Raw genomic sequence first — 143,247 nt, 5'->3', positions numbered from 1 at the left:
CATTGTTCGGCCTCTGTCACATGGTAGGAGCAATGGATGGCTGGCGCCATCTTGTGCTCCTACCATGTGACAGGGGCCGACCAATGGCACCGGTAGCCCCTGTGACATAGTAAGGGCAAAGGCTATCGGCTCCATTTTGAATACCAGCAGCCGACGGCCCGAGTGCAGGAGATCGCTCCAGGACCCCTGCTGGACCACCAAGGACTTTTGGCAAGTCTTGGGGGGGGGGGGTCAGGAGGGTGGGGGTTGTAGTTAATTAAATTTAAAGGGTTGGGATGTGGTTTTTTTTTTTGGGAAACGAATACATATGTAACTAATGAACGGATCGGGGTCCCCCGAGAATGGATGCAATGGATATGGGTCCCTACGAATACCGAATGGGACGAATCCGTCCCTGCTGCACATCCCTAATATTTTTTAAAGTTTTTATTATGAGTTTTTGCCGCTATGACCAACTTCATTTCAAATTCTCTCTTAGCCTGCCTTATCAATGTTTACACTTAACTTGAAGTTTTGCTTCTTACAAAACCAATACTTATTAGCAAGTTTTATAACAATCCCCACAGCCACCAAGGTTAGCCTTGCTGTGATAAATAAGTGATTATGGAGAGGCTGGATCTTTAAGTTGGGGTTCTAGTGATGGTCCCTTCATTCAGGTCACCCCAGCCTGATGCCATTCTAGCACTGATGTTTAAGGATGTAACTGCTGCTTCAGGCATTGCCTTCCTCTTGTCTCTGTGTTTATCCCTTACTTTTTGGAATTCCATTACCAGTTTTGGATCCATCACCTACTCTAGAAAGATATTCCTGGCATCCACCAATCTTTCCATCAAAACATATATTTCTTGACGTTGTTCCTGAGCCTAGCCCCTTGAAGCTTCATATTATGATCTCTAGTTCTACGTCTTCCTTCCATTGGAAAAGGTTTGCTTCTTGTGCATTCATATTTTTCCAGTATTTAAATGACTGTATCATAAAAATCTCTGTCCCCCCTCCCACTGCTGTCTCTCTTCTCTTTTAGGGTCTTTCAGTCTTATCTCATAGGCTTTTGGTACAAGCCCCACACCATTTTGGTAGCCTCTCTCTGGACAGCCTTAGCCAACCTCTATCCTTTTTGAGGTATGGCCTCCAGAACTGGACACAGGACTCTTAAGTGAGGCCTCACCAATGACCTGTTCAGTGGCATTAACACCTCCTTTTAACTCCACTGAAAGAAAGAAGGTGATGATACCTCTTTAAAAGCCTTTGTGCTGCTGGGGCTGCTACTCTACTTGGGTTGGAAAGGAACCAGGGAAGGCAAGAAGCAAAGCCAGAGCTCAGCACGATGACCCCTAAACAAGGAAAATATTGCCGTCGAGAGCAGCTTCCACAGTAAGGCCAAGCTACCCACATGGGCGAGTGTGGGAGAGGAGGGTCCAACCCTGGCAAGGACACTGATTGCCTGCGCAGCTGACTCTGTGGATCCCTACCTTACTCTTAAAACGTTTGGTGAGTGGAGCTGGCCACCTTGCTTCGAGTCCAGTTCTGATCCTACTCCACCTGTGAAAGCTAAACTTGACAGCAACAGCAGCAGAGGAGGATTCAGATGGGTAAATGCAGTGCAGGAGCAGCAGACGGTGCACACAGAGAGACCATTACCAGCCGGGAAAATGGTGATGTGAGTTGCTGCCTCAATAATTGAGAGGATGGAGAAGGTACAGAGAAGGGCAACCAAAATGATAAAGGGGATGGAACAGCTCCCCTATGAGGAAAGGCTGAAGAGGTTAGGACTGTTCAGCTTGGAGAAGAGACGGCTGAGGGGGGATATGATAGAGGTGTTTAAAATCATGAGAGGTCTTGAACGAGTAGATGTGAATCGGTTATTTACACTTTCGAATAATAGAAGGACTAGGGGGCACTCCATGAAGTTAGCAAGAAGCACATTTAAGACTAATTGGAGAAAATTCTTTCACTCAATGCACAATAAAGCTCTGGAATTTGTTGCCAGAGGATGTGGTTAATGCAGTTAGTGTAGCTGGGTTTAAAAAAGGTTTGGATAAGTTCTTGGAAGAGAAGTCCATTAACGGCTATTAATCAAGTTTACTTAGGGAATAGCCACTGCTATTAATTGCATCGGTAGCCTGGGATCTTCTTAGTGTTTGGGTAATTGCCAGGTTCTTGTGGCCTGGATTGGCCACTGTTGGAAACAGGATGCTGGGCTTGATGGACCCTTGGTCTGACCCAGCAGGGCAATTTCTGATGTTCTTATGATCCGGCCACCAGCAGTAGCAATAAAGCAAGCTTCAAGCAACATGGAGGCAAGCACCAGTCAGGGTCGGTTCTAGCTTTTTTGCTGCCCTGTGCGAACAATGAATGTGCTTCCCCACCCTCACCTCTGCCATTCATTCATTCTCTGTCCCAGGCCCACCAAAGAAACACCCAGCTCCCTTCAGTGGTACAAACTTTAAAAACTGACACCCCCCCCCCCCCCACCCCATTCCAGACACACAGGTAAGAGTTATGCATTTATATTTTACATGAAAAATATCTAATTATAATATTCTGCGATAAAAATATCCCTTCCGTTATATTTCCATGCACTGCTGTGATGCCGACCAGAAATCCCTGCAAAAAAGACACTCGGAACGCATCTGGTGTTAGTCCTATTGTGATGTGTGCTGGGTGTGGGCTTGACCCTCCGAAAGCCCTAAAACACTAATACACTTCCTATTAGGAGAATACCTCACCTCAGAACATAAACCGACCCTCACCAAATACAGAATAGCGCAACCATAAAGTAGAAAAACAAACGCATTGACAAAACCTGAACTGGAAACCGCAAGAAACCAAACTCTCTATGCAGTGCAACAATGAATAAACAGAACCATCACCATTCCTCAAACATCAAACAATAAAATCAAGAAATAAAATAAATACACAATCATAATGCTAAAACATACTAATAATTATTTTTAAAAATCTGATGAATAAAAGATCAAATAATTAAAAACTTGTATACTTTTAAATGTCCCAAACACCAATGAAATATTTCAAAACAGCAGACATAGCAAATAACACCTGAAAAATCAAACTAAAAAGGATTTTAAAACTTCACGTTCTCCATACCTGGGAACTTTTGATTTCCAGTCACCCTGGGATAGTCATGGAGTAGTGGGAGTGGGATGCACAAACTTTCTCCTCTTTCTTATAATCATACACACACACACACACACAACACACACACACACACACTAGCTCAAATAACAAGTATACGCTCCCTCTCAGACAAACCCGCAGGTGTCTCCAGCTCTTCTTTGGTTGGAATCTACCAGCAGCGTCGGGCCCTCATCTTCATTTCAGCAGCTGGCAAGTTGGAATCTACCTGCAGCCCCCATTTTCTCTCTCTCTCTGTCTCACACACATACACACACCCCAGACAAACTCCCATTCACATCCACACACCTCAGGCAGGCTCCCATTCACATCCACCCACCCACCCACCCACACACACATGCGCACCCACCTACCCACACCCATCACAGGCAACCTCCCATTCACATACCCACTCATTCCAGACAGCCTCCCATTCACATCCACCCACACACACTCTCTCATCACAGGCAGCCTCAAATTCACTCACACATATATGCAGACCAGGCAGTCAGTCCATAGTTCCTCTTCCTCCACTGCTACTGCTGCCTGTTCCTTTGTGGAGAAAAGCCATTCTGCAGCTCCTCTTCCTGGTCTGGCCACGAGGTAATACGACACTCGCGGTGCTAGCACTTTCTGTATTTTCATCTCGTGAGAATATAGGATGTTCTAGCACCGCGAGTGTTGAATAGCAGAGGGCCAGCACTGGAGGAGGAGCTGCCAATGGGTTTCCTCTGCTGTGGGCTCCTGCTTCTGCCACTGGTGGGATTGGGTCCACTGGGGGCACCACGGACTTCCTTCTTCTGCCACTGGTGGGATCGGATCCACTGGCAGCACCACAGACCTTGTTCCGCCACCAGTGGAATTGGGTCCACCAGTGGCAGCACGGGCCTCTCCCTGCTCCCGACGCCGCCCCACCAGGTGTGCTGCCCTGTGCAATTGCACGGTTTGCACACCCGGTGGTGCTGGGACTGCCACCAGCAGAAAAGCAGAGGGCAGACAGCTCTAACAGCAGTGGGGAAGCAGTGAGTGAATGAGAAGTGTTTAGCTTGAGGCAGGGTGCGCTTCTTGCCTTCCCTTCTCAGGCTTGGCCCAGTTAGGATAGTGGTGGCTGTAGCACCTCAGCAGCTGGCTGTGATGTGTGTGCAAATGCAATCCAAATGTACAGCCAGCCTATAGAAATGCAGGCTGCTGTGCTGGTGCCATTGATCACACTGAAGGTGGAGCACTCAGGGTAGAGGGGAGCTTCGGAGAGAGGTTTCCAGACATTTTATCCCTCCCTCTGGCATCTGGACTTTAGTAGAAAAATCTCCAGACAGTTGCCAACCCTCAAAGCTAGATGGCCAGATGAAGGCTGTGGATCAAGCAGGGAGTCTTCCAAGTGAGAAGAGGGTCCAGTGGTGATCCTGGTAAAACCAGGCATGGATTGGAAGAGGTTTAGGAAAGCAGCTGTAGTACTGGAGTAGGCTCAGAATCAGAAAGCCAGGAGAAAAGTGTAGAAAACTGGGAAGACATGGAACAGGAACACTGAAGCAGGACTGCAGGGCTGGATGCGGAGCAGGAATACTGACGCAGGACTGCAGGGCTGAATGCGGAGCAGGAACACTGAAGCAGGACTGCAGGGCTGAATGCGGAGCAGGAACACTGAAGCAGGACTGCAGGGCTGGATGCGGGGCAGGAACACTGAAGCAGGACTGCAGGGCTGGATGCGGAGCAGGAACACTGAAGCAGGACTGCAGGGCTGGATGCGGAGCAGGAACACTGAAGCAGGACTGAGTGTGGAGCAGGAACAAGGTCCAACATGCAGAGATTTTGGAAAACATATTTCAGGAATCTGTTGCACCGGAGAGTCTGTTGCTCTCTTTTATATACTATCGCCACTCAGGGCATGCCCTGTGCTGAACCAATGGGACCTTCCAAGGGCATTGGCTAACTACCTGGTCACCAGAGGGTAAATGTCTTCTCACCTTTCCCTGCCTCTATATCTCCTATGGCATCTCTGCAGCTTTCTGGACTCTGCTTTTTAAAGTCGCTGGTTCAAACCCATGAATTCTGATATGTTTGAACACTGACAAGGTGCTGTTTTACCAAAGGATCTCACACTGCACCGATAACACACTGAAAAGGGAGTGAGCACACACTACAGTGAAAACACTGACAAGGGGCTGAGTTACCAAAGGAGCTTACCCTGCATTGAATAAAGTGACAAGGAAACTTATCACAGAAGAGCATACAGCACAGCACTAATACTGCAAGCTTCCCGCATCCCCTATCCCCAACCGTATTTTGGTCTGAGTGTCCACTCTTAGCCAGAAGGAAACAACATGTTGTTAATTCTTTCCTTGGATTTCTCTTCCCTCCTGCCTGACCCGTGATTCTCACCCCCAGGCAATTTTCTGACCTCCCAGAAGAACCAGGGGGAAGTGGGCAGACATTTCTGCTCAGAGTCCTTTGAAAGGAAAACAGTTAGTATGGCTGAAGTGCACTGACAGAGTGCCACACCTCTCACCCCTCCACCCCCAAGAGATCCTGCCTTCAGGTCTGGGGGTGGACCTTGTCCTTCTTCGATTCTATGAAAGAGAAAATCACTTTCACATTGATTGTTCTTCTCACTGAAATCTGATGCTCTAAGGTCACTAAGAGAAATGGTCAGGTTTGTCTGGGTGTCGGGAGGCTGCCATGCATTCCTTGGTTGACAGAGATTTGTATGCCTCAGCTGTCCCCTGCTGGCTTCCAGCGGGCATTGAGGGGAATGCAGCAGAAAGCAGGCTGAAAGGCACATCACACACACATAGAAAAACTACTGAAGGCTTAACCAGAGCTGTAGAATCCCGAGCTCCCGCCCGCTCGCTCTGCTCTCACCCACACTGAAGAGTTTATCAATGGAAAAGCGTTTTGCACTCCTGGAGGCTTTAAGACTTCATTGTGTGCACGCCCCTTGCACTTTCAAAAGCTACAAGTGCAGATGACATGTGCCTAGCTTTACACCTCCATTTGTAATTCACCAAAATGTATGCCAAGACGTTTGCCCAGCTGTCAAATGCGTATGCATAGTTTTGTAGTTAGGCACCCCACTGAAAACTTATCCTTAAGGGGACAATGTTCAGAGCTTTTACAGGTGTAAAAAGTCCCTTTGAAAACTGCAGCCTCCTCTTGCTTTTGCGGTAAAGATTTTGACAGTTCTCTATATTTATTTATTTGTGGATTTTTATATCCCGACATTCGTCGGAACATCCTGCCGGTTTACATTGTAACAAAATAACAAGAGAGAGAAATACAACAAACAGGGAGGGGAAGGGGGGAGCAGTAATGAAGGAGGAGAGAGGACAGCAGTAGGAAGGATAGGGAAAGAGAGAAATTTAATAGGAACATTCGAAGAAAATAAATTAACAATAGACAACAATAGACAACAATAGACAATATATGTACAGGTGGGCTGGTAGGTACCAGACCAGTGATGGCAGTGACAGGGAGAGGGGGGGGGATGGTAGGGTGGGCTTAAAGGGGGGTGAGGGGAAACTAATAACAGAATTAAGGCGTCATTGCTTAGGGGGGAGAAACACTATATTTTGGAGTCTTTTCTTGGGGTGAAGAAAGGGGGAGAAAAGGAGAGGCAGAGAGGAGGAGAGGGGAAAGGGTGGGCTACCTCCTAATATCTCTTCAATTGGAGTGAATGTATTCCTGCAACCTCACTAGAACTACAATCAATATGCCCTGTACACTTACTCACAATTAAAAATCCAAAATCAATAGATGAGGTAATGGTCCCAATATATAACTATTATAACAAACTTATCTTTACAAGAAGGCTATATTCCGAATATATTAAAATGTGCAGCCGTTAGCCAGTATTAAAACCTAACAAAAAAGACACAACCGACCTAAATCATTACAGACCCATATCGAATTTACCAGTGTCAGCTAAGATAATAGAAAAAGTAGCACTTGTACAATTATCAGATCACATAGATTTACATAGCCTGAGTTATTTCCATCACAACATGGATTCAGGGAAAACTATTGTTACTCGCTTTACAGGATTTGATTCAGGCTGTGCCTATCTGTTGGTTTTATTGGATCCATCGGCCGCCTTCGACACCATAAATCATAAAATTATGAAAGAAAGATTAAAAGAATTAGGACAGGAGGGAACGTAGTAAAATGGTTTACTTCCTTTCTAGCTGACAGTTCATTCAGAAGGATGTTTGTCAGGTATTTTTCAACTGAAAACGGGATTACCGCAAGGGTCAGCATTATCAGCGACGCTATTTAACACACACATATATATATATATATATATATATATATATATATATGCAGCCACTTTGTCACCTTCTTTCGGGAATGGGTATTAAATACTTTATTTATGCTGACGACATCCAATTCCTTATTCCTATTGAACATTCTCTAAAATTATTAGAAATTAGAGAAAGATGAAACTAGTCTTGAACCCAGAAAAAAAACAGAAATCCTTCTTCTAACCAGGAACATCGCATGCCTATCCCCTGTCCCAAATGCAGAATTAAATGAAGAGATACAAAGCAAACTTTGTGATCATGGGCGTGGCTTAGGCATAATATTAGACAGAAAACTATTGCTGAAAAAAAAGTATCAATTTAAAAATAAAGAATGGCTACTTTAAACTAAGTATATTAAAATGATTCTTACTGCATAATGACTCCAGGACAGTATTACAAACAAACAGTCATTTTCAGTGAATTTGATTACAGTAATTCTCTTTTACTTGGTTTACCATATAATACTATTCGGCCATTACAAATCCTACAGAATGTGACAGCAAGAATATTGATGGGCAGCCCGAAATGGGAACACATCACCCCAATCCTTCACACTTACCTATTAAATATAGAGCGCAATATCAAATATTGACAGCCATACATAATTCGTTCTAGAACAATTATGTGGAGTGGCTTACTACGTCACTACATTTCCTCACACCGAGTAGGTCTTTAAGATGCAAGGTGCTCATCTGAGTGAAGTCAGGGACAGATCAGTCTCAGCTGCAGGACCAAAGCTTTGGGGTACTCTGCCCGTTGAATTGAGGATGCAACCAAATACCAAGCTCTTTAAAAAAAAGGCTTAAAAACCTGGTTATTTGAAATCACATTTTCGGACACCAACAAAAATTAGCAGCGATTTTATAACAATTTGAAGAGATCTGGAAAATTGAGAATTGTTTCCTTTGGCACGTCATTGATTGTGTGATTTTTAATTTCCATGTATAAACAGATTTTATGTATCTGTAAATGTCTGATTTTATTGTAAACCGCCAAGATTGTATTTCAGATTGACGGTATATAAATAAACTAACTAACTGTATGCTGCAGTGACGAGCAGCCTGCATCAATTGATCACTATGGGTGGACGAGAGTGGATTTAGGAGCCGATGCACAGGGCTGATGCTTCTATTACACAAATTCGACAGTCGCCTGAAGCACCAAAAATTATGGGGGTGGCAAAATCCTGCCAGCACAAGGCATAGAGGGGTTCTCTGCCAAGTCTAATACTGCTAAAGAAGGGAGCGCTGTGCTGGAGCCAGTGTCACTGGTAGGAGGGAGCGCTGTACTGGAGCCAGTGCCACTGGTAGGAGGGAGCGCTGTGCTGGAGCCAATGCCACTGGTAGAGGGAGCGCTGTGCTGGAGCCAGTGCCACTGGTAGGAGGGAGCGCTGTGCTGGAGCCAGTGCCACTGGTAGAGGGAGCGCTGTGCTGGAGCCACTGGTAGGAGGGAGCGCTGTGCTGGAGCCAATGCCACTGGTAGAGGGAGCGCTGTGCTGGAGCCACTGCTAGGAGGGAGCGCTGTGCTGGAGCCAGTGCCACTGGTACAGGGAGCGCTGAGCTGAAGCCACTGCTAGGAGGGAGCGCTGTGCTGGAGCCAGTGCCACTGCTAGGAGGGAGCACTGTGCTGGAGCCACTGCTAGGAGGGAGCGCTGTGCTGGAGCCAGTGCCACTGGTAGAGGGAGCGCTGTACTGGAGCCACTGCCCCAGTAGGAGGGAGCGCTGTACTGGAGCCAGTGCCACTGGTAGGAGGGAGCGCTGTGCTGGAGCCAGTGCCACTGGTAGGAGGGAGCAGCGCTGTACTGGAAGCCAGTGCCACTGGTAGGAGGGAGCAGCGCTGTGCTGGAGCCAGTGCCACTGGTAGGAGGGAGCGCTGTGCTGGAGCCAATGCCACTGGTAGAGGGAGCGCTGTGCTGGAGCCACTGCTAGGAGGGAGTGCTGTGCTGGAGCCAGTGCCACTGGTACAGGGAGCGCTGTGCTGAAGCCACTGCTAGGAGGGAGTGCTGTGCTGGAGCCACTGCTAGGAGGGAGCGCTGTGCTGGAGCCAGTGCCACTGGTAGAGGGAGCGCTGTACTGGAGCCACTGCCCCAGTAGGAGGGAGCGCTGTACTGGAGCCAGTGCCACTGGTAAGAGAGAGCGCTGTGCTGGAATCACTGCCCCCAGTAGGAGCGAGCGCTGTGCTGGAGCCACTTCCACTGGTAGAAGGGAGTGCTGTGCTGGAGCCACTGCCCCAGTAGGAGGGAGTGCTGTGCTGGAGCCAGTGCCACTGGTAGGAGGGAGCGCTGTGCTGGAGCCACTGCCCCCGGTAGGAGGGAGCGTTGTGCTGGAGCCACTTCCACTGGTAGAAGGGAGCGCTGTGCTGGAGCCACTGCCCCAGTAGGAGGGAGTGCTGTGCTGGAGCCAGTGCCACTGGTAGGAGGAGCGCTGTGCTGGAGCCACTGCCCCCGGTAGGAGGGAGCGTTGTGCTGGAGCCACTTCCACTGGTAGAAGGGAGCGCTGTGCTGGAGTCACTACCCCCAGTAGGAGGGAGCGCTGTGCTGGAGCCACTTCCACTGGTAGAAGGGAGTGCTGTGTGGGAGCCAGTGCCACTAGTAGGAGGGAGCGCTGTGCTGGAACTGCCATCAATAGATAAGTTACAGAGGGGGTGCATGACCAAAGGTTCACCTAGGATGCCAATTAGCCTTGCACCGGCCCTGCGCATGCATTGTTGTGTACCGCGACCACAGTTGATTACACAGACTTCAATGTGTTGGCAGCTGTGTGTATATTGTTAGCGCACTAGGTGTATGTTGGGTTAGGTCAGTGCTTCTCAACCCAGTTCTCAGGGCACACCTATCAGTCAGATTTTCAGGATCTCCACATTGAATATGCATGAGAGATATCTTTCTTATGGATGTGCTTCAGTCACTGCACTAACTTCCTGCTGCTCTGCTTCATTGCAGAAAACAGAGGACGCAGTCGAAATGGAAGGATCCAGGAAAAGCGAGAGAAAAACGGCAACAGGAACAGTAAAGACACCAAAGACGGCAAGAAAAAGCAGAAAGGCAAGCAGCGAGGGACTGCAGCGCCAGAGACGACAGCAAGCCCCACGCAGTAACCGTGCGACGCGGCCACAAGACGGTCAGATTTCAATGCTGCTAAGCGTACAAAAGCTTTACTGAACTGCGGCACCACTGCCTGCTCAGCTGACCTACACGGTGAAACCACTGCCAGAACTCTGAACTGTCCAGAGAACAGCAGCAAGAAAGGGCACGGGTAGAGAAAACAGAAAAACCGTACCCCACAGAGTGCAGATGTGCCACCTCTGGACTTCTCCTGCGAAGAGAGGAGGTTGCCGGCCAGATGAGTGGTGTGAACAGTGGATAGGGCGGAAAGGAATATGGTACAATGGGTCATCCATGGAGAAAATGTACATTTATAAATGAAAGCAAATGTGTATACTGGCAGCCTTGCTGAGGAAGAACAAGGCTGGAACTGGTTTGTAACCTAGAAGGTGAGAGGGTTCTCAAGTCACCGGTACTCCCCGATCAGTTTTGTGTTTTCAGCTGTACGACTTAATCATTGAAGAGTGTATGTTAAACATTTGTGATATGGTGTTGAAGATAACTGCTTCACATTTTATTTCAAATTAAAAAAAGAAAAGAGAAAGCAGAGAGAGGCTGCCTTTAATATGAGTGCGTAAGTGGTACAGCTGGATCCGCCAGTGATCGACCACACGCAGATCAAAAGGAGGCTCAAAGCACCAGTAAATATCCCAGGATTCTCATGATCTTCTGCGCTTTAGGGAGAAATGTGGCTGAGTTGTAGAATGTCTCATATAAATATGCATGGAGAGAGAGTGAGTTATCATTTGCACAATGCTGCACAGAGCCGATTAAAATAAAGATCTGCAACAAACAACAAGCAGGTTGTATACGACACTTACCTCCAAAGGGCTTCCAGTCTACAAGAATGTAACGATGATGGGTTAGGAACGGTATGAGTTCAGTGATATGGGCACGGAGAGGACAGCGCGGCAGTACCATAGATAGAGTCTCGCTACCTGTCGATGGTAGTGGAGATCTTTTCAAAGGGGGTGGTGGCTTTTTTTTTTTTGCCTGAGGAAAGATATTGCAGGACAGGTGACCCAGGTACAGTTGGGTTTTGAGCATCTACAGCTGCAAGCGATAAGTCTGTAAAGTTCAAGACGGGCTTTATTAGGAATGGAAAGCTAACATTGGCATCGGGGCTTGCAGTCGGCAGGTTTAAACTTAGTCATCATCGTTTCTTTTTGTCACGCTTGTACACCATAAAAGTTCAAAGTGTGCTACATCCATCATACATGTTACAGAGCAGCGCTTTTACGTCCAAGGAGGTTTGCACAAAAGGGTTTCCATTCCGAGCATCTATATACAAGTTCATGTCAGGTCCATTCCAGGTTCAGATAATCAATCCAGGGGCAGACAAAACTTTCTTCACGGAGCACTCACAGAATCTTCCACCAGATTCACTGCAACAGCCCTTAAATTGCTGGAATAAAAGTTGTTCTGGGAGTCCCTTTTGTAATCGCTGAGAACCTGGCTAGCTCCTCAGGGGCAGGACTGCAGGTGTCTTGCAAACGCCTTTTGGCTTGCTCAGCTTCAATTTATCACAGGCATGAGCCACCCCACTAGCTTGAGGGCAGAAAGCCAACCTTCATCCCGTCCTAGCTGTCTGTTGGTGCAAGGCCAGCCAGAGATTTTGGTTTTTGGTTTTGTTTTTTTTTTGTTTTTCCAGGTATTTAGGGAACAGAGGTTCTTGAGATGGGGATTCCCAAGCATGAAAGAAACTGACAGAGGGTCCTGCTTCACCCTCATCTCATGCTGAGTCACCCAGCCAGCTCCATGTCAGCTGCAGCTGAGCCAGTGCTGGTTTTACCTTTTTGCTTCTTTGCACTCATAGTCCCAGTTTTTCGGGAGAAAAGCAGCAGTGCAAATTCACAAATGCAGCGGGGTGAAATTAGAACTGGTTCATCCAGCCAGCATGGAGCTAGTTAGGACCCTTCGCTCTTGTGTCATGGGAGTCCAGTATTGGAATTTCCTGTTCTAGGCTGGGGACCATTACAGGTGTTGTACTTGTGTCATGGGGGGAGGGGAGAAAGGCAGGAGCATTGCAAAGGTAAAAGTGCTCCCTGCTGAAACTGGAGCACTTCTGAAATGTTAAGAATTTCATCTCATAGGAAGCTTCCCTTCCAGCCCTCAGTCAGCAAGCAGACCTGGTCAACATGGGAAATACTCCTGCTTCAACAAGAATTACTAGGCTGGGAACCTGGGGAGACCCGCTGTGAGCTAAGAACCCTTTTACCCTCTCCTCAACCCAGGACTTCACTTCTCCCCTCTCCAGCTGGATCTTATCTGCCCCTTAAACTCTTTTCAACCAGAATCTCAAAAGTGACAAGATTTCCCCAGACTCCAACTGCTTCGAATAAAAGGGGGCCAGCTTCTGCACACGGTTCATCTAATTGCATTTCTTAGAAGCTCCAGCTCCTTGTTTTGGATGCTAAACTTGGCACGTTTACTGGCACAGTGCAGCATGGGGGAGCAGGAGACACAGCGCGGTTCCAAAGTGGTACCAAGAGCTTCTCTGCGCTCTTAATGCTGACACACAGGTCTCAGGGCCCATCCACTTTGCCTTTAAGTAAACAGAGCACGGCTGTGTATCTCGTAATGGGGATGCCAGTTCAGGACGATGATAAATGAGGAACATACCAGGCGGAGAGGCAAAGAGAAGAGGGATCAGAAAGAAAATCATTCTCCAAACTGTTTACAGTGTGAAATTTTAACCTTGGCCTTTCACTTGCAGCATTTATCAACAATATAAAATGTTTCTTTTTAAAACACAATGTCAGGTTAATTTTTTTTCCCTTCCTAGCATGGCATCAGATTTGAACATCTACACTGCACAGAACCAGAAGCAATGGAGCCGTTAATCTGCAAGCTGCAAAGACCTCTTAGTGAACCAAGATACGATTTATCCACAGTTGACCGTGTGCATGAGCTCTGCAGACCACACAAGTTTGTAAAGCTCCAGGCGATAGTAACAGTGGATAATCCTTATGCTGGTTCGCCAAGAAGCCTTGCAACCTGCAAAGAATCTAGTTCTTGCCAGGACTGGTGCAGCTCCTAGATCTCTCCACTCCTAAAGAACTTGTGGAAATATACCACAAAGGTCTGAAACCCCCTGTGACAAAGAGGCTACAACCTTGAGTCTTATAAATAAATACCGTAACGCTCAGTCAGAACGCCAATTCCTATGCAGCTCAGAGGCACCATGTATGTTAGGAGACAAGAAGGCAGGCTTAACAAAATTGCTTGGCAAATAGACACATTAGAAGCTTGGTGTGTCCCAACCACACTGCAGCAGATGATTCAACAGTAGTCAAGATCACAGTACTCCGGTCTACAACCTGACGATTTGGCACACTGACACACCTCCCTGGCATTCCTTTGGGATTTTTTTTTTTTTTACAGCTATAGCAGACTAAATGCTACCCAAATTTTGCCTTGGAAACAGAGCAAGTTAAAATCAGAGAAGGGAAGGCTACAGGAATAAAATCTGCATGGGAGGCATCTCGCCTCTGCCCCGTGCAAAGTAGAAAGGTAAAGGCTGAAACGGATTCTATGGGGGCTGGCTGTCATGCTCCATATTTCTCTGAATCACAAGTTAATCACTGGAACATCAAAAGAGCAAGCAAGGGAAAAGAAGAAAGAAACCAGGACAATGTATTTATTTAGTCATGTATATTCTGCCTTATTGAGAGCTCACAATCTAAGGTGTTACCCAAGTAGAGAGTCCATCAAGCTAGGTTGAGAGAACATTGCATAAATCTCATCTTTGGGCGAGTTTCCTCACTCCGAAGGTCATCAAATCTTCATATGAGTGCACTGTTCTGTTCATACGTCGCACTCTGCATGTCAAACCCCTACACTCCTACCTAAACCTCACCTCAGGTATCTAGGTGGGCCTCCTATAGAGGTATAAATACCTCCCTAGTATGAGGGCCTTATAGCTAGTCTCTCTCTCTCTCCCTGAAAACATCACAAAGTGCGCTAAAGCCATATCGCACGGCTTAACGCAAATGAAAAGGTGTGTAGTTATAATCCGCATTAAAACTGCGCGATATGGCATTGCGAAGCCAGCCCACTTGGCCAGAAATCCCGCCCCAAACTCCTCCCCTTCTCCTAATTTGCATCGCACCAGGCGTTACGGTGCTTTCGCATGCGAAAACGCCACATAGCACTTTGATAAATGACCCCCTAGGTTTGTGCCTGAGGCAATGGAGGTTGAAGTGACTTGCCTAGAAGTCACAAGGAGAGTATGTGTGCCCCGTAGGTCTGGCCACTAGGTGTCACTATTGAGTGAGGGTTGGAATGCTCTCTCCCTTTCCTGGGGATGTGAATGCTGATTCTACAGCAACCCCAATTCAAAGTGGAGCTCATAAACCAGACAGACATCCGCCAGTGAACACCAGTACTAAAGATTGCCAGCATTACGTGCTGGAGTGTCTGGTAATGCTCCACTTCTTCTGGCAGAATTAATTTCTCAAGAAATTTGCTGAACAAATAGGAAATGTTTAATGCATATAGAGAACTAATAACTGTGCTTGAGTGATCACAGATCATGCTAATGTTAATGTGGGTTATAAGGTGCAATAATTGCCACCTTCCCATTATATTTGATAGGGCTGATTCACTAACCTGCATGGTTAACATTAGCCCTCATAATGCCAAGTATGTGTTTTATACAAGAAAATTTACAATGCTGGATGTCGTACAAAACCCGGTCAAGCTGAAGACATGGATGCTTTCTATGCCTCATGTACCTGCTAAATTCATAGTTAAAGAGATCCACTTGGAGTGAAACCATGTGGATTTTTTAATTTTATTTTTGTTCCATTAATAAAAGTAATAAAATACCAAAGAAATTAAAATGGATTATCTAATTATAAATGGCACCTTTTGCATTACTACATTATGACTTTCTGGTTAAACTTTGCTAGATAAAACCTTATTTTTTTTATTTACACACAGCGAAAATGAAGTGGAATCAGGATGATCCATGCCAGAACTTTTTGTTAGTCTGATGGTTTCACCTCCTGCAAGCCTCACCCTGAGTTCCAGGGACTTATTACAGAAAGGTCACTAGAACTGGCAATAATGCAGAGATTCTTTCTGGGTTTAGCAGCTCTGCAGGGACATCTCAGGGACCCAGGCCTGGATTTTTAACTCACATTACAATGCATGCAGGATGTGCAGTCCCACAAGACAGAACAGGATTACAGGTTCACCCCCAATGCTTTGTTTAGGAGACAGACTCAAACATTCCTCAGGCAGCCAGCCAATAAGTTGGCAGTGTCTGTGCTGATGCATTGACTACAGATAGATTTAGAAGATTCATTTTTTGTTGTTTCCATTCAGCTTCATGTAATATCATTGGATCTACTGAAGAAAATAAACTGGGGAAAAGGAAATATGCAGACAATATTATCGTATTCAGTTGTGAATACAGAAGGTTTGTATGTTCCAAAATGTACTCTTTTGGATAACAGAAGGACTAGGGTGCATTCCATGAAGCTAGCATGTAGCACATTTAAAACAAATCAGAGAAAATTCTTTTTCACTCAACGCACAATTAAGCTCTGGAATTCATTGCCAGAGGAAGTGGTTAGTGTAGTTGGGTTTAAAAAATGGTTTGGACAAGTTCCTGGAGGAGAAGTCCATTAATTGCTTTAATCAAGTAGACTTAGGGAATAGACACTGCTATTACTGGCATTAGTAGCATGGGATCTATCTAATGTTTGGATGCTTGCCAGGTTGTTATGGCCTGGATTGGCCACTGTTGGAAACAGGATGCTGGGCTTGATGGACCCTTGGTTTGACCCAGTATGGCATTTTCTTATGTTCTTAAGATATGCAACTCATGGAAACTGTAGATAAATAATCAAATACTGTGAAGCAACTACCTCTCCTGAATTAAACACAAGCCAAGGAGAGAGGAGATTCTACTCGCTTACCAAATCTAAACAACAGATCCCAATAAACTTGTTATCAAACAATTAAATTCCCGGCAAATGACAATATCATAAAGATTGTTGCTCTAATGTTGTAATCTGCAGCCTCTCACCGCGCAATGGGTCGCAGGCTGGTATCAGCTTACAGAGCTTGATTTAATATAATCATTTATTGTCATTTGTCCACCCCCCAAATTACCTTTATTCAATAACCAATCCTATAGACCTATTAGTAATCACTCAAGATATAAATTTTCACTGAACGAAAGCGTTCTTTGAGAATCAAATTCATCACAAATTGGAATACTTAGCCGTAAGTTTTCATCGAGCAGCTACATTGCTTTGCTTTTCAATTTCAACATCCCAACATGTTTCGACTGAAATATCAGTCTTCTTCAGGGGAATTGTAATGTCTCGAATCAGGCCAACATATTCACTATATCCCGGACCGGATTTGCAAGTCTCTCTAGAGAATCAAAAAACATGTTTCGACTGAAATATCAGTCTTCTTCAGGGGAATTGTAATGTCTCGAATCAGGCCAACATATTCACTATATCCTAAAAATTAAAAAAATCATGAATTAAGAACACTCAAAGCAGACCACACAGCCAAAATTCTAAACTGAATCAATAACTAGAATGAGCCGTCATTCTTTGTAACAACATATGGAAATGTACTCCACTTACCCGGACCGGATTTGCAAGTCTCTCTAGAGAATCAAAAAATGGCGCCTCAGCGTCCTAGTTGGTGTCTACAGTCGTACTCACTCTGAATTTAAACACATCCCATCCATTCTGACCACCGGAAATCCGGATCCTCTATCCCCAATAAACTACATTACCCATACTTCTATGCTCTTAAACCACCGCAGTTCCTTTAAAAAACTGACCAATCGATGTCTTTATTTAATCCTTCTGGGTCGACTGTATTGAAATAATAAATCCATTTTTGCTCTCTTTGGAGCAAATAACCATCAAAGTCTCCTCCACGACTTTTAGGCAAAGGTTTTTCTATTGCAGCAAATGTTAAATCAGCAAACGTATGAAAATGTGAGAGGCAGTGCTGTACTACCGGCGCTTCTACCTTGCCACGTGTAATGGCACTCCTGTGTTCAATCATGCGGGTCTTTAAAGAACGTATGGTTTTGCCAATATATAAACGAGGGCACGGGCACCATAACCCGTAAATCACACCTTTGGACTCGCAGTTGGTGAGAGAACGCAAATGAAATTTACCATTTGCAAAAAACGGTAAAACACTGCCTGCAAAAGATTGAGTACATACAGTGCAGTTCCCACAAGGGAAATGTCCTTTAATACCAAGATCTCTGTTCTCTCCATCAGCTTTTTCATCTGCGAAATCAGAATGTACAATCATGTCCCTCAGGTTTCTACCTCGCTTAAAGGCAAACCTAGGAAGTTCATTAAACCCTTCATGTAGATGTAAAATGTGCCAGAATTTTTTTATGATGTTCTGAACTTTAAAGACATGTGGGGAAAAGGGCAATACACATACCAGCCTGTTATCATCTCGTTGAACGTTCTTAGGCAAAAACAATAGATCTCTGTTGATCCAGCGTGCTCGCTTATACGCCTTCCTGACGATCTGGGGAGGATAACCTCTTTGTTGGAAATTATGGCTCATCACTCGGGCTTTCGATTTGTACTCTCTAATGTCTGAACATAATCTTCTTAAACGCAAGAATTGACCATAAGGTAGATTGTTGCGTAAATGAAGAGGATGACAGCTGTCATACCGTAACAGCGTATTTCTGTCGGTCGGTTTGCGGTATATAGAAAATTCAAACCCCATAGGTTGTAGCATGATTGAAATATCTAAGTAAGCTACTTGGGTTTTATCAAAAGTGTATGTGAACTTCAAATTGTTATCGCAACCTTCCAACCATTCCATAAATACAATAAATTCACTAAGCTCACCCTCCCATACCACCAGAATATCATCGATATATCGTCTCCATAATCTTATATGGTTTTTGTAGGGATTGTCTTTCACAAATTTTTCTTCAAAATTCCCCATATACAGATTAGCCACATCAGGCGCCATTGTGGCTCCCATAGCCACCCCTTTCTTTTGGAGAAAAAATTCATTGTTAAACATGAAAAAGTTTTGTTCCAGGGCTATGCGTGCCAAATTGACTAAAAATCTAGATGGAATACGAGATGTCACTTCACTCAATTTAGCTGTAATGATTTCAATGGCCTCTTGCTGTGGAATATTCGTATAAAGCGAAACCACATCAATTGTAGCCAGCGCCAAACGATTATTGGGGAATAATTGTGCAGTCAGAAAATCTAACTGACACATCAAATCAGACGAATCCCTAACATATGATGGGAGTTTACTCACCATCGGTGCCAAAAATTTATCGACGAAGATAGATAGTGGTTCCAGCGTAACCAGAATAAGAAATCACGCAATTTTGAGAATTCGAGTTCATCGTCGTCTTCTGAGTCGTCGGGTGAAGATGGCACAAGTTCCAATGATGGAAAACAGAATAGACGAGTTAGGTTTCAAGAGCAAAAAAACTCCAAGTTTGTGGGTCGAGGATCCAAAATGAATCAACAGCAAACCCGATCCCGCCCTGTCACGCGCTCGCAACAGGATCAAGATTAAGTGAGTCAACGGTAATTAATTTATCTTCTTGTACACTGAGCGATAATAAAATAGCTGTATTAGAGAAAGGATTATCGTATGTACCGACTATAAGATTTGATCTCTTCGAGGTTGAGAAACACTTGTATAAATTCATTCGCCAACTTTGGCTTAGAGTCTATTTTGACAATCATATGTGGCAAAGTGATTCCTCAATAGTTTTTCCTAAAACTAAGTGGTGCCCCCCAGGAATTATGGACCCAGCCATCAGTACATTCAGAGATTTAGTGGTGAAAGAGATACGTGATTTACAGAAGTTGGTATTCACAAATGAATCTAACATTTCTGAGTCTGAACATAGTGCATTAATTGAACTTAAACAAGATTCTTCGATTGTCATCAAATCCGCCGATAAAGGCGGGGCGGTGGTTGTAATGGACACAGAGAAATACCGTATTGAAGTGATGCGTCAGGTGAACGATCCAGTTTATTATTCTAGACTATCAGAAGATCCTACCAGAGAAATGAAAAAAGGTATTGATTGTTTGGTTGAAATGGCTTGTTCAAGGTTTTGGATCACATCTCGTGAGAAGAGATTTTTGACAGTTGATTTTCCAAAGATACCTGTATTATATATACTGCCGAAAGTTCACAAGACATTGGTGAATCCCCCTGGTAGACCCATTGTGTCTACCAGGGGTTCACTGCTGGAACCACTATCTATCTTCGTCGATAAATTTTTGGCACCGATGGTGAGTAAACTCCCATCATATGTTAGGGATTCGTCTGATTTGATGTGTCAGTTAGATTTTCTGACTGCACAATTATTCCCCAATAATCGTTTGGCGCTGGCTACAATTGATGTGGTTTCGCTTTATACGAATATTCCACAGCAAGAGGCCATTGAAATCATTACAGCTAAATTGAGTGAAGTGACATCTCGTATTCCATCTAGATTTTTAGTCAATTTGGCACGCATAGCCCTGGAACAAAACTTTTTCATGTTTAACAATGAATTTTTTCTCCAAAAGAAAGGGGTGGCTATGGGAGCCACAATGGCGCCTGATGTGGCTAATCTGTATATGGGGAATTTTGAAGAAAAATTTGTGAAAGACAATCCCTACAAAAACCATATAAGATTATGGAGACGATATATCGATGATATTCTGGTGGTATGGGAGGGTGAGCTTAGTGAATTTATTGTATTTATGGAATGGTTGGAAGGTTGCGATAACAATTTGAAGTTCACATACACTTTTGATAAAACCCAAGTAGCTTACTTAGATATTTCAATCATGCTACAACCTATGGGGTTTGAATTTTCTATATACCGCAAACCGACCGACAGAAATACGCTGTTACGGTATGACAGCTGTCATCCTCTTCATTTACGCAACAATCTACCTTATGGTCAATTCTTGCGTTTAAGAAGATTATGTTCAGACATTAGAGAGTACAAATCGAAAGCCCGAGTGATGAGCCATAATTTCCAACAAAGAGGTTATCCTCCCCAGATCGTCAGGAAGGCGTATAAGCGAGCACGCTGGATCAACAGAGATCTATTGTTTTTGCCTAAGAACGTTCAACGAGATGATAACAGGCTGGTATGTGTATTGCCCTTTTCCCCACATGTCTTTAAAGTTCAGAACATCATAAAAAAATTCTGGCACATTTTACATCTACATGAAGGGTTTAATGAACTTCCTAGGTTTGCCTTTAAGCGAGGTAGAAACCTGAGGGACATGATTGTACATTCTGATTTCGCAGATGAAAAAGCTGATGGAGAGAACAGAGATCTTGGTATTAAAGGACATTTCCCTTGTGGGAACTGCACTGTATGTACTCAATCTTTTGCAGGCAGTGTTTTACCGTTTTTTGCAAATGGTAAATTTCATTTGCGTTCTCTCACCAACTGCGAGTCCAAAGGTGTGATTTACGGGTTATGGTGCCCGTGCCCTCGTTTATATATTGGCAAAACCATACGTTCTTTAAAGACCCGCATGATTGAACACAGGAGTGCCATTACACGTGGCAAGGTAGAAGCGCCGGTAGTACAGCACTGCCTCTCACATTTTCATACGTTTGCTGATTTAACATTTGCTGCAATAGAAAAACCTTTGCCTAAAAGTCGTGGAGGAGACTTTGATGGTTATTTGCTCCAAAGAGAGCAAAAATGGATTTATTATTTCAATACAGTCGACCCAGAAGGATTAAATAAAGACATCGATTGGTCAGTTTTTTAAAGGAACTGCGGTGGTTTAAGAGCATAGAAGTATGGGTAATGTAGTTTATTGGGGATAGAGGATCCGGATTTCCGGTGGTCAGAATGGATGGGATGTGTTTAAATTCAGAGTGAGTACGACTGTAGACACCAACTAGGACGCTGAGGCGCCATTTTTTGATTCTCTAGAGAGACTTGCAAATCCGGTCCGGGTAAGTGGAGTACATTTCCATATGTTGTTACAAAGAATGACGGCTCATTCTAGTTATTGATTCAGTTTAGAATTTTGGCTGTGTGGTCTGCTTTGAGTGTTCTTAATTCATGATTTTTTTAATTTTTAGGATATAGTGAATATGTTGGCCTGATTCGAGACATTACAATTCCCCTGAAGAAGACTGATATTTCAGTCGAAACATGTTTTTTGATTCTCTAGAGAGACTTGCAAATCCGGTCCGGGATATAGTGAATATGTTGGCCTGATTCGAGACATTACAATTCCCCTGAAGAAGACTGATATTTCAGTCGAAACATGTTGGGATGTTGAAATTGAAAAGCAAAGCAATGTAGCTGCTCGATGAAAACTTACGGCTAAGTATTCCAATTTGTGATGAATTTGATTCTCAAAGAACGCTTTCGTTCAGTGAAAATTTATATCTTGAGTGATTACTAATAGGTCTATAGGATTGGTTATTGAATAAAGGTAATTTGGGGGGTGGACAAATGACAATAAATGATTATATTAAATCAAGCTCTGTAAGCTGATACCAGCCTGCGACCCATTGCACGGTGAGAGGCTGCAGATTACAACATTAGAGCAACAATCTTTATGATATTGTCATTTGCCGGGAATTTAATTGTTTGATAACAAGTTTATTGGGATCTGTTGTTTAGATTTGGTAAGCGAGTAGAATCTCCTCTCTCCTTGACTCATGGAAACTGTACATACACAGTGAGAGACAGAAGCCTATGGAGAGGACAATAGCTCTGTTTCTATGAGATATCAGTTCTGTCAATAATTAATATCACAGATTTTCAAGAGCGTAGTTTTGTGCGTATAAATGGCCCTTTTAAAATTGCCCAGGGGGTCAAGTGTGGTAAAAGTATGCACAGAAGCGATTCCACGCACTAGAAATAGGTATTGGGGAGGGGGGGGCGGGGCAGAGTTGTGGCAGGGATGGCAGATATTTCTTGGACTGCTGAAAAGGACCCTTCCTACGATCAGGGAATGTTCTATCAATAAAAGTCAATCAACTGACCAATTACAACATTTTATGGTAAATGTTACTGTATTGTCATCTTTTGTTGTGACCACTCCATGGTGGGTTTATTTAGCTCGGAAAAGAGAAGACGGATGGGTGGCTTGAGCTGTCAGTGGACTTCATACACAGAAGCGGCGTTACGAGGAGGATGGTGTTCAGTTGTTCTCCCTCTCCCCACAGCTAAAAGAACAAGAAGTCGTGGACTTAATTACAGCAGGGCAGAATTAGAAATCATGAAGCAGTTTCTAACTGCGTGGGTTGTCAAGGAATAGAACAACTTATTCAGGAAGCTGATTGAATTTCTGCCATCGGAGGCTGCTAAGAGCAGGCCAGTCAAATATTTGTTTGGGATGGAAGCTAAGAGATTCTGCCTGGAGATGAGGAGATGGAGTCAATGGCATCCCTTCCAGCCCTGTTTTGCCATGATTTCATGGCTATCCCTTCCAGTGAGGAACTATTTGTCTCCCCCATGTTTCTGTGGGTTCTCACTGTTGGCCAGATTTTAAAAGGCCTGCACGTGTAAAATCCTGGGTTTTCACACATGGCCGGGCCTTGCACGCACCGCACATATTTTCAAAGAGGTCCAGCCACGCATGTAAACCCTGGTATGCGCACAAGTGCCAGGCCTCTTCAAAGGGGCGGGCTGGGAGTGGGGTCTGGGCAGGGAGGGGCAGGACTGGAGGCGGGCCGGGACAGCAGTATTGAATGCCATCCCGAAGACTCGCGCACCAGCAGCTAGTTGGTGCACACAACTTACTTCAGCTCGGGATCTGAAGTAAGTTCTAAAACAAACAAAAAAAAAGGATAGGTAGGGTTTAGGGGGTGGGGAGGAGAGGGAAGGGAGTTTAGGTGGGGGTGTGGGGTAGGGAAGGCCCGAATGCATCATCGTGCGGAGTTTGCAGAAATTCTCCCCCCCTGCGTGCGCCGCACATATGTGTGCGGATTATAAAATCCAGCATGCATGTGCGTGTGGCTCACGGATTTTATAACATGCGCATATCGGCGCATCCACATTATAAAATCTACCCCTGCATGTACTGTACTGAGGCTGTTATAGGCAAAGGTTTTCAGTTTATTGAAGAGAAAGGAGCTGGTAGGTCTTGGTAACATTCCAAGATTTCTAGCTGGCACTGAAAGTATGCCTTTCTAAGGGAGAAGGAGGAAGAATCACACAATTATTTAGTCTAACTATTTAGGAAAGAAAAGAATCTGATTGATATCAACCCTAATCGAAAACATGCAGACACTGCGTAAATTGTTGAGCTTGATCATCAAGATTAATGCTAAAACAATTACCTACAATTTGGAATTATTTGGATTTCCACATCAAGGCACGGTTTCTGAATGCTTTCAGGCTCATGAATATAATTTGATTAGGGGAAAAGAGCCAGAAACTCGACAAGTTCCCAAAACAGAGAGAAAATAAGAGACCACAAACAGGAGATGTTTACTGACAATGCTCCAAGTCCTTCTGAAGTTCAAATACATCTAGGACCACAGACGGCGAAACTGACTGATGGAGAGCCACTCTGTCAAGACCTTATCTGCCCTCTTATTCTGTGATTCTATGTACTAATGACTGGAACTACTGTTATTATGAACCTCCTATCAATTTTGTTTTCATTTTGCCTCTCAACCCTTCCCTCCCTCCCTAAGAGCAATGCCAGAGCAACACATTTCCCTCCATGCTGCCCATAAACTGGAAGAAAGGTTTGATCCAAGACTGCATCCTTCAGCTCTGGTCTGTGGTGGTTGAGGGATTGCCCCCTGTAGCATCCTGGTATCACCACCTTCGTGAAGCATCCACTAAAAGATGTGTGCAGAAGAGGAATTTATGGCTATCATGTCAAAGCCTTTTCTATCATAATAGCTTATGCTTACAAAGTGTGTTTTATAAATTGCAATACCATGGTGGCTGATACTACCCTGCTGCCCTCTACTGTTCTTTTTATAGTTAAACTATAAGTTATTACTTGTCTAATAATCCTTCTGGCAGCAAAGGGCTAGTAAAAAATTAAAACATGCTATTTTATTTTAGTGAGGATACCTTATGGATGGGAATGTGTTAAAGGATGGTAAATAGTGATCTGATGATCTCTAAGTATTATACAATAAGACCTCAAACTGCAATAGTTATTTATACTTGAGGCTAAGAAATGAGGAAGGAAAGACATACTTTTAAAAATATTTTTTATATTTTCCACATTTTCTCTGATAGCCATTTAATGGAATGGAGGAGTAGCCTAGTGGTTAGAGCAGCTCGTTGTGCTGTGCGCTGAGACTTCACTTAAAGGACCCTGTGTCTCAAGTATTTTTTCTCTCTCATAGAAATAAAATGAGAAAACCCCTTTAGTATATCCAGCTCTAAATGTATCAAGGGAGAGGAGGGAGAAGGCGAGAGGATTAGAAATAAAAGGCATTTTCCAGTGGTAAGGGAGCTCCAGATCAAAGAGATCATGAGATGAGCTGGGAGGGGTAGCAGACGCACAGAATGGTGTCCCAGGACAAGTGATTGAGGCAAAACAGTAACAGAATTCAAGAAAGAATAGATGATCCTTAGTTGCAAAGAAATGAGGGGACACTGCAGAGGTGCAAAGTTACCCAGTTCCTGGAGGGAAAGTATTTGACCAGTCCGGGTTTGCATTTACATCCCAAAGCAGTGTGGTATTTATAGTCCCTGATTCCACCCAACGAAAGCCATTTTGCAGGTCTCGTTATGCATCAGGGCTGTTGGAGATACAGGACTGGCCTTCAAAATCTCTCTGCTGGGACTGGATGCGTTGGCAGCTCTTTTAAGTGGCATGAACCTATTTTTCAAGGCTTTGGGAAAGGGGGCGGGGTTCGGCCGCCCCGCCCTCTTAAAGAAAAAGGGAGTTTAAGTGGCATGAAGAATGCTATGCAAATAAGAATAAAAATACATGAATTGGACTGGGTAGTCTAGATGCGCTTTTCGTCCTTGGGGGGGCCATAGGGTGGGCTCAGGGACTGCCTGCTGTCGATGACGTACACAGCCTGCGCCCCGCCCCAGCCGGTCGCGCTGCTGATGAGGTCACCGCCAGGCCTGCGTCGGCTCTCTCGCACGCCGCGTGCGCCCGTGGGGCTCGGTCTCTTCGGTTTTCGGGTCCTTCTTTCCCGGTTCTGAGTTTTGGTTTTTTTTTTTTTAGACCCGGCTCCGGCTCAGCGACAGCGACAAGATGGTGAAACCTCGCTTCAAAGGGAGGAGCAGCATCAACCCGTCCAGCTCCAGCAGCAACCCAGGTACCGATAGAAAACCATCCGTGCCCTGCCTCACCCCCATCGCGGATTTTACTCTCCAGTACCCCCCCCCCCCTTCCCACCCATTACTCTTCAGTCAGTCAATACCTCTCCCCTGGTACTGATAGAGACCCCCACACCCATCTCATTCATTGCTCTGTAGTCAGCCAACAACCGTCCCCCTCCCCTCCCCTCCGGTACTAATAGAGACACCACCCCTACCCCCGACTCACCTGTTACTCCCTAGCCTGTCAATACTTCTCTCCCCTCCTCTCCAGGTACAGAGAGAGAAACTCCCCGTCTCACCTGTTACTCCCTAGCCTGTCAATACTTCTCTCACCTCCTCTCCAGGTACAGAGAGAGAAACCCCATTCCTTCATTACTCTCCAGCCAGCCAGTACCCCACTTCCATAAACTGAGGTCCTTTTCAACCTTTCTCCCGTGCACAGCCCCTTCACAGACACTAACCTTTCTCCCGTGCACAGCCCCTTCACAGACACTAACAGAAGATACCCATTACTCAGATACTGCCCCCTCCATGCACCTACAGAGATCCCATCCCAGTAGATTGCTACTTTTCTGAAGCTGCTGCTTGATGGTGATTTTGGCTTAGTAGATCTCGTTTTTTAAGCTATTTGATTTTCATATGTTTGTTTGATAATTTTGATTATGTATGCTCTGTTCTCTTTTATAAATTGCTACAAAATTTATGATGTTACGGTATATACACTTTAATAAGCCATAAACATCCCCATTTCTAGACCCGTCTCCCTGCCGCCCACTGCCCCACCCACAGCCTGCATTACCTGTCACAGGCATTGATAAGGAATCTACAACTCATCTTTGTTTATTTTTATTTATTTATAGACATTTGGTATTCTGCCTTTTACCAAGAATGGTCTCAAGGCGGAATACAACTAATGTAACAAATAGTATCATTTGTATCAACTCTACAGTTAAAATTAAATTTACAGCTGTTCCTTCTCCTCACCCACCATCCAGTTCTCTCAAGTACCAATAATATATATGCAGGTAACACATTTACCATCATAAAAACGCCTATTCTTTTTTTTTTTTTTTTCCCTCTTTATGAAATACATTGTTCACTGCCCAAAATCCTGGCTCCTTTCATTGTAAGACAGCTCAATAGAATAGTGTGCCATTGAATTTTAAGCTTCTTGGAATGTTTTTCTTCTAGATCGGGTTAAGGGTGCTGGAGGTAACAACATGAGAGACCGAGCTACCATCAGGCGCCTTAACATGTACCGACAGAAGGAGCGCAGGTAGGTGTCTGATACTACCCAAACTGTGTATGGAACCAAGCAAAGAACGTTGACCACATTAGCCCTGGGTCTGTCCTCAGATCACCATCTTTACTGCCCCATTTCTCATTGGTGAAGGACCAGAGAATGCAGGTTATTAGTCCAGTATGAACGATGACTAGTGAGAGAATGAAAAACCTGTACTAACAGATATACCAGGACACGGTGGATCACATTTATCAATATTTGATATTCTGTCTTGTTGCTAGAAGTAGGCACAAGACAGACATAGAAACGAGGTAGGTTGTGAGATTTAACAATGCACACAGACTCAAAATGATTTTTTAAATGTGGGATATTTTTTAGGTGTTAATCAGTGGAAAGTGCCAGTTGAAGCATTATGTCCATCCATACACATATTTTGGGGACGCACCCTGGATGGATTTGGCTGAAATTTGGTAGGCAAGTCTCTTACTGAGCTTCCAGCTCTCCCACCACTTTCCATTCAAAATTCATCCACGGAGAGGGGCCCCAGTAGATGTGCTGGGATAGTTGGGCCATTCCTGAATTTACAGGAGTGGAAATGCATCTCTGCATCATGCTCCAAGCCTGCACTTTTTCATCTTGTGTTAATTTCTTTAAGGTTTTGCTTGAGACCTTGTACACTGCTGAAAGTTAACTGAGTGAGATGCCCAAGTTGCTTAAGTGTGCAGTAGCTCTTTAACTACATGGGTTAAAAAGTAGAGGATTTCCCTAGTGGTTAGAGCAGTGGACTGGAAAGCAGGTTCAAATACTGCTTCACCCATTGATGTTCCCAGTGACCTTGGGCAAGTGATTTCATTCTCCATTGCCTTAGGTACAAATTTAGATTGTAAGCCCTCTAGGGCAAGGAAATACCTGCTGGGCTTGAGTAATTAAAATCTAAAATCCAATCCATAAAGGGATTTGTTTATTTGGATGTTATGTGGCAGGCAACATATAGATGAGTTGAAATCATAGAATAGAATAGAATACCTGAGCAAGCTAAAGATGACCTCTCTTGACTTTTATCCCTGTTTTTAAGATTTTAAACCACATGACCTTTTTGCTGTTGTGCCAAAACTGATCTGGATCAGGGGTCTTCAACCCAGTCCTCGATGCACACCTAGCCAGTCAGGTTTTCAGGATATCCACAGTGAATATGTATGAGCTGGATTTGCATGCACTGCCTCCTTTGTATTTAAATCTATCTCATGCATATTGATTATGGATATCCTGAAAACCTGACCTGACTGGGTTGAGAACCCCTGACCCTAGACTACTATTAAATTTCTTGCTAAATCTAAGCATTTAGGAAGCAACCTTAGCTAAGCCAGATGCCTGCTCTGGACCCAGTAAAAGGTGGTATTCGTGTAGCATACTCCTTAAAAACACATCTTAGGCTGTTGTCTGTTGGAAGAAATAAGATTAACTTAATTGATTTAGAAATTCTTAGGCAAATACGTAGGTCTGGGGAGTTTTGGGTTTCCTTTGCCTGGTAAGATTGTTGTTCACATCGCACCTGAAGAAAGGAACCTGTGAGATCTCAGCCTCATAGAAAGTCTTTCACGTTTGGTTCTTTAAAAGGTTTCACAACCTGCTAGGAATCTGTCGCTAACACCGACTTTGTCAATTTCAGAAACAATCGTGGGAAAGTCATTAAGACCTTGCAGTATCAGTCATCCGTTGCTTCTGGCACAGTGGCACGAGTGGAACCAAATATAAAATGGTTTGGTGAGTTAATGGCTATTAATCAAGTTTACTTAGGGAATAGCCACTGCTATTAATTGCATCAGTAGCATGGGATCTTCTTAGTGTTTGGGTAATTGCCAGGTTCTTGTGGCCTGGTTTTGGCCTCTGTTGGAAACGGGATACTGGGCTTGATGGACCCTTGGTCTGACCCAGCATGGCAATTTCTTATGTTCTTATGTTGCTTTTTCCCTACTTTGACCCTGGGCAGTCTCATTGAGTAAGGGTTCTTTTGCTGTGCCTTAATATTGCAGCACTCTTAAAGTATCCCTAGAGCAATGAACCAAGGTGTAAAAATGAGACCTTTGTACACTTGCAGCAATTTCCAGCTGGCCCAAATCACTTTTTTTTTTTTTTTTACACCTTCTGTTCCTGTGCAGTAAGGTGGACTATAAAGCTGAGGATGTGTTCTTTTTGAGTGATTTCATCGGACAATGGTTAGGCGAGTATGTGATATCCAATATAGAAAATGTAGCCTGAGCTTCAGAATCCACTTCCTCTGTACAGTAATTTGTCAGAAAAGGTGATTTTTAAACCAGCTAAGGGTATCAGCCATCACTTCCTGCAAGTAACTCGAGGGACCTTGCTTTCAGGCAGCGAATTTGGATGCCTTTTGTGATCCATTTATTAAATGAAGAAAATGGGGAGCACTGTAGAAATTACTTACCTGATAAATTCATTTTCCTTAGTGTAGACAGATGGACTCGGGACCAGTGGGTTATGCTCCCCTGCCAGCAGAGGGAGACGGAGTAAGGCTGTAAAGCTGAGGTCACACTACATATACCCATGCCATGAACTCAGCCCTCCAGTCTTCTCTTCAAAAGCCACTGTGGACATACTAGAGAAAGGACTTGATTAAAAATGGATAACCATAACTGTACTCACCCAACCGTAAACACTGAGCTCCAGTAAGAATATAGGTACCCTAAACTAGGGATTGGATGAACACTTACCTGTAATCCCTCGGATTCGAGGCCTACTCCACGGAAGAACCTGAATAGGAGCGAACGTTTAAAGGGCGTCTTTGTAAGATTAGCTTTGGTGTCATCTGACCAATTCCGCAGAAATAGCTGTCGTCTGGTCTCCACCACTGAGGCTACTCCTGGCCAAGGTACAGACTAGATTCAAGCCCGTGTCTACTAGAAAGGTGGTGGCAGGTTCCATAACCACTCTGGAATTCACCCCCGAGTCATCCACCTCCTGAGAGAGAAGCAAACACGAACGAGCCACCAGAGTGCAACACGAAGCAATCTGTAAGGTCATTGCTACCTTGTTAAAGTCTTGTTTACGGATAGACATCCTTTAAGGCTGCGCCTCCCTCAACTGGGATAGTTGTTTGCTTAGAGATGGCACCGACCAGTGCATCCACTTTAGGGAAACGCAAACCCTCTCTCAATGCTGGGTATAGAGCTTCCAATGCACAGCCCCCTCTAAAACTTGCTTCTGGGATATCCCATTCCAGATCAATCAACTCCTGGATGGCATCCATCACTGGAAAGTAGCAAGAGGCTTTCCGCGGGGAAACCAGAATGGGATTCTTCTTTGGTTCCATCATAGAATCTTCCCCAGGGACTCCCAGCATCTTCAGGGTCTGGGAAAACCAGGGCTGGCATTTCGTCTGGGTCCTCTTCTTCCGTGCCATCCGGGTCCCTAACAGGGATACCCTTGGTAAGGCGAGTCATCCCTTGGGGTCTGCTGGTCACAATGGTCACTGGCTGAGGTTCCGTCCGGACAGGGGCAAGTGAGACAGCAGACTGGGCCTGTATGAAGGCTTTTGTAGCCCCTGGAAAAAGTCCACGACTAGTTCAGGAGGCATGGGGTGGGACCAGCTGAATTTCCCTCTCCTACGGATGACCCAGTCAAGGAGGTACTCAGATTCAGCGTACTTCCAGTTAAGGCAGTGACCAGCCCATCATCTGAATGGGAGGAGCCGAGCTTGGTAAAGTCCGGGGGGGCCAACTCTCTTTGGGCTTCCTCACAGTGCTGACATTAGTTGGAATTCAGGTCAGCTGTTAAGCCCTAATATGACAAGAAGCGCAGAGAATAAGGTGCTTAGGTTTCTTGGTTGTTGGCGCCATTGGCAGTGGTAGCCGTGAGTTCAATCGCCTCATACTTAGAAATTTATGCGCACAGATTTCGAGTGCCTAGGCAGGGCGAGGCACGCGCACAGCTCTTCCTGTCGCGCGTAGGGATGTGCCTGATGTTACGCGCACAGCTGACACACTGCGCATACTGACATCCTATGGAGGGCAGTGCGGCATGCACAGAAATGTGCGCAAGATGGTGCCACCATGGCCTACCACGCGGTGGGCTGACCAAGCCTATAGCGGGGCTGCTCAACCCGCTTGGAAGCCCAAGTCCCCTTATTCCAACAGGAGTGGGAACGACGTCGGTACGGCGCTCCGAGCACAGAGACCGAAAATCCTTCTAATCGTCTTTGAGTTGGAAGATACATCTTGTTTCTTTCTTTTTTTTTTTAAAGTTACCTGGGCTCAACGCTTACCGGCTGAGTACAGAGACTGTCTCTGGCTGCAGGGGAAGAGGGCTTTGGCCGTCATCACCACGCTCAGCTTCCTGCAACTGCTGCCATTCAGCTGCCTAAGCAGCAAAGTTCATGCTGGGAACCGGCTACCGGACCAAGGCACACCTCTGAGGGATCTCGGAAATCGCCTCAGGAATTCCCAACTGAGGGGAGGGACCTTTTAGGTCTCACTGCAGGAGAGTGGGCCTCAATGTTTTCCAATAGAATGTAGAATCTCTCCTTCTAAAAGGTACAACAATCCCCATAGGGAGAGGTACGTCCACCATCTGCTGGAGACGGAGAATACTGGTGGGCTGAGGTCACTGCAGGGGTTACATGTACTGTGACGTCAGCTCTGCAGCCTTACTCAGTCGCCATCTGCTGGCAGGGGAGCATAACCCATTGGTCCTGAGTCCATCTGGCTTACACGCTAGGAAATTTTGGATTTTATCGGATGATAAAAAGCCTGACATGTTCTAAGTGATGCCGTGAAATAAATTGTCAGTTGTATCTCACTTGTGGATTTGTTTTTGTGCTCTTTCAAATAACCAGGAAACACACGTGTGATAAAGCAGTCCTCCCTGCAGAGGTTCCAGGAGGAAATGGATCGCGTCACGAGGGACCCATACCGCATTGTCATGAAGCAGAGCAAGCTGCCGATGTCTCTCCTCCGTGACCGTGTGAAACCTCACGTGAGTGCTGCCTTTGGGCATTCTGTGTGTTTTGCAGAAAAATCCCTGGCGGATAGAGCATTGGACTGGAGGCCCCAAGGCAGAGCCAGGCTTGTAAGCGTAGGTGTGACAGGAGCCGCTTGTCTCCGCATTATTAAAGGAACCACAGAGGCCAGGCCATCAAGTCTGCTTTGAAGCATAGGAATTTCCTTTTCTGTTAGTAAAAAAAAAATAGAAAAGAAACAAAGTCAAATACAAATGTTTACCCTTTATTAAAAATAATCAAATCGTGGCTGAAGTGTCAGCTTTAGGAAATTGTGTTTTGTTTGGAGAATCTCCGAAAGTTTTGGGTATTAGCTGATGGACTGATTTCCTGTGAGATCCGCACACACACACACCTGGTATGAACAGGTAAGTGAAATGACCTTCCGTCCCCAGCTCATGAGTGATTTGAGGAGGGGCTGGGGGAAGGGGGCAAACAAGTGGTGCCTTGCACAGCTGCCCGAACTCAGCTAATTCATTAACCAGAGCTGTGCTTTTAGATTTACTGATCTGTTTCAATAAGCAGATTACAGAGCCGTTATGGAACCCGCTGCCACCTTTTTAGCAGACGCAGGCTCTGATTTAGTCCATGGTCGGCCAGAGGAGTGGCCTCGGTGGTGGTGGCCAGACGACAGCCATGGCTGCGGAATTGGTCAGTTGACGTAACCTCCAAAGCTAATCTTACAAAGATGCCCTTTAAAGGATCACTCCACTCCTATTCGGGAGTGACTTGGAAAAGCTGGCCAGCAAATGGGGTGAATCTCCAGTTAACCGGAAGATAAGAGGAAGCAACTACAGCGCCCCTCACCTATGAGGGGTCATTCCAGGGGTTCCCAGTGTTTTCGGGTTCAGGCTTGTCCTGAATCCCCCAATAAAATTTTATCCACCCACCTTTGGGGCAAGGAGCGTCTGTCTCTCTTTTACCACGGCGGGTCGAGATTACTTAGGACAAGTATTGGATACGAAAAGGATATGCACTGGAATTCCACAGCACTCCTTGGGACGTATTCATGATGTCTCCTTGCCACTCCCAGCAAGCAGTGGAGATTACACTTCTAAGACTCCTCACGATGATGACTGTGATCCCAGTACCTACGCTCCAGGAAAATATGGGGCGTTATTCCATCTATTTTGTCATACCCAAGAGTAGTTAAATCACAAACAGATTGTGATAAATTGCAGGAAGACCTTGTGAGACTGGAAAATTGGGCATCGAAATGGCAGATGAAATTTAATGTGGATAAGTGCAAGGTGATGCATATAGGGAAAAATAACCCATGCTATAGTTACACAATGTTAGGTTCCATATTAGGTGCTACAACCCAAGAAAGAGATCTAGGTGTCATAGTGGATAACACATTGAAATCGTCGGTTCAGTGTGCTGCGGCAGTCAAAAAAGCAAACAGAATGTTGGGAATTATTAGAAAGGGAATGGTGAATAAAACGCAAAATGTCATAATGCCTCTGTATCGCTCCATGGTGAGACCGCACCTTGAATACTGTGTACAATTCTGGTCGCCGCATCTCAAAAAAGATATAATTGCGATGGAGAAGGTACAGAGAAGGGCTACCAAAATGATAAAGGGGATGGAACAACTCCCCTATGAGGAAAGACTAAAGAGGTTAGGACTTTTCAGCCTGGAGAAGAGACGACTGAGGGGGGATATGATAGAGGTGTTTAAAATCATGAGAGGTCTAGAACGGGTAGATGTGAATCGGTTATTTACTCTTTCGGATAATAGAAAGACTAGGGGGCACTCCATGAAGTTAGCATGGGGCACATTTAAAACTAATCGGAGAAAGTTCTTTTTTACTCAACGCACAATTAAACTCTGGAATTTGTTGCCAGAGGATGTGGTTAGTGCAGTTAGTGTAGCTGTGTTTAAAAAAGGATTGGATAAGTTCTTGGAGGAGAAGTCCATTACCTGCTATTAAGTTCACTTAGAGAATAGCCACTGCCATTAGCAATGGTTACATGGAATAGACTTAGTTTTTGGGTACTTGCCAGGTTCTTATGGCCTGGATTGGCCACTGTTGGAAACAGGATGCTGGGCTTGATGGACCCTTGGTCTGACCCAGTATGGCATTTTCTTATGTTCTTATGTTCTTATAGTCTGAAAGACGGGACCACCTGTTTGTCCTTCACGGCAGAAGGAAGCAGGGAGAACCAGCTTCACAGGCTTCCACAGCTCGCTGGATTAAGGAGGTGATCACGGGAGCCTATGTGGAGGCAGGAAAGCCATTACCTTCTCAGATTAGAGCTCATTCCACGAGGGATCAGGTGGGCTCATAGGGTGGAGGTCAGACTGTCTTCTCCTGTCGATATCTGCCGGGCGGCGATGTGGTCCTCTTTGCACACCTTGTCCAGGTTTTATCTCCTGGATGTACAGGCCCGAGAGGACTCTGCACGGGCAGCCTCCTGTCCCAATCGGGAGTAGCTTTTGTACATCCCATTGGTCCTGAGTCCACCTGGCTACATGCCAGGAAATGGAGAAATTACTTACCTGATAATTTTATTTTCCTTAGTGTCGACAGATGGACTCAGCATCTCGCCCTCAGTTCCCCAAGATCTGCACCACGGGTCCTCCCATGGAGTGAGCTTCGAATCCAAGGGATATATTTATTCTTACTGGAGTTCAGTGTTTATAGTTGGTTGAGTACAGTTACGGTTATCCATTTTTAATCATATTTTCAATTAAGTTCTTTCACTAGTATGTCCACAGTGGCTTTTGAAGAGAATACTGAAGGACTGAGGTCAATGCAGGGCTGGATGTAGGGTGACGTCAGCTTTGAAACCTGACAGGGGTGCATAACCCATTGGTCCTGAGTCCATCTGTCCTACACTAAGGAAAACGAAATTATCAGGTAAGTAATTTCTCCAATAACTTAGAGAAGGGACAGGGGATACAACGGAGACATTGAGGTATTTTGAAGGTGTGAATAAGACACAGAAAGCAAACCTTTTTCAGAGGAAGGAGTGCTCTAGAGCCAGATGTTAGTATCCAGCTCCAGGTAGGAAAACTCAGAAGCAAAGTATTTCTTCATGGAAAAGGTGGTGATTGCATGGAATGGCCTCCCTCTGGAGGTGGTGGACACAAAAATAGTAACGAGGCTACCTGGCCTTATCTGCTGTCCTTATCTGCTGTCCTCTTCTATGATCCTCTAGCAGCGTTCACAGAGAGTGGAGGAAGCCAGGGTACAAATCCCGCTTCTCCCACCGACACCTCTTGTAGATCCTGGCCAAGTCACTTTGTCTTCCATTGCTCCAGGTAGCAATTTAGATGGTAAGCTCTCAGGGAACATCCTGCTGTACCAGATTGTAACTTGCCTTGAGCATGGGTTTGTAAAAGCAAATATATATCCAGCTTATGAGGTTATCTGCCGACCACGAGTTCCTGATAATCGCCCGTGCCGTGATTGCTGCCCGTTCATTAGCTTGGACTCTTCATTCTGTACATTTCTTTCATCACAATGAAGACTGGTGGTTTTCATGTGCATTTAATAAAAACGTGTTATCTGAACCGGGCAGAACCTTATCGGGAGAGAGAATGCATTTGCAGAGTGAGCCAGTTCTTCATCCATGAACACAATCCGCATCCAAGGAAAGGAAAGTTGTTATGGGAGCACAGCTTAGAAGGAAATTGCATGCAAAACAGGCCCCCTCTCCCTCCCCCCATGACAAATCTGTACGTTTGGCGGGACTTGTGCCTTTATTGGGAAAACAAAGGAAGATGGAGAGCAAAGATAAAGTTTGTTGTTGATACAGCTGAGGCTCTGTTCGATGTCAGTTACTGATAAAGTAGTTGGGAGCGCCGAGTTTTGGCAGCAGGCGCTCTCTTAGAATCTCTTGCTGCAGAGTGTTTAGATTTCGTTGCCTTGTTTTTGGTTTAATGTGGGTATTTCTTTTGAAAGGTTTCCCATGCCCTTTTTGGAGTGGACATGAGATTTGTTGGCAGCAGGCTTAAAAGAGGCGGCCCCGTTATGGTTTCTTTCGGTGGTCAGCGTTGAATGGGACCCCCATGCAGCTGCTGCTGACCCTGAGTACGTTACTGTGGCACCGTGACATGGCAGCGTACTTGTGCTATTCCAGCAAAACGGTACAAACGTGGTCATTTTAAAGAAAGGAGGGGAGCCTGCTGTCTGGATGTACAGCCAGGGGTTCCATTACATTTTGTATTTTCCTAGCGTGTAGCCAGATGGACTCAGGACCAATGGGTTTATGCTCCCCTGCCAGCAGATGGAGACATCACCTTCGATACACCCCTGCAGTAACCTCAGCCCTTCGGTATTTTCTCCAGCAGATGGTGGACATGCTTTCCCTATGGGGATTGCTGTAACTTTTGGAAGAAGAAATTCTACTTTTAAATTGGAGAAAAGATTAATCCCCGCTCTCCTGTGCTGATACCTAAAGGTCCCTCCCCTAGTTGAGAATTCCTCAGGTGATTTCCGAGATCCCTCAGAGATGAGCCTTGGTTCGGTGGCCGGTTCCTGGCGTGGGCTTTGCTGCTTAGGCAGCGGGTGCAGGAAGCTGAGCGTGGTGGTGATGGCCAAAGCCCTCTCCCCCCAGAGCCGGAGATCGTCTCTGTATTCAGCCGCAAGGTCAGCCTTATCGGCGCCATCTTGCGCTTGTTTCTGTGAGTACGGTACAGCCCTACGTAGGCCATCGGTATGCACAATGCGTACATGCTGTGTGTGTAACATCAGCGCTTGCTTGCGCGCACAACATCGTAAGCGCATACAGGAAAAGCTGAGCGCACAGTCTGAGCATGCGCCTCGCTGCGCCCAGACGAGACGCTCTAAATTTGTGCGCATATAACGTTTTAAGCGCGCGCTGATTAGAACGCATAGTTACCGCCACCAATGGTGCCGGCAACTAAGAAACCTCAGCGTCTTGCTCTCTGCGCTGCTTGTCGTATTAGGGCTTCACAGCCCAACCTGTGTCAGCAATGTGAGGAAGCCCAAGGAGAGTTGGCTTCCTCGGACTTTGCTAAGCCCGGCTCCTCCCATTTAGATGATGGGTTAGCACAGATTTAACTGGAAGTACCCTGGATCTGAGTACCCCAGGACTGGGTCATCCATGGGAGAGGAAAATTCAGCAGCACCTACCCCAGTACCTCCTGGGCTAGGCATGGACCGAGCTGCCTTCTCTTGGGTGGAATTTTTTCAAGGCCTTCATACAAGCAGGAACCTCAGCTGGTAAGCCCTCACTCTCCCAGTCCTATCGGCAGACCTTGAGGCATGCCTTGCCTCAACAAGGGTATCCCTGGCAGGGACCCGGACGACATGGAGGAGGATACAAGTTCCTTGGAAAATGGGGACATTCCCCCTGGTTTAGAACCGTATCGGACCATGTTACGGTTTTTCCATAGGGACGAATTGCTGGCCCTGGTTTCCCAAACCTTGAAGATGCTGGGAATTCTTGGGGCAGACTCGGACGGAACCAAAGAAGAACCCATTCTGATTTCCCTAAGGAAAGCCTCTTGCTACTTTCTATAACTGAAAACCATCCAGGAGTTCATTGACCTGGAATGGGATGCCCCAGAAGCAAGTTTTTAAAGAGGGATGAGCGTTGGAAGCTCTATACCCACTGGATCTGGCAGTGAGAGAGCATTTGCGTTTCACTAACGTGGATGCGCTGGTCTGAGCCCTGTCTAAGTGAACAACTATCCCAGTGGATGGAGGAGCGGCCTTAAATAATGCGCATGATAGATGGATGGAGTCCATCCTTAAACAGGCCTTTGATACTGTAGCTATGAACTTACAGGTTGCTTCTTGTTGTGCCCTGATAGCTCGTTCTTGCCTGCTTCTCTCTCAGGAGGTGAATGACTTGGGGTGAATTCCAGAGCAGTTATGGAATCTGCCATCGCCTTTTTAGCTGATGTGGGCTGAGATCTAGTCCGTACTTTGGCCCGAGGAGTGGCCTTAGTGGTGGAGGCCAGAAGACAGCTCTGGCTGTGGAACTGGTCAGCAGACGCAGCCACCAAGGCAAATCTTACAAAGATGCCCTTTAACGGATCACTTCTTTTTGGAAGCGAATTGGAAAAGCTGGCCAGTAAATGAGGCGAATCTCCAGTACCCCGGCTACCAGAAGATAAGAGAAAGCAGTTACAGCGCCCCTCGCCTATGAGGGGTCGATCCAGGGGCTCCCAACGCTTTCACTCCATCAGAAACTCGACATTTCGGAGGTCTCAGCCCTTTGGTAGGTCTCAGTTCTTTCATGGTCGACAACCCAAGATAGGGGCAAGTATGTCAGTAGGCTTTTGGTGCGGTATCAGGAAGTTTCAGAACCGGTCCGAAAGACAGACTGCCTGTTTGTCTTTCACAGTGGAAGGAAGCCGGGTGAACCACCTTCACGGGCTATCGCAGCTCGCTGGATTAAGGAGGTGGTTACGGGAGCCTATGTGGAGGCAGGAAAACCATTACCCCTTCAGGTTAATTCTGCTAGAGCTCAGGCAGTCTCGTGGATGGAAGCTAGACTGCTGTCTCCCGTCGACATCTGCTGAGCGGTGATGTGGTCCTTGCACACCTTCTCCAGCTTCTATCGCCTGGACGTTCTGGCTCGGGAGGACGAAGCCTTTTCAAGAGCACTATTAACCGGACCAAGGGGAGCCTCCTGCCTCGATCGGGAGTAGCTTTTGTACATCCCTTTGGACCTGAATCCATCTGGCTACACGCTAGGAAATGGAGAAATTAATTTACCTGATAATTTTGTTTTCCTTAGTGTAGACAGATGGACTCCGCATTCTGCCCACGGCTGCCCAAAAACGGGTTCAAGGATTCGCCCCTGGAGTGGATATAGATTCCAGGAGATTACAGGTAAGCCATTATCCAGTCCCTAAATAAGGGCATCCAGAATCCTACTGGGGTTCAGTGTTTGGTTGAGTACAATTACAGTTATCCGTTTTTAATCAAGTTTTTTGGATAGTATGTCCAGAATAGCTTTTGAAGAGAATACTGAAGGGCTGAGGTCACTACGGTGATGTCGGCTTAGAAACCTGACTCTGCCTCCATCTGCTGGCGGGGAGCATAAACCCATTGGTCCTGAGTCAATCTGCCTGCACTAAGGAAAACAAAATTATCAGTTAAGTAATTTCTCCATTTGTGAAATCTGAAAAAAATCCATGCACCCAAATATAAAAGTTATCCTCATGTTAATGACAGTCAAAGCAGTAGTGCTTCAGTTTTTAAACAAGAAAAGAGCAATGTTTTAGAAGTTGTCTAGTTGCATCCTCTTTATTGTTCAAGGTTTTTATAGTCCATGTGTCAGTAAAACACCCTAAAAATGAGCAGCATGGAAGCATTGATTGCTTTTCAGTATCATAGTTCTCATTTTCTGTCCATCCTCAGAACTGCAAAGTGCACATCCTGGATACAGAGACTTTTGAAACTACATTTGGCCCGAAATGTCAACGCAAGAGACCGAACCTCACTGTGAGTGACATGCTGGGGCTGGCGGAGCGTGCCGAGGCATCGGTGGAGGGCTACAGCCAGGAGAAGGATCGAGATCTGGTCACCGAGGACACCGGAGTGAGGTGTGGAGCGGGGAATCCCAGAAGGGAGGGCCTCTGCACAGCAGAGCTGTGTTTAAGCCCCACAGTATGCATAGTTTTTATTGTGACCACGTTTTATGCCTTGTTTCAAACTTAGAAGGCTTGGGCAAAGTGGGCATCGTTTCAAAATCTCGAGAGTAATGATTGTGGTTTTGTAGCGCTTTTCAAACCGGGCTGAAAGCACGATGATAGCAATTCAATCTGTTCGTCTGGTGCATGGACCTGTCACCTAACCTATTAAAAATAACCTTGATCCAATAAAGGATACAGTTTTCTAATACACAGGACATTTTTACATGAAATTTGGTACAAAATGCAAAATTTATTGTTCATGCAAAATTCTCAATTATTCAAGGCTTTTTTTTTTTTTGCAATATTTCCGACCATTCCTGTAAGTTTGGTCAAATGCATTGAGCTACAAAGCATTTTAAAAAAAATTGGCAGGAAAGGAAGTTGATATCTTGGACAGAGAGATTGGGAAGATGGAGGGAGTGCTGACTCAGTTTTGTTTTTTTTTTGTGTTTTTTTTAATATAAGCAATTTTCCTACCTTGAGATGAAACAGTCCACATTGCTAGCAGAGAAGGCATCCAGTCTGCATTTAAAGAACTAACACTGTGAGCCAGAAACTGATATTTTGATCTCTGAGGAGGTCTTCTTCAGCGTTACAGTAGCAGAGAACCCTAAGTGTGACAGATGGCCAATTTCTAATCCAGCTTACATGAACCCAGCGCAAAGATGCCAGACAAGTAATGGACCCAACTTCCTGATCATTCACAGTCGCTCAGTGATCCCCTCCCTGTTGAGCGTGAACAAAATCTAAAGGCATGAGACTAAGTGTAAATGACCTTTTGAACTTTTATCCTATATAACTCAAACTTTTGTTTTTGTGTGTTTGTTTAGAAATGAAGCTAGAGAGGAGATTTATAAGAAGGGCCAGTCTAAAAGGATCTGGGGCGAGCTGTACAAGGTAGGTGCTAGATCTCCTCTTCTGTTGTACACAAAAAAAAAAAAAACAACCCAAGTAGCTGCTCCCACTTTCCTACACTTTGGCTTCGAAGTAATAATGACACTTCCTGGCGCAAGGGATTCTTGGCGAGATCCAGAAATATTTTAAGTCGCTGTTCTGGTTGGGCACTGAACAACAATTTATTCCTTAACCTTGAATCGAGCATGGTGTGGTTTATATTAAGGAATAGCCGAGTGTTAGAGCAGCAGCAGCCTGAGATGGAGGGGGAAACCAGGGGTTTAAATCCCACTGAGGTTCTTAGCCAACCGTGGGCAAATCACTTTACCCTCCATTGCCTTAGGGTCTAATTTACTAAGCTTTTTTTCTTACAGATACGGAATAGGGGAAAAAGATTGAGTAAATCAGGCCCTCGGGGGGACTGGGAGAATACCTGCTGTACCCGACTGTAACTCGGCCTGAGCTAAGCTTAATTGAATAAAACACACTATTTCCCCGTCTGAACTGCTTACGTTGACCTGGAAGAGGTCTGTTTTCACCCAGGATGCAGAGCATACGAGAATTCGGGGGGAGGAGGGGAGCAGTATAGCTTAGTGTGAAATGTCATTGGTCAAGAGCTTCCAAATCTTTGGGGGACTAAGTTAGACACAGAATGGGAGAAGAGTCTTTAAGGCCAATGAGCTAAAGTGCAAATAAGTTGGCAAACAGGGTGATACCCACAAAGATGCCAAACAGTGTGCATCATCACATTTACAAATTTTAGCACATACTGAGTGGCATCTTTGCTTACGCTTTTTTTTTTTTTTTTCTTTTGCAACACGTGTGCAAACTCGAGCATGAAAAATCATGCATATCAGCTCAGCAGTTAACAATAGTAAATCTACGGGCACAGATGGGGAAAAAGCTATCGTTTTTTCTCATGAACATTTCCATGCAAAATCACCGAGCAGCTCATTTGCAGGAATATATATATATATATATATATACATTTTTTTTTTTTTTTTTTTTGCATGAATATTTAAAGCAGCCAAAACCAGGAGAAAAACTTCTGGTGGTGCCAGCTCATTGCTGCGAGGGATTTCGTAGCTTGGCATGTCAGGGCTTTTAGTAAATCAGGTCCTAAACGTTCTCACGATTTTATGTGCACTCTGGGATGAATTTTCAAAGCCATCTCGCAGCCTAGCTCCAACGTCAAGCTGCTAATCAAAGCCTTTGAAGGTTTTTCCCCAGCAGAGCAGCTAACCCTAACTACCTAGTTTCACTAGGATTTTTTTTATTTTAGCTTCCCAAATTGTGGGCATTCACAGGGCAGGGTTAGTCCGGGGGATTTAACTCGGCAGCTAATGCAAGGCATGGATTTATCTAGCTATATCTGGATCCTGTGACCCCAGTGAGTGTGTGGGGGAGGGGGACGGTGGAGGTTTTGCAACAGCTCCAGGATTGCTAGGAAGCAGGCAAAATGCTAAGGAGTAAATTAATAAAAACATTAACACCCCCTCCAGAATTAACTACAGACTCTCATGGGATCTCCAGTGTCTTATCCAGATGGAGCTTGAATCAGGAAAACGTCTGCCCCCTTGTGACATGGAAAGAGGGTGTGCTTGTGGTGCCACATGTGTGACTGCTGCTAAGCATTATACATTTTGTAGGGTTTGGCACTGAAGTTCTGCTGTGCAGTGTGAAAAATGCTGACCCTGATTATTACAGTGAATGTCCAGAGACCATGAGCATCTTCCAGACAAGCAACAGGGCTTTGCTTTTTCTGCTGCTCATGTAAATTTACTGCCTCTACCAAGTCTGGATGTCTTGCATAATATGAGTTAAACCACACAGGCCTTGTGCAGCTTCACTCAAGCAAGTGTGGATTATGCATGCAGCAGCTCCAGCACACACAAAAATGCCAATTGGCAGATCTTATGGGGACTTGACCCCAGAGATGAGAAGCTGCTGCTTGTCTTTCCAGTGAAAACTGTACTAGTCGGTGGCTGCATTGAGCAGGTCATGCTAATGGAGTTGCGCTTGTCTACTCATTTCTATGGTGCAAGCAGACGTATTCAGGGCTGTACAGAAATGCATAAGAAACCGTGCAGTCTGTCTGAAGAGGCTGTGCTCTGTTTACGGTATCTTTCTAGTTGTTTCCCTAAATGGTATTGCAACCTTAAGAGAATCCAGATTGCCTCAGGAGTAATATACACTGGTACTCCATTAGGATAACTCATGCCAGAGAGGGAAGGGGTGTTCTGAGCTTGTGAGTAGTGTATCTGTGAGATATCTGAGCGGAGGGGAGATTATTAGTCTTTAGGGATGTGCATTCGCTTCACCTGTTTTGGTGGTACCCACGTACCTTGCGGACTTTATAATACATGAGAAAAAAAAATGGATATCCTTATATATTTAATTATGAGTTAAGCACATACTATCCGTTCTCTATACGTACCTAGATCAGTCCAGACTCCTGGTTTTGCCTCCCTTCCAGCAGATGGAGACAGAGAAAGTTTTACTGATACTGCAACATAACCCGAAGTGCCACCTGCGGTCCCTCAGTATTTCTCTGTCTCCAGCAGATGCTGGCGGTCTATCCCAATTTTTGTGCGCACTATAAAATCGGCGAGGTATGTGTGTACCGCCAAAACAGATGAAAGGAATGCACATCCCTACTACTCTCCTGGGGCGCAGAAAAGGGCTCACTAAGAACTAAATGTACTGAGCATTTTTCCCATAGGAGATGGGGAAAAGCCTTTAGTAAATCTGTCCCTCTAAATAGGTTTCATTATATATGAGGTCATCTTTCCTTACCATGTACGCCAAAGAATTTAAATTAGTATTCCTGTTATACCACAGATCAGTCCAGACTCCTGAGTTTTGCCTCCCTGCCAGCAGATGGAGACAGAGAAGAAAAGCTTTAGACACTGCTGTTTAACCTAGTGTGCCTCAGTATATCTGTCTCCAGCAGATGGTACTGGTGTAAAACGTTGCCCATGGTTCGCGGATCTGATCAACTTGGCAGTAGACAGCCCAATTCGCTTAAGTCATCTAGCGCGCCTTCTTCGTCAGGGACCCATATTTTCAGGGCAGGCCGTTCACTTTTATCTAGTGGCATGGCTTTTGAGAGGTGGCGTTTGAGACATAAGGGTTATCCCGAGTCTGTCATTTCTACATTGTTACAAGCTAGGAGAACGTCTACTAATCTTTCGTATGTGCAGGTATGGAACGTTTTTGAGTCCTGGTGTTGCACTAAGGTGGTTCAGCCTCTCAAATCTTCAGTGTCTGACATTTTGTCTTTTCGGCAAGAAGGCTTGGTCAAAGGGTTGTCTTTGAGCTCGCTTAAGGTCCAGGTGGCAGTTCTGGGTTGTCTTTGGGGCAAAATGCAGGGCTCTACTTTATCAGCTCATCCAGATGTGGTCCGGTTCCTTCAGGGGATGAAGAGTTTACATCCGCCAGTGCAGAAAGTTTATCCATCTTGGAATCTTAATCTGGTCCTTAGAGGGTTGTGTGAGGCTCCTTTTGAACCACTTAGAAGAGCTACCCTTTTCTGAGTTGCATGCCTTATCTTGCCGTGATCCATTCCTTCAGATTTCAGACTCAGGGGTGTTGTTGCGGAGAGTACCTCCTGTTTTACCTAAGGTGATGACTACGTTTCAAATAAATCAGACAGTGGAGTGTCCAGCTTTTCCTGAGGTGGACGCCTCCGCTCCTCATGCGAGGGAGCTCAAGTTGTTAGATGTGAGGAGAGCGTTGTTGAGAGATCTCAAGATAACTAATGACTTCAGATGGTTGGATTATCTCTTTGTTCTGTGGAGCGAGCTGAAAAGAGGTTTGAAGGCATCTAAGACTACTATTGCACGATGGCTTAAGGAAGCTATTGGATCCACTTACATTACTAAGGGTCGTTCGGTTCCTGAGGGCTTGCGTGCTCATTCTACGCATCCTCAGACAGCCTCGTGGGCAGAGGCTCAGCTAGTTTCTCAGCCAGAGATTTGCAAACAAGCGACATGGAAGCTGCTACATACTTTTGCAAGGCACTCTTGGCTGGATGTGGGGGACACAAGTGCCCCATCTTTTGGCGAAATTGTTCTGCGAGCGGGACTCTCCAGGTCCTACCCTGAGTACATCCCAGGCGTCTGGACTGATCTGGGTACGTACAGGGAAAGGAAAATTGGTTCTTACCTGCTAATTTTCGTTCCTGTGTACCACAGATCAGTCCAGAACCCGCCCGTTTGGTAGAGAGGGAGAGTTGTGTGCTCAGTCTGTTTACATAATATGAAATACAGGATTGTTTAAATAAAGTTAATTAGTTGAAGAGAGTTTTTTTTGAAGTTTTGGATAGATTTTTGGCTTGGGTACAGACTAATACTGAGGAGAACTGCAGGTGGCACATGTGGTTAAGTAGCAGTATCAGTAAAATTTCCCTGTCTCCATCTGCTGGTGGGGAGGCAAAACCCAGGAGTCTGGACTGACCTGTGGTACTACAGGAACCACAATTAGCAGGTAAGACCCAGTTTTCCTATGCTGGGTTCTAGAGCTGGCTTGGTTGAGAGGTTCTTGATCACATGACCCTTGCCTTGACTTCACAGGTGATCGATTCTTCGGATGTCATAATCCAAGTTCTTGATGCCAGAGATCCAGTGGGTACCCGCTCCTCTCACATAGAGGCCTACCTTAAGAAGGAGAAGCCATGGAAGCATTTGGTATTTGTCCTGAACAAATGTGACCTTGTCCCTACCTGGGTCACAGTAAGTACAATCCTGTTTAACTTTTTGAGCGCAAGTTAACACGATTTACACGCACAATTTAATAAGAATTCTATAGTTCTTGAATTTTTACCTTGCCTTTCCAAATAATGCTCAAGGTGACTTAGAGTAGTATTAGAAAAAGTGAAGAATAGCATCCAGTTGGAATAATTCCTTGCCCCAGTGAGCTTACAACCCAAGTGGGTAACTGAGATAAAGTGACTTGCTCAAGATCAGAAAGAGTAACAATGTGGGCGGAGTGGGGTTTGAACCCTGGCTTCAGTCCATTGCTGTAGCAATCAGGAAGATTGTCTAATATTGTGGCTCACACAATTTTAATATTTTTTTCTGGAAACATTAAATTTTGGGCAAAATCCTGGCTGTTGTGCAAATTATGCAAACACAGCTGCCCCGTAGGCGCCTTTGACATTTTTACTTTTAATTATTGCTTGAGCTTTAAATCCACACCTTGCTGTCCGTTAGCAGGGGAGCCCCTGCGAGGCCAAAGATTGAATTGGATGTTTAAAGCACGTGATCCATCACACCCGGGGCAGTGGCCGGCGAAGTCCCTGGCACTGGAGATTAATTACCCTGCCCCTGGCCCCTGAAGTAGTGCAGGCCGAGGACTTGTCTTAACCGTGCGATCCCCATAAGAAGTCTGGTTTACATTAGCCTGTGCTAATTGAGTTTAGCTAGTAACGAAAGCCTTCTTGGTGTATTGTTTTTGCATTAAAGCATAATATTCCAAACATGTATTGTCATATTTGAAGAGTTTAAATTCCTAGGAATGTTGCTTTTGGACCACTGTGGTCTGTCTATTTATCTATTTATTTTGGAAGTTCAGGTTAGATGGGGGTGTTATGTAGCTATGTTAAGCACTCTCTTTTGTGCTTAATGAAAAGTAGTAGTGAGCCCTTTTGTCTCTTTCCTTTCTGGGCCTGGTTCGCTTTCTGGCGCGCTTCTGCTTTCAGCCTGGGTTGGAAGCTGCCTCATCCCCGTTCGCTGTGACATATGACAGGGTGGGGGGAAAAGGAGCAAAGCTGAGGCGTCCCAGTCTTTCATTCACAGCTGCTGAGACGAACCCCTGATTTATAACCCAGTCATCACAGCGACATCCCTTGGCAGGGATCCACAGACAGCTGCCCCCTTTTTAAACCAGGTACACGTGCACTCCCGAATCTTACCAGTAGGTTGTGCTGGTGTGCAATGGCCTCCCAGCCCCTGCTGGCCTGGTTTGGGAATCAAGCTCTGATCATCTGCCTGACTGTGCTGCCACTGGGCTGTCTCGTTGGTCCACTGGGGTCTTTCTTGGTAACGAATTTTGGAGATAATAAGTGGAAGTATTGTGCCTGGATAAATAACACTTCTGCATTGATTTATTTAACTGGTCACTGGTTTTGTTTCTTTCTAGAAACACTGGGTTGCTGCCTTGTCCCCGGATTATCCGACACTTGCTTTCCATGCCAGCCTCACCAATCCCTTTGGGAAAGGTGCTTTTATACAGCTCCTGCGGCAGTTTGGGAAGGTAAATGCGCTGTTTCCTGTTCTCTTCTCTGCCCCCTTGGGAAAATACTGTAAAATCAGCTGAGCAAATTCTCCTGATTAAAGTCATGCATTTTGGAGAGTGTAAAATGGATCCTCGTTTGTCTTCTCTCATCTGCAGTTGCACACCGACAAAAAGCAGATCAGTGTAGGCTTCATTGGCTATCCAAATGTTGGGAAAAGCTCTGTGATAAACACACTGCGATCCAAGAAGGTCTGCAACGTGGCTCCCATCGCAGGTGAAACGAAGGTAATGTCTGCAGGAAGGGCTCCTGCTTTACATACAGTACCCAGTTCTGGGTCTGGAGGGAACGTGGATAGATGTGGGTGTTTTCATGTTGGAGGAAGTATCCCATTCGGGGGTTAGCCAGATAAAAATACCTCTGTGTTGGGCCTGTTAGGGGATAGACACTTGGCTTCCTTTTATGTACGCGCCCCTGGGACTTTGACAATCATCCAAGATATTCAAGAGCGGGATAACGTGGCAGTGCTTCAGCTGCTGCCCGGGAGGTGCATGTGACACTGTACAGAGAGCCTTAGTTATGGCTCTCTTTTTACTCTGCAGCATTTTGAAACCACGTTGAGTCAAATGGAGCTAATCGTGTTTTAAGATTCAAGAAAAGGAAACAGAATGTGACTCTTGGAGACATGAATCACTTCTGACCTTGGCTTTGTATGATGGATGTGAAGTACCGCTGGGGTAGAATTTTTTTTGTTGTTGACAATTTGTATTTGCATGATCTTTACTTACAAGTTTTGTGCATCCAGGTTCCCAGCGATGATAAAATCTCTTCCATTATATTCTGCTCATACCCAGATCAGTCCAGACAAGTGGGTTAATGTATCCCTAACAGCAGATGGAGGCAGAGAATAAAACCTTTCAGGCACTGCTACATAACTGAGTTTGCCACCTGCAGTCCCTCAGTGTTTCTCTGTCTCCAGCAGATGGTAGAGGTGCAAACCTGCACTCGGAGAGAGAGTGGGAAAAAAGATTGAAGAGCTCCCTGAGGTGTTAGGCATCTTCCTGAGCCATCCCTCAGGTGGAGCCGGGCAAGCAGGGATGTTGGTGATCCTGGCTGTCTCAGCTGGTGTCATCCAGAGGATCCGAAAGGCCAGGGGTCCTGGCTCCCTTGTTCCCTTTGAGACCTACAATGGCAAGATCAGGGAAGTATGCTCTTCTTTTTCTGGGGATACTTTTTAAGGTTGCTGCTCCTTTAAAAAAAAAAAAAAAAAAAAGGGGGGGAGCAGGTCGGGGCGGTGTCCACGAGTCATGGCTTGCAAGAGGGAGAAGAATCGCAGAGTCCCTTGTAAAGTCTGAGGTCCTGGGCTTTCAGTGGCAGGGACTCTGGCTGATTGCATCAGGCTGTGCAGTGCGTCTGCTGCGGGACTGCGCCAAGTGGTCGAGGCCATGGTGCCGACATCGTGGCACGGGACAGTTTGTAAGGCCTGCGGATTGTGTCGGGGGCACCTCAATTCGGCAGCGCTCTGCACAGCTTGTGCGTCGGGGGGAGGGGGGGAGAGGGATCCTCTGGTGAGGCAGAAGGCTCGAGCAGAGTCATGCGGTCGGCAGGCCCAGTGCCAGAGGCTCCTGGGGGGCTGCAAGCTCCCCAGTTTCTAAGGAGACACATGGCAGAAGGCAAAGAACTGCGGCAATACACAGGGATTCCCCTCCCCTTCCTCCGTCTCCCGTGAGCCTGAATAATTCTGGGGAATTTGCTGGTGGAGGAGAGCCTGAGAGGGACGTGCCATTCGACGAACCTTCTGACATGGAGGAATTTTTCACAGATTTCGTTCTGCTCCTTCATAAGGCCTATTTGGCAAGGAAGGGGGCAGGGAGGAAGTGGAAGGTCGCAGTGTACCCCACAGAGGCCTAGAGGAGCTCCGAAAGAGGGGTCCAGGAGTTTCTTGCTATGCCAGAGTCTGGAGGGCACCTCAGGAGATGAGGACGGTGATCACTAAACTTGAGAGGACTTGGATGATCCACTAGATGCGGGGGATGTCCCTGCATATGGTCCCAGGGATAATCCCATGGATAGTGATTCGGATGCCGGCCCATGGGCTGTGATAAGGATGTGACTGATCCAGATGAAGCTCTGATTTCAGAGGGGGGATGTTCTGAGGGTTGTCCACTTGTTCCGGAAGGAAGAGTTGTGACCTCTCATTTCTGGAGGAGCTGGGGATTAAGGTTATTCAGGAAGACTCAGACAATGAGGGCATGGATCCAGTCCTGGATATAAGAACATAAGAACATGCCATACTGGGTCAGACCAAGGGTCCATCAATCCCAGCATCCTGTTTCCAACAGTGGCCAATCCAGGCCATAAGAACCTGGCAAGTACCCAAAAACTAAGTCTATTCCATGTTACCTTTGCTAGTAATAGCAGTGGCTATTTTCTAAGTCAACTCAATTAATAGCAGGTAATGGACATCTCCTCCAAGAACTTATCCAATCCTTTTTTAAACACAGCTACACTAACTGCACTAACCACATCCTCTGGCAACAAATTCCAGAGTTTAATTGTGCGTTGAGTGAAAAAGAACTTTCTCCGATTAGTTTTAAATGTTCCCCATGCTAACTTCATGGAGTGCCCCCTAGTCTTTCTATTATCCGAAAGAGTAAATAACGATTCACATCTACCCGTTCTACACCTCTCATGATTTTAAACACCTCTATCATATCCCCCCCCTCAGCTGTCTCTTCTCCAAGCTGAAAAGTCCTAACCTCTTCAGTCTTTCCTCATAGGGGAGCTGTTCCATCCCCTTTATCATGTTGGTCGCCCTTCTCTGTACCTTCTCCATCGCAATTATATCTTTTTTGAGATGCGGCAACCAGAATTGTACACAGTATTCAAGGTGCGGTCTCATCATGGAGCGATACAGAGGCATTATGACATTTTCCATTTATTCACCATTCGGGGGCCACCGAAGGCTTTTCCGTTGCCCAAGAAGATAAGGAAGTTAGTGACCTGGGAGTGGGATTCCCCGGAGGTTGGCTTGAAAGTCAGCAGGGCAATGTCAAAATTGTACCCGCTGACAGAGGAGACCTTGGAGCTTTTGAGACTACCTAAGGTAATTGTGGCGGTGTCGGCAGTCACTAAGACTATCATCCCCATAGTTGGTTCGCTGCACTGAAGGATGTTCAGGACTGAAAGCTGGGGATCCAGTTAAAAAGTATGTTTGAGGTTTCAGCGTTGAGTCTCCAGGTGGGCATTTGTGGGAGCCTGATGCAAAGGGCCTGCTAGCATTGGGTGCAGAAGGCACAGGAGGCGGCGCATGCTGTAGTGGACAATCCCAGGCAGGCGACCCGATTGGAGGCCAGGGTGGCCTATGTGGTAGATGCACTTCATGACTTGGTGCGCACTTCGGCCAGGAACATGGTTTCGGCAGTGGCAGCTCACAGGCTCCTTTGGTTGCGCATTGGGCGGCAGATGTTTGGGTCCAAATCATAATTGTGTAGCCTTCCTTTTAAGGGAAAACTGCTGTTTGGAGAGAATTTGGAACAGCTGATGAAGCAGTTAGGGGAGTCTAAGGTGAATAAGCTTCCAGAGGACAAGAAAGCAGTCACAAAGGCTTTTCCAACGCATTCTCGCTTCTGAGACTTGAGGCGTTTTTGGTCTGGAAAGCGGGCGCCAGCCTCAGGGCAGAAACAAATCTTTGAATGGCAGCAGTCCTTTCACAGTGCCAGCAGGACTCCCAGGGAGGGTTCTGGTCAGGGGGCCAGAGCCAGTAAGACTTCACAATGAAGTCAGGCTGGTCCACTCTTCTGTGGAACAGTGGGGGGAGATTGACCCTTTTTCTTCAAGGAGTGGACCAAGATCACATCAGACTAGTGGGTTCTACAGGTGGTAAGAGACAATTACGCCTTGGAATTTTCTTGTTCGCTGAGAGGCTTTTCTGGTGTCCCACTGCATATTCCGAAGCAAGCGGGAGGTGATCCAGGAGACATTGCTCCGTCTGCAAAAGCTAGAGGCGATTGTGCCAGTGCCTCCGGAGGAGCGAGGAAAGGGCAGGTACTCCATTTATTTCATGGTGCCCAAAAAGGAAGGCATGTTCAAGCCTATTCTGGATCTTCAGAAGGTCAACACAGCACTGTGGATGCTGTGCTTCTGGATGGAAACGTTGCGGGCGGTAATAGCAGAGATGCGGAAAGGAGAGTTTCTGGCATCATTAGACCTGACAGAGGCATATCTGCATATACCCATAAGGTTGCAGCACCAGATGTTTCTATGGTTCATGGTTTTAGGGCAGCATTTCCAGTTTTGGACGCTCCCTTTCAGGCAAGCGACTGCATGGTGGACATTCACGAAAATGATGGTAGTTATGATGGCAGCCCTGAGAAGAGAGGGGATTCTAGTTCATCCGTACCTGGATGATTGGCCAATCACCCAGTGCACTGGATGATTGGCAGTGCACTGGTCATGGAAGTGTTGCGCGTGCTTGGCTGGGTGATAAATTTGTCAGTCAGCTGGCACCAACCCAGTCTCTAGAATATCTGGGAGCACTGATTGACACCTGGGTTGGCAAGGTGTTTCTGACCCAGGGGAGAGTAGCGAAGTTGCAGGTGCAGATACTTCATTTGCTACGTCTTCTGGTGCCCAGAGTCTGAGATTATTTACAGGTACTGGATTCAATTGCGTCTACTCTGGAAGTGATTTATGGACCTTTGCCCACATGCATCCTCTCCAGAGAGCTATACTGTCCTGGTGAGAACCGTTTTTGGAGGACTTTCAGCAGCCGTTACTGCTTCGGGGGACTCCAGATCCAGTTTTCCTGGTGGTTTTCATGCTGAGTTTGGAGAAAGGGGTGAATCTGGAGACTCCAGACTGGGTGGTGATGATCACAGATGCCAGTCTTAGTGGTTGAGGGGTGGTCTGCCCAAGGTCTGTAGTTGTAAGTGGAAGCAACGTGGTTTATCAATAGTCTAGAAACGAGAGCTGTGCGCAGAGCATTGCTGGGGTTTTTTTCCCGCAGGTTTGAGGGTGAGAGTGTTCTCAGACAATGCTACAACGGTTGCCTATATCAATCGTTAGGGCAGGATGAAGAGCCACGGCGTAGCTCTCGAGGTCCAGGAACTCTTTGTTTGGGCAGAACAGTATCTGGAGGGGATAGTGGCTTCCCATATAGCCAGAGTGGACAATATGCAGGCAGATTATTTCAACAGACAATAGCTGGATCCAGGGGAATGGGAGTTGTTGATGGTGGCCTTCAACTTGATTCATGCCAGGTGGGTCCTGCCCTGATGATCTAATAGCGACTCAGAAAAATGCCAAAGTGCCTCACTTTTTCAGTCGCAAGAGAGAGGTTAGGGCCAAGGGCTTGGATACTCTGGTTCTTCCCTGGCAACGGGGATCCGCTGTACATCTTTACTCCATGGCCCCTGGTAGGGTGCAATCTTCCCCCCCCGCCCCACTGCTTCCACAGAAGAGTGGACCAATCTGACTTCATTGTGGCGCATAGAGACATCCAGGCAGCATAGCACTGGTAGCACCGGAGCGGCCATATTGCCCGTGGTTCGCGGACCTGGTTTGGCTCAAGGTAGACGGGGCTGTATGATTGGCTCATCTGCCAGATTTGCTGCGACAAGGACCGGTCTTCTCGGATTGAGAGGATCACTTTTGACTTGCAGCTTGGCTTTTGAGAAGCAACGTTTGCGGTTGAAGGGATACTCCGAATCTGTTATCACCACTTTGCTTCAGGCTAGAAGACCGTCCATGACCATGGCTTATATATCCGGGTGTGGAGAGCGTTTTGAGTACAAGGTTGGATTCTTTGCGAGTGGATATTCCACACATCTTGGCATTTTTACAACAGGGCTTGGCTAAGGGGCTGGCCTATAATTCGTTTCACGTTCAAGTGGTAGCTTTGGGTTGTCTTGGGAATAAGCTGCACAGGAGAGCCTTGGCATCTCACCCAGATGTGGTGCGGTTTCTAAAGGGGGCTAAACATTTGAGACCTCCAGAGTGCAGGTTGTGTCTGGTGTGGAGCTTGAATTTGGTTCTGCTCTGTGAAGAACCCTTTGAGCCGATGCAGAGAACGACTCTGAAGGATCTTACCTTGAAAACTGTCTTCCTGGTGGCGAGTTGTTTGACCAGGCAGATATCGGAGCTGCAGGGTTTGTTCTATAGGGAGCCTTTCCTGTGGATAAAGGAGGATGGGGTTTCGTTGCATTCGGTGCCCTCATTTTTGCTGAAGGTAGTTTCCTCTTTCCACCTTAACCAGACGGTGGAGCTTCCGACCTTTCCGAACTGGGCTTTGGAGACATCAGTCTAGGGAGCTTCACTTGTTGGAAGTGAGACTGATCCTGTTACGCTATCTGAAAGTCACTAACAGCTTTCAGCGTGCGGATCATCTGTCTTATTTGGTAGGACAAAGAAAGGAAACAAAGCATCCAAAGCTACGATTGTTAGGTGGTTAAAGGAGGCCATTTTCTAGGCCTGTCTTTGTAAGGGCCGGAAGGTTCCAGAGGGGTTGTGGGCACGTTCTACTAGGGCGTAGGCAGCCTTCTGGATGGAATGTCAGTTGGTCTCTTCTCAGGAAATCTGTAGGGCAGCAACATGGTCTTCCCTTCACACTTTCACCTGGCATTATTGACTGGATGTCAGGGCGCCGGATGAGTCTACGTTTGGCAGGAGTTTGTTGCGAGCAGGTCTTTCGGGTGTCCGCCCAATGTAGGGGAGCTTGGGTACATCCCACTTGTCTGGGCTGATCTGGGTATGAACAGGAAAGGAAAATTGGTTCTTATCTGTTAATTTTTTTTTCCTGTAATATCATAGATCAGTCCAGAGACCTGTCCCCCTGTTCTCAAAAGACCTTTATGGACTCTGTCTGTAATTTCTGTGTGTGTATATATTCAGAACCGGTGGAGTTACAATGGATTTTTGGTTCCTTTGATGAGGGAGGCTCTGGGTTAGGGTAACATAAGTTCTCTGTTCTCCCTGGTTAGGGTAATTTGGCTTGAGTACAGGTCAATACCGAGGGACTGCAGGTGGTGCTCTCGGTTATGTAGCAGTGCCTGAAAAGTGGTTCTGTCTCCATCTGCTGGCAGGGATGCAAAACCCACTTGCCTGGACTGATCTGTGGTAAGAACCAATTTTCCTACAGCGTTTCTCAGGAAGCATCACATACATATAAGCACATGGAAACGACTGATATAGATTTCAATGATCTGTCAGCATTTTGGGAGTCTTCAGACTGAAGGATCGCACCCCCCCACCATCCTGGCTTCCCCCTTGCGAGTTGCCAGTAGCTTGACCTTGAAACAGAGAGAAATGTGAACAGCTGCTCTTACTGTTAAAAATACGCAGACACCACAATTCCTGATGGATGGCAGGGGTCTGCTTTAATACCATACGTGCAGCATATTAGGAGATTTGCAGTAACTGTATAGGAGTACTGCTTAGCACATTAATGTATACAGTGGTTCATTGAGGGAGACAGGGGTGGGAGCGAGCCTTGGCTACTATACTTAAGCAGAGTGACCTGGGAGGGGGACAGAGTGAATGAATTGGAAGTGCTGCGGTTTAGGAGTTGTTTAGTGGCATAAAAAGTCTTTTCAGGTGTTCCAAATAAACCTTGAGCTCTTGGCAGGTGTGGCAGTATATCACCCTGATGCGTCGCATTTACCTTATCGACTGTCCTGGTGTGGTTTACCCGTCGGGTGACACGGAGACAGACATCGTCTTAAAGGGAGTGGTAAGTGTTTCAGCAACACGCTGAAAAGTTAGTTTACATATCGGATGTGTGTATAATATCTCTGCCTTCCCCCTCCCCCCACCCGTCATCCGAAAGCCAAACCGAGATTTGGCACTGGGCCTAGAGCAGGCGTGCACGGATTGACGCTGAGCAGGGCAGCGGAGCAAGGCTTGTGTCTGTGACAGCCAGGGCCTGGTGAGAGGAAGCGTTTTCTGAACGTGCCCGTTTGGTATTTTAAGTGAAACGGGAGCTCCTCGCCTCTCTTTGTTCTCTTGGAGCAAATGTATAAGCTTCAAAGGCTTTTAAAGCATTTGGATGTCCTCTCTTTATTTCCGGGCTGTGGAGACTTAAATGCTGTTAGGTTTTGGAAACATTGCATCTCTTTGGCTCCGCCTGCTGTTGCCAGGCCAAGGAACCTGGGGTACTTTAGTGCCATCTGCAGTCCTGGCGCTCTGATGCATCAAAAGTATAAATTCAGCATTGAGGGGCAAATGTTAAAAAGCTGCATAATTAAAAAGTACACCGCTACCTTGAGCCACAGGTGATGTCTCTGAAAATTGGCTAAAGGGGTGGGGATTCAGAGTCGCCATGGAGTTTGGCCTTTCTGTTTCAGCGGCTGGGGTCCAGGGGAGCAAGTGCTGCACATAATTGGCTCTTTATAGAGCTGTGAGATTCCGCCTTTTACCAAGGAGAATGGCACCGCTTTTACACAATGCCCTGTGAATCGTTCTAGAGCTGGAATCTAATTTACAGCTGGCAGTTTGTACCACATGTAACTTGCTACACCTGCTTGCAAAGTACCTAAGTGTAGCCACATTGCAAAGCTAGGTGACTCTGCCCGGGGTAATTGTCTGTGCCCGGGGTAATTGTCACAGCCAGGAATTTAGATTCATTCGCAAGCACGTTATTATTACAATTCTAAGCACATCTGATCCCAAATATCTGTAGCGTGGAAACTGGACATCCGATGCGAGAGAAGGATACGCGAAGGCCTGGCTGTTGTCCTGCTGTTCTCATTGTTGGCATTTCACAGTGGCTGTGTGTCTGGCAGCAGTGGGAGAGCTCCCATGTCTGCGCATGTGGGTGGTGAAGAGGACGCTCACCCCCCCCCCCCCCCCCTGGCTTCTGAAGTGGTGGTTGCGTTGTCCTCAGGATTACTAAAACCCTTGGACACATTTGAAGCTTTCTGCAGTCGTGAGGCAGGGTGCACGGTGTCTCGCTGGAACAGCGGAGCCTAGCAGGCCCTAGTTGCTTTTTAGCCTGCCACTGAGACATGGAAGCCGAGCCCAGTTTAGTTCAAATTCCTTTTAAACATTGCCTTAGAAATGAATCTGTTATGTGCTGTAGAGTCTTAGAGAGTAACATGCCAGACACACTTCCTTATTCTGTTGCATGTCCCCAGGTCTTTGCTAGTGAAGCAGTGGCCTCTGGGATGCGACTGTCGTCCTGTCTTTCACCCCACAGTGTCCTAGCCAGCTAGGGTGTGGCTCACTGCAGACACAATTACAAACCCTATCGCATTAATAAATAAAGGGAACCCACGCGTTCAGTATAGCACCAGGTCAGATAGCACTGATGCGCATGCTGATTTTATCTGGGAAGATTTTTCCACCAAACTGTTTGTTTTCATAGTGCCTCTTGCCTTTTTCAAGCTTACGATAAGAGCGACTTGTATATTCTTTAGGTTCAGGTAGAGAAAATTCAGAGTCCTGCAGACCATATTCCTGCTGTGCTGGAGAGAGCGAAGCCGGAATACGTCCGCAAAACCTACAGAATCGAGGCTTGGCAGCACGCGGAGGATTTCCTGGAGAAGCTTGCTTTCCGCACAGGCAAATTACTAAAGGTAAGCAGCTCCGCTTCGTCCTAAAGCAGGGAGGCGTTGGCATCCTTCACACTGCCTCCCTCGTGGTTTTCCTCTCTCTCTCTCTCTCTCTCTCCCACCCTAGAGACCGCGAGCACACCTGTACTGTGCCCCCAGCTCCCATCGATTTCACGTCAAACCCAGGCCTTCTGCTTGTCTGCGAGGTGAACTGTTGCAGACCCACTAAGCCTGTGTCTTTTACAAATCTATTTGCTAATGCTTCATGCAGGGCTTCTTAACCCTGTCCTCTGGGGGGTTTCAGGATCTCCATAACTAAGGAGCATGAGAGAGATTTACACAAAGTGAGGGCAACTTTCAGACAGCCTGGATAGTTTTAAATCACTTTTGCTTTCCTCTGAAAGCTCAGTTGAGGTGTGCACTTTAAAGCCTCCCATGCAGTTAACCACCTGCTCTTTAGTGCAGATAGGTAGTGTGTGTGCATTTGAAAATTTAATGTCTGTGGGCTGTTTTCCACCTTCAGGACTGCTCCTTTGTAATGCGGCTAAAAGACCATGCATTGTGAACCTCGAGTGTGCTTTCTTAGCTGCTGTAAGAGAGATGATTTTTGGACAGGCCAATTTAGCCATGTAAATGCCTTTTAAAATTGTCCTCACTGGATCTTTTCCTAGCGTGTAGCCAGATGGACTCAGGACCCCAATGGGTTATGTTCCCCTGCCAGCAGATGGAGACTGAGTGTTAGGTTCCTGTACCCAGATCAGTCCAGACAAGTGGGTTTATTCATCCCTCCCATCAGATGGAGGCAGAGAACAAAACTTTGGGACACAACTACATAACGAGAATGCCACCTGCAGTCCCTCAGTATTAACCTGTACCCAAGCCAAGATCCAAAAAGTCATTCCTCTTAAGGCGCAAGCCGACCGAACATTCAGTTAGTGTCGCCAATAGCTCCGGCAGCGAAGAAACATAAGCGCCTTTCTCTCTGCGCTGCTTGTCGTGTTCGGGCTGCACAGTCTGACCTGGATTGTTGCTTATGTCAGCGTTTTCAGGAAGCCCAGGGAGAATGGCCTCCCCGGACTTTGCTAAGCCCGGCTCCTCCCATTCAGAGGATGAGACAGTCACAGCCTTAACTGGAAGTACCCCGGACCTGAATTCCCCTGGTCATCCATGGGAGAGGGAAATTCAGTGGCACCTAACCCAGTACCTCCTGGGCTAGGCATGGATCCGGCCGCCTTCTCTTGGGTGGAATTTTTTCAGGGCCTTCGTACAGGCGCAGTCAGCTACCTCACTTGCCCCTGTCTGGATGGAACCACAGCCGGTGAGCCCCTCCCTCTTCCAGTCCTGCCGGCAGACCTCGAGGCAATCCTCGCCTCACCAAGGGTGTCCCTGGCAGGGGCGCAGACAGCATGGATGAAGGGGAGGATACAGATTCCTTGGAAGATGGGGACATTCCCCCTGGTTTAGAACTGTATTGGACCATGTTACAGTTTTTCCATAGATCAGGGCGTCTATAATCTTACTGGGGTTCAGTGTTTGGTTGAGTTCAGTTACGGTTATCCGTTTTTAATCAAGGGTTTTGATTAGTATGTCCGCAGTGACCTTTGAAGAGAATACTGAAGAGCTGAGTTCATTGCAGGGGTGGATGTAGGGTGATGTCAGCTTTGAAATCTGACTCCATCTCCGTCTGCTGGCAGGGGAACATAAACCCATTGGTCCTGAGTCCATCTGTCTTCACTAAGGAAAACGAAATTATCAGGTAAGTAATTTCTCCATCAGTGTATGCAGATTTATCTCATGCATATTCATTGAAGTTGCTGTGGGAGTCACCAAAACAGTTTTGGGAAGGCCTGGCTGAGAAGCAGCCAATCCTAGGTGACCCAAAGAGTTGAGCTTTGAGAAAGTAACTTTTGTCAGGGGAGAGAAAAGAACTGGGGGAAAGCTTCCTGATGGATAATGGGAATTAGTGTCCCTCTGAGGATGCCAGGTCAGAGGGTGGCTTTAATTATCTTCTGATTACCCTGCAGGGCCTCTGTATGTTGTCTTTCAGGGTGGTGAGCCCGACATACAAACCGTAGCCAAAATGGTACTGAACGACTGGCAGAGGGGCCGGATCCCGTTTTTTGTGAAACCACCCAGTGCGGAGCCAGTTTCTCAGGTAAAACCACAGGGTGGCTCCTGGCCCTTGACTGGGGCTGTTTGAGCAGAGCGCCCTGAAGCTGTTTGAATGTGTCCTACAATTTTAAACTGCTACACTTTTGAACTGCATGCAAAGTAATTTTGTCTCAAATTTTACTTTTTAAATAAGAAATGAAGAAGAAAAGTATTAGTATAACAGAGCTGGTGCAAGCAGGAGAGTGTATTTCAGACATCTCTTAACCAAGATATGGTTTCAGGTGCTAGTTACAACTTGCATGTACCGCCATCCTGCAATTAAAGGTGCTTGCATATTGAGGAAGCATCTGGCGATGTCCGACCTACACATTTCACTGTAGAAAAACAGAAAGCAAGCTACCAGCTTACTTCTTCCAGCGAGAGATCTTTTTAAAAGAAGATAAAGATGTTTCTGAAGCGTATGTTGGTTACTGACTTGCTGGTATGAGTGGAATGCCAGGGGCATGGCAGAGATTTTATCGTATTCTGGTCTCTCTGCTTACTTCAGTCCTCAGACTTGCTGGAAATTGCCACGGTGCCGATCCAGAGTGAGGCAGGAGAGGAGACGTTAGAATCTGGGAGCACCAGCATGGAGCCAGCGGAGCCCCGAGAAGGCACGCAGGCTGCGAGCGAGGAAATAAAGCAGCTCCTGTCCCGAGTCCGGCAAAACTTTGGCAAGATTAACGTGGTGCCCGAATTCTCGGGGGAAGACCTGGTGCCGATTGAGTTGTCGGACACTGAGCTCCTAGGGAGCGATTCCTTGGGAGAAGAGGAAGACGATTCTGCTGATGGTCACGCCGACGAGCAGAATGAATTTGATGAGTCCAAGCAGGTACTGCATGAGAGAAGCAAAGAGCAAAGCACCAAAGCTGTACATCGGGCTCTAGACGATAAGATCGCAAAATATAAAAGATTCCTCAGTAAAGCCAAAGCCAAGAGATTTTCTGCCATCAGGTATTCACACACGCTTTTAGTAAATAATATTTTTCTCTTAAGGTGTTTCTGTCTGCACATCATCTCAGCTAGTATTAAAGTAATGTTTTTGTTTTGGAAAATAATAGATGAGCTCTGCAAGTTTCCAGCACACAAAACACCAAGGAACTTGTGTATTGACGCACCACAGTTAGGGGCTGAGAAGTCCGTCCGGCATTAATGATTCCTGGGATTGAATGACTCCCTTATGGGAGAGGCTGAGCAGGGTAGGGTGCTTCAGCTTGGAGAAGAGACAGCGTGGGGGGGGGGGATCTGATTCAGCTGTACCAAGTCATGAGTGGGCTAGAACGGGTAAATAGGGAACAGATATTTACCCTTTCGGATAGCACAAGGACTAGGAGAAACTAGCAGGTGGCAAATTTAAAACGGGTTGGGGACTCAATGGACAGTGGTGCTGTGGAATTTGTTGCTGGATGATGCAGTCAAGGTCTCTGGCATAGCTGGGAGGAGATGTCAGCTGGACTTGGCGAAAGCCACTGCTTAACCCTGGGAGTGAGCAGCAAGGAACGGATGGATCTGAATTTGGGGACTGGCCACTGCTAGAGAGAGGATGCTAGGTGCGGTGTGTGGTTGCTCTGAGCCAGCATGGCCCGTCTTATATTCTTAGGTTCTTATCCGTCCTGTTACCACCATACAGGAAAGAAAGTTCTGCTTTAATAGTCTCACTGATTTATCAGGCATAATGCAAAAATATTATTTTATGTCTGTGTTGTAGGATCGAAAAGGGACTGAGCGAAAAGATTTCCACAAAGCCTGAGCCAAAGTTAAAAGGACAAGAATCATGGCAAGGCCAAGGTATGGTGAAAAGGGGTGAATTTTCAAACATTGCACGAATAAAATGGCGCCTAGTAGGTGATTCCTTGCTATTTTCAAAATCTGCCAAAGTGACGCGTATACGTATATTTACTCCTGCTCAATATCTGATGAAAGTGATCGGAAACAATCCCTGGGGCTTCATGAGCTGAAGATGGACTGGAAGAACTGGTAGACTAATTAATTGATAAAACTGGTCATTTCATTGCTGCGCGCATGTTATAAAATCCCCTGATTTATGTCTGTAAAACCCAATTTACGGGAGTAGGGTAAAGGTGTCAAATTAACATGATTAAAATCCTCATGCGTAACCTTTTAAAACCGAAAGTAAAAATGTGGATGTATGATTCGCACACATTTATCCAGCTAATTTCCAAATTATTCAGCTTAGTGCCTTCCCGCTGCTTAGACTGACAAATTGCAACTCATTCACATAAGTTGCAGCACTTTTCCAGCTATTGGAGAAATTGCTTACCTGATGATTTTGTTTTCCTTATTGTAGACAGATGGACTCGGGACCAATGGGTTTATGCTGCCCTGCCAGCAGAGGGAGTCATAGAAACATAGAAATGATGGCAGAAAAAGACCAAACGGCCCATCCAGTCTGCCTTGCAAGCTCCCACTCTTATTTTCCCATACTTATCTTTCACCAACCACCAAGTTCAGGGCCCTTGTTGGTAACTGTTTGATTCAAATTTCCTGCCACCCCCTGCTGTTGATGCAGAGAGACGGTCGGGTTTCAAAGCTGACATCACCCTAGATACACCCCTGCAGTGAGCTCAGCCCTTCAGTATTCTCTTCAAAAGCCACTAGATTTACTAGCGAAAAAACTTGATTAAAATAAGATTAAAAATATGATTAACAAACAGATAATTACAACTGTATTCAACCAATCATAAATATTGACCCCCAGTAAGAATATACCCTGATCTAGGGACTGGATGAAGGCTTACCAGTAATGTCTTGGATTCAATATCAGCTACAAGGCGACTCCTTGGCACCGTTCTTGGGCAGCTGAGGGTGGGATGCTGAGTCCATCTGTCTACACTAAGAAAAACCAAATTATCTGGTAAGTAATTTCTCCATTTCTTAGGGTGTAGCCAGATGGACTCAGTACCAATGGGAAGTACAAAAGCTACTCCCAAAAGGGCGTGAGGCTGCCTGCGGTCCGGTTAACGATGCCTTTGCAAAGGCTGCATCCTCTCAGACCTGAACGTCCAGGAGAGGTAAGCAAAGAGGGCCATGTCGCTGCTCAGCAGATATCGGCAGGAGACAGTGGTCTAACTTTTGCCCATGAGGCTGCCTGAGCCCTGGTGGAATGAGCTTTAACCTGGGAAGGTAATGGCTTTCCTGCCTCCACATAAGCTCTCGTGATAACCTCCTTAATCCAGCGAGCTGTGGTAGCCCGCGAGGCTGGTTCGCCCTGTTTCCTTCTGCCGTGAAGGGCAAACAGGTGATCCGTCTTTTGGACCGGTTCTGAGACTTCCAGGTACTGCAATAAAAAACTCTTGATATCCCATTGATGGAGGAGGTTATATTCATCCGTGTCCTTGAGTTTATCTAAGGATGGCAATGAAATGGACTGATTTAAATGAAACTCTTGAGACTGCCTTGAGCAAGAAGGATGGAATGGTATGGAGCTGAAACGCTCCTGGAGTCATCCAGAGGAATGGTTCCCGACACAATGCCTGCAATTCAGAGAGCTTGCAGAGCATATAGCCCCCAAGCACACTGTGTTCAAGGTTAATAAACGCAAGGAAAGACTGCACAGCGGCTGAAAAGTGGAACCTGCCAAGAATTCCAATATTAGATTAAGATTCCAAAGGGAGCCAGCAACCATAGGGGAGGCCAAAGGTGTTTCACTCCCTTCAGAAAATGGATCTCATCCGGTCAGCCAACAGGGAGGCTCCACTCACCTCACCCATAAAACAGGAGAGAGCCGCTACTTGCATCTTCAAGGAGTTAAGGGCCAAACCTTTATTCAAACCATCCTGCAAAAATTCAAGAATTAGTGACTGCTTTGAGGGAAGACACCGCGTTCTTCTTACCAGTCCTCAAATATTCTCCAGACCCGCACATACCCTAGGAACGTAGAGAACTTCCAGGCGTGAAGTAAGGTAACGATTACCATCACAAAATATCCTTGCTTCATCAAGTGTGCGCTCTCAATGGCCAGACTGTAAGACAGAATCAACTCTGATCCTTGTGAAGGTCCAGTCCCTTCTGCAGCAGTTCCCTGTATGGTGGGAGGCACAGGGGATGCTCCACTAGGAGTCTCCACATGTCCGCATACCACGGATGCCTGGACCAATCTGGAGCTACTAGTAGGACTTACACCTCTGTGGTGGTCGATTCCGCGAATGACCCTGCCCAGCAGGGGCCACGGAGAGAAGACGCTACAGTAACTCTTCTTCCAGCCAGAGCTGAACGAGGGCTTCAATTCCGAGGGCCCACGGATCTCTTCTGCAACTGAAGAATTGGGGAACCTTCGCGTTGTAAGATACATTTCCGCCCACTCCATAAGGCGGTCTATCTCCTGCGACACTTGCTGGCTCTTGGTTCCTCCCTGGAGGTTGATGTAGGCTACTGTCGTTGCGTTCTCCGACATTATGCGGACCACTTGACCCTGAAGTCTGTGGCTGAATTGTAAGCATGCCAGCCTTACTGCCCGGGCTTCCAGGCGATTGATGTTCCAGAGGGCCTCTTCTTCCATCCAGCGACCCTGGGCCATGAGTTCCTGACAGTGAGCTCCCAGCCCCGGAGACTCGCATCTGTTGTGAGAATCAGCCAGTTCAGGGAGAACATGGACACACCCCTATTCAGATGAGCCTCCTGCAACCACCACTGGAGGTGAGAACAGACTCCCATTGGTAAGTGGAGCCGAATCAAATAGTCTTGAGACTGCGTGTTCCAACATGACAACAGAAAGTGTTGAAGTAGGCGCCTATGTGCTTTTGCCCATGGCACTACTTCCAAAGTTGCTGCCATCAAACCGAGAAGTTGAAGATAGCTCCATACAGTCGGGCATACCATTGTCATCAACTGATGCACCTGGTACATTAATTTCTGTATCTGTGTGGTTGGGAGGAAGACCTTGCCCTGCCTGGTGTCGAACAGGACTCCCAGATACTCCAAGAACTGGAAAGGCTTGAGACTGCTCTTGTCTAGGTTACTACCCAACCGAGCTCCTGAAGCAAGGAGGTCACCCTTTTGGTCACCCGGAGGCTCTCTTCCACAGACCTGGCCCAGATCAGCCAGTTGTCCAAGTACAGCTGTACCAGTATTTCTTCTCTTCTCAACACTGCTGCCATGACCACCATAATTTTGGAAAACGTTCTGGGGGCGGTGGCTAGGCCAAAGGCCAGTGCCCGGAACTGATAATGGCGACCCAGTCTTGCAGAGCGTAGGAAGCGTTGGTTTTCTTGATGGATTGGAATATGTAGGTAGGCCTCGGATAGGTCCACGGGTAAGCCACCATCCAGTCCCTAGATCAGGGCATCTATATTCTTACTGGAGTTCAGTGATTATGATTGGTTGAGTACAGTTACGGTTATGTGTTTAATCATATTTTTAATCAAGTTTTTTCATTAGTATGTCCACAGTGGCTTTTGAAGAGAATACTGAAGGGCTGAGGTCACTGCAGGGGTATATGTAGGGTGATGTCAGCTTTAAAATCTGATTCCGCCTCCATCTGCTGGCAGGGGAGCATAACCCATTGGTCTTTAGTCCATCTGGCTACATACTAGGAAACTTCCGATTTATCCAGCTATGTAGAAGGAGGCCTACATAGCCAGATAAGTCTGAAAAGCACTACTTGTACATCTAAGTAGTGCTATCTGGCTGCAAGCCGCTACTTAGCTGGATAAATCCAAACTTGCGTGGCTAGTGGTTTTTACGTATGTGAGCACTTGTGTGTGTGTGTGTGTGTGTGTATGTATGTACTCATAGTTTATAACCTGCTCGTATCCTTTCTGCGCAGGTTATAAAATACTGTAGCAACTTTGCGGGTATCTTATATGGGCACGTGCGAGCAGTTTTGAAAGTTGTCCTCTCTGAGTATTGAGGAGGAAATGAGCATGCAGGGAGTCTGCCTGTCTTTTCACAAATTCATGGCTTTGCAGGGAGTGTTCCCCCTTCACTTGCTGGCTTGGCTGTCTCTGAGATTTCTTCACCAGTCCTAGCATGGGGCCCCTGACTTCTAGAGACCAATCAGTTGATAGACTCGCTAGCCAACATTTAGCGAGCTTTTTAATCTGTGTAGTCAGTTGCTTGTAGGGCATGAAACAAACAGATCTGTGTGGTTTATGTTCCTGGGGCTTAGCTGCTTTTAATATTACCGATTTCAGCTACATGAAGGGGTGGTGCTCCTTTTGGAGGAGAATTTTTCACCTCGTGTAACTGTTGGAAGCTGCCATTTGTAAATAATTCTGAGGCGTATTCTTCATCTCAAGGGTCCACAAAACGAGGAAAGAAAAGGAGAATAGACTATGACAGTGATGAAGGTCAAGCTGCAGCATCTCAGCCGAAACTCACGTCAAAGGAGGTAAGTGTCTGACATGCTCTTCAGATCCCCAGTCTATTTAAAAAAAAAAAAAAAAAGAATAAAAAGCTTGCTTCAGAAGTGGCTGAAGAAGAGACGAGGGAAAGTTGTGAGACTAGGCTGCCAGTTAGGGTGCTAATGGTGGTGTTTTAGTGATGTGCACACCGGACAGAGAGAACCAATTACCAGGATTTCAAGTCTGCACCAGCCTTGAATCTGTGATCTCCAAGTGAATGTGCTCATCCCTCGAGCCAGGCAGACCTCCTCGAGAGCTGCTGCCTGACAGCATGGCCATGGCTTCCACAGAGGCCACCTCTGTCCTGTGAAGTGGGCCACAGCGGTGGGAAAAGTCTCAACGCCTTAGAGAAAGTTGGGACGATGGTTTTCATCTCGAACCAAGAAATGAGCAGCCTTGCGGGGGTGGGTTTGTTTCAGAGTCAGGTTGCAGTGGGGTTTTTCACCTTTCTCTTGCTGTCCTCGCAGAGGAGAAGACTGGAGCGAGAGCAGCGCCTGCGGAAGGTCGGTGTACGATACTACGACACACACAATGTGAAAAACAAGAACAGGAACAAGAGGCGAGAAGGCTCAGAGAGACAGAGAGCAAAGCTGAAGCAGTGATACTGTGCCTTGCATTGTTCCATTAAACTAATTTTACAAAAACACAGGACCCTCTCATAAAATTATTTATTTTGTAAAGAAATGTGTTTATCCAGGGCACACCTTTTTCCTTAAAAGGATGAGCAGCTTACAGGAACCAAATGTTTAAAAGCTCTATTGTAATACTGTAGGACACTCCTGCATCCTCCCAAGGGTGGGTTTACTTTTCTTTGGTTACAGATGACTTACATTTTTTTGGTGTGATAGTTTGGCAACCACATTAGCTTCAACTGTTCCTCCCTCTTCACCACCTTCTGGCTGTTCTTTACCCTTTCACATGGGCAGAAAGCCTGTGTCGGAGCTGACGGCATAGTTGCACTTCCTTGCACTACGTGCTAAAGGCCTCGGCTCGCCCAGGCGCACGGCAGCCTACACGGGATATTCTTGGTCAGGCAACTAGGGGATTGGTTCAGCCTCAAGTGAACGCCACGCTGATGCTACAGTTGTAATGTTCATGCCCCATGCAGATCTCAAGGCAGGCTGCCTCCTGTGTCAAGATAACACTGGGCACCCTTTCCAAAGGCGACAAAATCTTGCAGAGCGAGTGATGTCATATTGTCACTGCATAAACTACTGGAGACAAACTAGGTGCAACGCCATCAGCGCCGTGATGGGTATTTTTTCATTCTTGTAGCGTAAGGGCTTAGATTTGGGTCTGTACTGAAGTGCAGGGCAGCATGTGGCCTGTGACTGGTGTGTTGGCAGTGTACTGTAGAGATTTTTGGCTGGTAGCCCAGGGGTTCCATTATGAATTTACCCTGAGGCACCAAGTTCAAATCTGATGCATAAACTTGTTTTTATTCCTTTACAGCGTTACATGCTGCTTGTTTGTGAGTTTTCTCAATGTTGGTTGGCTGGATTAAATTACCTTCATGTTTGCTGGCACAAAAGCTGGCTAAAATGCTGTATAAACTTCAAATGATTTCCTGCCTCCCTTGTAACAAGGTTAGAGAGGAATTTAATTCAATTTTCTCTTGATTTCTGTGGCAAGAGCAGTGACCAGAGAGTAATTGTTTGCCAAGTTTTCCCAGGAATACGGGCTCTGAGATGGGTTGCTAAAATTTAAATTCCTGAACATACCCAGATCAGTCCAGACAAGTGGGCTTATGCAGATGGAGGCGGAGGGCAAAAGCTTTGGGGCACTGCTACATAACAGAGAGAGCCACCAGCAGTCCCTCAGTATTTCTCTGTCTCCAGCGGATGGTAGAGGTGCAGACCTGCTGGATTTGGAGCTGCTCCCCGAGGTGCCAAGTTCCTTAGTGGGCCATCCCTCGGATTGAATTGGGCAAATGGGTTGGATACCCCTGGCTGTAGCTGCCCGTTGATTTCGGGGCACCTGATATCCAAGGGACTGGTTCCTTCTTCATGCCCCAAGGTCCCCTCCTGCCCTACTACAGGCTCTCTTCGGGGAAGTATTCCCTTTGGGGTTCCCTTTTTTTTTTCCTTTAAGTTGGATGGGCCGTTTGGTCTTCTTCTGCCGTCATTTCTATGTTTCTATGTTTTGTTTAAAATTTTGTTGGGGGAAAAAAAAAAGAGGTGTTTAATATTTTTCCTATCAGAATCGCCGAGGGAGAGCCCGGGAGAGCGGCCTGCGGTGCAGTGCCAGGGCGGTCGACATCTGTAAGTGACGAGGGAGAGGGAGCTGCGAGTGCCAGTGTGTTTTCTGTGACTTCCCCAGCAGAGATCTGTCTGTGCACCACGGCTTGACTGGGTTCTCGGCAGCCATTTCCTTTTTTAGCGTGCCTGTTCTCGCTCCGGTCTTGCGGTCAGGGCTCCCTGGCAGGGATTAGTCCGTTGGGGTGCCGTGAGCTTGGTGCTTTCGGAGCCGTTTTCGCACGCGTCTTTCGTGTGGTTTTCTTTTTGTTTTGGGGGGGGTGGGTGGAGAAAGGGCACACAGGGGAAAACCCCCCCCCCCCCAAACCCACCCCAACCCTTCAGATCTAATTATTTACAATCCCTCACCCCCCTAAACTTGCCTAAAGTCCCTGGTGGTTCAACGGGGATCCCGGGAGCGATGTCCCCCTCTCGGGCCATTTGGCTGCCACTAATCAAAATGGCGCCGATGGACCTTTGCCCTTACCATGTGACAGGGGCTATCAGTGCTATTGGCCAGCCCCTGTCACATGGTAGGAGTAATGGATGGCCCGCGCCATCTAACATGGTAAGGGCAAAGGGCCACCAGTGCCATTTTGTTACTGGCTTTGGACGGCCCGAGAGCGGGAGATCGCTCCCAGGACCCCTGCTGGACCACCAGGGACTTTAGGCAAGTTTTTGGGGGGTCGGGAGGGTGGAGGATTGTAAATAATTAAATCTGAAGGATCGGATGGGGTTTTGTTTTTTTTTTTCCCCGGATCGGGACAGCTGAAAAAAAATGGTCAGAACCGCGGGAAACGAAATTTCCCGTGGTTCTACGAAAACAATTACTGGTACGATACACATCTCTACTGTTCCCCCTCCTGAAGCAGACACTGGCTGGAGGTCAGGAGAATGTGGGCAGGGGGGAAGGCGGGCTGCTCTCCGCTCCTCACCGCCTCAGACTATGTGTCACTGTCCAACCCTAAGCAGGGTGTCTCTTCTCTCTGGTCACACCTAGTATTCTCCCTCCTCCATAGCCAGGGGGTGCTGAGCTGCTTCAGGTTCGCGCGTGCATAATCATAGTGGGTGGAGGGGCTTTACCGTGTTGCAGATCTTCCCCCCCCCCCTCCCCTTTTCTTCGAGGGGGGGCCCTGCCGTATTGTAGGTATTTTCTCCCCTTCCCTTTTCTTCGGGGGAGGGGGGCTGCCATGTCAGTATGACAAGCTGTATGCCAGGGTCAGCGTTGTCTCCATCTCAGACTCTCCCCCCCCCCCCCCCCCTTTCATCCAAGGGTGGGGGGGTGCCCCTCTGACCTCTGGACTTCCCTCCTTGGCTGGTCTGTGACTCCTGCTTCTGAGCTTAAGTGGCTGTATTCTCCCTCTGCCTTGTTTTCCTTACCCAGGCTCTTACAAACAGGCAGATCTTGATAAATATCCTTCAGTGCTTGTTTATAGTTCTCATCTGGCCAAAGTTTCTTTTCTTCAGCTGTGACGGTGTTTTTGGCCTGTCCGTACACTGGTCTGCAAACCTCTTTGGCTATTATGATTCGGATTTGGTGCTTTCACTGGTAAAACATTTATTTATTTATTTATTTCAGATTTTTATATACCGGCATTCGAGACAGCAGTCACATCGTGCTGGTTCACATAAAACAGGGGTGCATAGTAAACATAACTATAACAATGGTGTTGAAAAGGCAGTTACATATAACAGGGTGATAAGAACTTGGCTGAGAAGGAAGAGAAAGGAAAGGTTATTGAAATTCACACAGGTAAACGATAGAAGATAAGGATGACCATGGTGTATTTGGAGATTAGTTAACCGAGTTGGAGATTAGTTAACCATGGTATAGTTGGAGATTAGGGGTGGCTTGGAGGTGTTCTATCAATTGGCGTCCGGGAAAGCTTGTGTGAATATCCAGGTCTTTAGTCTTTTTTTGAAAGTTGAGATGCATGGTTCTGTTCTTAGATTTGAGGGGATGGAGTTCCATAACGGTGGAATGGCTGTAGAGAAAGCCCGGTCTCTTAGTGTGCAGTGTCTGGTGGATTTGGACGGTGGTACCTGTAGAGATCCCCTGTATGCATCTCTTGTCGGTCTTGACGAATTGTGTAGTCGGAGAGGGATCAGTAGGTCAATGGGAGCCAGTTGGTTGATGTTTTTGTAAGTGGTAAGAATGGCCTTGTATATTATTCTAAAGTGTATAGGTAGCCAATGGAGGCTCTTTAGAATGGGGGTTATGTGGTCCCTTCTCCTGGTATTTGTCAGAATTCGTGCAGCTGCATTTTGCACCATCTGAAGCGGTTTGGTGTATGAAGCGGGAAGGCCAAGTAGGATGGTGTTACAATAGTCTAATTTTGAAAAAATGATTGCTTGTAGAATGGTTCTGAAATCTTGGGCATGGAAAAGTGGTCTAAAACATGCGATACCTCCCTACAAGCCCACAAATCCAAATATCTTGTTCTCAGAGGGGCATGTGGCAGGCAACAGCAATGTAAATATTCAATCAAACTAAAGGATTTGATGCACTTTCAAATATATGTAATCTGACTTGGAGGAGCAGTTTTTATGTATATGAGTGTAAAGGCCCTGTGGAGGCCTGCCCCTCACTGTCTCCCTGCCACCACCAATTCTTCAGGCAGCATGGAGTGGATATTTACATCCCAATCTGGCTTGCAGGCCTCACTTTGCCTGTCTCTGACCTGGTCTGAAAAGATGTGTACTGCAAGGCTTTCTTTCTCAGATTACATGGGGGTGATGACATCAAATAAACCTGGGCGAAGTGAAGAGCAAAGGGAGCAGACTGAAAATGGCACCTAATGATCATCCTTTGTAACCAAAAGTGATATCAGGAAATATTCATTTGATCAGGGAATTCACTTTTATTTCTGAAGGCAGTCAAAATCTACAGCCACCCCTGAAAAGATTATCATAGCAAGAACAAGATAGCAAAAGTAGAAAGCCATTGAACTTGCAAACTACTATGAAAACATTTTGATCATTAACCTTAATTATTAAAATACAGGCATCTTAAAATGACCTTTCATAACAACCTTCCATGGCAGGAGATTTCAGGATTTACAACTGCTATCATCACTAACTGTGATAAGGTTATAAAGAATGCAGGCTGGCTGGCTGTTTGGCATTTGCAATGTTTTATTAAAATTAAGAATCCTGGCAAGAGCATTTTGGCGCCACAAAAGAATCTCCTTCACTTCTTTGGTGCAATGATACCTTCCAACTGTGCCTGAAAAACAATCAAAAACAAGGCGAGTCTTATTAAAGGGCATTTCCCATTTATTCCATTTTTCCCAGTGTTGTGTTGAACAGAGAGAGTTTTGGGTTCCAGCCTGTGTGTGATCTGCTGACGCTGGCTGGGCTACCCCTGCTTTTACAGCAGAGCCTCTGGGATTATTTTACATTTCGTCTATTCTGCAGTTTCCCATCAGTTGATCAGTACAGATCACCACCCAAACCTCCATAGTTGGAAAAATAAGGCATAACCGAAGTGTACCAGAATCTGCAGCCCCGTTCTGTTGCAGCCAGAGTGCAAGATTTTGGTGTTTTTAGCTTCAGGCAAGAGCCCTAGCTAGGAAGTCGCAGACTTCAGGGGTTACTACCGCCACCTTTGCAGCTGCTGGAGGTTGAATGTTACTGTTATATTTACAATGGGGGTAGACAATGCATGAAATGATTTGTCGCCACAGCTTGAATGGGCCAAGCCACGTTTGTCCTGTGCATAGATCACCCCACGGTGCCATAAATAGCTACTTTGAATTGGACAGAGATCAGTCATTTGTCAGTAACCAGAATTATTCTCTTTGGAGGGTTATGATGTATCAGAAGCCTCAGCTGCAGTTTCCCCTTCCAATCTCTTAGTCATTATCTGTGGATCAGATAAAGGAAAGGAGAGGCAGTGGGGAAGATCAGTCTGTCAGTTGTGGCAGCACAGATGAAAGTTGGGTTTTGATATGAATTAAGTTGATCTGACAGTAAAATAATTTGGATTTGAAAGCATTATATTTCTGATACTGCCAAATGCCTAACATACTCTGTTACACCTACTTATACAGAAAAAAAAAAAGGTCTTTGAGCTGTGACCTTGCATTACTGCTTGTATGCATACGGAGCACGGATAATGTAGCAGCCCCCTCATTACTATGACAACCTGTTACTGCTGTCTGCAGCTCACAATGTAAAACGAACAGTATCATTCCCTCTGCAATCCTTAAGTTCCATTTTCTTTTGTCTAGCATTAACATTCTCTCAATTTTAAGTCCTTTCTTTTCAAAAAATGTTAAAACCAAATTACTGTGCACTGAAATATGATTGCCCCAACTTTTGTGTTTTCAGCACAGCAATCAGCAGCTGGTGTCCTCAAAAGTGTCCATGTATGGAGTGGGGGTGGGATGAATGATGGTTCCTGTTCATACCCCAGATCAGGCCAGACAAGTGGGATTTACATCCCTACCAGCAGATGGAGGCAGAGAGCTAAAAACTTTTCAGGCACTGCTACATAACTGAGTTTGCCACCTGCAGTCCCTCAGTATTTCTCTGTCTCCAGCAGATGGTAGAGGTGCAGCCCTGCATGTCTAGTGAAAAAATAAATAAAAAAAAAAGGAAAAGAAGTAATTAGCTTAGTTTGGGGAAAGACCGAAAGAGCTCCCCGAGGTGCTAGGTTCCTTTGTGGGCCATCACTCAGGGCGAGTGGGGGGTTGGTGATCCCTGAGCTACTTTTTAGCCTGCATCATCCAGGGTTAGAAAATCGGGGGTCCTGGTTCCCTCCTTTCCCTGACAACTACATCCCCGAGGATTCAGCCGCCAGAAAGTCTTATTTGTTTCTTGGCTGGGCTGCTGGACTGCCTGTAACTTTAAGGGGGGGGGGGGGGGGCAGGTGCTTAGCTGCAGGCCAGAGGAAAGGAGGATTTTCTGTGCAGGACTACCGTTTTGCATAATTTTTCCTGGTGACTCAGGCTGCCGCGTTTTGATTGTTGTGCTGCGGTGGGGGCCAGACGTGTTTTCCCCTCCCCCACATGGCGCAGAAGTTGAGTGCGACAAAAGCTGCAGGGCCTGCGGCTTAACTCAGCCGTGTGTTGTTCAGACTGTGCCATGGGGGGGAGGAACCTCACCTCATCGGGACATTCCCTGTACGTACCCGGATCAGTCCAGACAGTGGGTTATGTCCCCCTTCCAGCAGATGGAGTCAGAGCAAAATTGTAAGGACGGCCCCTTATAGGTTGGAGCACCCTCTGTGTCCCTCCAGTATTACTCCGACTCCAGCCGGTGACAGTAGCACCTGCGGTTCCCTTGTAATCTTAATAGATTTTGTTAATATTTTTCTTTCTTTGGATGGATCATATGTTTAAAAAAAAAAAAAAAGATCTACTTAGGAGGATCTGTGTAAGAACTTGTCTTAGTTTCATTTATTCTGAAACTTGCAGCCAGAACTTTGGTATTTCTTAAACTACCTCTGTCCTTCTTTCCCTTGGGGGTAAGTTTTGTACTCTTTTTCTTTGCACAGGAGTCCTCTTATTTAATTAATTTTCTTGGGGTGCGCTGTCCTGAGACGCCGTTCACCTCGGGGCAGCTCTAACAGAGAGGCGCTATTCCTCTGTTCTCGTGGCCTTACCTGACCAGCACAGGCTCTGCTTGTGGCTGCTGATAGTTTCCAGAGGGGTTTTTGCTTCAGGATCCATTTTCCAATCAGAGGCCGCGCCCAGCGCGATGCTGTGCCTGCAGGGAGCCAGGATTGCGGCTCTCCTGCGAAGGCCTATGTGCGAGGTGCCTTCCCGGCAGGGAAGGCACCTCGAGTCCAGGGAGGCGTTCTGCTTCTCACGCATGGCTTTGGCGAGGCCAGCCCCGTTCCCAGCTGATGCGGGAACGGCGGCCATTTTGTCTCCTGCACTGCCTGCTCCATCGCAGCCAGATTCAGTTGTAGGCTGGGAATTTCCCTTGGCATCGCCGATTTTTAACTCCCGTGAACCTCCCCGACTCAGAAACACCATTGGGGCACCTTTCTGAAACCCCCTCTCCCCTGCCTTTTTCTGCTGACTTTATTTTATTTAAGGCTTTTATATACCGATGTTCCTGTACTAGTACATATCACGTCGGTTCACATAGAACCAAAGTTGGAAATTACATCAAACAAGAGGGACTTCATTCTTTTAATTTACAATGCCTACTTGGCTAGGATGGACCCGGCCTCCGCTCCTCCTCCCTCCTCGGCTATTAGACTGGATGCCTCTGGGAATATGGGAACACCCCTACCACCACCAGGGATTCTGCATGGCTCAGGATCCATGCTCCCCATGGGAGCTACAAGCAGGGGAGTCACTCCAACTCCGGAGGCCACGCAACAAGGGTCCTCCCGGGTACGGGTGGTTCCTCATCCTCCCACTCACACTCCTCAGGATCCAGCCCCCGTCCCAGACCTGGACGACCAGACACCTGCACTGCAAGTGGAGGGTGATGACTCCAGGGTGTTATGTCTCTTTCAGAGAGCCGAGTTAGACCCCCTTATCCCACATACATGTATTTATTTATTTGTTCAGTTTTATATACCCGAGAGCCCCAGAACTCCCCTCCCCCCTCTTTCTCCGGTGATGCAGGCAGGGGCTGAAGATCAGAGGATGAAAAATTTGAAATTGCCTGAGGAGGAGGATAGTGAAGGAGAAGAATTCTCCACTGAGTTTGTTTTCCTCATACACAAAGCCTTTTTGGCCAAAAAGGGTGAAGGGACTAAACTATCTCTACACCAAAATGGGCAGCCCAATCCTAAGAAGACAAAAAGGTCTCCAGTCGGGCATTTGGGGACCCTTCTTTGCCGATTGGGGCTCAATCACTCGGATGGGGATTTGGATTCAGATGACCGGTTGGACAACCTGAATGAGGATTGGGCAGATATGGAATCGGGGGGATGAGTTGTCGGACCGCAAGGTAGGAAGGAACCAGGACAAGTCTGAGGATTTGTCTGAGGAGTTCCCTATTGCAGAGGGGGACGACCCGAGAATGATCATCTTTTCCATAAGGAAGAGTTGACACCACTTATTCCTCATGTCCTGAAGGAGCTGGGAGTGAAGCTACTATATGAGGATTCGGATAATGGAGTGGATCCGGTTCTGATCGGTCTCCAGGGTCCTCCAACGGCTTTCTCTTTGCCTAAGAAAGTAAAGAAATTAGTAGACCGGGAGTGGAATGCTTCTGAAGCTGGGCTCAAGGTAAAAATGAGAGAGATGACCTAACACTGGGACAGAGGAGAGGGTCAGCCTCGCTTCATTGTGAGGGCTTAGCTCTGTCAGAACCCTGGCTGGGGCCATCCCTGCAGATCCAAAAGGACTGAGTCCAGGACTGCGACTTCCCCGAGGCCTGTTGCTGACCAGTAACCAGAGCTCTACAATGCCTGAAGCGACTTTGCCCCCGAAACCGGGAGTGAGACTAAAAGGATGACTTAGACCCCTTGGGCTTGTCCTCTGACAATCTGTGAACCTTATTCCCTCCCAACAGCTTAATCAGCTGATCCAAGTCCTCACCAAAGAGAAGCTTGCCCTTGAATGGCAATGCCTCAAGCTGAATATTCGAGGAAACATCAGCAGACCAGTTCCGCAACCAAAGAAGTCTCCTGGCGGAAGCTGCAGAAACCATCTTTCTGGACAAAGTACGAATGAGGTCATATAAGGCGTTGGCACCATATGCAACAAGCTCTGCTTGCTGAAACTCTTTGTAACTGTAGATATGGAGGCATCCACCTTCGGAATCCGAAGCAACTCCAAAGTGTCTTCGGGCAGCAGACACAGTTTGTCCATAGCTCTGCTCACCTTCAGGCCAATCTCTGGAGTATCCAATTCCCTAACCACCAACTACTGGACTTATGAAAAGGAAATGTCTTGGCTGGACCCCACAGGCCTGCCATGACTGGGTTCACCTCTTCATGATCCGAATCCACATGGAGAGCCGCTATGCCTAACTCCACCAGGACATGAGGGATCAAGGGACCCAGCACCTCCTTGTGAAACAGGCAAAAAACCTTGGGATCATCACCCTCTACGGATGGGACCAACTCTGCTTCCTCGGTTGGGTCCTGCAGGCCCCGATCGGGATCAGTGTCTGAGGCGCCAACCACCAGAGGCAATTCCCCTTCAGATTCCTTGTTGGAGACCCTCTCCAAATTCCTCGCCTTTGGAGGCACCTGGACCTGCTGAACCCTTGTAGCCCCTGAGAGCTTAGATCTCTTCCCCTTCGGGAGATCAATGGCCCAGCGCTTAGGAAAGAGCCACCCCACAGCCTCAAGCGCTAAAAAAGCTTTGTGCATCAAAAGCACAAACTCAGGTGAAAAAGGGGAAAAAGTATCCAGATGCTCATCCAGAGAATCTGACTCCCCTCAGACCTCTTCGGGGCTTAGATCAGCCAGGGAAAGCGTGGATGGGAGATCCCCATCCCACTACTGCGATTGGTGCTTTAGATGTGAAGGTCCCCAAAATGGCCACCGTTCCTGCACTTAGCGGCAACAGAGCTTCAGCCTCACACAGCGTAGCCTTTGATCCGCCAGACCGGCGCTGCCGGGGAGATTGCGCTGTGGGCTCCCCTAATATGCCCTCACCGGTGATGAGGCAGCAGACACAGCGGCCTGCACGCGACAAGCGTGAGGAAGCCAACCCGCCAACTGTGCATTGGAGCTCCCGAGGGGTTCTGAACAGCAGCAGTGACCACGCGGGCCGGGGAAGCAAAGCGGGAGAGTAAAGCAAAGCAACAACTAACCCCCAAAGCACTTCTCTGCACGGCTGATGCAGAGAAAAAGCCAGCCAATCTCCTACTGCCTTTCTGGCCCTCTTCCTTTTTTTGTTTTACTTTATAAGAAAGGAAAAAAATACAAACAGGCAGAAAAAGAGCACAGAAAAAAAAGAAGCAAGCTTAACTGAAGAGTGGCAACGGAGTCTTGCTCGGGCTCCTGGAGGTGAGGAAACTGGACCACCAGTTTTCAGCCCCAGTAGGTCACACCAAGAGCAATTTAGGGTCCCCAACCCCTGCTCGTTCAACCCTATGACCAGGAAGGATGGTCCCACCAGGACCTGACAACATCCTAGGAGAGGATCTTCTATCCGCTCACTGACGTTTCTCACTTTTTTTTTTTTTTTTTGGAGTTCAAAACTTCAGGTTTTGCATCTCCTCCACCTGCTGGAGACAGAGAAATACTGAGGGATTGCAGGTGCCACACCAGGTTATATGCCAGTGGCTGTAAAAATTTCTGTCCCCATCCACTGGAAGGGAGGCAAAACCCAGGAGTTTGGATTGACCTGGGTACGTATAGGGATTGTGAGTGGTATTTTCTGCAGAATTTACAACTGTATATATTTGGGTTCTAGGACCTATATGAAGTTAGTTTTCAGTGGCCTTAGATGTGACCAGTTCAGGGGACTCCAGCCTATCTTGCATGTTTGCCCTAGGAGGGACATTATTTGAGATTATTGTGGGTCTACATTGGCTTGGGTACAGGTCAATACTGAGGGGCTGCAGGTGGCACACTTGAATATATGTAGCAGTGCCTCAGTTTTGTTCTCTGCCTCCATCTGCTGGTAGGGATGCAAAATCCACTTGTCTGGACTGATCTGTGGTAATACAGGAACGAAAATTAGCAGGTAAGAACCAATTTTCCTATTTCAGGTTACACTTTAAAAGGATGTTGCAATCAGATTGAGTTTAGGAGATTTTGGATGTTGAACGAGGACAATGTGTACAAAGCATACACCAGGATATGGTTTCTCTTATCATATGCGCCCAACTTTTTATTCTTGCAGTAGACTGAAGCCAAGCCATATAATCAGTGAATATGCCTCCCCTCCCCCCCCAGACATGGTACATTCTTACACTGATTCACTTACCTGGCTGATTACACTGCATCAAGGGTGCAGAAGTGCTATTCATATAGCAAAGGAACTCACACTGCTTTTTGGCATTTTAAAGCAGATTATATTCAGGTACTGTGGGTATTTTCCTATCCTCAGAGGGGTTTATAGTCTAAGGGCCTGAATTACTACGCTCTTCTCCCATTATGTGTCTATGGGAAAAATGCTTAAGTAAATAAGGCTCTAAGTTTGTACTTAAGGCAACGGAGGGTAAAGTGATGTGCCCAAGGTCATAAGGAGCGGTGGTAGGATTTGAACCCTGGTTTCCCTGGTTGGTAGCCTGCTGCTCTAACCACAATCCGTACCACTCTAACACGTCTCATGCTTCGCACGACACGTGTTACAGTGGTAGGTATAGGTTGCTTTAACTTGAAAACTGCCATAGAGGACTGGTCCAATTCCTGTTCCTGTGTAGGGCAAAATAATACGGGTGCATATTAAAGCTGGTGCGGAGAGCTGATCTGGGCTGTCGGTGTCAGCGGAAATGAGATGCTGTTCTATGTATTGGGGGGGGGGGGGGCAGGCATTACTTACCTTGAGCTGCTGATTGGTCCGTTTAAGGAATTGGATTTCCTCCGCATGTTTCTTTTCTTCTACCTGCCGCCTTTCTGCCTCCCGCTTCTCAATGGCCTCACACTTGGCTTTCTGTTCATTTACTTGCCTCTCCAACTCTTTCTTCTCAGTTTCTAGCTCTGTAATCTTTGAGAGAGTACAAGCAGTAGATTATTTTCTTGGGATTTGGAATGACAAAGAGTGCACCTACTTGCCCTTTTATTACCTCTTGCACCCTGTATCTAAAATTGTTAAATGTCAGAGCGCTAAGTATGCTGCACTCGATGATATGCAGCGCTCCGCTGCAGGGCTTGGGAGCAGTCAGAATTAGGGCCAACAGGCTTCCCAAGTGTAGATGGAAACATTTAAACAAAAACACAGCATCTGACAGTAAAAGGATAGAAAAACTGTTTAGGCTGACTAGTTGAAACTGAAGATATAAAAGTGTTTATTGTAAGGGTTTGTATGTATTTCCTATGTTTCCATATTTTTCTCTAATTATTAAGTTCTGAAGAACCTAAGATTTTCTACTGTTATCTGAAAAATGGAGTTAAATATTTCTAGCATTGGTAATGAATGGTTGAGGTGTAATGACATGAGCAGGGTTTCTGTAAGTTTAACTGTCCCCTTCTGCCATTACAGCAAGAGACATGAGCCTGAAATGAACTGCCTGAAGGGGGCAATGAGACTCTAAAGCTGAAAAGAAGGGCCAACTACTGAACTGGCAATGCTGAGGTATGTCCGAGTGCTGATCTGGACAATTCACCTGACCTAGTTTGGGGCTTACTTACGACTGGGTGTTTGGCTGGATATGGTGCCTACTATTAGGGATGTGAATCATTTTTTAACGATTTAAATTATCATCCGATAATTTTAAAATCGTCATTAATCGGTAAGGGACTCGATACAATAGGAATTCCCTCGATTTATCGTGAAAAATCGTTAAATCGAGTACGGGAATTATTTGGGGGGAGGGCGGGAAAACCGGCACACCAAAACAACCCCTAAACCCACCCCGACCCTTTAAAACCAATCCTTTACCCTCCCAAACCCCCCCCCAAAATGTTAAATTACTTGGTGGTCCAGTGGGGGGGGGGGTCCCGGCCTGATCTCCCGCTCTCGGGCCATCGGCGCCATTTTGGCTACCACTGATAAAAATGGCGCCGATGGCCCGATAAAAAAAAAAAACCCACCCCGACCCTTTACAAATGACCCCTTTGCTTCTCCCACCCTCCCGACCCCCCCCCCCCCCCCCCCAAAACCTTTTACATGTACCTGGTGGTCTAGCGGGGGGTCCGGGAGCCATCCCTTCAATCATACCCTCGGTGCTGGTGCTGGACTGGTTTCAAAATGGTGCTGATTGCCTTTGCCCTCACTATATCACAGGGAGCGACCGTCGCTCCCTGTGACATAGTGAGGGCAAAGGCGATCGGCGCCATTTTGAAACCAGTCCAGCACCAGCACCGAGGGTATGATTGAAGGGATGGCTCCCGGACCCCCCGCTAGACCACCAGGTACATGTAAAAGGTTTTGGGGGGGGTCGGGAGGGTGGGAGAAGCAAAGGGGTAATTTGTAAAGGGTCGGGGTGGGGTTTTTTTTTTATCGGGCCATCGGCGCCATTTTTATCAGTGGTAGCCAAAATGGCGCCGATGGCCCGAGAGCGGGAGATCGCGCCGGGACCCCCCCCCCCCCCACTGGACCACCAGGTAATTTAACATTTTGGGGGGGTTCGGGAGGGTGGGAGAGCAAAGGGGTCATTTGTGTAAAGGGTCGGGGTGGGGGTTTTTTTTATCTGTTCAGGCCTCACTAAAAAATTAACGATGTGAATTGGAATCGGAACCGATTCCAATTCACATCTCTAACGATCCGATTTTTTTCTCCCTCCATCCGAATCTGATCGTTAAAACGATCGGGCACACGATTCACATCTCTACCTACTATAAAGGTAAAGAGCCAGACACTCCAAATTTAAAATAAAAAACTGTGTATCATAGAAAGCAAGCTGAGGTTTGAACTGCAGGCTGGAATCTTCATCTAGCATATTAATAAATCTAGGCTGTGATGTTACACAGAAGCTATACCTAATTCACGCAAGCCCAATGTTGTGATGTCATTATGTTTACAGGAGCCATAGTGACATCATCAAAACCTCAATACACAAATGCATCAAAGGTTGGTTACAGACGGTAGAGCTTAGATTACTCTCTTCTCCATGTCGGATTTTCCGTGCTCAGCCTGCAAGGCCTTCCTCATGCCGAAAGCTACACTGCTCTCGTACAGGGTCTGGTAGGCAGCGATGGTCATGCGGATCTCATCTCTCACTCTCAGCAGAAGCACGCCTCGTTCTGCACAGTTAATGGTGACCTCCCTGATCAGCTCATCTAAAAAGGAAGAGTAGAAGCACTGGATTGCAGCATTTTACAGAGCCTCTGTTTTGACTAGCTTGTAAGCTCCATGGAGCAGGGATTCTCATATGTATCTGACATAGAAACGAGAAGCAGTGCTAGTGATGCTAACAAAAATAGCCAATTAGAGGATCACAGAACACCATTCAACTGCAATTTTACATCAGAATGATAAATATGGTACATTTATTTTTTAATATCATTAATTCAAAGTTAAGGACAATTAGAAATGTACATAAGGTAATATACTCAACTCTAACTTTAACTAAAAATTAAATTTAGACAGCTAAGGAATTGAGCATTTTCCCCATAGACAAATGATGGGAAAAAAAACCTTTTCTAGTGGGGCTGTAATACATGTTGAAGGCTTTGTATGCTGCCACTGCTCCATAAGTTACAATTATTGATACAGTTCTTTTTATCATGGAACATTTAAAATCCTTTAATGCATGTCCTGCCAAACAGAGTTCCCCATTGCCAGCATACTTGTAGTATATCCAACATAGGAGAGCAGTGGTTTCCTAACTTTTTTCCACCCAGGATTGATCCTCTGGGATCTGACAATTCTCAGGCCCCCTTTTATTTTTCTGCGGTCCTGGGGGAATCAGTGACACCCTCCCCATCCAGCTCCACAATCCAGAGAACGCAGGAACCACTGCACTTCAGTATTTTACCATCTACAAACCATCTTTATCCTTCCTACTGCAGAAGAGGGGCAAGTTACTAACCAAAGCACTGAGAATAGAGCTCCCTGCGCACAGGGCAGATCCCGGTTTCTCTAGCCTGCCTTTGCTGCAGCTTCACATCCAGCTGCTCCTGTAGATGAACCACATCCATCCGGGTGCTTGGGGTACTGGAAACCTGTTGGATCCATAGCTGATTGCCTTCCACCCACTCCCTGTACAATGACAAGCAACACAGAAGTTTTCAACTGAGGTTTTTTTCTTTTCTTTTCTTTTTTTTTTTTTTTTTTTTTAGCAGGTCAGCATATGCCCAACTCCTGGGAACAGAAATGGAGGGTTTGGGGCCCTCGGCAGCAAGCAAAGAATCTGAAAAGCACAGGGTAAGCAGCACTGGTATTACATTAGAAGATTTTCTAAATAGGAAAAAAAAATAAACATGTACATTTAAGAAATCAGATATGCAGCAATAAATATGGAATGCATCTGTCTGTTAAATACAGTAATACAATGCACCTCTAATACATATAAAATAAAATACCAAAATCCATGCAAAGTGAGTAAAAATAATATTGTTACAAGTGGCAATTCAGTGTCTTTCATATCCTACAAAGCAACCTTACAAAAGGATGCTTTTTTTTCCCCCTTTTTCTTTGCCTGCTTTGACTTATCCTATACTGTTTCTTTCACCAAAACCCAGAGGACACCTCTGTTATAAACCATTATAGCATCAGTTTGATAAACTACAATGTTGTCTTAGTCTTTAAAAATAGCTCTGTATTTGCAGAGGGGTAAGGAATGATAAAATGTTATTTTGTTACCTAGTTTAAGGCAGGAGGTTTAATCCTCCTACTTTGGCAAGTCATCATCATGTTCCTAATGGGGGTCAGCAGCAGCGTAATAACGCCCCATGTTGTACAGGGTTTCACCCTCCGCGAAAAGGCCAAGAAGGGACAGTCCTCAGCTCATGGGTCAGATCCTATGCTTGGGTCTTAAGCAAAAGGCCGAGAAGCAAAAAAAGAAACATTTCTTACCTAGGAGGCAGGATTGCATTTAAAATTTCTTCAGGTTGTTTACTTGTGTCTACAGGAGGCGTCTTTGGCTTGTGGGGAGGGACTGGAGCTGATGTAGCAGGTTGCTGAGGACTCACTTTCAAAGGACGGGACTGTAAAGTATGAACATAATCAAACAAATAGGAAAAAAAATCTTCTCTAGTGCAACCAACCCAACCCCAAAAGCTGAGAAAAAAAAAAAGTTAAATCCATGGCTCAATTAAATTCTCTGGTAGGAAAAATGGCCTGGCAGTCTTTATCTGTTCTTATTCTCTGCTTACTGTTATATTAATCAATGCCTAAATCTCTTCCCCCAAAATACAACCCTGGGGGGGAGTTCTAGTGAAAAAATGCCTACATCGCTACTATTCTGCTCTACCAATAGCATAAATAGGATCCATTTCAACTCAGCAGTTTTTGCTTGCACCTGGCCGAAGCTCATGGTGTGTGGGTCAGGGCCTAAACCTGGTGCAGTGCAGACTAACAGGAGCGTGACAGAAGGATGCTCCTGTTAAGAAAGTCAAAGAATTAGATATTGCCACACACCTGCTTCCAAGGTGAAAGGAAATTCTCACCACAAAAGCCCCGTCCTCCACCAAGTTTTATTTTCACAGCAACATAAACAAAACTGAACTGTGAAAGCTATCATCAGCCTGTGTCCATCTTCCTAGCTCATGTCACAGGTTCATTTCTCTTTCTCGTTTTAGCAAGAGCCTCTGCTGCTACTACTACGCCATCATTTCTATAGTGCTACACATCTGCAGTGCTGTACAGATACACAAAAATGACATTCACTGCTCAGAAGAGCTTACAATCTAATATGACAAGCCGGACAAGAGACTTGGGGCATTTCATAAAGTAAGATTGGTTGAAAAGAAAAAGTTAATGAGGCTAAAAGCAGACAATCAGGTTTTAGATTTAAAAGCAATTTCAAAAAGGTGCATCTTTCGATGTGAGTTTAACACGGTGGGAGAGGGAGCATGACAGTGGTTCAGGAAGAGTATTCCAAACATGGGGCAGGGAATTGGTAGTAGAGAAGGGCACAGATAGGAGTGACCTATTGGAGGAGGGATGCAGAGAGAGGAGAGGTAGTGAAGAGCTGTAGATTAAAGGCAGTTGTAGGAGAGAAAGGAGAAAATGTGAATCCGTGATTTACTCTTTTGGATATAATAGATTAGGTGGCACTTCATGAAGTTAGCATTTAGCACATTTATAACAAATTGGAGAACATTTTTTCATTCAATGCATAATTAAGCTCTGGAATTCATTGCCAGAGGATGTCGTTAGGGGAGTTAGTGTAGCCGGGTTTAAAAAAGATTTGGATAAGTTGCTGGAGGAGAAGTCCATTAACTGCTATTAATCAAGGGAATAGCCACTGCTATCACTTGGTCTGATCCAGTAAGGTAACTCCTTACGTTCTTATGAACTGTATGCGGGAGCGCCACGGGGCGAGACAGTCTCTCTGTTTTCTTAAAATAAATGTAAGGAAGTAAAGGAAGGGCTCCCAGCACATCCCCGATCCCACGTTCCCTCCCGAGGGAAGGAGCAAGCTGAAACCTCTTACACGGAGCTCTGCAGCGCAGCCGGGAGGGACACCCTCCAGCTCGAGCACTGGAAGAAGGGGCAGAGAGCAGACGCCGACTACGAATCCCACAATGCACAGGGCAGCGGGGAGGGGGTGTTGGGGTCCGGCGCCATCTCGTTCTGGGGTGCCCTCCTCACCTTGGGAGATCTCCTCTCCGTATTGCGGCTGATGAGCATGGGGTTGTCATACTTGAGCAGGGAGTCTGCCGGAGGGATCATGGTTACGGCGGGGTAGGGTTGGGGGGGTGAAGGGGTCTCTCCGCGCCTGAGATCCGCCGCTCCGTCTCCCTCCGGGGAGGCTGTTTACCGTTGCCGTGGAAACTGCTGCCGGAAGCCGCCGAGTCCCCGGAAGCTGACGGCAGTAGCTGTGCGTGGCAGGGACTGGAGGGAGAGGGAAGGGCGGAGCCTTGCATGCTAATGAGCTGTGCTGCTGCGTGCCCAGCTGGCTGTAAGTCTCGGGGCGGTGGGGGGGCCTCGCCGCCTCAGTCCCGAACGGAAGAATTGGTGACGGCAGTGGGGAGGGGGCCCCGGGGTCTGCAGCTGATGCCGGGAGTGGCGAATTGTGTTGGGATTGTGCAGACGCTTCTCCGATTCGGGAAACGCCGGGGTGCTCTCTGACAAATGGCTGTAAGCTTCGGCACTAGTTTCATACTGGTAAGGGGCGTGGCAACAGCATCGAGTGGTCGTTGTCATTGCCCAGGCCAGATTCCTGCTTATTTTCCCATTGGACGCTTACTGTCCCCCACCCCCTCTGTATCACGTGAGCGTCCTTGGCCGTTCCGGATTGGCTACCGGGATTACTGGCGGTTTAAATTTGAATTGGGTCATTTCCGGCCTTGGTGAAGGTGCGGGAGAGGGCCGTGTGTGTTGAGGTGAGCGAGCAAGAGAGGCAGTGCGTGGTGCCTGAGGGTCTCGTTACAGAGTTTGGTGGTAGGCCCGGCCCTGGGGGAGGCGGTCGGCACTAGAGTTGCCAACTTTTCCATGGAACAGGACCGGACACTTGGGGGCCTGGGGAAGGGGGCCGCCGCCCTTCCTCTCCCCTCCCGGTTCCCCTTTCAAGTCGAGAGTTGATCTTTTCCTAGGTAGAGGCTCGATTTGACGCGCTTCTTCCTCTGCGGCTCCCAGCAGTAAGTGCAGCTCAGCTGTGGGAGAGGAGGAGGAGAGTCAAACCGAGCCCCGAAAACAGGCGGGTGATTGGAGCACGGCCAGGCTGCCTCCACTGATTGGCCCCTGTCCTTGCATGACCGGGTTTTACAGTGTCTGGTGGAAAACCGGGCAGTTGGTCGCCCTAGCCGGCACTGGTTCAGGGCTCAGAGGTTGGCCTGCTGGGCTATGTTTCTGTGACTCTTCTGTCTCTGGGTTACCCCCCTCGCAGCAGGCTGAAATTTCTGCACTGAGGGCTGCTTGCAGTAACAGTAAGACATGGGTCAGGCAAAGCTGCAATAAGTGCCTTGTACTGAACCAGCAAAACTTTACAACTGTTAATGCATCTGCCTCAATAGTTGCCTTCCTCTGGTGACCCTTACACAAACTAATAACAGAGCCCTAGCTAGGCAATTTGGCATCTATTCCTAAGTGACAAAGTGTGCTGCCTTCACCCGTGGCAGGACACAAGTCTTCTAGCTCATAACATTTTTAATACAAAACCTATTGTTATTACTATTATAAAGTATATAAGTAGACAGAAAGGTGATCTTGGTCCCAAAATTGGAGTGAGCCTAGCAGTTAGAGCAGCAGGCTGCAAGGCAGGAAAGCCTGGGTTCAGATCTTGCTGCCACTCCTTGTGACTGTAGGGCAAGTCACTTCACCTCCGTTTCTTAGATACATACAGAGTGTGAGTCCTTTGGTGAAAGGGAAATAACCTATAGTACTTGAATGTAATCGGCTTTGATGTGTCTGAAATATGGAATATAAATCAAACACCCATACATCACCTATTAGGAAAACAACATGCCAAGCTGCTATAATAGATCCCTACATAGAAACTATATGCTAGCAGAATATCTGACCTCAGTGGCACATGCAGAACACAGACAGCTTTACCAAAAGCAGAATAGATACTATAACGAATAAATAAACATGCAGACAAAAACCAAATTGGAAACAGCAATAAGCCAGTGCAACAATGGAAACACAAACATCAAACAATGAAATAAAAAAATATAGATCATTAATAGTAAAACCATACCAATAAAAACAAATATTTCAAAACAGCTGACAAAACATATAATAATTAAAGACATTAGAAAAAACAAACCTCCCTGCTCTCCATACCTGGAAACATTCGATTCCAGTCACCCAGTCATGGATTAGTGGGGAGATTCATTGCATAAAAACTTTGTTAATATATATGTATACATGCATACACGCTTTTACTCACATATACTGAATCCACATACGTTCTCTTATTGTTATGCTCACTCACCCATATAATCTCGCTCTTTGTCACTTTTCCCTCTTCTCAAAACAACAGCAGCAGTCTCGTCCTTTCGGCTGCTGCTCCTAAACACCTCTCAATATTGCTTCTTCCAGCAGGGCCATGGTGCTTCTCCATCTGAGGCCTTACCAGTTTCTGGCGGAGATGTGCTGCGCCAGACTGCAGCAGTGAGCGACATCTTCATCTTCCTGTCCATGAGCGCATGGGATACTACTTTCTCTGCTGGGCCTGCACAGGCAGGAAGATGGAAATGCTGCCCACCACTCCCAGATCCCTGCCACTATAGATAGACATTTAGTGCTTCCACTGACCACCACCAGGGATGGCTTCAAGGAATTCACAAACACTGAGCAGTGCTCCTTCTATACCAGCAGCGCTATGGTGCCCTTCGGATAGAGGTCATATTGGCCATAGGCATGCTACAACTCTGCATTCCAATAAGGTTTCCTGAATCTGTTGATTTAAATATGGGAATTTGTTTATCTTATTACATCTGAAAATGTTGTAAACCACCTTGAGCTAAAATTGGAAAGGTGGTGTAGAAATACAAACAAAAAATCTACCCAAACTAATAAGGAGCCAGAGAGGAAGACTACTGGGCACACTGGATGAACCAATTCATCTTTATCATCTGTCATCTTACTGTTATCTTTGTGCTCACAATGAATTTCTGTATTTTATTATGGTCATGAAACCTGATCTTTTTAAATTTCATATATTTTGTGGGGAGCTTCTTTGTGTACTGGAGACTTAAGCTGTACTTCATTGAATTTTCAATAGAATTTCAAGTCCTTGTTGCTAACAAACAATATTTTTGAAATATTTTGAAGTTCTTTGTAAAGAACTATTGACAACTCATTCCTGACTGAATTTCATATGTTCTGATTTTCTTGTCAAATGTGATTATATAAAGTGTATTTTTTATTGCATTTTAGAGATTACGTTTGGCACCATGGCACCAGCAAAGAAAAATACGAACCGAAGACGCAAAAATGCCGGTGTGAGAAATGAAAAACTAGTTGCCTTCTTGAAGGATTTTGACAGTCAAGGTAATTTTAGTTTGTAGGCAGAGCTGGTGCATCCAAATAGGCGAACTAACTGGTCACCTAGGGCAACAGCCATTAGGGGCTGGCAAAGAGCAGCCATGTGGGACTGCAAGCAGAGCCCATGCCACTTATGGCCAAGAGGAGTAGAGACTCGGTGGGCTGCGAGTAGCAGAGAAATGCAGACACTTTATTTATTTAATACTTTTCTATACTGACGTTCAATTGGGCTGTGAGCAGTGCCCATCTTGCTTGCGTCCAAGAAAAGCAGAGACGGGGGCAAGGGGTGCCAAATACCCTTGCATCGGCCCTGTTTCTAGGATGTATACTTTACACACTTCACATGATTTCTAAAATGTGGGTATTTGAGGCATGTAACATACTAATGTGCCAGAATGTTAGGAACTATTTAGAAAGGAATGGAGAACAAAACTGTGAATATCAAAATGCCTTCTCTATAGCTGCTTTCCTAGCATGTAGCAGATGGACTCAGGACCAATGGGTATAGTGTGCTCCTGATAGCAGTTGGAGACGGATCAGATTTCAATCTGACGTCAGCCCTAGTACATATATCCCTGCGAGATGCCATGCTCTTCAGTATTTTCCGACTTCAGAGCAGTTTGGGACTCTATACACGCTTGCACAGCGTTAGAGTATTCTAACCAAAGAAATCCAAAACAAAGAAGAAATCTTACCTCTACAGACGAGCCCTGCTCTCCTGCGTTGATACCTACAGGTCCCTCCCCCAGTCGAGATTCCTGAGGTGATTTCCGCGATCCCTTAGAGGTGAGCCTCAGTCCGGCAACCGGTTCCCGGCGTGGACTTGGCCCCCAAGATCGGGTGAGGCTGAGAGGCAGCGAGTGCCACTTCAAGCGCGGCGGTGAAGGTTTTTTCCCTCTCCCCCTGCAGCCGGAGACCGCCCGGAATGAGACCAGGAAACGCTGAGACAAGGTAAGGTAGAAAACTTCTTAAAAGTCTCCGAGGCTTGAATAGCCGCACAGAACGCCAGCCGGCATAAGTGCTACCAGGTTGATGAGCCCTACCAGGGCTAGGCCCCGGTTCAATACGAGGGCCCTCCCATGTGGAGACTCTCTGAGGTGGTCGCCATATTGCCTGCATGGTCGCCATCGCCATTTCCTTTTGATCGCCTCCCTGTCTGCCAATTCATTCTGTCTACAAGGGTAGGGAGCCCATTGCTAAGAACTAACTGCTCAGGGGCAATAGGACAAGGAAGAGTCGGGGGACCAGGCTAGCCTGCCTGCGGTTCAGTCACAGACTCCAGGGAGAATCTGTCAGAATCATGTCGGGCAACGCCACAACAGTAGCTTACATCAACCGACAGGGAGGAACCAGATGCCAACAGGTGTCCCTGGAAATAGAACCCCTAATGGAGTGGGCAGAGAAAGTCTAGACCCAGGGGAATGGAGGTTGTTGGCCACAGCCTTCCAGTTGATAATAAACCGCTGGGGAACACTAGCCATGGACCTCCTGGCAACCCGGTCCAACCCCCAAGTTCCCAACTTCAGTCGCAGACGGGACCCACAATCCCAAGGGATCGATGCCCTCCTCCAGATCTGGCCACAGGAAGTCCTGCTATACGCCTTCCCTCCGTGGCCGCTACTGGGCGGGATCATCCGCAGAATTGAACACCACAGGGGACCAGTACTTCTAGTGGCCCTGGACTGGCCAAGAAGGCCATGGTACACAGACATGCGAAGACTACTGACAGGGAGCCCTCTCCCTCTACCTCCACACAGGGATCTGCTCCCACAAGGCTCGATCCTCCACGAAGACCCAACTCGATTCTCTCTTATGGTCTGGCCATTGAGAGGACACGCCTGAAGAAGAGCGGATACTCAGGGGCGGTGATTGACACTCTGCTCCGAGCACGCAAGTTTTCCACATCTCTAACTTACATAAGAATATGGAGAATATTTGAAGCCTGGTGTGAAGACCATGACATCCTCCCGCGGACAGTCAAAATCCCCATGATTCTGGAATTCCTGCAGAACAGCCTACAGAAGGGGTTGTCTCTTAACTCCATCAAAGTACAGGTGGCCGGGTTGGCCTGCTACAGAGCCAAGGTGGAGGACGGAAGCCTAGCCTCTCACCCGTTCATCTCCCGTTTCCTGAAATGGGTCAAGCAGATCCGACCACCCCTAAAGTGGCCGGTACCCTTATGGAATCTCAATCTAGTCTTAGATTTCCTAGCAGGAGCCTCCTTCAGCCCACCCGCGGCCTGTCCCTCCGACTACTAACTTTGAAGGCTGCATTTCTAGTGGCAGTCTGTTCAGCCCGTCGCAGTTCCAAGCACTATCCTGTCGAGAACCATTCCTCAGGTTCACACCGGGATCCATACAGCTACGTACGGTCCCCTCCTTCCTACCAAAAGTGGTTTCTCACATCCATCTAAACCAAACCATCTCACTACCATCGCCAGACGAGCATAAGGACTCGGAGGAATCTCACCACCTTCGCCATCTTAACATTGGCAGATTCCTAATCCGATACCTGGAAAAGTCGGAATCCGTCCTTCACAGCGGGAAGAAACAAGGGGAAGCGACCTCGCGAGCAACCCTAGCCCGCTGGATCAAAGAAGTTATCAAGGCGGCCTACGTAGAGGCAGGCAAGCCTCCACCTCTACAAGTCAAGGCCCATTCTACTAGAGCCCAGGCAGTGTCTTGGGCGGAAACCAAGATGCTGTCACCCGCCGAGATCTGCAGGGCGGCGACATGGTCCTCCATCCACACCTTCTCCAGGTTTTACCGCCTGGATGTTCAGGCTCGAGAGGACACAGCATTCGCAAGGGCAGTACTAGTGGGCCATGGGCAGCCTCCCGCCCTATCCGGGAGTAGCTTTTGTTACTCCCATTGGTCCTGAGTCCATCTGGCTACACGCTAGGAAATGAGAGAAATTAAGTACCTGATAATTTCGTTTTCCTTAGTGTAGACAGATGGACTCAGCATCCTGCCCATGGCTGCCGACAATCACAGAAATCTCGGGGGACAATCCCCGAGAACAAGACAAACACGGGTAAGCCAAGCTTTCCTCTAATTAGGACACCATACCTACCGAGTGTTGGCGTTTTTCGGTTGAGTGCACTGGCGGTCTCCAGCTATAACCACATCAACCAGTTCAAGTTAATTAAGTTAACCAAGTTATGCAGGTTAATCAAGTAACCAAGTTAATCAAGTTATTCAGTCACACATATATCCACAAGTGCTTTTCAAAGAGAATACTGAAGAGCATGGCGTCTCGCAGGGGTATATGTACTAGGGCGGACGTCAGATTGAAATCTGATCCGTCTCCAACTGCTATCAGGAGCACACTATACCCATTGGTTCTGAGTCAATCTGTCTACACTAAGGAAAACAATCGCCTGAATCTTTTGGGACACCCTGTTAAAACATCGAAACTTTGTAAACCATTGTGATGGCGAAACCGAGTTTCACGTTTCCGATCATCTGTTCGTGCTCTGGAGTGGTCCCAAACGAGGGAATATGGCTTCGAAGGCCACAAAATCTCGCTGGCTCAAGGAGGCAATAAATTCGACGTATTTGCTGCAAGGCAGACCCTTAGCCATCGGTCTACGAGTGCGTTCTCAAGCAGCTTCATGGGCTGAATGCTCTCACATTTCGCCGCAGGAGATTTGCAGAGCGGCTAGATGGAAGCCTTTGCATACTTTTTCGAGGCATTATCACCTGGATATTCAGGCTTCCAGTTCGGGGAATTTTGGGGAAGGGAGTGCTCAGAGCGGGCCTCTCCGGTTCTTATCCCAGGTAAGTACAGCTCTGGTGCATCCCAGGAGTCTGGTCTGATCTGGGTACGTACAGGGAAAAGAAAATTGGTTCTTACCTGATAATTTTCGTTCCTGTAGTACCACGGATCAGTCCAGAGTCCCGCCCGTTTTTCGGTAGAGAAGTAAAGGAGAGTCCGCTTTTTCTGTAATTGTTGATTCTTCGGGTCTGCAGATTATTTTTTCTTACCCTGGTTTCTGAACGTGGTTTGCTGTTGGGGTTAGTGATCCATTTTGGTTTCTGGTTCCTGTATATAGTTAGTTTGATTTGATACCATTCTGCTTTGACAATAAGTAATACTGGCAGACTGAGGGTGGCACCTGATGATATATGGCAGAGCCTGTCAAAACTTGCTCTGTCTCCATCTGCTGGCGGGGAGGCAAAACCCAGGAGTCGGGACTGATCCATGGTACTACAGGAATGAAAATTATTAGGTAAGAACCAATTTTCTTATAGTGGAGGTGTTGGAGGCAAAAACTGTATCTGAATTCAAGAAATTTATTTTATTTATTTATTTAACTTCTTTTACTATACCGACAGAAATCATGGATAAGTGCAGGGGAGCTCCGAAAGAGTGACAGGAATTGTTACGGGCTAGGTAATTTAGACAGACATAGAAACATGATGGCAGAAAAAGACCATATGGCTCATCCAGTCTGCCCATCTGTCCAAATAATGTAACATTATAATTCTCATCACTTCCTTAGAGATCTCCTGTGTATTTATACCATGCTTTCTTGAATCAGATACTGTTTTTGCCATCACCACTTCCACCGAGAGGCTGTTCCATGCCATCATAAATGTGCTCAGCGACTAAAGCCATTTTTCACAACATCACAAGGAGGTGCAGTTTTTCCACAGCCTTTCCAAGACTTACAAGAAGGTTTGCAGCATCTTTTAAGGACAGTGTACAAAGCCTTCGATTCCTCTGCCAGATCATCGGCAATCTCCATATCAGCTAGACAACTAGCATGGCTTCGTGCTAGTAGCATAAATGATGTCCATGACAAACTAGCTAATTTGCCCTGTAGAGCAGAAAATCTCTTTGGCGAAAAACTCAAACGGTATCTCAAAAAAACAAAATTTAGCAGTCCAATCACTAACATCCTCTTCTGATACTCAAAGCACCTCGAAGAGAGATTTCAACCAATACAAGAGGGGATACTACTATAGAAGACCATACAGATCGTACCAGCCATACTATCTCAAAATTACGGACCGCAAGCTTACCAGTAACCAAGGTCACAAACCGAACAACAACCACACAGAACTTGTCAGAGAACCCAGAGGCCACAGAAACTTCAGCTGACTCAGCCTCAACCAAAACAGACTTTTTAAGACCATTTGCCACAACAGTTCAGCAGATAGGAGGCCGAATTTCCCTTTTCTTCCAAAGGTGGTCCGAAATTACCATTGACCTGTGGGTTCTAGGCATAATACCAGAGGGATACAAGCTACAACCATCCTCCTAAATTACCTCATCGGGTAAACCCCAAGACATCCCAGTTCCAAAATCCTTTAATGCAGCAAGAAGTAAAGATGCTTCTGCAGCAGAAAGCAATCCGAACATTGCGTATTTCTAATGGAGTGACGTTGCGAACGATCCCCTCTTTTTTACTGAAGTTGGTTTCCTCATTTCATATTAAACAGACAGTAGAACTTCCAGCCTTTCCGGAGTGGTCTAAGGATTCCCCTTAGGATAGAGAGCTGCATCATTTGGACTCTGTTGTGGTATCTAAAGGTCACTAATAGTTTTCAGCAATTGGACCACCTTTTTGTAATGTTGGGTGGAGCGAAGGAAGGGGATAAAGCCTCTAAGGCCACCATTTCTCGTTGGCTGAAGGAGACCGTTTGCTCTGCTTATATTTGGAAGGGTCGCAAAATTCTAGTGGGACTAAAAGCGCTTTCTACAAGAGCGCAGGTGGCCTCCTGAGCAGAGTTGTCAGTTGCTGTCTCCTCAGGAGATATGTAGGGCAGCAGCATGGTCCTCGCTTCACACTTTCACCGGACATTACCATTTGGACATGCAGGCACAGGAAGATGCGACCTTCAGTGAGAGTGTTCTCTGTGCGGGTCTTTCGAGTTCCCGCCCAGTTTGGGGGTGCTTTGGTACATCCCACTTGGATTGATCTGGCTATGAACAGGAAAGGAAAACTGGTTCTTACCTGCTAATTTTCATTCCTCTAATACCACACATCAGTCCAGAGAGACTCCCCATTGCTGCCAAAAGACTGAATTTCCTAATAGTTGGTAAACCATATTTCAAAGTTTTTTTGAAGATTGTAAATATGTTCAGTGGTTATCAGACTGTTTTGCTCTCTGGAAGTATGAGAGGCTCCCGTTCAGGGGGTTCCAACCCAAAGTTGCATGTTTGCCCTGGAAAGGGTTTTAGGGATTAATCTTTGGCTTGGGTACAGGTCAATACTGAGGGGCTGCAGGTGGTGCACTCTAATATATAGCAGTGCTGCAAGATTTTGCTCTTTGCCTCCATCTGCTGGTAGGGATGAATAAACCCACTTGTCTGGACTGCTCTGTAGTACTTCAGGAATGAAAATTAGCAGGTAAGGACCAATTTTCCTGACTTTTGAAATTCTGCCAAGTACTTGTGACTTGGATTGGCCACAGTTGGAAACAGGATGCTTGGCTTGATGGACTTTTGGTCTGACCCAGTATGGCAAATCTTATGACGTTATGTACTATTTTCTTTCAGTGAAAACTATAGTAGAACAACTGAAGACTACCAGTTCAAGAATGCTTAAAGAAATAGATGGTCTCTATAATTTGGAAATCATCAAGCTTCCAGTGTCACTGAGGGAGATGAACTGGCTGGAGTATTTTGGTAAGATGCAGTTTTTTTGCTTTATGTCTTAAGTATGGCGTATGAGTTGGTGATCATTTCTGTATGGTCAGGCCTATAAATTCTCTAGTTAAGCGAGTCAGTCTTCAGTGATATTAACTGCTCAAACTATGTCATCTGAAATGCCATGGTCTGTGCCCATCAGGTGCACAGTCATGTTTTCATGTTCTTCCAAAAACTATTTCATTGCCATTTCAGGGGTCGCTATTTAAATTTATTATTAAGATGATATACATTGTTTTTTATTTGTGTGTGTAGTCTGTTCTGCTTGCTTGTTAATACCAGGAAAATGCCATGTAAATTGTACTAACATGACCTGCCATGATGATGGATGCCTTTTGCATGCTGTGTTCAGCCCAGAAAGGGCATGTCCTGTGTCAGGGCATGCTGCTGCTAATTCTTTGAGCTCCATGCTTAATGTAAGCCTTGCCTTCATCCTCACTGTCCTTCCTAATAGGAATGGGGGATGTTATATTTATAATTAAAATAAGACAGTGAAAGTGGGAAAGCTTAGACCTTGACAAAAGTAATTCATAAAGGTCTCTCCAGATATAGAGTTTTGTTTTTTTTTCTGTTCTAAGTGCCAGCGTTCAATATATTGTAATAATACCTGCCTAGGATGATGCTGATGCATGAATTGTTCTGATTGTGTTGCTCCTGAATAATCTACTTGTCCTCTCCAGCTAAGGGAGGACGTGAAAAGGCTTTGGAAGAGGTGGTAGAGGTAGGCTAAATATACACTGGTTTTTTTTTCCCTTGCCTGTATTTGATAAGTGTGAGGGCTTAATATTTCTTTAAGATGATCCCACATGTGAGATACTGATTTTGCAGTAGGCAAAAAACAGAAGCCTGCCATTTTATCTCTCTGCCTGCTTTAATTTTCTTAATTCATAATACTCGGGCAGTGTGAGACTTGGTAAGGTAGCGGATAGTCTTGCATTAATGGTGGATGTGCTGTTTTTGGTATAGGGTCTGACTTGTAGCAAACAAATACGAAGGTCTGTGAGATTTCCATTAATATCATAATGCACAAGACCAGCTGCTTTTAATGTTTAATTAGTAAAATGGCCCAGCGACTTGTATCTGAATCCAGTCTTCTGTTCATTAAGTGACCACTGGGCGTGGCAGGAAAGCTAGAGGCGAGAGCTGTGGTGTTTTGAATAAAATGTCTTCAGCATATTGCATACAATTAGTTTACCTGTAACATCACTGTGAAGAATAGATCAGGCTAGACAGCTCCAGCTCTATTCAGAGGTGAAAGAAAAACCCTGAAAACCTCAGTTTGGCAGTCTTGTGTGATATTTGTAATGTACTGTGTTTATTTCAGGCCGATTTTGATGTTGAAGAGATAATAACAAAAGTGTCTCAGACGCCTTTCAAGGCTGCCAAGAAAGGTCAGTGTGTGTACAGTGTTTTAGTGAAATTTGTCCTTTGTCCCTTGATTTACATTTTGTGAAATGGATAATGATTGGAAGTGAAAATTCTGAGCTGTTTTGATTTTAACCACTGAGCTAGATTTTAGCTGTTTAAAGGCTAAAAGTAGATGACTGACTGGAGTTTCTCACTTTGCCCCTGGTTTGAATCCAGCTATTGCTGTCATGTCTTCAGAATTTAAGAACCATCAGCTTAGATCCAATAAATTGCTGGTTTCTGTCCCGTTTCCCAGCAAACATATGCTCACATTGCAGAATCCACCGTTACAATTCTCAGCCTGGCTGGTAATCTCTAGGGAGCAGGTTGACATAGAAACTGAGCTTCCCCACATTGGTAGGTACATTTTCCGGATGCTTCTTAGTGGCTCTGCTGGATATAAGAATTTCAGTTCTCAGCTCTTGGCAGTCCAGTGCAGTATTTTTAAACAGGAACAATATTTGGTTTACGGGAGGTCGTTTTCCAGTTCCTTGTAATATACTTTTGTGATTAGTGGGAGACCGCACTCTTGTCAGAATAGTTCATTTATTTAAATTGTTTTTTGCCGGTAGCAGACCTGCTGTGCTAAGCAGAGTACAATAAAATAACATAAGACAAAACACTAAATGGTAAGGATCTTTAGAAGTAAAAAAGGTTCACAGTTCTAAATATTCCCGTGACACCCCCCAAGGGCTCTTTTGAGTGGAGAAGTACATGAATTACATCTTTCCTGGGTGTTTCATTGCAGTATTTACATTTAATTTAGTTTACTGAAGAGTAATTTAGTTTAGTTTACTGAAGAGGATGTTGGGGAGGTACACATAATGGAGAAGGTTTTCATGGGTAATGATTCAGATGGACTGAATCAAATCACGGTGAACCTAGAAGATGTGGTAGGCCTGATTGACAAACTGAAGAGTAGTAAATCACCTGGACCGGATGGTATACGCCCCAGGGTTCTGAAGGAACTAAAAAATGAAATTTCAGACCTATTAGTAAAAATTTGTAACTTATCATTAAAATCATCCATTGTACCTGAAGACTGGAGGATAGCAAATGTAACCCCAATATTTAAAAAGGGCTCCAGGGGCGATCCGGGAAACTACAGACCGGTTAGCCTGACTTCAGTGCCAGGAAAAATAGTGGAAAGTGTTCTAAACATCAAAATCACAGAACATATAGAAAGACTTGGTTTAATGGAACAAAGTCAGCATGGCTTTACCCAAGGCAAGACTTGCCTCACAAATCTGCTTCACTTTTTTGAAGGGGTTAATAAATGTGGATAAAGGTGAACCGGTAGATGTAGTATACTTGGATTTTCAGAAGGCGTTTGACAAAGTTCCTCATGAGAGGCTTCTAGGAAAAGTAAAAAGTCATGGGATAGGTGGCGATGTCCTTTCATGGATTGCAAACTGGCTAAAAGACAGGAAACAGAGAGTAGGATTAAATGGGCAATTTTCTCAGTGGAAGGGAGTGGACAGTGGAGTGCCTCAGGGATCTGCATTGAGACCCTTACTTTTCAATATATTTATAAATGATCTGGAAAGAAATACGACGAGTGAGATAATCAAATTTGCAGATGACACAAAATTGTTCAGAGTAGTTAAATCACAAGCAGATTGTGATAAATTGCAGGAAGACCTTGTGAGACTGGAAAATTGGGCATCCAAATGGCAGATGAAATTTAATGTGGATAAGTGCAAGGTGATGCATATAGGGAAAAATAACCCATGCTATAATTACACGATGTTGGGTTCCATATTAGGAGCTACAACCCAAGAAAGAGATCTAGGTGTCATAGTGGATAACACATTGAAATCATCGGTTCAGTGTGCTGCGGCAGTCAAAAAAGCAAACAGAATGTTGGGAATTATTAGAAAAGGAATGATGAATAAAACGGAAAATGTCATAATGCCTCTGTATCGCTCCATGGTGAGACCGCACCTTGAATACTGTGTACAATTCTGGTCACCGCATCTCAAAAAAGATATAATTGCGATGGAGAAGGTACAGAGAAGGGCTACCAAAATGATAAGGGGAATGGAACAAACTCCCCTATGAGGAAAGACTAAAGAGGTTAGGACTTTTCAGCTTGGAGAAGAGACGACTGAGGGGGGATATGATAGAGGTGTTTAAAATCATGAGAGGTCTAGAACGGGTAGATGTGAATCGGTTATTTACTCTTTCAGATAGTAGAAAGACTAGGGGGCACTCCATGAAGTTAGCATGGGGCACATTTAAAACTAATCGGAGAAAGTTCTTTTTTACTCAACGCACAATTAAACTCTGGAATTTGTTGCCAGAGAATGTGGTTAGGGCAGTTAGTGTAGCTGGGTTTAAAAAGGATTGGATAAGTTCTTGGAGGAGACGTCCATTACCTGCTATTAAGTTCACTTAGAGAATAGCCACTGCCATTAGCAATGGTTACATGGAATAGACTTAGTTTTTGGGTACTTGCCAGGTTCTTATGGCCTGGATTGGCCACTGTTGGAAACAGGATGCTGGGCTTGATGGACCCTTGGTCTGACCCAGTATGGCATTTTCTTATGTTCTTAATTATACTTTGTGTTCCCGTAGTTAAAGAAACAAAGAACATGGAAGCAGTTCAAGAAGCCGTGCCTACAACAGACCAAACAATTCAGAAAACCAAGACTAAGGTAAGTCATGTCCTTAACCCTTGGTAGGTAGGAAGTACGGCGAGCTGAGCTTTTAATGATGGAAGGAACAGCGCAGCCACTTCCTTGATGCCACAGCCTGGGAGTGCTTTTGACAGGTTGTACGTTCACCTCTCCATTTGCCTTGCAGCTTGATTGGCTTAAACCACCCTGCCTGCACTACTTTTGCAACCTGAATAAATTGCAAGTTTTGTGCTTTCTGTTACAAGCCTACAATTTTAACAAAGAAACGAATGTTCCCTGGAAGCCGTGCGGGAGCCTGCCGCCTGAATTCTAATTGCCAGTCGTCTCCGGCATTGAATTGTGTGGCGTGGGCAGCACACCTGGCGATTAGAACAAAGGTGACAGGCGTCTGCACAGCTTCCGGAGAGCGCTGTTCTTTAATCTCAAAATGTTTCTGTTAATATTTTTAAATAGGCTAAGCCATCAGCGAAGAAGGTTCCTCCTCCTACAAGGAAGGCTAGGCCCTGCTCAATCAACAATTCTTTGAACAGAAGTAATAAAAGGTAACGGATAGATCATGTTTGGGAAACGTTTCTTCCACAGGCCGACACTGTTTACTTGTGAGGCTCAGCCTGTGGTTGGTAGCCTTCTAAAAAGTAGTAGACATTTTGGATTTACATATGGTCTGATTATCATGCAGGATATACTTGTCTACTATATTTTTAGGTTGGTGGGTCCCTGCGGGATACTCATGGGTATATGTTCCAGGATTTCTATAAGTTGCGTTGCCTATTATTGGATTAAAAATAGAAAGGTGGTGTAGTGCTTGATCTTAAGCTCTGCCGTATAGCATTCCCTGAGATTAGAAAGTACTTGTGTTTAGAAACTTTCGGATATTTTCTGTGATGTGTAACTGTGTAAAGACTGGTTTACCCGGTTAAAAGGGTTTTTTTTAATGAATTTATTGAAAACTGCCTGTTCTCCATGTAGCTAAGAGCACACGTGCTCTACAGCCCGCATGCTCTTGCCCTGCATTGCGTGGAGCTGTTCCTGAGGGAGGCACTAATGCATGTTCTATTCCTTGGAAAAAGCAGGTGCTAACATCTGCATGTACTTTCTCCCAGGACAGTTTCAAAGGAAAAATTTGGTGCAAAACCCTCAGGCAAAAATCCATGCTGACTTTGCATCAAAATGTGTAGTTATGAAACCACAAATTCCTTCTACATACCCAGATCCTGCCAGCAGATGTTTAACTGCCACTGCTGTATAATTCTGAGTGCTACTTACAGTCCCTCAGTATTTTCTGTCTCCAGCACATGGTAGATGGTGCAAAACCTGCAGTTAAAAAAAAAAAGATAGAAGAGGAGCAAGCCTTCCTCCCAGTGGGTTGCTAGGTCCTGTTGGGGCCATCCCCCTTGGATGAGCTAGGGATTGGGGACCCTTTAGTACACTCGGTCCTTAGCTCTGAGGGGTATAAATCTGATGCTCCAGATCCCTCCCCTTCACGAGGCTGCTGAAGTGGCTTGAGGCACTGAAGACTTGCAGCTCTGTGTTCCAGCCTGACCCAGGGAAGTATCCTTATCTGTTGTTGGCTGTAAAGTTTGAAAAGAAAGAGAGAAAAATACAGGAGGAGGATTCTGGATGGTTTTTCCTGCTTGGGGCTGGTGTATTTTTAGACCTCTTCTCAGCGGCTGTGCATGCGTGTGGGAGGCCCTTGTGGCCATGTGTACCATGGCGCGCAGCTCCGTCTGCTGCGCTTGCAGGTCATCTCAATCGCGGCTCAACCAGACTGGCTTGTGCACGGGCTGTTGGGCAGTGAGGGGTCTTTGGGGGGGGGGGGGGGGGGGGGGCGTGCCACAGCGGCAAAAGAAAAACGGGCTCTCGCTCCTGCTTCTCAGTCATGTCGGGGTTTGCACCAGGCCAGGGCTTCTCTTCCCGTCGGCATGAGAACGGCAGCCATTTTGCAATCTCGGATGGCTTTTGCAGTGCCAGTAGGAGGGAGAGGGATTCCCCTTCGAGGCCATATCCAGTGTTTTTGGGCTCTGGTGAGGAGCTTGGGTCTCCAAAGAGGAGGATTTTCCTGGTCTCTCTATTCCTGAGTCCTCTCAGCCCATTCGTTGGTCCTCAAGGCTTTTTTCCACAGACTTTGTTCTGTTGATGCATGAGGCCTATTTAGCTAATCAGTGCTCTGGAGAGGTGCATTCTGGGACCCGGGCCCGGCCTTCAGAGAATCTAATTCCGGATCACAAGCCTGGGCAGGCAAAAAGGAAGCTACCCTTGCTCGTCCAGCATGTTTTGGGCCTTGCCTCAGCATCAGGAGGCGCAGTATATGAGTCTGAGGATTCAGATGTTGCTACAGAAGTGGCGGGGGTGCCACAAGGGGTTAATCTGGATGTGGGTGGCACAGACCAGGTAGGGGATCCAGAGGAGATTCCTGTTACCAAAGGAGATGACCCCAGGGTAGTCCATCTTTTGTGTAAAAAGGAACTGTGGCCCTTGATTCCTCAGGTCCTGCAGAAGTTTGGGCTCAAGGTTCCTCAGGAGGACTCTGATTTGGAGGAGCAGATCCTGTCCTAGATGGCTTGAGGGGTCCAGCAAAAGCCTTCCCATACCACAAGTCGGTGAAAAAGTTGGTGGATCAAGAGTGGGATACTCCCAAGGCTGGCTTGAGGATTGGGCGGGCTTTGGCGAAACTTTATCCTTTACCCGAGCAGACGGCTGAGCTTCTGACGCTTCCTAAAGTTAATACGTCTGTGTCTGCGATCACTAAGAAGACAATTATACCAGTTTCAGGGTCTGCTGTTTTGAGGGATGTCCAGGATCGGAAAAGACACGCAGAGGCTTCTGGGATTTCCTTCTCCATGTTGGTATACTTCTCACACCTCAAAAGGATTTTTGAGGTTTCAGCCCTGAGCTTACGAATGGCCATTTGTACTAGTTTTATGCAGTGGTCTTGTTTGCGCTGGGTCCTGCAGTTACAGGAGGCTCAGCCACAGCCAGGCAAAGAGGCTCATAAGGCTGAATGCTTGGAGGTTGCGGTGGCATATGGAGCAGGTGCTCCATACAACCTGGTCAGAATTTCTTCTAGGATCATTGATGTCTGCGGTATCAGCCAGGAGATTATGGTTGCGTAACTGGTCAGCAGGTGTGTGGTCCAAGTCTCGGTTGGATGTGCGGCGAGACTTGTTGAGGTATCTGAAGGTGACTAATGACATTAGAAGGTCAAATCATCTGTTTGTTTTGTGAAGTGGGATGAAGGGAGGTTGTCAAGCCTCTAAGGCCACTATTGCATGTTGGCTTAAGGAAGCAGTTGGTTCGACTTATATAACTAAGGGTTGGCAGGTTCCTGAAAGTTTGATGCGATCTCAGGCAGCCTTGTGGGCTGCGGCTCAGCAGGTTTCTCCACAGATTTGCAGGGCAGCAACTTGGAAGTCGCTGCACACTTTCGCCAGGGGCTATTGTTTGGATGTTGGGGATCCAGCTTCCAAGATCTTTGAGTGTGTTCTGCGAGCGGAACTCTCCAAGTCCTGCCTTGTTTAGGGAGCTTAGGTACATCCCAGGAGTCTGGACTGATCTGGGTATGTACAGGAAAAGGAAAATTGGTTCTTGCCTGCTAATTTTCGTTCTTGTAGTACCACAGATCAGTCCAGAACCCGCGCAATCTGTGGAGGAGGAGAGTCATCCTCTTGTTCTGTTCTTGGCGAGGAAACCAGAGTTGTTGGTTGGGTTCAAGCTATTGGTTTTGTGTTAGACTTCTAATGTGGTCACCATTCTCTGGTTCTTGGAAGAAGTTAAGAATTAGTTGACAGTCAAGCGGTTATTAGAAATACAATTTTTGCTTGGGTACAGGTCAATACTGAGGGACTGCAGGTGGCACTCATGATTATGTAGCAATGTCAGTAAAACATTTCTCTGTCTCCATCTGCTGGCAGGAATGTAAAACCCAGTAATCTAGACTGATCTTTGGTACTACAGGAACGAAAATTAGCAGGTAAGAACCAATTTTCCTATTTGCAGCATTACTCAAAGGGGCAGTTTCCTTTTTTTTCTGTGGTAAACAGGTCAAGCCGAAGAAATCTGGTGACCCCAGTCAGTAACAGAATTGCAGACATGTCAGTAAGTGGGCCATCAAGATTCATCACCTCCATAAATGACTCCAGGTAAATAATTAAAGCAGTCTCTAGTTATACAGGAACTCACTTTTTGCTATTGTTGAACCTTCATTTTGGGACCTGAATGATTCTTTAGTTTACTAATTCTTAAGTACCAAAACTAAAAAAAACAAAAAAAAACCAGCGAGAAATAAAGGTGGTACAAATCAAAAGCTGGGTGTGGAAATAGTGAAAAATTCTCAGGACAAAGAGTAAAGTTACTGTAGCCGCTGGTTTCTCCCAGAAACGGTAAGCAAGAAAGCAAAGAGTTAAGTGACTGATTTAAAAATAACTACATTCATTTAATTTACCTCGCACAGGATGGTAGGACAGAGCTACTTCCCTGGATGTACATAAGAACAGATTTCCAGGTCTTGACTTATGGAATTGTGATATGTAGAAATGTCTTTTTACACTGAGGGCTTGCTGTATCAAAGAATCGATAGGCAGTGCTACCTGCCTACTCAGCACATTTAAGGGCTAAAGGTGGTTGTTTCTTGGGGATGCTTTTCTCGTAGTGCTGTTTACCCTTAGCCAGGCGTTTGACTTTTCCTTTACTTGGAAACTTGCTCTTACCTTGAAGGCTTTGCCTGTACTCCGCTTCCGGGGACATGGCTAATCTAGGAGTTCCAAGCTCTTGCTAATACTGTTTTCTTTAGCTCAAAGGGGCAAATGAGGGATGAACGTAAGGAAAAACAGATGACCTGTTCTGAAGCTTTTTTTTTTTGCCTGGATTGCATACGATATGCAATTAATCCAGACCACAGCTTTCCTAACCTGACAGCTGTGTGGGATGGCACTGTGATAAATTAATCCTTGAAACTTGTACACTAAAAAAAAAATGTAATTAGATTTCTGATTTATATTCTGCTTTGGTGACTGGTCAGCTGCTTCAAAGTGGATTATGGGGCCTGTTTATTAAAGCTTTTCTCCCATTTTGCATCTGTGGGGAAAATGCTTACTACGAAACAGAGGGTGAAGTGTTCCTAGGGTCGCAGACAGGATTTGAACCCTGGCTCTAGCCACTACACGACCACTGCATTACAGAGCCCAGTTGCTGTGATGCAATGGGGCCCAGTTAGAATCACTTACAAGCAAGACTCCATGTTTTTCAGGCTTTGCAAAACGCCGCTTCGCACTCCGAGGCCTCAGGAACAGGTGTATTCAGCAAATGGTAGTCCTCTTGCAGACATCCAGAGCGTGTATCTCAATGTGCCGGTTGGGGACGGAGAGGTAAGGGAGACTGTGTGTTTCAGATTTGTTTGAACCTCTGCCGTTGGTTTGTTTCTGTCTATTTTCTCTTCTATGAGTATTAATTCAGAAAGTTGAAACAGGTTAGGAATCTTCTTCTTGAAGAGACAACCCGAGAAGGGGATAAGGTAGAGATTTATAAAATCATGCGTGGGATGGAATAGAAAAACAGGGAAACAAGTGGACATGCCATGAAACTAGCTGGAAGCAGATATAAAATCTATTGGAAGAAGTATTTTTTCATTTAATTAAGCTGTGGAATTTGTTGCCGGAGGGATGTGGTCAAAGGCATCCAGCAAAGCTGAGTTTAAAAAGGGTTTGGGCAAGCTCCATGAATTTTTAGCCAGGTAGACTTGGGGAAAGCCACTGCTTATGTCCTGGGAGTGTTAAGAAGGAATTGGATCTGCTGGGTACTTCCTGGAGATCTGGACAGGCCACGGTCTGAGCCAAGATGCTGGGCTTGATGGACCCTTGGTCTCACCCAGTATGGCACTGCTTATGTTTTTATGTAACCAGTCAGATCTGCAATAAGAGTTCATGCCCTCTCTTTCCTCCATGTTCTCCTTACTTGGCTATTGAAGTCACATTCTGCACTGGAATAATTTATTTACAGTGTAAAGAAAAAAAATTAATATCCTCCTTTGGCAGCTCTGTTTCACTCCACTAACTCTTCTTTTGGCATCTTAATGGCAGCAGAGGGACTTTTGACTGTGTTATGCATCCTCAACTCATGCCATAGCCTTTTTGGCATCTCTTCCTCCTTTAGCCATGTTTTAGGCAGTATGAGATGTCACTTCTTTCTGGGACCCACTGTAACTGCAACTACTCTAAGTGAACAATACATGTGAAGTTCCACATTTTCTTCTGTGCTCCAGGGCACCTCCGTTTTCTAGGCCAAGCTATCGGGCTCATTAATCATTTCGCATTAGGGCCTTATCGCGCATGTTAGGGCCCTAACCACTGTGTCGCAAAATGCGTATGCAAATTAAAAATTAGTATGCGAGTGGGAGGAGTTTGGGCAGAGTAACTGGAAATGAGGGTGTGCAGGGGCGGCATGTGATAGAGAATCGCACGCTGTCGCGGGATTTAATGCCGGAAATAACTACACTTTTTTTTTTTTGCGGTACGGTGAAAAAAGTATTTATCGCTGCCGATTATCGCGCATGATAAAAAGAGGAATGATAATGGACACCCTTACCAGGCCTTCCTGCCCCAATGAAAACACCTGTTCTTACCTGGTCTAGCTTCCTAAACCTATAATGTCTGTGGCAAGTTTAATTGGGGGGGGGGGGAGATACTGGATGCTCAGGAGGCTCGCCGCAGACAACAAGTGGAACAAGAACAGGCAAGGCCAGATCCAAGCCCTCCTAAGGAAGTCCCTGCACCGCAGACAGAGGCAAGGCATGCAGGTGGCCACGGCGGAGGAGATACAGGGAGCGTATCTTTCCTCCACGAACGTCATTGCTGGGCATGCCAGAGGACTATAGGGCTATCCTGGAAATATATGAAGAAATCCAAGGGGATTTGGATCCCGTCACACAGAGGTCCCACGCAGTGCCTGGCCTCACCAAACTGTTGGCCACCCTGCATTTCATGGCAACCGGCTCCTTCCAAACGACAGTAAAGGTCATGAGGGGAATGTCCACACTGTCTTGACAAGGTCATCCCAGCCGTCTCTGACCGCATTAAGCACTACATATGCCTTTGCACGCTTTCCCATGCACTCCCGTGGCCATCATTCCATCAACGTGCATGTGGTCTGTGATGCTCACATGCGGTCCCCAGGAGCTGCACACGATTCCTTTATACTTAGGCAGTCGGGGCTCTTTAACAGTGTTGAGGATGGCTTGTATGGTGATGCTTGGCTCATAGGTAAGAGAGATGCTTCTTTCTGTATTCCATCTCTGGCAATGTTTGTGGCAAAAGGCACGGACATGGGGGGGGGGGGGGGGGGGAAGCATCGCTGCCATGACAAGTGGCTTGTATAGTAATGTCTGCAGCCATTGTGCCAGGGCCTGGCTTTTTCTCCCCATGCTGCAGAAGTCTGCAAATCTTGTGACTGCAAACAATGCACCGACCCTAAAGCTTGGTGTGTGGACTGTCATACACCTGCAACGTGTTCATTTACAAAATAGCCTTGTTCCTAACGTCCCATTGGGAATTATTCAAATCTCACTGTTTAATGACCAGCTTGAAGTGTGCACACTGCTGGAAGTCTGCCTCACCCCAAGCAACAGCTACAGGCTTCTAGGCTCTCTGCTTTTCACTTATGGATGTTTTGGACAAGATACTCCTCCCTCATTCCTAGTTATCACAGCAGCTGATAACTCTGTGCCAGCAGTCAGCAAGTTGGTCATATTTGGTTTAGTGTGAAAGCTACAAATGTTTGGTTACAGATAGCCTTTGAGTCATGACACAAGTAAGGGGCCCAAAGATCAAGTCTTGTGTGATGTGGACTCTAGTTTCCCCTTAACACCAAACAAGTTGTACATGTACACAATAGGAACTCTGCTCTCACCTCCGGTGGTGGTTGCAGGAGGATCATTTGAGAGAGGGTGTTTCCTTGACCTCACTGGACTGGTTGACACTCATGACAGAAGTGAGTCTCCAGGGTTGGGGAGCTAACTGTCAGGAGCTAACTGCGCAAGGAAGCTGGAATGCTAAAGAGTCCCTCTGGAGTATTAATCGCCTGGAAGCCCAGGCAGTCTGGATGGCATGCTTGCAGTTCAACATTAGACTGCAGGATCATGCAATCCGAGTGATGTTGGATAGCTCAACGACAGTGGCTTACATCAGTCAGCAGGGAGGAACCAAGAGTCAGCAAGTGTCGCAGGAAATAGACCAACTTATGGAATGGGCAGGAGGACATCTCCAGGTGATCTTGGCCTCACATTGCAGCAAAAGACAATGTAAGAGCAGACTTTCTCAGCAGGGAGTTTCTGGACCCAGAAGAATGGGTATTGTCAGACAAGATGTTTCAGCTGATAGTGGATCACTGGGGCCTTGCGTTCCTAGACCTGCTGGTGACATCTCGGTTCTTCAGTTGCAGGAGAGATCCGTGGTCTCTGGGTATCGATGCGCTCATGCAGGTCTGGCCGGAAGACAAGCTGCTTTATGCCTTTCCTCCTGTGGCCCATGTTGGGAAGAATAGTTTGCAGGATCGAAGGCCCATGGGGATGGTACTCCTGGTGGCACCGAATTGGCCCAGACGACTATGGTATGCAGATCTGCGAAGACTCTTGGTGGACACCCCCTTCTGCTTTCGCAGTACAAGAATCTGTTGCAGCAGGGACCTGTCCTTCATGAGGATCCGAATATATTTTGTCTTACAGTTTGGCCCTTGAGAGAGCTCGCTTGTTGAAGCGTGGATATTCTGCGGTGATTGCCACCTTGTTCCACGCTCAAACGGTTTCCAGTTTCTTAGCCTATGTGCGGGTTTGGAGAATGTTTGAGGCCTGATGTGAGGATTGAGGTGTTCTTCCTCATTCATTTAAGATTCCGCTTATTTTGGAATTTTTACAGTATTTATTTATTTTATTTAACTGTTTTATATATCGACATTCATTAGGGATATCACATCGGTTTACAATAAACGAGAAACTACGTTTAAGTGCTTGACAGGATGGGTTAGATAAAGGCTTGGCCCTTAATTCCTTGAAGATACAGGTTGCGGCTATTGCCTGTTTCCGGCGCCAGGTGAATGGTGAATCCTTATCGTCTCATCCTGAGTGGCCCGTTTTTTGAAGGGAGTGAAGCATCTTCGACCATCCTTGAGGTTGCCGGTTCCAATTTGGAGTCTTAACCTGGTGTTGGATTTCTTGGCAGGACCCATGTTTTGACCGCTGCATAGCCTTTCCTTGCTGTTGTTGATCTTGAAAACAGTGTTCCTGGTGGCAATATGTTCTGCGCATCGAATTTCCGAGCTGCAGGCCTTGTCGATACAGCTGCGGTACTGTTCCCTCCTTTTTGCCTAAGGAGGTTTCAGAATTTCACTTAAATTAGTCCATTTCCTTGCCGAGCTTTGATAAGGATAGGTATGCGGAGGAGTATCGCCTCTTGCATCCCTTGGATGTCAAGAGACGTGTAGTATCTGGAGATTTCTAAACCTTTCTAAAAGACTGATCACCTGTTTGTCCTTTATGGTGGAAGGAAGCAGGGTGAACCAACTTCGCAGGCTACAATAGCTTGCTGGATTAAGGAGGTAGTCACGGCCGCATATGTGAATGCTGAAAAGCTGTTGCCTACTCTGGTTAAGGCTCATTCCACTAGGGCTCAGGCAGTGTCATGGGTGGAGGTTAGATTGTTGTCTCACGTCAACGTTTGCTGAGCTGCGACATGGTCCTCCTGACACACTTTTTCCAGGTTTTATTGTCTGGATATGCAGCCTTTGCACGTGCGGTGTTGACTGGACCGCGCACAGCCCTGTTCCAGAATAGCTTTGGTACATCCCCCTGAGACCATCTGTCTACATGCTAGGAAAGGAGAAATTACCTCTTACTTGATGATTTCGTTTTCCTTAGTGTAGACAGATGGACTCAGCTTCCCGCCCTTGGCAGCAGAATGATTGTGTCAGTGGTCCTCTTGAGGGGCTCATGGTCCCAGGAGACTACTGGTAAGTGTTCATCCAGTCCCTGGATTGGGGTACATACATTCATACTTGAGTTCAGTGTGTGGTGTTGGTTGAGTACAGTAATGGTTGACTGTTTTTAATTAGTTTTTTGCTAGTCTGTCCACAGTTGCTTTTGAAGAGAATACTGGCAGGCTGGGGTCACTGCAGGAGTATGTATTAGGGATGTGAATCGTTTTTTGACGATTTAAAATATCATCCGATATATTTTAAATCGTCAAAAATCGTTAGTCGATATTTATTAGGAATTCCCCTGATTTATCGTCAAAAATCGTAAATCGGGGGAAGGGGGAGGGCGGGAAAACCGGCACACTAAAACATCCCTAAAACCCACCCCGACCCTTTAAAATAAATCCCCCCCCCCCATGTCTTAAATTACCTGGGGTCCAGTTGGGGGGGTCCCGTTGTGATCTTCTACTCTCGGGCCACGGGTGCGTTGATAGAAAAATGGCGCCGGCGCCATTTTGGTTCCTATCCCCCGATGTCACGAGCATAGGAGATCGCTCCCGGACCCCCGCTGGACCCCCAGGGACTTTTGGCCAGCTTGGGGGGGGCCTTCTGACCCCCACAAGACTTGCCAAAAGTCCAGCGGGGGTCCGGGAACGACCTCCTGCACTCTAATCGTGTTGCCGTACGGCCGGCGCCATTTTTCTATCAACGCACCCGTGGCCCGAGAGTGGAAGATCACAACGGGACCCCCCCCCCCCCCCCCCCACTGGACCCCAGGTAATTTAAGACATTTGGGGGGGGGGGGTTCGGGAGGGTGGGGGATTTATTTTAAAGGGTCGGGGTGGGTTTTAGGGATGTTTTAGTGTGCCGGTTTTCCCGCCCTCCCCGATTTACGATTTACACGATATTTACAGAAACAAAACCTCGACGATTCGATTCCCTCCCCCCCCCCCCCAGCTGAAATTGATCGTTAAGACGATCGATCACACGATACACATCTCTAGTATGTATACTGTGATGTCAGCTTGCTTTGTCTCCATCTGCTGGCAGGGGAGCATAACCACTGGTCCTGAGTGCATCTGTCTACAGTAAGGAAAATGAAATTATCAGGAAAGTAGTAATTTCTCCTTTTTCTTTTGCAGAAAATGATGTTGTTTCCCAATCAAATGGACACTGAGGATCTTGGTAACCTGAATCGTGACACCATTCAAAGTATTCAGCTGCTATCAGTATGTCTATTTTTTTTATTTTATTTTATTTTTTTTATTCGTATGTCAAAATGGTTGTCCTTGCTCTTGGGTCCTGAAATCCAGACATGCCTTAAAGTTGTTAGATCATTGGCAAGAATTAGGGTCTCATTGACGATTGGAGAAATCCAATATAAAGGGAATTGCAGTAGTCCCAGTAAGTATCAGTGATTGAAGCACAGTTCTGAAAGCATTCGGGTTGAGTAGAGGCTTGATGTGTTTAAGAAGGCATAATTTGTGAAACGAGGATTTGACTATAGATTTGAGGAGTTTGCATGTCTAAGTTGATATCAAGAGTAACACCAAGGTTTCAAACATGTTTTGATATATTGATAGTTGTAATGTCAAATCAGATGGTTTTAGGAATGTTGTCAAAGGGGTTTCCGAGAATCATCATTCCAGTTTTTGATAGGTTTAAACAGAGTTTGTTATGAAACAACCAGGTTTTGACAGAGGATAGACATAGAGAGAAAGTGAGAAGTAGATTGCCAGAGTTGCGAGAGTTGCTTATTGAAAAGATCAAGATATGGAGGTGGTCCTGTGCTGCTTCCATGCATAATGTTCTTTTATGTAAGGCTAAGGTGCGAGAGTACCGTGAGGCGTATGTTGATCTGCTGCAGGGGGAGCAGTCTTATTCGTGGGACTAGATAGATATTTGGACAAGTGCACAGCAATGCGCGTAGGAGAAAAATAATCCCAACTACGGATACACGTTGCTGGGTTCTGTGTCAGGAGATACCATCCAGGACCTTGTCCTTATGGATCTTCAGCTCCGTGTGTGGTGGAATAGAGGAATAGAAAATAAGAGAATATCATAATGGCTGCACCTTGTGCAATTCTGGTCACCCCATAACAAAAAAGACATAGAAAAGGGCATCACAAATGATAGGGATGGAAAAGTTCCCTTATGGAGAAATGCTAAACAGATTAGGGCTCTTTATTCTTCTATTTTGCAATTTTCAAGCAATTGTTTAATTGCTTAGCTTGGAAACGAGACAATTTTGAAGGGGATACAAATGAGATTTATAAAATCACGAGTGCAGTGAAACGGGTAAGTAGGTGGAGGTTATTTACCCTTTCAAACAACACTAGGAATAGAGGGCACTCCATGAAACCAGCAATCAGCAAATATAAAACAAATCATAGGAAGTATTTTTTCACTCAGCGCACAATCAAGCTGTGGAATCTGCTGCCAGAGGACGAAGCCCAGGCAAGTAACATAGCAGGATTGAAAAGCGGATTGGACAAGTTCCTGAAGAGAAAATCCATAGCCAGTTATATTGTAACAAAGTAAATGACAGCAGATAAATCCCAAAAGGTCCACCCAGTCTACGCAGCAGAAGGTTTATGTGCATTTACCCAAAGTAGATCAGATTCCCATATGGAATCCGTACCCACTGTGGCTCAGTGCAGGCTTCTGCAAGCCGTTCAGTAAGCACAATGCAGCCAGGCCGGAAAGCCAGTGCGAGATACAAGAAATAGATCAACTATAGGGGATCTGCTGGGGGGTACGTCTTACCTTGTGTTTTTAACTTGTCCATGTGCTACCAGAATTGGATTCCATTCTATGTTAGGTCGTTCTGGTACTGTTTGCGACTTGCTTATCCAGGTCACAATGCCTCAGTTACCTTAACAGTGAAACAACTGGTGATGGCTGATGATTACAACTTGCTGTACTGTATATTCTGTTAACTTGTTTCACAGTCCACTAAAAAAAAAACAAAACAGTGATCTAGTTTGCCATCTGATTATTTCCTCTCTGGTTCATGAATGCACGTTGTAAGAAAGGTGTCCAAAATGCTGTGTTTTTATTGACAAACCTGGGTTATATCTTTATACTGGGTCTTTTAACTGCTTTGATGCAGCCCATTGATGGTTTGCACTGTGACCACAAGATTTCAGTAAATTTTTAGTCCTTCCTGCATTCATGCTAATGTAAGAATTTAATGATGAACCATTGTAGAAAATGAGATCAATCTTTTCTTTTTTTTTTTCTTTTTTCAGAATCGACTTGCAAAAATATGCAGAAAAATACAGAACCAAAGTTAATACCTGAATTGCAGTCTCTTACAGGATATTTGTTACTGCTCTTTTTGGATTATTTTTTTTTTTTACTTGAGGTTATTTGTTGTACATTTCTGTGTCTGTGTTACGCGGTTAGAATTGTGCGCCTTGTACATAAGACAGATGGGGGCGTGAAGTCTGGGGAATACTAAATGCCTTTACTGCAAACTTCTTTAGGGATTTGATAGTGTCTAATACATTTTAATAAACTTTTATTTGTTTCACCTTGCATCATAGATATTTTTTGGGGGTGGGGTGAGGGGGTTATTGTATCTTTTTTTTTTTTATTCATTGCTAATTTTAGCAAATTTTTTGTAGTAAATTCTAAAAATATAAAAACCAGAGAATCCATAAATAAAGTCCTGCTAAGGCATACAACTACCTTTTCTGTCAAAGTGAAGATTCCTGATATTATGGAAACGTTAGGATGCCCTTTTGTATGGTTGTTTAATTGCGTTCATTTGCAAATTTGCCTTAAATTGTGGCATCTTAATACAAACTGCATTTGCAGCCATACGATTAAGGAATTAAAGGACACAGGTAAACAGAAAAAAATGTGAGGGGGCAAAACAGCTTGGGTGCATTTCTGAAATATTATACCCTACAGGGAAGAAATATTTCTTTTAAAAAGAGTCGTAATTCTGGAAAGGATACTGGGCCCTTTGTACTGTACAGTTTAGCTCCACTAGGGTAGAAGATTACTGGGAAAAGCCTTCCTTTTCATGCCCCAGATCAGGCCAGATGCATGGGTTTTTCCTCCCCTACTAGAGATGGAGAAGAAAATCTTCACTGTGCCTGTGGTACTTAAGCTGTAATCAGTGTCTCCAGCAGACGGGGGAGGGGAAGAAAAGACAAATTACTCCCGGGGTGCTAGGCTCAGTAGAAGGGTCACTCCCCTGGTAGAGTCGAGGGCCTTTGGAGTGGCTTTACCCGAGTGTTGTGGAAGAGTGTGAAAAACAGGAGACTGGTTCCCTCTTTTCCCACCTTGTCTCTCTCTCTCTCTCTCTCTGTGCTCACCTGTCAGACCAGCTTCAGGAAAGTATAAATATATTTTTCTTTTCTCTTTGTCTGAGCTGTGCCTTTAAGGCTCAAAGAAAAACAAACAGCCAAATGGCTTGGCTGACTGTGCAACCCTCAGGGAGGAGAGAGGGAGTATTATTTTCCTGCAGTCAGTTCAACAGGACCACACTGTGTTTCCTGGGGCCACGGTGTGTTTCCTGCTGGTAGTGAGTTAAGCACGGTGAGATTCAGGATGGCAATTACCACTGAGTATGGGAAACGCTTCAAAGTGTGTGGGGACAAACATGCAAGATTGAACTCCTCGGGCCTGTGCCGGCCCTGCATCGATGGTGGGGAGAGCAGCTAAGGGGCCTCTGCTCAGGAGGAAGTCAGCAGGAAAGCAACCACGAACAGCTGAGTCCAGCAGCGCTGCTCTGCCCTGCAGTGCGGGAGCAATGGCCATTTTGGAAGCTGGTACTGTGGTCAGGGGAGGTGGCTGCTTCTCTTCCACCACTGTCCCCTGCAGTGGAGGCATTGGACAGAGTGAAATAACTTTCTCCAATTAGTTTTAAATGTGCCACATGCTAACTTCATGGAGTGCCCCCTAGTTCTTTTATTATCTGAAAGAGTAAATAACCTATTCACTTCTACCTGTTCTAGACCTCTCGTGATTTTAAAGACCTCTTATCATATCATATAAGAGCATGCCATACTGGGTCAGACCAAGGGTCCCTCAAGCCCAGCAACCTGTTTCCAACAGTGGCCAATCCAGGCCATAAGAACCGGGCAAGTACCCAATCACTAAGTCTATTTCATATTACTGCTGATAGTAATAGCAGTGGCTATTTTCTAAGTCAACTTAATAGCAGGTAATGGACTTCTCCTCCAAGAACTTATCCAATCCTTTTTTAAACACAGCTATACTAACTGCACTAACCACATCCTCTGGCAACAAATTCCAGAGTTTAATTGTGCATTGAGTAAAAAAGAACTTTCTCCGATTAGTTTTAAATGTGCCCCTAGTCTTTCTATTATCTGAAAGAGTAAATAACGATTCACATCTACCCATTCTAGACCTCTCATGATTTTAAACACCTCTATCATATTCCCCCTCAGCCATCTCTTCTCCAAGCTGAAAAGTCCTAACCTCTTTAGTCTTTCCTCATAGGGAAGCTGTTCCATCCCCTTTATCATTTTGGTCGCCCTTCTCTGTACCTTCTCCATGGCAATTATATCTTTTTTGAGATGCGGCGACCAGAATTGTACACAGTATTCAAGGTGCGGTCTCACCATGGAGCGATACAGAGGCATTATGACATTTTCCGTTTTATTCACCATTCCCTTTCTAATAATTTCCAACATTCTGTTTGCTTTTTTGACTGCCGCAGCACACTGAACCGACGATTTCAATGTGTTATCCACTATGAAACCTAGATCTCTTTCTTGGGTTGTAGCGCCCAATATGGAACCTAACATTTTGTAATTATAGCATGGGTTATTTTTCCCTATATGCATCACCTTGCAGTTATCCACATTAAATTTCATCTGCCATTTGGATGCCCAATTTTCCAGTCTCACAAGGTCTTCCTGCAATTTATCACAATCTGCTTGTGATTTAACTACTCTGAACAATTTTGTATCATCTGCAAATTTGATTACCCTTAGACATCTCTTCTCCAAGCTGAACAGTCCTAACCTCTTTAGTCTTTCCTCATAAGGGGGCTGTTCCATCCCCTTTATCATTTTGGTTGCCCTTCTCTGTACCTTCTCCAGTGCAATTATATCTTTTTTGAGATGCGGCGACCAGAATTGTACACAGTGCTCAAGGTGCGGTCTCACCATGGAGTGATACAGAGGCATTATGACATTTTCTGTTTTATTAACCATTCCCTTCCTAATAATTCCTAACATTCGGTTTGCTTTTTTGACTGCTGCAGCACACTGAGTTGACAATTTCAATGTATTATCCACTATGATGCCTAGATCTCTTTCCTGGGTGGTGGGAAAATGAACCGTATGCATGTATAATCATTAAAAATACACACACACTCTCCGTTCCCCGCATGTACTAGAAAGTCGGCAAGGTACGTGCGTACTCACTGAAATTGATGATGAATGTACATGCCTAGTAAGAATCCTATCTGACAATGACGGTGGTAGCTTACATCAACTGGCAAAGGGTCTTTAGAGACCCAGGAGCTGTTTTGCTGGGCAAAGCAGCATCTCTTGATCCTGTTTGCATCTCATGTTGCTGGGTTGGAGAATATGTAGGTGGATTTTTCTCAGCAGGCACATGCTGGAGAGTGGGAGTTGTCAAGCACATCAATTTTATTTATTTATAAAATTTATGAATTGCTATATAAATCTTACAGTGAGGTCTTTCTTAGCAATGTAATGGCTCTTATTCATTCAAGGTGGGGAGTTCCCCAGATGGTCTTGATGGCATTGAGGGAAAATGCCAAGACTCAACTGTTTTTCAGTCACAGACGAGAGTTGGGAGCAGAGGGTCTCAAAGCTGCCTTACAGCCATGGCTATGCAGAATGCCTCCTTGGCCCATGATACATAGTCCTAAGACGTATTGAGGTTCATTATGGAAAGGTGATCCTGGTGGCTCCAGAATGGCTGCAGTGACCGTGGTTTGTGCATCGGGTAAATCTAAGCGTGGACAGATTTCTCAGACCATCTCCCTGGGTTGCTTCATCTCTTGTCTCGCAGACTGGCTTTGGAGTGGTGTCGGCTGAGGTAGAAAGGGTATTGGGAGGAGGTTAGTACAACTTTGTTTCAAGCAAGGAGAGTCTTGCTTATGTCTGGGTCTGGAAAGTGTTTGAAGCAGGGGTTCCTTCACTTTGCGCCTGTTTCTCGGATCCTTTCCTTTTTGCAGGTGCGTCTACAAAAGTCTGGCCCTGAGTTCTCTTAGGTTGCAGGCTTCAGAGGGCGAGTTTATAAATCCTCCCTGGCATCATCTCCGGATAGAATACGATTCCTTAAGGAAATAAAGCACTTGGCGACCCTTGGGTGGGACAGCTGGTTCCCCTGTGGAACCTTAATTTGGTTGTGTGGGTTTTGGGTCAACCACCTTTTTTTTTTTTTTTTTTTTTTTTTAATTTTTTATTTATGCATTATTCAAATACAAATGCAACTATTTGTTTACAACATTCAATTGTCCTAATTGTCAATCAAACAATATCACTTATTTGAGTGAATGTAAAGTATAGGAAAAATAAAATATAACTGAAAACTCAAGGCAATATTCAGAAGGATAAGTATTAAGGAAAGAAAGAGAGGCTTAAGGGAAACAGAGAAGTTTTCACTCCTCCTTATACAATTGAAAAGAGTGACATCTAGATATCTCCACTTGCATCAAGCCCTGACACTGCAGACTCTTGGGGATGGGAGTCAAGAAAAACTCTAAGTTGTGACAATTTGAAAAAGACATATTTTTGATTTTTATAAACAATTTCACATCTGCAAGGAAATTTTAACATTTTGCCACCCTAGATTCTACTTCTCTCATATCAAGAAATGTTCTTCTATCTTGTGTCACTCTACAAAAATCAGGATAAACTCGTATTTTATCACCATGGAACAAGGCAAGGCGATTCCTCATATAAAGCCTAAAAACCGTCTCCCTATCTGATGCAAAGGTAAATGTTATGTGTAATGTAGATCTAACCGTTATTTTAGTCTCAACAATTGAGATAAATGTAACTGTTCTTCAACTGACTGATTCTTATGAGCTAATTTATCTTTGGGCAACACATAATAAATCTTAGATACAACTGGCAGTGTTTGTTCTGGCATTTTCAAAATATGCACAAGATATTCTTTAAACAGATCATAAGCTGAGATCAGATCATGTCTTGGAAAATTAAGTATTCAATTTAAGAATTTTAACGAATTCTCTATTCCTTCAAATTTCTTTTCATATAAAATCTCTGCTTTAGCAAATTTTTGCTGCCAGCTTTCTAGTTTACCCCCTTTAATCCCCATTTGATCGATCTTTCCTTTATTTTTATCAGTAACAGCTTCAATGTTGTTGAAACGTTGCTTTGTATCTACAGTCAATCTTGTTAAGTTAATAATTGCACCTTCTAGTGATTTTATTGCAGTCCATAGTGAGTCCATCGTGATTTCTGGTGATGTTATCTAAGGGTTAGACCAATCCTTTAGCTGCTCCTGTATCAGTCTTCCCCTCTGCAGTTGGGCTTCCCGCTCCTTTCCCCACTGATATTATTCCTATTTTAGGAAAGTCTGAGGAGATAGGTGGAGGTGGAGGGGGAATGCTTGGTACCCCAGGACTCAACAATGTATTCGATGGGGGGAGAAGGGCTGATGTGCACGGAGCAGGAGAGGGACCTTGGGGTGATAGTGTCTAATGATATGAAGTCTGCGAAACAATGCGACAAGGCGATAGCAAAAGCCAGAAGAATGCTGGGCTGCATAGAGAGAGGAATATCGAGTAAGAAAAGGGAAGTGATTATTCCCTTGTACAGGTCCTTGGTGAGGCCTCACCTGGAGTACTGTGTTCAGTTCTGGAGACCGTATCTTCAAAAAGACAAAGACAAGATGGAAGCGGTCCAGAGAAGGGCGACCAGGAAGGTGGAGGGTCTTCATCGGATGACATACGAGGAGAGATTGAAGAATCTAAATATGTACTCCCTGGAAGAAAGGAGGAGCAGGGGTGATATGATTCAGACTTTCAGATACTTGAAAAACTTTAACGATCCAAAGACAACGACAAACCTTTTCCATCAGAAAAAAATCAGCAGAACCAGAGGTCACGAGCTGAGGCTCCAGGGAGGAAGACTAAGAACCAATGTCAGGAAGTATTTCTTCACGGAAAGGGTGGTGGATGCCTGGAATGCCCTTCCGGAGGAAGTGGTGAAGTCTAAAACTGTGAACGACTTCAAAAGGGCATGTGATAAACACTGTGGATCCATCAAGTCTAGAGGGCGTGAATAAAGAGGAGGCATTCAAACACTGCACGGAGCGGCAGTAGCCACAGAGGCATTCACGGAGCGGGATGCCAGTGGCCAGTAGTTGGTGTTCCACCCTCACAGAGCGGAAGGATGGAGGGCTGCTATCTCCAAAAAAACAAACAAAAAAATAAAAACAGGGGTGGGTAAGAGTATGGGGTAAGGGTGTGGCCTGCTTGTTACAACGGTTGCTACCCCTAATTGAGTTGGACGTTCACAAGGATGCAGATACGGCGCTGCTCTCTAAATTGGTGGTGGGGTGGAGGGGAATTAGGGCTGGAGGGTACTGGAAGCCAATAGTAACAGGTGGGAGAGGAAAAAAAGGGGAAAAAATGGATAAAGTGCATAGCTTGCTGGGCAGACTGGATGGGCCGTTTGGTCGTCTTCTGCCGTCATTTCTATGTTTCTATGTAATGTTTCAGCCATGGGGTCTGATATCCACTCCATATCAGCGGCTACTTCTCCTGGTATCAATCTAGATGATGGGGTGAAAAAGGCTGGTATCCGCAATTGAACAGGCTCTAATAAGGGAGAAGCAGCAGTCATCTCCCTTAATTTTGCCTTTCTCTTAGTATGGGGCATTTATCAACCGAGCTAAGTTGCTGACACAGTTCTTTCCACTTCACTCTAATTGTGATCACTACTATCCTCCTGGTGAAGGCTGAAGTCTTAGGGATTACACTAATTTCAATATCAATATTACTCACTTTTAGATGGTACTTCCCTCAAATAGAATTATCCAACAAAGCCGTGCGCACCTTTGGCGCACATTGCTAAGCCAGCGGGCCGGCATCGGCTGCGCGCCGCAGGGGAGCCGGCTTTGAAACTCCAGCCGGTCCCTCCCCCCCGATGACGACAGAGTCCAGGAAGTGCCTAAGAAGGTAACTCTACCGGGGCTGGCAAGGCTCCTCCTTACCCCGGTCTGATAGCTGGTAGGAAAACAAACCATCCGGCGTCCTTCAACCTCCGTGTAGACCACCTTTTGAGCCTTTGAGAAAGGCGTCTTTGAAAGATGTCACATTGAAGACTGTCTTAGGCGGTGGTCTGTTCAGCAAGTTGTATTTCTGAGCTACAGACATTATGGGCAGCAGTGGTTCTCAACCAGTGTGTCTGTCACAAAGGGTTTGGAAGGTGTCTCACCAAAAATCTGACATAGCAAGCCTATGCTTTCTGTAACAGCCACAGGCGCTTGCTGCTTGAGAAGAGTGCAGAGTAAGGAGCTGCTACTTAAAATTCCTCGTCACTGCTCCCTGTTGCTGCTTTTCCCTCAACCCTGGCAATTACTACCACCACCAATCCAAGCCAGAAATGTAGGCATGCTGTATCCTGCCCCGCCATCCCGCCGCACCTTCCCTCCCCCCCCCCCCCCCCCCCCCCCCACCCCCTCGCTTCTTGGAGTTTGTTTTTCTCTCTATGCTTGTTTATATTTTATGGTCTCTTATTCTGTATTAGATAAGTGTCAGTCTGCATGTTTGACAGAGGTGAGGGATTCTGCTAACTAGGATGAGATTCTGTGTAGGAATCTAGAGCAGTCTGGCTTTCTTTGGGTTTACAATAGTAAGAGTACTGTGTTCTATATTTGCAGTCTTGCTTTTTCATAGGTAAGGTTGTTGCTGTTTAAACCCTGGGTGTTAGTGCTCTTATGGTATGGCTGGTATGTGATATTTCTAAATGGCTTTTTAGCAGGTTTTCATGTTGTTTCACAGAGTGGCTGGCAGGGAAGGAATTTTGAAGTACTGTTACTGAAGGGATATCAGAATTTGAATATATTTTTTGTATGGTGAGTTGAAAGGGGAAATTTCCTTAACTCTGCTCTGTATAAACTCCAGAAGAGGTCAGAACTTTTCTGAGGTTAACAGTGAAATGCATGAGGGTTTGTCTGTTTCGAAAAACTGTGTGCTGCATGTGCATATCAGTTCCAGAATTCTCACTGATGCAGTAAGCAAAGATTAAAATTTTTGTGAAAAAATAACATTTAATAATAATTTATAAGCAGTTATTGAAATTAAAGAAGATTCCTGCAGAAAGCCTGTGAGGGAGTCAGTTGGACCGTTAGATGATCGAGGGGTTAAAGGGGCACTTAGAGATGATAAGGCCATCGTGGAAAGATTAAATGATTTCTTTACTTCGGTGTTTACTGAAGAGGATGTTGGGGAGGTACCCGTAATGGAGAAGGTTTTCATGGGTAATGATTCAGATGGACTGAATCAAATCACGGTGAACCTAGAAGATGTGGTAGGCCTGATTGACAAACTGAAGAGTAGTAAATCACCTGGACCGGATGGTATACACCCCAGAGTTCTGAAGGAACTAAAAAATGAAATTTCAGACCTATTAGTAAAAATTTGTAACTTATCATTAAAATCATCCATTGTACCTGAAGACTGGAGGATAGCAAATGTAACCCCAATATTTAAGAAGGGCTCCAGGGGCGATCCGGGAAACTACAGACCGGTTAGCCTGACTTCAGTGCCAGGAAAAATAGTGGAAAGTGTTCTAAAGATCAAAATCACAGAACATATAGAAAGACATGGTTTAATGGAACAAAGTCAGCATGGCTTTACCCAGGGCAAGTCTTGCCTCACAAATCTGCTTCACTTTTTTGAAGGAGTTAATAAACATGTGGATAAAGGTGAACCGGTAGATATAGTATACTTGGATTTTCAGAAGGCGTTTGACAAAGTTCCTCATGAGAGGCTTCTAGGAAAAGTAAAAAGTCATGGGATAGGTGGCGATGTCCTTTCGTGGATTGCAAACTGGCTAAAAGACAGGAAACAGAGAGTAGGATTAAATGGGCAATTTTCTCAGTGGAAGGGAGTGGACAGTGGAGTGCTTCAGGGATCTGTATTGGGACCCTTACTTTTCAATATATTTATAAATGATCTGGAAAGAAATATGACGAGTGAAGTAATCAAATTTGCAGATGACACAAAATTGTTCAGAGTAGTTAAATCACAAGCAGATTGTGATAAATTGCAGGAAGACCTTGTGAGATTGGAAAATTGGGCATCCAAATGGCAGATGAAATTTAATGTGGATAAGTGCAAGGTGATGCATATAGGGAAAAATAACCCATGCTATAATTACACAATGTTGGGTTCCATATTAGGTGCTACAACCCAAGAAAGAGATCTAGGTGTCATAGTGATGTGATATTTTCACGAATGCCGGTATAGAAAAAATTAAAATAAATAAATAAATAAATAGTGGATAACACATTGAAATCGTCGGTTCAGTGTGCTGCAGCAGTCAAAAAAGCAAACAGAATGTTGGGAATTATTAGAAAGGGAATGGTGAATAAAACGGAAAATGTCATAATGCCTCTGTATCGCTCCATGGTGAGACCGCACCTTGAATACTGTGTACAATTCTGGTCGCCGCATCTCAAAAAAGATATAATTGCGATGGAGAAGGTACAGAGAAGGGCTACCAAAATAAGGGGAATGAAACAGCTCCCCTATGAGGAAAGACTAAAGAGGTTAGGACTTTTCAGCTTGGAGAAGAGACGACTGAGGGGGGATATGATAGAGGTGTTTAAAATCATGAGAGGTCTAGAACGGGTAGATGTGAATCGGTTATTTACTCTTTCGGATAATATAAAGACTAGGGGGCACTCCATGAAGTTAGCATGGGGCACATTTAAAACTAATCGGAGAAAGTTCTTTTTCACTCAACGCACAATTAAACTCTGGAATTTGTTGCCAGAGGATGTGGTTAGTGCAGTTAGTAATAGTATAGCGGTGTTTAAAAAAGGATTGGATAAGTTCTTGGAGGAGAAGTCCATTACCTGCTATTAAGTTCACTTAGAGAATAGCCACTGCCATTAGCAATGGTTACATGGAATAGACTTAGTTTTTGGGTACTTGCCAGGTTCTTATGGCCTGGATTGGCCTCTGTTGGAAACAGGATGCTGGGCTTGATGGACCCTTGGTCTGACCCAGTATGGCATTTTCTTATGTTCTTATGGTCCTGAGTCCATCTGTCTACACTAAGGAAAACGAAATTGTCAGGTATTTCTCCATTATCTGCTAACTTTTGTTCCTTTAATTGCAGAATCCTGTTCTTGATATCAAGATCACTTTATTCTGTACGTACATAAGTCGGAGGTTGCCTTGTTTTTGCTGTTCAGATTCCTCTCTATACTGATATCCTCCAGTTGGGGGTTTACCTTCCCCCTGCTTGGGGAGGTGGGAGTGGGTTGTGTTTTGCTTGGGTAATGTTCATACTGAGCACTGTCATAAGTACCACGGGTACAGTAAAGCTTTTCTCTGTCTCCGTCTGCTACTAGGGGAGAAAACTCCATGTGTCTGGACTGATCTGTGGGACTCAAGGAAGGAAAATTAGCAGATAAAAACTATATGTTCTTCCGAGAGTAGTTTTGCTGCTTGCCACTTGTGCTTTCCTGGGTCATCGTTTTGTTGATCTCTGGTTCAGCTGAGTACAGCTCTCTGCAAGCCTGCCAGCTGGTTCATGGGACACATGTTTATCAGGAGTTGTCTTAATTTAAAACTTAAAAATGCAAGAACAATGCTGGCTGCAGACAAATGAGAACAATAGACAGACATACTGCAAAGAAAAGTATATGCAGACATATTCCCAAAGGGGTAAGTGACTGATACTGTCTGAGCTAATTAGGGTTGTTTAATGCTTAACAGAAGGCAGGTGTCGCACATGCATTGCCCTTGATGTGCATCATGAAGTAGACCTTGTGAGGAAGCCACTCACGTGTTAATGCTGCAGCTTCTATAATTACAAATTATTACAGGAACATAGGTAGTCTTGGTGTTCTTCAGAAGAAATTTGCTTGGAGTCTGTCTCCTTTTGTGACTTCTCTGATCTCATCCCTGTTAAAATCAGCAGTCACTTGCAAGTGTATTTAAAGTAGCAGTGTAGGAAGCTTGTGTATACTTTTCATACCTGAATGCCGGGGGGATTGAATATTTAATTGATTTGTTTATATTTACCTTTTTTTTTTTTTTTTTTTTTTTCCTTAAAATAAAACTTGATAGTCTAACACTTCAGTTGATTCTTAACCACATGTAAGGATGGTCAGAGTTGTTTTTATTCTATTGAAAACGTGTCATGATGTCTAATGGCAGTTTGTGAATGGGTGATAGGCTCTGTGCATGAGCTGCAGTGGAGGAATCGCACACTGGTGCCTCTGGAGGCACTGAAACCTGTAAAATGTTTGAATGTACTCCCTCTGGTAAAGAAATATTTGTGGTTTTTATACAGATTTTAATACTTCTTGCTTTTCTTTAACATAGTTTGCTTGGGAACAGGCTCCAAATGCTGTTTGTGGCAGGTGGTTGTGTTTCTTTGAAGTCTTTCAAGACGGGATGATGAGGGTCATGTTTGATACCTGAATGTTTTGGCTCTCCTTTTTAAAAGGATCTGCCTGTGGGATGGTTTTGAAAAGTAGAAATGAAAGTTTGTATTGTGAGATTTTTTAAGAATTTTGTTGGAGCAAAATTATCTGGAAATCTATGTGCTTCACTTAGCCTCTGCTAGTTGGCTAAATAACTTTCCTCCTCTTCCAGTCAAACCAGTCCAGATGAATGGGTTATGCCCACCTATCAGCAGATGGTGGCAGAGATCAACAAATTTGCTGACATCACCCCTTATATGTATCCATGCTGACCTCAGCTTGCCAGTATTCTCTGTCTCCAGCAGATGGAGGGCAATTATTCTGTGCTGTGGAAAAAGGCTGAATATAGAAGAATGATTTTTGGAGCTGCTCCTGCAGTGAAAGGCTGGTCCTCCATCTTCCAGTTGAGTGTAGCCTGGGGTAGATTTAGATAGTCCATAGGTTGTTCCTGAGGTGTGAACGTCTTCTCTCTCTCTCTCTCTCTCTTCCCCACTTTCTGGATTCAGAGGAGGACGTGATAGGAATGTCATCTGATCCTTTTCCTGATTTTCCAGAGCATTAATCACTGCCGGAAGATTTATCATATTCCAGATTTTTGGATAAACTTGCAAAGAGATTGAACATCAGTGTATGGAAGGACAAGGAGCCAAGGAAAGAGCTCCACGGCTTATTCCACTTTCTGGAGCCTCTGGTGGAGCAGCCATGATTCCCGCCCTCTATTAGCTGTGCATGTAGGAAACTCCAGCTTCATGCAGTAAGCTCCAGGATTTGGTGTGGTGGAATCAGTCAAGAAGGAGGGCAAAGAAGTCACTCATTTCTATTAACATCCTACAAAGAAAGGACCAGTAGTTATTGGACCTGTTTGGAAAGCTCATTTCCAAAGCTCATTGCTGAGCGCAAGCATCGCAGCACCCAAACTCTTTATGGTGCAGTACTTGCATGACTGCATAGAGAAGATGAAGCTCTTTGTGGAGACCATGGACCAGGATTACAGGGATTTCCATGGCCGTTTTGGATGCAGTGGAGTATAACAAAAACCCACCTAATCTGCTTGGAGTATGAGAGTTGATATGTGGGCTCCAGATGAGGCCTCACCAAGGACCTGTACAACAGAAACGAACAGAAAAGTAGAAAACTTCTGATGTATTTCCAAGCAGGTACAGATTAGCTCTCAATGCCTTCCTGATTCAGTGGGATCAGGTCTTCTGTACAGATTTCTTTCCATTCCGATGAGTTTGAGAATAACCCCAAAGATTGGGCAGATGTAAGTCTCATTGCTCCAGCAAGGCTGAGACTGTTTGTTTCCCTACCTCCTGCATCTGCCTATCTGGCCTCCAATTCAATTAAGGTTATTTCCATTGCTCAAAGGTGACCAGCTGGCTTCTCCACCCGAATTTTCTGTCAATGAATCTGATAGCATGCAGGTGGAGTGCTCACTGAGTGCTGGACTTGATAGAAGATATAGAAAATAATCTACTAGAAAGCCATAATCTCAAGTGGAAGCATTTGGGTTGGTTTTGGTTTTTTTCTCATATCCACCGGGAGCCAATCGTCTGTCAGCATGTGCCCTGTTATTGTCAGGACACGGCACATCATCTGTCAGGGTGTGTTTGACCGCCATAGGCGCCTGCCACCCTCCCTGTAAGGGTTTGTACGATTTCCATGCATACATTGAGATTCATAAAAGGAACTGTGTGGTATGAAAAGCCACCATTCTCAAAGCCTCTTGTACCATGGGATCTCAGTTTGGTCTTAGCCCAATCTCCTTTTGAGCCCTTGGAGTCAGTATCCCTGAAACATCTTACCTGGAAAATGCTTTTGGTAGTGGTCACTTCAGTTCACGGAGTGAAAATTGAAAGGCTTTAGCTTCGTATTCTCCTTACCTTCAGTTCTTCTATAATAGGGTGGTATTAGTTTCAGATTTTCACATGAACCAGTCCATTGTTCTTCCTACATTTTTTCCAAGGTCACATATACATAAAGGAGATAAGGCTCTGCATACCTTGGATTGCAAAAGGGCTTTGCCTACTGTTTGAAATGGACTGAGTTTATCGTCTATCACATCAATTGTTTGTGTCTTTTGACCACAATAGTTTGGGAACTCCAGTGTCCAAAGTAGTGTTATCAAATTGGTTAGCGGAGTGTATTGTGCATTTTTGCATGCTAGCAGAACTTCAGCTGGAAGACAGTCAAGGCACATCAGATTTGCATCATGCTATCTGTGTGGCTGTTCTGAAATCAACTTCTCTTGGCTGCGTTTGTAAAACTGCCACCTGATCATTGGTGCATACCTTCACATCCCAATGCTACCTGGATAATCTTTCCAGAATGGACAGTAGTTTTGGTCAAGCAGTTTTGCACAGCCTGTTTGCCCAGTAGTTGACTTTCACAGTGGTCAAGCATTGTTAATCTAGCACAATGGGTGATGAAATGACCCATGGGTTATGGCTAAATTCATCCTGCTGTCTATGGAGAACCCCCATTTATGGTAAGCAAATTTGCTTTCCTAATCCTTGTCAATCTCACTACCTTTACTAAGAGGGCTACAAGAACATAAGATATGCCATACTAGGTCAAACTAAAGGTCCATCATGCCCAGCATCCTCAATCTAACAGTGGCCAATCCAAGTCACAAGTACCTGGAAAGTATCCTAACATTAAATAGATCCCAAGCTATTATTCCTTACTGATTAATAGCAATTTATAGACTTCTCCTCAAGGAATTTATCCAAACCTTTTTTAAACCCAGTTACACTAACTGCTGTAACCACACCCTCTGGCAATGAATTCCAGAGCTTAACTATGCGCTGAGTGAGAATTTTCTTCGATTTGTTTTAATTGAGCTACTTGCTAACTTCATGGAATGCCCCCTAGTCCTTCTATTATCTGAGAGAGTAAATAACCGATTTACATTAAGGGTTCAAGTCCTTTCATGATTTTATAAACCTCAGTCATATCCCTCCTCAGTCAGAAGTGCCTCAGTAATTGATCTTAAAGTCTTCCTGGGTGAATATCTGCTCAGATACTCCTTCATATGCCTTGTCCCCTAGCCTCCCCATAAAGCTTGAAACAGAGCGTGGCATTCCAGAGAAGTGCAGGCGCTGTCAACAGCAGAGCAGAACCAATGAACATGGGAAATATACATTAACAAGCGGAACATGCCCAGTAGGGCTCCCAATTAGACTGCGTGTAAGTTGGAAGTCAGCATGATCAGAAGTGTGTGCTGAACCTGTAATGTAAATGGCAGATTACGCAGCTCGGTAAACCAAAGGTGACACCCCGCATCTCACAGACACGAGCAACACTGCTGTAGGGAATAGACTTTACTGCCTGCTCAGTGGAACAAGGTGTACGGTAAGGAGGAAGCTGCTGTTTCAATTTAGTTATCCAGGGTGCGGGCATTGTGCGGGCATTGTGTTAACCAATGCTTTTTGGGCTATAAAGCTGCAGTCTAGGCTGAGAGAAGGCAGTGCCACTAGAGAAATTGACTCTTAAAATAAAACGAAAGCTTTATGCCCACTGTCAAATAGCTGAATATGTTTTGATTAGGCCCTGTGTGCGCGTAAGAAAAAATGAATGAAGTTAGGAGGGAGAGGTCTGGCCAGCGCCTGCTTTTACTGTTTGAATGGGGCCTCCTTATCCTTAGCTAACGTGAACAGAGCAAGCCCTTTGCTGGGCAGACTGCTTGGACCAATTTGATCTTTTCCTGTTGTTTACTGTGTTACTATGATTACCTTGAACTGCTTTGATATGCCTGTGATACTAAAATCGATGGGGTAAACTGTTGTCATTCTGCCAAGAAATGGCTATGGATGAAGTAATTGTTTGGATAACTCTGCAGCGTCATTAGAATGAAAGTAATCTTAGATTCATAAAATTACACTCGATGCTGTCTATACTTGGTGCATCTTTGTCGGGCAACTTAATTCTGAAAACCCAGAGAGCATTCAGCCAGTCGAGCGAGCCCCTTCAGGCTGGGGGGAGATCTGTCACTGCGGCACTTTATGAACTGTAATTTAAAAAGTGCTGTTTTTTTATTATAAAGTAGAAAATGAATATGTTTTATTCTGTGCAAAGCTACAGTGAAGGGAAAGATTCGGCTCACCTCATCCTGCTTGTCTCAGGAAGATGCTGTAAGCCACAGCTGCAGCCCCCACCTGTCTGTTTCCTGCTTGTGCTGGAGAAGATGTGGCAGAGAAACAGACAGATCCACTTCAGCTTCCTTCTGCCATTTAAAAATGTCATGCAGGCTTTTTTTTGTTTCCGTCTCTTCATCCCCGGGCTTGCAGTCCTGAAAGGAAACCTGGGCCCAAAGTTAAAAGCATTGCCTACCACTTTCCTGCAGGTGGCAGCATTTGTAAACGCATTGTGGCTTGCAGTGACGTTCTGCCCAATTATCATTTGCACCTCCAGTGAATTTCATTGAACTATGAAGATGAAATGGCTCTTATTGACTTAAAAATGGCATGGCTGCCAAAGGCAATATCTTTGGATACTACTGTCAGAACAAAGATCGCCTTAAGCATGCTTTGCTTTTCTATGGCAATTATGCTTCTCATGCATTCATAACATTTTACTTCAGTTAGGCGATGGTCACAGAACCAAGGGATGGACATCGAAAGACCAAATTCCAGGTGTAGTACATTATTCCGATTGTTAGCCGACAGTGAAATGGAATGAGAGTTAATATCTCTTCCTAGTTTAGGTGTTGCTGCAGCTGTCGGTTGATGACCATTACTTGTAGGTTTGGCTGAAGGACCCCAGAAAGCTGCTTAAGTGTCTGTCTGTCAATGCCAGAAGCAAGTTTCTGTCCTTCCTTGGATATTTTCCATTTTTGTTAGAGATTTTTCTTCTAATGTGTGGGGCTTATTTTCTATGATTCTTTCTGTTTCATTTGGAATATCCTTGGGCCTTTTCTCTTCCTTATTACTGTCTGTAGGTAATCAGAAGTAGAGACATAATTACAGACCAAAAGGATCTCTGACAAGCCCTGATGACCAAATATCCAATGGATTTCCCCACACTGCTGTCAGGCAATTTAGAAATGACTGGGGTGGAGCTTTTGGTCTCCTTTTGGCCTGACTGTGAGAGGAGGATGGCCGTGGAGCTAGAAATGGGAACATTTAAACATTGGATTGTGTTTCAGGCTTTCAGCGACTTGCGTATAGCATAGATCATAAAAGTTGCACATTTCTGTGGTAATTGGTAGCCAGTGGTGGGCAATCTGTTGGTGGCTGCCTAGGAAGTAATAGAATTTCCTGAATACATCTGGAGCCCAGGAAACCCGCAGCTTTTAACAGTCTTAGCCAAGCGGTATTTTCATTACAGATAGGGGAACCAGTTGTTACCCAGAGGAGACTCCCCGTGTTTATAGCAGAGCTGATGTGGTTAGATTTTGAGCTTAAAGCGTCAACATATTGCTGTTCACAAACTTTCTGCAGTCTTCGCCAGTGGGTTATAAGCAGGGGTGGACACGGTGGAAGGGGCTGCAGCATTGATCCACACTAAGACAGCGGCAGTGCAAAGGCATTTTTCAGATGTTTGAACAGCTTTTGTTTTATGCACCGAAGTTAGCAGTTCTTCAATTTCTTAATCCACTGTCACTGAGACAATGTGCTGTCACAACTGAAACAAACACGAAATTAGTGGCTCCTGGCCTGCTGTTGTAAGACCAATTCATCACAGATGCCTATTTCCTCTCTGTGTCATCTTTCATTTTCTGCTGTTTTGTTGTATGAATTACTAATGCTGGCCTCACCCTTGTGAACAGTGCATGGCAGAGATAACATGTACATCTTCTCATTCTCTGTTATAGAAACATTTTGTTTGCATGGAAGGGAATTTTTGGGTTTGGTTTTTTTTTTTTAATTTTGTAGCTCTCGATAAAGTCCTGCTCCTTTACGTTCAGGCACCAATCTCCGCCTCACTTTTAAGAATTGTATCTTTTAGCTGAAATGGAAATGCGTCTGGACTGGCCTGATGGCCTACTGGGAGACCTGCATTCACACCCTTGCTAGAAAGGAGGGAACCGCAGCTGTCGCGCTCCGGTGCCACCAACTATTGGGATTCCAAGCGAATGCATACTGAGGTCCAAAGAGAGCTGGGGTTTATAGGCTCACCACCACCAAGGACTGTAGCTGTGACAGCTGGGTGATAGAGGGAGGAGGATGGGGGGAAATTCCATTGTGGCCATGACTAAAAACTCGTGCTACCTCAGCATGGGACCTGCCATGGTATGTTCTGACTTCACTACTTTTAATAACAGCATATTAAACCCAATTCCAGATGGACTGTTAATGGACACAAAAAATACCTTCCATTTCATCCAGCTACACCAGTCCGGTCAAAACAGGTGGGTTATATTCTGCTACCAGCAGATGGCGGCAGAGTGCATACTTTCTCTGTGACATCACTACCAGGCCTGGGTGTGCAAACCGTGCAATTGCCCAGGGTGGCACACTTGGTGGGGCGGTGTCAGGAGCAGGGAGAGGCCTGTGCTGCCGCCTGTGGACCCAATCCCACCAGCAGCGGAAGAAGCGGAGGCCCATGTTGCTGCCGGTGGACCTGACCCGACTGGCGACAAGCAGAAGGCCACAGCAGAGGAAGCCTGTCCTTCAGCTGCTCTGGTGCTGGCCCCGCAGTATTGAACACTCGCGGTGCTAGAACGACCTATGTTCTCGCAAGATGAGAATACAGGAAGTAGGGATGTGCATTCGTTTTAAACAAAATAGACAATGGCAATGAAATTGTCTATTTTGTCGTGTTTCGGTAGCACCCCAAAGAATTTCGTATTTCGTGTTAGTGCACATTAACGGGACTTAGGGCGCTCTTTAGAAGGAGACAGCCAATGGGAATGCAGAACCATAACTCTAGCTAATGAACTGCCCCCCAATTGACACTTTTTAACTTATTGGTAACATTTTTTGTTAGTGCCTCATATTAGGGTGCACTAACTCCAAAATTAGAAAACCTAGGTAGTGCGCACTAATGGGACTTAGTACACACTAACTTCAAAATTGGGAAACTGGTTAGTGCACACTAACTCCGAAACAAGGGAAACACAAAATGACTACCTCCCAAACCATTATAAAAACGAAATTTGACAGTAAACGCCCGGAAATGAAAACAACATGAAAAAAAATCAGTGCACATGCCTAACAGGAAGTACTAGCACCGCGAGTGTTGAATTACAGTGGTGCCAGCACAGGAAGAGAAGCTGCAGAATGGTTTTCCTCCACAAAGGAAGAGGCTGGCAGCAGCAGCGGAGGGGGAATGACCCATGGACCCTGATTGCCTGGTCTGTATGTGTGTGTGAGAATGAGAGGCTGTCTGGAGTAAGTGGGTGTGTGAATGGGAGACTGCCTGTGATGAGTTTTTAATTATTTGATCTGTTATTTGTCAGCTTTTTAAAAAATATTATTAGTATGTTTTTAGTATTATGATGTATTTTATTTCTTGATTTTGTTTGATGTTTGAGGAATGGTGATGGTTCTGTTTTGTCAACCTTGCACTGCATAGAGTGGCTTCTTGCGGTTTCCAGTTCAGTTTTTGTCTGCGCGTTTGTATTTTTTCTTTATGGTTGCGCTATTCTGTATTTGGTGAGGGTCGGTTTATGTTCTGCATGTGTGACTGAGGTGAGGCATTCTCCTAATAGGAAGTGTATTAGTGTTTTAGGGCTTTCAGAGAGTCAAGCCCACACCCAACGTACATCACAATAGGACTAACACCATATGCGTTCCGAGTGTCTTTTTTGCAGGGATTTCTGGTTGGCATAGCAAAGCATGTAAATATAAATCTGTACTTTGATATTTTTCATGTAAAATATAAATGCATAACTGTGTGTGTGGGAGGGGGCACATTGTGTAATGGTGTGGGTATGTCAGACAGAATGAATGAACCTGGAAGGGGGGGGGGGGGGGGGGACTAGTTCAACGGCCGGGGAGAAAATCTGATACTTCACTTTGAATGCATATCCAGCATAACTCTCTGCTTCAACTGCAGGGGGAATGAAGAAAAGTGGATCTATATACAGACAACAACCAACAAGACTGAATTACATAGTCTGGGTAAACAAATAAGCATGGGTGTAGCTTGCTTATTGCAGCGGTTACTACCCCTAACTAATCAAGCTTGATATTTCACTTAGATGCAGTTCCAACACTGCTCTCTACATTAATGGTGGGGGTGGAAGGGAAATAGAACCAAAAGGTTACTAAGAGCCAAGAGTAACAGATAAGTATGAGAAAAAAAAAGTGTGAAACTTGCTGGGCAGACTGGATGGGCCATTTGGTCTTCTTCTGCCGTCATTTCTATGTTTCTATGTTAATTGTTTGCACAGGGCAGCAAAAAACTGGCCCTGATCACTGCTATGTATAGATGATGCAGCACAGAGAAACTCCAGCAGGAACGTATTCTTCCTCTGGCCTGCCTCCTGCTTGTGGGGCTTTAGGCACTGGCTATGGCTAAAGTCTTCTACGGTCAGGCCCCTGGCTTTGGTGAGAGTTGCTAACGTTTTTCTGGGGCCAGGCGCCCGGTTCTGAGCAGCGTAGCAAGCCCTTGCGGGCTCCTGGGTCCAGATGGGGGGGGGGGGGGGGGGGAGGTTTTCCTGTTACATTTTCTCTTTGTCTCCCTCCCCCTCCTGCTCCTGCGCCCTCTGCGGCTTTTCTTGCTCGCTGGTTTACAGATGAGACCTCGGCAGACCCCAGAGCTTATCTGTGTCTGCTCTACTAGAGTGCACTATTTTTCCTGGACAGCGGCCGTTGCAGTGGCTGCAGGGGGATGTTTGCTGGTGGTGGAGACGGTGTTCTCAATTTGGGCCTTTCTTCCACACACAATTGTAGGGCTTTGGTGCTTCCCGTCTGGTGTTGCAGGATGAAGTGGAAGGAGAAATTTTCTTACCTGCTAATTTTGTTTCCATGAATTCTGCCACACCAGTCCAGGGACCTCCCGAGAAGATAGGCCTCTTTTATATGACTTCTGTAGGTGCAAACTTGCTCTTTTATATGACTTCTGTAGGTGCATACGTGCTGCTGCCTGTGTATGTATATATTTGATATACCATATGTCTTTTTTTCTTTGCCTACCCTATTTCATGTCTATTCTTCCTTCCAAATCTTTTAGAGAAGAGGGGTGGGCTTTGGGGGGGGGGGGGGGGTTGCGCTCTCCTAGCCTGTCTGCTCTGGGTTATGTTTGGTGCAGTTTGTTGTTTAAGTGCTTTGTCATAGGAATACTGGAGTTTCTCAGGGCTGTGCCACCTCTACAGAATGGCGATGATGTCACGGAGAGAGTCTGTGTACTCTTCCTCCATCTGCTGGTGCACTCTACCCATTTCGACTGGCCTGGGCTGATGTAGCAGGATTCACGGAAAGGAAATTAGCAGGTAAGAGAAATTTTCCAGCTGGGAAATCACATTGTGTTTAGGATTTGTCTGTAAAGGCAAAGAAAGTGTTCATTTGATGACTGTAATGGGCCTCTTAAAATCAGTCTGCCAAAAGATGCCACTTCTGAAAAAAAAAAAAACACGCTTGTCTCCTGCAGATAAACATTCACAGAAAATTAGGGAGAACTTACTAAAAGCAGCAATAGAGAAATTCAAGCTTAGGCCAACTGCATGCAACAGCAAACTCCGCTGCAAGCTGTGGTTTTGCTTTCAAATGTAATAAATCTGATATTAAACCCAAAGCAATAATCCAAAAAGTATTAATCTTCCAAAGGTAATGAAGGCCACCTAGAGAGGTAGTGTCTCATTACCTCCCTGACCTACAAAGGTGATTTTGTTAAAAAATGATCTTACTAGATGACTTTTGTAGGCCTTTGATAAATGTGTGCTATCAACCATTGTCAAAAATAACTCGGCAAACAAAAAAGTTTGACACCTTGCAGGTGCTCATTGATTACATGACACTGAAAAAATAAATGGAAACCAATCTTTAATCCATGGATGGCAGAGAAGAGTTTAAAGTAAGCCAGCGATATTGTGGCAAGCCTCTTATTTGAAAATGGATAAGATCTCAAAAGAGACTGCACTTTAAATTGTCTGCTCCTAGCCCACCAATACCCTCAATTTGTTTGGAGCAGAAGGGAAGCCAAGTCATAGACTTACGGTTTTGTTTTCCATCGATGTGCATGGTCATGGAATGGGAGCATCCCTTCTGAAAACATGCAACAAAGGAAGGGACAAGATGTACTGCTGTTTGTGATAAAAACGTGAAGTATCCATTATGCTTAATAGCTTGAGAAGAGGTGAGATTCAGGTAGGCCTCAATTCCAATAGAAGCCGTCCTTGTGCTATGTTGCTGCATTTTCGTGTTTCAATGTGACTTGTGAAAAACCATGGCTTGAACTGGAGCACAAACCAAACTTTGTTTCATTATAAAACTTACCTTTTGGCATCTCCTTGAATGCAGCAATTCTTTATGTGTTGGTTGAAAAAATGATTGGCTGCATAGCTTTATGACAGAGCCGCAGTACACTAGGTTTGATTTCCTGATCTGACCTGTGCTCCCTGGAATAGCTGGAACTGGGGATGCTGCAGAGGCAGTGGACACAACCCCTGCAGGAGAGGAAATCTTAGCTATCCCACAACAGTGGCCAAGATCAGAGTGCATATGTACCAGCAGCAGAATAGGACGATCACTGCAGTGGTTGGGCTAGATTGAACTGGGAAGAATTAAAATTGCTGCATTATTACTCTGATAACGCTTTTTCCATTAGCATCAAGGCAAGTTACAATAATACACAACACCAATAGATCATTAAAAAAAAAAATACACAATCCACATACACCAAAGTAAATTAAAACAAAATTCACATAACCTATACACCCAAGACAAACATAAAACACATCCCAATAAAAAATAACTCCCAAAAGGTCCCAAAAACTCATTCCCTAAAATAATACAAACTCTGCATCCTCCAGTACAATTTACCAGCATTCTGATAAAAAAAAGAATTACATCATCAGAAATACATGCTCATATAACCAAGTCTCCATTTTCTTTCTAAACATTAAGTAATGTAACATCCCATATATCATAAGGAATGACATTCCATAGTTTTGGAGCAAAACAACTGAAGGGTTTGCTTCTAGTGATGCTAATCTAGCAACAGCCCACAGATATGGTCTTCACGACAGCTATCACTAGTGACCCTATTTGCCCACATTGGCACTTAGTTACACAAAAGAGTAGCCAGATATCCAGGCTCACCCCTGTGAATATGCTTAAAGGCCAGGGTTAGCCTTTGAATTGTACTCTGGCGCCAATGTAAGTTTGGCAAACTTGGGGTAATATGATCTCGCATTTTACCCCCTACTAGCAACCTGACGGCAGTCTTCTGAATTAATTACAAATGTCGGACTTATCTTGGCTAAGCCTTGATCTAATGAGTATATTACAGTGGTCAGCTCATTCCCCTAAATATGGACAAAGCTGCTGAATTTGGCGCAAAGGCCAAAAAAAAAGTTCAGATTGCTGAAGGAAATGTATTCCATCATAGGAAGATCACAATATAAGTGCACACCTGGAGTAGCCACAACAGCTTTTAAGGCAACTGAAATAGCTAGCACGGTAGGCTGCGGAAAAAGTGGCTTCTCCCTTTGGCTGCCCCCAAGCCTCCCGCTCCTTAGGATTCTGCCTAAGCTCCTCAAGCAGCCAGGCAACAGCAGTAGTGAATGAAGACTGCTGGTGTCATAGCTCCAATAGAGGCTGCGGAAGCCCAGAAGAGCAGCAGGAAACGAGCAGGCAATACATAAAATGGGAGAAAGCCGGCCGTGCAGAATAATACAGGGAGGAACTAGGTCTAAGCTGATTTGTGATGGGAGAATGAGGAAAATTTTGTTGGAAACTCCAAGCCTCTGAGTGGGTTGGGTGATTGTAACTCTCTAGTGAGCGAATGCCCCCATCCCTTGAATCTCAGCCTGACTGTTCTCATAGCCATTCCAAGGAGGGAGTCGGCCTCAAGAGTGCACTCTCTTAACCTCTAAATGTGGTCTTCAGGACATGAGCGAAGCTTGCAGTGCATCTCCTCTGTGGATAAACGGGGAAAGCCTTTAAGATTCCAGTGCTGTCGGTGCGATGCCTAACACCAGCACAAAGTTCATTTAAGAAAATAGAAGAGCAGCTGAGTTCTATCAAGCTCAAGCTACTCTAATTACCTTAGGTTAGGTAATTTGTTTTCTGTAAGTCAAGAGAACACAATACATTCCCTATGGAACTGTAGCCAATTGCATTTCCACCCTTTTAAAAATGTCCTTTCTGACCCCCACAGACAATCCCAATATCCCTGCAAGGCAGTTTGCTTCATATACTGGACAGAAGTGCAGGCCTCATCCTGTTTCTCATTAGATTCACAGAAGTGTGCAATCCATCTGCTACTCTAACTCATTATAAATTTTAGTCAGCAGCCCATACACAGCATTAAAGCGCATTGATAAAATGTGCTAATTACTACAAATTGTTTTACAACTCTGTATTTAAGTTTAATATTTGAGACTTTAATTGAAGCTGAAGGGCCTAATTTAATTGAGTGCATTGAATGGGTTTTCTGTTTGCTTATGCTTGTTTGAGGCATTGTCTGCAGAGGTTACAATAAGCATCCTGTTCTGATAAGTCTTTTTCCTGCTGTCTTAGCCCATCCAGCACACAGTTGTAGGATATTTCAATTTGTTGTTTGGCGTATACATCTCCAACGCTTGCCTGCAACAAGCAAACACTGATATTTCATGCACTCCTGGTCAGCAGAAGATGAACTGGCTAAATTACTACTTTAAGCTGGGTAATTAACTGGCAATGTGTTTGAGGCTATCTTTGGGCTAGACCCAGGTTTTTTCATAAACATTGCAACAAAAGTGATTTACTCTGTTAAACCATAAACTTAAAACCAATATCTATCCCATATGAAAACATTGTATATGCTGTGCTGCTGCTATAGTAAAAATGATCCAGATTCGGCTCTCTTTGCATGATTTTGGACCTTATTTTATCTGATTGAAATGCAGACTAATACATGTTAAGTACATTCTATAGGACCTGATATATCATAGGCTTGCAGCACTGACCCACATCACGAAGGGACCATTGATGAGCCTTGCCCACGATAACTGACTGGTGCCTATAAAGATAACCACCACACTAGGCAAAAAAAAATTAAAAAATTAATTAATTAAAAAGCTTCTCGGAAGCTCAGAAAACCATCCTCAGTTGAAAAGGAGTTTGGATGCCCGAGGGAAGTGTGGCAGGAATCTTTTATTCTTCAGGCTCTTTCATTCTCCACTGCAATTGAGTTGTGCTTCTCAAAGGCTCTGTTCAGAGCACAGAGGCAGTCACCTGGACCTCCAGTGGGCCAACGACAGGTCCCAGGGCAGTGGTGGACCCGGAGCCCACAGAAGCCTCTGTAATTTGTGCAGGAAGAGGACAGGAGCAAAGATTTGCAAGCCTAGCCAAGGCTTGGGCAAGGATGAGTTTGCCAAGTGGGATTAGGCAGGTGCTCCAAAGTTAATGGAGAAGGGCTAGGCTGAGCTGGGAACCTAGTCTGAAGGCGTAGGCTTCAGCATTATTAAGTCTTGGGTGTGAAGTGCTGTGTTGTGTGAAGCTTGCGTATGGAGTCCAAAATCTTTCTTCATCAGGATAAGGTTGTTTTAGAGGATGATACAGGGACACTTAAAATTGTTTGTGCAAAGATTTTAGCTTTTAATCTCAATCCAGCTCACTTTTTGCATCAAAAGTACAGCCTGGGATCTTGGTTGAAATGTAAATCTGTCATACAATGGGGCGGATTTTAAAAGGCCCGCGCGCGTAAATCCTTCCGGATTTACGCGCGCAAGGGGGATCAACATGCATTTGCATGTTGAGGGCGCTATTAGGTTCGGCGGGTTGGATGCATGTTTTCCGCCCCTTACTGAATAAGGGGTAAGGGAAAATGCACATCCAATCGCGGGTTAACTGTACTGTATCGACCCAATTGTTAGTGCACATTATTCCGGAACTAAAAACAAGGAAATAAAAAAAAATTGGGTAAAATCTAAACATGGAAATGTGCTCCCAAATGACATGACATGAACCTTTTTGGCCTGCAATAATTCACCACCTCCTCTGTTTCCTCACCTGCCCAGCACATTATCCCTCAGGGCACTTTCTTTTTTTAACCAGATTCTGGCTGTATACCCGAACAATTATGAAATCCGTACTAGACCTGACATTTTTGCAGGGAAAGTGGATGGTGCTAGGCATATGCAGGGAAAATAATGGTGGTTTGTTTTGCTTTCTATTTCCGCCAGATTTTGTTTTCAGGTGCTTTGTTGTTTTTGGGAAATATCTTATTTTATTTATTTTATTTTATTAAAAATGTTTATATACCGCTTTTACAATTCAAAAGAATTAATCAAAACGGTTTACAACCAAACATACACAATAAATGAACTTGACAAAATAAAAACGAAATAAAACAATTAAAAGCTAACATAGTGCAGTATATATTCATATCCAGCTATTTTTCCAAAGGATATTAGCAGAAAGTAAATATTATATGGTGTAAATGTTTCTGAAAGAAGAGAGGACAGTTGAAGTGAATAAGTGTTGAGTTTATGAAATAGTTAAGGTGTATGCTTTCTGAAATAAGTATGTTTTCAATAGTTTTTGAACTGTTGTATTGATGAAGTGAGGACGAATGTGATCTGGAAGTGAATTCCATAAAACAGGACCTGCCACTGAGAATGCTCTTTTTCTGGTAAGTTCAAGTTTTGCTGATTTAACAGTAGGGATATCTAATAAGTTTTTTGAGAGAGATCTGAGATGTCTGGCAGGTTTATATATGCGAAGATTAGTACATAACCAAGTAGAAGAAGTATTGTAAATGAGAGAATGAATAATTGATAAGACTTTAAATTGAATTCGGTATTTAATTGGTAACCAATGAAGTGAAAGTACTGTTTTCTAGCATCTTCAGCTGAGTCGCTGTTTCAGTTTGATTGCACCAAACCAAAAATCAGCTCATTTGTCATGTTTTTCAAATTCCTAACGTCTGCATGCACTGCCTTGGTCAATATCAACCTCTTGGCCTGGCCCAGTTGCTGCTGGAGGGATTTAGGTTTGATTTGCTTATGGGGGCTTCCACTTCCTGAGTCGGCCGAGGATGCACATACAGTGGAGGCAGTGGTGACACCTAGTGGCCAGATTTAGGGCTTCTGATTGCAGGGGGCCAGAAGAAGCCTTCATATGTGGCCCCCAGCCAAGGACTGTCACTGCAATAATTAGATTAAAGGAAGTGGGGAGGGGATATCAGCCCCAGGTAATTGTGAACAAAGGCTCATGACATCAGGTCTCAGCCCTGCTTTCGACTGAGCTGGAAGGAGCAGGAAAGGGGGAAAAAAAAAACCCTCTTATGAAATTGTTTGCAAAAGCAAGAAACTGATTTTTGTGAATTCTTAAGAAAGTTCATGAACCGAACAGGGAGGGCAAAAACGAGTGAGTGTTACGTGGCCTCTAATGGCAGAAACTTAAAACACCGTGAAGCTAGAAGACAAAACTCATTAAAAGAAAAAGAGAATTCTGTTTTCCTTCCCATTCACCTGGCTTTTGAACTCGTCCCTCTGTAACTTTTATTGATTTTGGAGTCTCTCATCATCTCATCCAGGTGATCAGCCAACGCTGGAGAGAGCAGCACCTTAATCCCCCCCACGAGCCCTCAGGGAGGGAGATGTGAGCGGCACCTCACGATCAAAGGGTAACTTCAGTGCACATGAAACGGAAGCTTAAACTCAGAGGCTGGTGATACAAATGATGGGAGAGCAATTTAATATCGATTTATTCATCATAAACATTTCTATCCATCTTTCCTCCCTAGTCCCCATGGCAGTGCCCATAACTGAAACAGAGAAATTTGCGAGCCATTCCTTCGTTTACTGTTTTGGAATCCTGCCAGGTCCTTGCAGGCCTGGTTTGGCCTCTGTTGGAAGCAGGATGCTGGGCTTCATGGACCCTTGAACTGACCCAGCATGGCAAATCTGATGTTTTTATTTTTTTTTAGTGAAATAATATTGGGAAGAAGAACTGAAAGGCACTTTGAACGATTCCTGTATGAGGCTCCGTTCTGCTGAAATCCAAGCAGATTTGGCTTTGTCAGTGAAACAGCAGCCTGCATCACTGTGTTTACACCAAGAATTGTTGCATTGCGTTCTCTTTTCGCCCACCCCCTTAGATTTCACTCAGATTTTGGAGATGAAGATTGGGCACAAACAAATCAGTCTTTCTTTTCCCCAGGTCTCTGTGTCACCTCCCCTCAGTTTTGCCCAGCACAGACCTGGCTTAATGTAAGGAAATGCTTGCACTTCCTATCATCCCTTTAGCATTGCTTTAATTGCTGTATTTTTTTTTCTTATGTGAATAATGTCACATGCCGGATAAGTAATAGATTCTTTTTGCATCTATTTATGACCCAGATAACCATCATCATAAGATGCAGATGACAAAAAAGTCTACCCAGTTATTCTCATCTTTGTGGCAGAATATATCCTAGCGGGCAGCCGTAGACCATAACCACTTGTAGGATCTCTCCTTGTTCAGCATATTTTTTTGTACTCTGTCATCTTAAGCAGGGGCATTTAAACACCCCCCTCACCCTCACTCTCTCTTTCCATGTCTGACCACAAAGCTTTGTAACATATTATTACCAGCATGGCTATTGCCCTAACACCTGCTGTCCTAAGTCCCCGGCTTGGCCTGCCAGCCAAACCTGCCCATGTGCACGCCCGTGTTTCTGCCAGGATTGCTAGGGCCTACTGTACTTGCAGCCTGGCACACAGTCCCAGTCTAGCAGAGTTATTGCCGAAACATCTGACCCCTGAGGTTCCCTGCAGCTCCTGCCACACAGTCCTAGTTCCCTGGGTGCCTATCTGTCAGCTGGGACTTCTAGTTACTCCAATGACCATTCAAGATCCCCTCCCCCACCGTCTTTCCACAATCTAAGCATCTTCCAAAACCAGTAAAGCTGCCGCCTGAGCATCTCGTTTCCCGGGTCCCCATGGCCTTGTTGGAAAGCATCGAGCTGCTGGCACCAAGCCAGCTCTCAGTATCACTAGGCTAGGCTTGCTTTCCCCATTTTAGGTTTTGTCCTTGTCATCTCTTTGGGGGATAGCGGCATCAGCATCGAAAGAAACCGAATAAGCCGCTTAAAAGTTGCACTTAGTTCTTGGTTTTTCATTTTTTTATTTCACCCTGCTTTGCTTTTTTTGTTTGTTTGAGATGCTTATCTGGAATATATTTGGTAAATAAATAACTCCTTGTATTTTTGCCTGGGAAAGGAGGGTGCCAGTTTGTTTTTGCACAGGAGCCCACCGTCGGCTCCTGAGGGAGTGAGGGGTGGGCTGTTTGCACTCTTGGGCCTTCCTGCCCCTGCGGCTAGCACTGTCGGGTAAGGCGACAGAAGATAAGGACCATTATCTAGTCTGCCCGCTCTCAGGCCTGGCACAACATCGCAAACCCTGCTCTATCTTTCCTTTCATTTCTTCTCTAGTAGGGAACATTTCATTACCATCTTTGTCTCCACCGGGAACCCCTTCCAAAGGTCCACCCCTCTTTCACAAAAGAAACATTTCCTGCTGCCTCCGTGCGGATACTTTGAGTGACTCCCAGTGCCATGAAGTGGAGAAGCTCCTGGAGGTACGGGAAGGTGCCCGTCTGCCCAGACCGCTCTGGCCCTCTTCGTGTTTACAGCAGATGGTGATCAGCTTGCACTGAATGTCACAGGGAAAGGGATGAGGTAGTAATTATTATAAAAACAAAAAAAAACCTGCTCAGTAATGGGCGTCAACATTTTACAATTCCCCTCACTGTAACACTTATAATGCCCAGCTGGCTCACAAGAGTAGCCTTACAGAGAGGGGCTGGTGTAGTTAAGCTACGTGGCAACGTGGCGCTGGATAACAGTGGCCAAAATCTAGAAGTCCTGCAGGGCCCCACCCCTGAGCTCTGTAGAGCACTACCCTTCGTTGCTGGTCACCAGTGACAGCAGCTTAAAATTACAAAACTAAATCTTACGTGTATAGAGAGAGCAAACGTATATGTCACAAGGTTATTCAGCTGTAATGCCTTTTGATGCTGATAAATATTCCCACATCTCCATGGCTTTGTGCAGTCGATGCTTCACTCCCGTGGCTGAAGAGAATTCATTTTAGAGGGCTCGGTGATATTAAGAATGATCTGCTGCTTGGTGTCATTACATTTGCTCCTTCAGTGCCTACATTCATTTTACTGTGTTGTTATTCATGTGGGCTTTCCTTGAAACCCTGACCCTTACACATTAGTATTCAGCAGGCCCTCGTCTTCAGACTCCTTGCCAAGTCACCTTGACTTAATTTATATCAAGAAAGATTCTTTTGGGAGGCCAAAATAGAACTTATTGGACTTAGCTCTACTGAATGTGTCATTCCAATGATGAATGCAGACTTGTTTGTGTAATTGATTTTAAATATTAACTTTCTCTTCTGTTTCAACCTCACTATATTTAGGGCTACGGTCCCTGTTATTACCTGATAGACAATGTTACAGAAACACTCAGGCCCTTCAGCAAAGTCGATAGCCTTAAGAAACACTTGGTTTGTCTACAAAGTCACTCTTGATATTTGGCAGATGCATATGATGGGAACATTCGTCTGCTACAAAGCCACCGGCATGTTGTGATTTCCCATGCCACGCATCTCTATAGGAACCCGAACTGCAATTCAGAAAGCTCAATTCTCTCCTGTCGAAAAAATGGTGTGAGATCAATTTTTGGTGGTCCCTGCAATGATACCGAGAAGGAATAGGAACGGAATCGGGAGCAGCTGGTGTGACAGCTGACCGAGCTAGAATGGCAGCGTCTTCACCTTTGTCTTCCAATGCTTGGGAGACCCTGCAAAAGCTGTGATGGTGGGGCGATGGTGCCAGGCAGCATGTTAATGGAGCAGCTGGCAAAGGTTGATGAGGTAGAATGAATGTCGAAGGCCGAGGCCCCTCAAATGTAAAAGAAGCTTGCAGACAAATCTGCACCAACAATGTCAAAACCACAAATCTTTCAGCAGGGAGGCGAGGGGGAATGCCCCAGAAAACCACCTGTGAGCCCAGAGGTCTGCGAAAAGGGCAATGCAACTCTTGGCCGGCTCTTACACGGAACCCTTACTGCAGCCAGGTTCGTACACAGCTTTTGTCCTGTGCATTTCCTTTCCATTCCTGTAAATGAGATGAAATTAAATCTTGGGCAAAAGAGGTACAACTTCAAAATTATTCAAGCAAACTAACTTTTCCTTTTATTATGTTTTTTAATTTTCTTTTTCTCAAAAAACTGAATTCTGGCACTAGGAGTTATGGTGCAACAGAGGAGGTTGGAGGGGTTAAAGCGAGGAGTTTCTGCTTTGGGAGAGGCTGTTGCAGTGGTGGTTGCTTGTAAGTTATGCAGTTATTTGTACTCCCTGAAATGCTTTTGGGCCTGTTCTAATGCAGCCCATCCTGGGGTGGATGGGATGGCAAGGGGCAGCATCCGTACAGCTCAGAGAGACTATAGCAACTGCATAATTTGTATTTTGTTCCAATAAAAAATGTTGCAATCTGCAAGGAATGGAGGAGATGATAAAAGTAAAATCAGAAGCCACGCTTCCCCAGTTTCAGTAGTAGGTGCAGTGGGATTTAGACAGAATAGCATGGGTTTCCCATTTAAAGTATCCACGGGAACCCTGGCTTCAGTGCATCATAGGACTGTCCCATGGACCACCCCGTCTGCTACACCTCCGTCAGGTGGCCCATCTGCTCCCTGCATTCAATATCTGCTTAATATTCGCTATATTCTGCACTAATTCATTTGATACAGGAACAGACGAATTACAGTATTAAATGGACTGCATGCAATTTAAAATAATCTTAAAATTCACATACACACACACACATATATATATAGAGAGAGAGAGAACGTGCACCAGGTCATTGTAAATGAAGGCGCAGGGGCCAGGATACCAGCCAGTTGAGCTGGAAGTCCAAAGAAGCAGTAGGGACTGCCTATGGGTAGGGGAAGCACAGGCAAGAGATGAGCCACATCCACAGTTCCTGTCTCAAAGAACTTGACAAAGCTTTGTTTAAGGTCTCGCGGTTGGATTCCCAGTTCGTTCCCCGCCAGAGGTTGGAAAGTCCTGGATTTCTATGAATTCCCAATGCATCTCTTGGCCTGTATGTGACCAGGTTTCTGGCAGTGCTAGCTTGCCTTGTTGTCCTATTAGGAACAAATTGGGATGGCATTCGTAGCTGCCAGCCATGGCCTCGAGAGAGCTGTGCCAGCCTCATTGCCCATTGACAAGTGAAAGGAACATGGTGGCGGCTCGCTGCATGGCAGGTGCTTCTAGCTTTGCTAAAGGGACAATGTCAGCTGGTTCCTGCTGGCTCCCATTTAGCAGAGGCAAATGTATGTTTCTGTCGTATCCAGAGAAATTTGCTTTCAAGCTAGCTTAGCATATCTATGTCCAATTGAAGGAAACAGCTTCTGGTGAGGGTGTACATTGTGCAGTTTATTCCTGCTCCAGCAAGTTAGGAGGGTTTTACAGTTTTCTTTCACCCATGCAGCCTTGGAGGATGTGGTTTCGGATATCTGACTTCAGGAAAAATTTATTGTAATATCCAAGACCTCGGAATACTGAAGAAATCTATGTCATGGGCTGTCATTTCTTTTCTTTACACCGATAAACAATATTAAAATGCCAGGGACATTTGGTTGGTAAAAACAAAAAAACGTGAGTTAATCCCCAAGAACAGCAGTAGGGAACGGCCAGAAGCAAGAGGTAGAGGGATGGTGCTAGTGATGTGAACGTCTTCCCACGCGCTTTTGGATAACAGTAATTTACTGGCAGGTCCTTACTGACCTGAGACAAACTTAAACCAGTGACCCAGAGATAAACACTAGTCTTGTTGCTCTGTGCCAGCCTCCTGTGTCATCAAGTCTCCTTTCCTTCCTTGGCCTTTTGAATTGGACTGGGCAGGCAGATGGCTCAAAGTCAAGCTTCTGCCTTGAAGTGTTTTGTGCTCTGTTACTGGCACCAGGGCTCCTCATGCCCCATGCAATAAATCCTTATCTTTGCAAACTACCCCCCATGATCTCCCTGGCCCCCCCCCCCCCCCCCCCCGTTCTCAAACCTGGGAATCCTGGATGGCTCGGCAACTTGTTCCCCCACTTACA

The 143,247-nt window shown here is 45.5% G+C and overlaps 4 protein-coding genes across 10 annotated transcripts in view; 3 read left to right on the top strand and 1 right to left on the bottom strand.

The window, feature by feature from the left end:
• RSPO1 (R-spondin 1) overlaps nt 1–11,247 on the top strand; it is a 56,455-nt gene extending 45,208 nt beyond the window's left edge. For all 3 annotated transcript variants that reach the window (XM_029571433.1, XM_029571432.1, XM_029571431.1), the window contains exon 6: nt 10,369–11,247. In XM_029571433.1, coding sequence (XP_029427293.1) covers nt 10,369–10,523 — 155 coding nt within the window. In that variant the 3' untranslated portion in view covers nt 10,524–11,247. The remainder of the gene's footprint in view (nt 1–10,368) is intronic.
• A 14,352-nt stretch (nt 11,248–25,599) lies between these two features.
• GNL2 (G protein nucleolar 2) lies at nt 25,600–65,527 on the top strand. The gene is made up of 16 exons (XM_029571255.1): nt 25,600–25,806; nt 27,002–27,086; nt 28,723–28,817; nt 31,906–32,045; nt 39,414–39,598; nt 40,519–40,585; nt 45,157–45,315; nt 46,724–46,837; nt 46,976–47,104; nt 54,442–54,546; nt 56,231–56,389; nt 58,413–58,520; nt 59,025–59,470; nt 60,225–60,304; nt 64,774–64,865; nt 65,346–65,527. Exons 1-16 carry the CDS (start codon nt 25,743–25,745, stop codon nt 65,478–65,480), a joined length of 2,163 nt encoding a protein of 720 aa, XP_029427115.1. The 5' UTR covers nt 25,600–25,742; the 3' UTR covers nt 65,481–65,527.
• A 4,431-nt stretch (nt 65,528–69,958) lies between these two features.
• On the bottom strand, nt 69,959–83,601 carry DNALI1 (dynein axonemal light intermediate chain 1). The gene is made up of 6 exons (XM_029570902.1): nt 83,402–83,601; nt 81,662–81,792; nt 80,676–80,845; nt 79,745–79,923; nt 77,525–77,689; nt 69,959–70,338 (listed from the first exon to the last, which is right to left on the bottom strand). Exons 1-6 carry the CDS (start codon nt 83,480–83,482, stop codon nt 70,303–70,305), a joined length of 762 nt encoding a protein of 253 aa, XP_029426762.1. The 5' UTR covers nt 83,483–83,601; the 3' UTR covers nt 69,959–70,302.
• Nucleotides 83,593–110,943, top strand: CDCA8 (cell division cycle associated 8). 5 transcript variants are annotated; one of them, XM_029570901.1, is made up of 11 exons: nt 83,593–83,711; nt 86,636–86,749; nt 93,251–93,379; nt 94,081–94,121; nt 94,725–94,791; nt 97,385–97,464; nt 97,900–97,988; nt 101,487–101,585; nt 102,692–102,809; nt 108,546–108,632; nt 110,655–110,943. In XM_029570901.1, exons 2-11 carry the CDS (start codon nt 86,653–86,655, stop codon nt 110,697–110,699), a joined length of 852 nt encoding a protein of 283 aa, XP_029426761.1. In that variant the 5' UTR covers nt 83,593–83,711; nt 86,636–86,652; the 3' UTR covers nt 110,700–110,943. The 5 variants fall into 5 exon arrangements, with proteins under 5 accessions (XP_029426761.1, XP_029426760.1, XP_029426759.1 ...); XM_029570900.1 differs by lacking the exon at nt 83,593–83,711 and adding an exon at nt 83,722–83,917; XM_029570899.1 differs by lacking the exon at nt 83,593–83,711 and adding an exon at nt 83,723–83,890.
• Nucleotides 110,944–143,247: the final 32,304 nt, after the last annotated feature.

Source organism: Rhinatrema bivittatum, chromosome 11 (genome assembly GCF_901001135.1).
Source record: "Rhinatrema bivittatum chromosome 11, aRhiBiv1.1, whole genome shotgun sequence".
NCBI lineage: Eukaryota > Metazoa > Chordata > Amphibia > Gymnophiona > Rhinatrematidae > Rhinatrema > Rhinatrema bivittatum.
This window is presented reverse-complemented; position numbering and strand designations above follow the sequence as displayed.

Bases quoted from the DNA above. Each gene is read 5' to 3' on its own strand.
- GNL2 (XM_029571255.1), top strand. From the start codon at position 25,743: ATGGTGAAACCTCGCTTCAAAGGGAGGAGCAGCATCAACCCGTCCAGC. The intron at 46,838-46,975 runs GTAAATGCGCTG...TCTCATCTGCAG, and splicing joins TCCTGCGGCAGTTTGGGAAG to TTGCACACCGACAAAAAGCA. The intron at 60,305-64,773 runs GTATGGTGAAAA...CTTCATCTCAAG, and splicing joins AGAATCATGGCAAGGCCAAG to GGTCCACAAAACGAGGAAAG.
- DNALI1 (XM_029570902.1), bottom strand. From the start codon at position 83,482: ATGATCCCTCCGGCAGACTCCCTGCTCAAGTATGACAACCCCATGCTC. The intron at 81,793-83,401 runs GTGAGGAGGGCA...CATACTTTACAG, and splicing joins CGGAGAGGAGATCTCCCAAG to TCCCGTCCTTTGAAAGTGAG. The intron at 80,846-81,661 runs GTAAGAAATGTT...GTCATTGTACAG, and splicing joins AATGCAATCCTGCCTCCTAG to GGAGTGGGTGGAAGGCAATC.
- CDCA8 (XM_029570897.1), top strand. From the start codon at position 86,023: ATGGCTTCAAGGAATTCACAAACACTGAGCAGTGCTCCTTCTATACCA. The intron at 94,122-94,724 runs GTAGGCTAAATA...TGTTTATTTCAG, and splicing joins CTTTGGAAGAGGTGGTAGAG to GCCGATTTTGATGTTGAAGA. The intron at 101,586-102,691 runs GTAAATAATTAA...CATGTTTTTCAG, and splicing joins ACCTCCATAAATGACTCCAG to GCTTTGCAAAACGCCGCTTC.